We start from the raw sequence: 141,115 nt of genomic DNA on the forward strand, positions 1-141,115 counted from the left end.
CTTGAGAAGCAAGGCAACTGTTACCTGGCTGCTATTAATTGTTTACGGCTTATTCGTCCAGAGTATGCGTGGATTGTACAGCCAGCCTCTGGGGCAGTGGTATGAAAACTTTTCTTTGGGGGATTTTTTTCATTGTTATAAGGTTTTTGTCCTTTCAACTGTTACCATCTCATTTTGTTCTCAAGCGTCTACTGAGGATGCAGGTGGTGGTGGCACATACCTACATCTCAGGAACTGAAGGTGGTGGGTAGGGGAGAGAGGCTTAAAGGCCAACCTCACCCCCGTCCGGAATTTAAGGCTACCCTGGGGTACATAAAACCCTGTCTCAAAAAATAGTGTTTAATAAATGATACTGCTTTTAATTTTAGTCTTGGTTTAATTGCATTAGAGAAGTCAGTTTTTCCTATCCTGCGGATAGTTTTTCTGTTACACAGTGTCAGAGTTGACTAAGCTATTGCCCAAGGTTCAGGGTGATAGAACGACAGAGCAGGGAAAATGAGAATGATTTATATACAGATCAAGTTATGACCGCGGGCTAAAACGTGTGAGTAGACGACACCTTGACAAACAGCTCCACTTTGTTATTATGGTTACAGAACCCCTATGAAAGGAGATATGCCAACGGAAATAAAAGTAGCTCCTTGCCGGGTATCAAAAATTCTATCGATAATTTAAACAAGAATGCTCTAATCACAGTTAATACTATAAAAATGAGATACTATTTTAACAGTTAAGTCATTGGTTTTTGTTTTTCAGTCTGATCGCCCTGGAGCATCTCCTAAGAGGAATCATGATGGCGAGTGCACAGCTGCCCCAAGTGAGCCAGGGATTTCTGATCTGTGGATAGTAGCCATTGTTATAGTTCAGTAGGCATGGATTAAGGTCCTGGGTGGGGGGGTTTTACAGTGATTAATATAGACAGGAGGTAACATTACTTATATACAATATTACAAATATCTTACATAGTCATTACCTATGGTAAAATTACCTCGTTTTACTTTAGTTTCACCGTTCTAATCACCTAAAGATTTTGAAAATACTATACTGTCACATAATAAATGAAAATTGCTTTAGAAAGTATTTCTTTGTGTTTAGGAAATAGTTCAGTGGATAAGCTGCCTGTCGTGCAAGCATGAGGACCTGAGTTCAGATCCCCAGCATCCACATTAAAAGCCAAGCATATGGTGTGCTTCTGTAACCTAGCATTACAGAAGAGACAGAAAGATCCTGAGAGCTCACTGGCCAGCTAGTCTTGCCCAGTTGGTGATCTTTAATAGAGCCACGTGTGGTGACACATGCCTCTAGACCCAGCCCCCTGGGACAGAGACAAGTGTGTCTGTGGGTTGGAGGCCAGTCTGGTGGACATAAGTTCCATGCTAGTCGGGGCCATGTACTGAGGGGGTTGGGAGAGGGGAGGTAGAAAACAAAGTCGTGTTGCTTACTGTGTTCAGGTCAACTCAGTACCATGCATCTCCATCGGGATCCTTTATTACAGACCAGGGGATGATGGTCTTTCCCAAAGAGCCTGAACTCCAGATTTAATCCTGCCTCTCCCACTTAGGGAGTTATAGCAGCTAAATAAATTACACGTTTGAGACACTAAGCACTCCCCAACTACAGGTTTAGATTCTAATCCATTGTTTGAGTCAGCTGTGTATATAAAAGGGGACACTGCTTAATTTTTACTGATTCCTCTTTTTTTCTTCATTTCTTCCTCTATACCTTGGAAAATTAAACTGAGAGACTTTGTCATACCTCACCCCCCCAAAAATGGAATGTTATTTAATATCCCCCCCGAAATTGATAAATTCATCTAATAGATACTCCTTATTCTTGGAATAATAAAATTTATTTGTTTTCCAGCCAATCGGCAGATTGAAATTCTAGAATTGGAAGACCTCGAGAAAGAGTGTTCTTTAGCGCGAATTCGCCTCACGTTGGCACGGCATGATCCATCAGCAATTGCCATTGCAGGTAGGGACTTAGCTGCTAACCCACCTGACCGGGATGCAGGCCAGACAGTGTGTTACTAAGGCAGAGATACTTGTCAACAGTCAAAGCTTTCAGTCCTGTTTATACATGCCTATAGGTACACTGAGTAGCCATATTCCATTTCCACAGGAAGTTCATCAGCAAAGGAGATGAGCACGCTCTTGGTTCAGGCTGGCCTCTTTGACACTGCCATATCACTCTGTCAGACTTTTAAGCTTCCATTAACACCGGTCTTTGAAGGGCTTGCTTTCAAGTAAGTAAAAATATGTTTTAATGGCCTTAATTTTCTTTTTCTTTTCTTTTTTTTATAAGATTTATTTTTTTATTGTATGCATATGAATACATTATCACTGTCTGCAGACACACAAGAAGAGGCCATTGGATCCCAAATGGTTGTGAGCTATCATGTGGTTGCTGGGAATTGAACTCAAGACAAGCATTCAGTGCTCTCAACCACTGAGCCATCTCTCCAGCTTCAATAGCTTTAGTTTCCTAACGCAGAGATTCTATTATTAAGTGTCAAACAGTTATCAGAAGCTGTTAAACTGTTATAAAGAAATGCTCTGTTTGGTTTTTGCAAGAATTTTTAAAATTTTTGCTAGCTTATAGTTTTATTTTACTTAAAAAAAAAATCTTTACTAGGAATGGTGGAGCACATCTCCAGTGCCAGCACTTGAGAAGTAAAACAGGAAAATTGGTCCAAGGCCAGTCTTAGCTATATAAGACTTTTAAACTTTTTTAAATTTTTAAATTTTAAAATTAAAAAAAAACTTGATCTTTGACCTTTTGTTGAGAAGACAATTAGATAACCATGATGGTGTTCATGCTAGTTGAGTCATGTGCTCTTTTCAGTCTCTGGCTCTTGGAGTCATTTTTGAAAATTATTCCTCGTTTCCTCTTCCTTGTATGTTCATGTGTGTGCCAGGAGACACCTATTCCTTGGAAGCTATCCACCTTGAGTTTTGAGACGTTGTCTCTCACTGGGGCCTGAGGCTTGCCTGTTAGAATGGGTTGGTAGCCAGTGGGCTTAGGAGCTCTCCTTTTCTACCTTCCCAACACTGAGTTACTGGCATGCTACGATGCCCAGCTCTTGATTTGGCCTCTGGGGACTAAACTTGTGTTCTACACTTGCATAGCAAGCACTTTAACTACTGAGCTAGAGTATTGTCCCTAAAATTAATTATGAGCTGGAAGTTTAACACAGGATACCCTTACCTAACATGTGTAGGGTCCTTCGTAGATTCTGTTCTAGCAATTATTTTTTGAGCCAAGGTTTTTCTCTATATAGCCCAGGCTGGATTTTCAGTGAAACTTTTTATTTTGTTTTATTGATACAGGACTGTCCTGGAACTCACTCTATAGACCAGGCTGGCCTCTAACTCAGAGATCCACCGGCCTCTGCCTCCTGAGAGCTGAATCAAAGACATGCACCACTATACCTGGCTTAAAATTGTTTTATCTGCCTAGTTGTAAAAGCAAAATAAAGTGGCTCACTTCAGCATTTGGTTATTGGTATGGGACTATTTTCATTGCAGGTGCATTAAGTTGCAGTTTGGAGGAGAAGCAGCACAGGGAGAAGCCTGGGCCTGGCTAGCAGCCAATCAGCTCTCTTCTGTCATCACCACCAAGGAGTCCAGGTATAGATAGCCCTAGGCCTAAATAGACTCACTTTCGGCAAAGCTGTCGCACTCTTTTCCCTGAATGAATAACTTTTTTTAAAAAAAAGAGTTATGTGTGTGGATCTCTTGGCTAACTGTATGTGAACCAGGGAGATCAAAACTGGAATTGTGGATGGCTGTGAGCCACCATGGAGGTGCTGGGAACTAAAGCCAGTTCCGCTACAAGAGCCACAAGTGCTTTTAACTGCTGGACCATCTCTCCTGCCCCAGGAATAGTGCTTTATGCTGACCATACTTTTATTTCTTGCTCCTTTTTTAAAAGGGAGAGGGTAATTTGAGGTTTCTCGTTACTTTGAACTATAATTTCACTATGAACCCATCACTGTTCTCAAAGTCTCAATTCCCCTGCCTCACCCTCCTGAGCAATGAGATTGTTTACAGGCCTGCAATGTCAGACCTGCCTTACGTAGAGTTTGTGAGATTTTTTTGTTTTTGTGTTTAAGATTTTTAATTTTTTTTGTTATGGTGTGTGTGGGTGTGTCTGTGTGTGTCTGTGTGTTCAAGTTATAGGAAGTTGTAAGCCACCTGGTATTGATGCTAGGAACCAAATTGGGACCCACTTCTCAAAACCATTACACTGGGGATGGTGTTTGCCATCCTATGGGCTGGAAAGATGGTTCAGGCAGTTCCCACCACTCATGTTGGCTAGCTCACAACCACCTGTAACTGCAACTTCTAGGGATCTGACGCCATATTCTGCCTGGCCTCTACAGATACTTATAGACATGTATATATACACACATAACATATATAGACATAAATAAAAATAAATTTTGTTTTAAAAATGTTTCTAGCCAGTGATAGACATGCCTTTAATCCCAGCATTTGTAAGGCAAAGGTAGGTGATTTCTGGGAGTCCTGGTCTACAAATGGAGGTCCAGGACAGCCAGGGTTGTTACATAGAGAAACCCTATCTTGAAAAAACTTCTAACACATTAACTTGGAAGGACCATTTCAAGTCACAGCTTGTTTTACTCTTTATTATTAGTGGGAGACAGACACAAATGCCACATGTGAAGGTCAGAGAAGTAGTTTGCAGTTAGTTTTTTCCTACTGCTTTAACCTGGGTTCTATAACCTAACTCAGGTCTCTAGACTTACTCAGAAAGTGTCCTTTACCCAGTGAGCCATCTCGCATTGGCTGATAATAGTTTGGGACTTGTTTTTGTTTTAATTTTTATTGGCATTTATTTGGAGAGTGAACAGGTCTGCCTTGGAGTATGTGCAGGTCCGGGGACAACTTTCAGAAGTCAGTTCTCTTGGTCTCCACCTACTGACTGCTGTAATGTAGGCATTGCCACTATATCTGCCTCTGTAGCAGTTCTCTGTTACTAGTTTTAAATACTGAATTAGAACATCAAATTTTTTACATGAGAGACTGGACTTTTAATAGGCTCAATAGTTATAAGTATTTGCTGCTCGTCCAGAGAACCAGATTTGGTTTGCAATGTCTATATGGTAGCTTATAACATAGTTCCAGGGAGGATCCAACACCTTCTTTTGACCTTCATGGGTACCAGAAACACACTTTGTGCATATATATACATGCAGACAAATATTCCTATACAAAGGAAAATGTTTTTGTTGATTTCTACGTGAATGTATTGTTTGGTCAGTTTTGGGGACCAAGAGCAGTGATATGAGCCAATTCCTTTTTTTTTTTAAACTCCTAACCAAGGAATTAAATAGAAAAGTAAATCTTAACTTACTTAATTTTAAAATGTTTTTATTAGCTAATCTAATTTCTAGTTACCATTTAGCTATATTATCAACTCAGTTGTTAGCTGGAGAGATAACTCAGCAGTTAAGAGCATATACACCTTTTATGGAGGACCCTAATTTGATTCCCTGGTACATGGTGGAAAAGAGAGTCAATTCCCAAAAGTGTTCTGTAATTTCTAAATGGATGCTATAGCTTATGAGCCACACACAAGGTGGATGGGTGGAGGTGTGGGGGGCGAACTTCGGTATTGTCTGCTTATGATCCCAGCACTCACAAGAGTCTTAAAAGTCTTGTCTTCACAGTAAGGCCTAATTCCTTAACTAAGTAATTAGTTTCTAATGAACTAATAGAATAGGAGTCTGAACTCCCTTGTCCTTTTTTTCAAGTGCTACAGATGAAGCATGGAGGCTATTATCAACTTACTTGGAAAGATACAAAGTCCAGAATAACTTGTATCACCACTGTGTGATTAACAAGTTGTTATCTCATGGAGTTCCTCTGCCTAATTGGCTTATAAATAGTTACAAGGTACGTGATATTGAGGTGGGGTAATAATTTGGGAAATTGCTGACTTACAAGCCAGTTGTTGTGACAGTACTTGGGAGGTGGAGGCAAGAGGACTTCAAAGATAGCCAAAGTGAATTCAGGGCTAGCCTAGGCTAAATGAGGCACTGTCAAAAGAAGTGGGAGATAAGGGAGAATTCACTGGCTTAAATGCTTTGATTCTCAATCATCTCTAACAGGACTAAAACAGTTTATCTTAATTTCCACATATAGAACTGAGGATTTCATAGGCTAGTAATTAGATTAATACCTAGTTCTGTGCTCATAAATAGTGAGCTCATAATTAGAATAAAGAATATATTTCATGGAATAGTATCTACTGTCATTGCTTAAAAACTTGACAGCAATGAGTAAAATGTTTCCCAGTTAATAACAGTGTATCTTTGACTGAGAGGTTTACCTATTAGTCTGTTGTCTGTTCCATGAAGAGGTACCTGGGCAGGTTAGCATTTTAGAGAAAGAAGATTTTGCTCACAGTTTTATAAACTAAATGTCCAAGAACACATGGCTCATTATTTTGGCCTCCAGTAAGAACCATCTGTGCTGTTACAGCTTATCACAGTGTGGTGGGAATGAACAGAACATAATATGGTCATGTCATCAGACAGGAAGCCAGGGGGCAATACAGCCTCCCTGGTCATTCATAACTGCTCACTCTCCTGAGAACCATCTTAATCTCTTCAGAGTGGAAAGATACCCTCCTTAATCTAACATCTCTCACTGGGTCCCATTTCTCAAAGGTTCCTCCAGTCCCTATGCTACCATATCGGGGGCCAAACCTCCAACATATGATTCACATGTGAACTATACAAGATCATCTATAGCATAATGGTTTGAATGGTAGCTTCTTTAAAATGTCGATTCCTTGGTCTTATGTCAGACTACAAAGTCCAGTTACCTGGAGCCAGGAACCAGAACTCCACATTTTGACAAACTTCTGTTTTTGTGGTTGGTTGGTGGGTTGGTTGGTTGGTGGGTTTGGTGGATTGGCTGGTTGGTGGGTGGTTGGGTGGGTGGGTTGGTTGGTTGGTGGGTTGGTTGGTGGGTTGGTTGGTTGGTGGGTTGGTTGGTGGGTTGGTGGGTGGGTGGGTTGGTTGGTTGGTTGGTTGGTGGGTTGGTTGGTTGGTGGGTTGGTTGGTTGGTGGGTGGTTGGGTGGGTGGGTTGGTGGGTTGGTTGGTAGGTGGGTGGGTGGGTTGGTTGGTTGGTGGGTTGGTTGGAGAAAGGGTCCCACTGTAGCCCTAGCTAACCTAAAACTCACTGTCAACCAGGCTGGGCTTGAACTCAGAAATCCACCAGCCTCCACCTCCAGGATGGGGAATAAAAACGTATAACACTAAGCCAAGTTGTTACTGTTTTAATGCTTCACAAGCAGTTATGAATGACCAGGGAGGCTGAATTGCCCCCTGGCTTCCTGTCTGATGACATGACCATATTATGCTCTGTTCATTCCCACACACTGCAGTAAGCTACGATGTAAGATCACAGCTTCATGAATGTATATGTTCTTTATCATTCCAGTTTTAGTATATATGCTGCTGAGCCAAGAGCTTCTGATTTGGTTTAGACGGACACTTATTTAACAATAATATCTGAAGCACTTTCAGTGGGATATGGAATCTGAAAGTTATTAATAGTAAAATTGGTTAGATATTTCTAATTACAGATCTTAGAAGGCTGCGTAGAGGATTACTATAAGTTGAAGGCCAACCTGGCTGGTCTAATAGCAAAACCCTGTCTCAAAAAAAAAAACAAAAACAAAAAAACAGTGGAAAAGCAGCAGTTCGGTTGGTAGAGTGCTTGCCTGGCATGTAGGAAGCATTGAGCTCAAGCCCTGCATAAAGTAGATGTGGTCCACATAGAGTGTCAAAAGCTTGAGGTCAGCCTTTGCTACATGAAACCTGCCATATAAAAGGGGAAAAGAAAGTAGAGAAAGGGGTTGGGGATTTAGCTCAGTGGTAGAGCGCTTGCCTAGCAATCGCAAGGCCCTGGGTTCGGTCCCCAGCTCCGAAAAAAAAAAAAGAAAGTAGAGAAAAATAGCTAAAGTGGGAAAAGTAAAATTAAGATTACATCAGAAGAGAGGAGGCATCCTCACTACACTAGAGTACAGGATCCTACTGTAATAAAGTACAGAGGACCCAGACATGGTGGCTCATGCCTTTAAGCACTTGGGAGGCAGAGGCAAGTAGATCTCTCAGATTGAGGCCAGCCTGGTCTACAGAGTGAGTTCCAGGATAGCCAAGGCTACACAGAGAAACCTTCTCAAAAAAAAAAAAAAAAAAAAAAAAATCACAGCATTCTCATTGTCTTACTGCTGTGAACAGACACTGTAACCAAGGCAACTCTGATAAGGACATTTAATTGGGGCTGGCTTACAGGTTCAGAGGTTCAATCCATTATCATCAAGGCAGGAACATGGCAGCATCTAGACAGACATGGTGTAGGAGGAGCTAAAATCTCTACATCTTGTTCTGAAGGGAAACAGAAGACTGACTTCCAGGCGCTCGAATGAGGGTCTTAAAGTTCATACCCACAGTGACACACCCACTCCAACAGGGCGACACCTAATAGTGCCACTCCCTGGGCCAGGCATATTCAAACCACCACACTCATAAAAAAGCTTCAGAACCGAGGGTGCTTTCTGTCACCTTGAGTAATACAGAGTTAAAGCTGTGCTGATTTTGCATTTCGTTATTTCTGAGAATTAATGCATATATCCTGTCGCTTTAGTGCTCAGCATTCCTGAGAAAACATGTTGACATGACTAATGTAAAACTCAAATGGGGACAAGTTAAAACATGTCTTAGATCACAAAACAGAAGAAAAAAACCACTTAGCAGACGTGTTACAGTGTGCCTGGGGGAACTGGGCTCATGGGAACTTTAGATTTTACTCTAAGGAACAGACGGATAAACTCAGGTGCTCACTCACACTAAGAACCTTTTTTTAAATTGGTTGGTTGGTTGGTTGGTTGGTTGGTTGGTTGGTTGGTTGGTTGGTTTGAGGCAGGACTGTGTAGCTCCACCTGCCTAGATGTATATAAGTTGGAATAAAAGTGTATTGAAAAAGTTAATAGGAAAACCTGACTATTTGTTGATATGGAAGCAAACAACATATGTTTTGGTAATACATTTAGGTGTTCGTGCGTTTGGTTTCTTGGATAATTTCCAAACATTCTGAAAGCAGCACTGTTAAGCTCTGTTTCAAAGTGGGGTAGACATGATTATAATTGTTGCTTTTTACAGAAAGTCGATGCTGCTGAGTTGCTTCGCCTTTACCTGAACTATGACCTTTTAGAAGAAGCCGTGGATTTGGTCTCTGAATATGTAGATGCTGTATTGGGAAAAGGACATCAGTACTTTGGAATTGAGGTAGTGCATATGAGTGTTTCCTTTTGCTTGTGTGTTATCTCACTAAGGAAGTATCTAAAATAAATTGCATATATTAATATGCTTAGCCTTTACTAAGTATATTATTTATAGTAAGTATATATTTAGTTATATAGTGAAATGTTGATTCTCCAAGAATCTCTAGGTTTTTTGGCTTGATATTTTTTATTTGTTTTTAAGATTTATTTTTAATCATGTGTGTGTGCCACATGCCTGTGGGTTTCTGAGGAGGCCAGGGGTATGGGGTCCTTTGGAATTGGAGTCACAGGTAATGGAGAGCTGCCTAGTAATACAGGCGCCAGGAGCTGGAGTCAGGTCTAGAAAAGTAATGGACTTTTTTTTTTTTGGAGACAGGGATTCTCTATGAGAACTCATTCTGCAGACCAGGCTGGCCTAAAACTCACAGAGATCCACCTGCATCTGTCTCCCTATTGCTGAGATTAAAGGCATGTGCCACCACCACCTAGCCACCCTTTTCTTTTTTCTTATGTATTTTTATTTTTCTCTCTCTTATTAGTTTAAAATATTTTATAATTTTTTATTAAATTATTTTTTACATTCCAAATGTTGCCCCCCATCCAGTATCCCCCACCACGAGTTCTTTACCCTGTCCCCTTTGCCTCTAACAGAGTGTTCCCCCAGCCACCCCTACCTCATCACCACCCACCCCCAACACTCCCCTTCCCTGGGGCATCAAATCTCTACAGTATTAGGTGCATATTAGGGTTAGTTGATACTGTTGTTCTTTCGGTGGGCTTGCCATCCCTTTTAGCTTCTTCAATCCTTCCTCCAACTCTTCCATAGGAGCCCCAACCTCAGTCCAATGCATCTGTCTCAGTCAGCTGCTGGTAGAAAGTCCCAGAGACCTCAGATGGGAGAGGTTCCCAGGTCTCAAAATGGGTGTGACCTTAGCTGAAATACCCAACAGTGAGAACCTGAAGAGATTGCCTCCAGTACATAAACAGGGCCCCTAGTAGAGGGATGGGGTCACCTACCTATCTTCAATCGTTTTGTTCCTGTCTAAAGGAAATTCAGGGACAAAAATGGAACAGAGACTAAAGGAAAGGCCATCAAGTTATTGGCCCAAATTGGGACCCATTCCATGGGCAGGCACTATGTGGCCCCAAATTGAATTCAGTTACATAGGTAGCAAATGCCTTTGCTATCTCACCAGCTCCATACAATTTCTTGGTTCTTTTTTTTTTTTTTTTTTCCGGAGCTGGGGACCGAACCCAGGGCCTTGCGCTTCCTAGGTAAGCGCTCTACCACTGAGCTAAATCCCCAGCCCCTCCATACAATTTCTTAATGGTGGCACGGGGGTGGAGTTTAAAGTATTTCATGTATAGAGTCTTGCAAAAGCAACTACCTAGAAGAAATGGTCTCATTTTAATAAATTTTCTTTCCTTTATTAAATGACATTTTCTTTCAGTTTCCACTGTCAGCAACAGCCCCGATGGTGTGGCTCCCATACTCTTCTATTGACCAGCTTCTCCAGGCTCTGGGAGAGAACAGTGCCAACAGTCACAACATTATAGTGAGTAAACTCTTGTTATCTTCAACAGCTCTCCACTGGCAAGGACACGCTAGAGCATGAGTACCACGTCTCTAGGAGGAGAGGGAGGACAAAGTCATTATTGCCCCTACTGGGCTGCACCGCCACCCCTTTATAAATAAGGGTCTAAGCAACCATGTCCAAAAGTCTTAAGAAATCATGTGGGCTTCAGGAATACAGAGACAATGACTTTGACTTAGATTTCTGTATTTATTTTATGTATGTGAGTACACTTTAACAGTCCTCAGACACACCAGAAGAGGGCATCAGATCACATTACAGATGGTTGTGAGCCACCATGTGGGTTCTGGAAATTGAACTCAGGGCCTCTGGAAGAGCAGCCAGTGCTTTTAATCACTGAGCCATCTCTCCAGACACCGACTTAGACTCTTGAAAAGGTGTTTAGCATAGCAGACAGACAATAAAATAAACAGTAGTATTTGCTTGCTCAATCATTATTTTTTTTTTTTCGGCGCTGGGGACCGAACCCAGGGCCTTGCGCTTCCTAGGCAAGCGCTCTACCACTGAGCTAAATCCCCAACCCTTGCTCAATCATTATACAGATGACTTTTGTTTACTAAAGTGTCTCCTAACCCTATCAACTAAAACTAATGAAACATAGTTGTAAACCACTTCCTACAGTAGTACACACCTGCGTCCTAGCTACTGCGGCATAGGCAAGGAATCAGTCCCTTGATTTAGCAGTTCAGGGTCAGCCTAGGCAGCATAAGAAGATGGCATCTGGGCAAGGCTGAGTAAAGCGTTCATTCAGAGTATGAGCTGCTTGCTTTGCTTGTTGTCCAAACCCCGTCTGCTTTCAATGCTCCTCTGGATGTTGTAGTTTTCTCTAGCTGCTCTCAAGCTTAGGATTTCCTACCCTGTGTTTCCCACCCGGGGCTGGGGTACAGGCATGTGAGACCACACTAAACTGTTTTTACAGTGTGGATTAAACAAGGAAGAAGGCAAGACAGTCCTAAAAGTTAGTTGCTATCAGCTGGACCTATCAATTTAAAATAAGCACAATAAATATTAGTCTTATAATTTACTGTGGAGCTAAATAACTATTAAATCAGTTGCAGTGTCTCATTCTGGAATTCTTTCATTAAAAGTTCTGGTACGGGTATGGAGAGGTGGTTCAATGGTTAAGAGCACCAGCTGCTCTTCCAGAGGACCAGGGTTCATTTCCCAGTACCCACATGATAGCTCACAACTATCTGTAACTCCAGTTTCAGGGGATCTGATGCTCTCACACAAACATACACATTCATATAGGCAAAACACCAATATAAATGTAATAATAAATTGTTTAAAGTAATTTGTTTAAAATAAAAATAAGTTGTTTAAAAAAAAATTCTGGGGGTCAGGGATTTATCTCAGCGGTAGAGCGCTTGAAGGCCCTGGGTTCAGTCCCCAGCTCCGAGAAAAACAAAATAAAATTCTGGTGTTGACTCACACCTTAACCCCAGGACTTGGGAGGCAGAGGTAGTCGGATCTCTGAGTTTGAGGCCAGCCTGGTCTACATAATGAATTCCAGGATAGCCAGGGCTACATAGTGAGACCTTGTCTCAAAAAAAAGTGGGGAAAAAAAGAAAAATACTGATGTGGCCTATTGTGGTAGAACACAGTAGTAGGATATGGAGAAGAAGAGGCAAGAGGGTTGTGAGTTTGAGCATACATTTTCATAAGCACAGCATTGTGGTGCACAGCTTTAATCCTAGGGAGATAAATAATCTGCGAGTTAGGGCCAGCCAGGGTTATGCACCAAGACCTTGTCTCGAAGTGAAACAAAAACTGGTGTGCTTGGGGTTGGGGATTTAGCTTAGTGGTAGAGCATTTGCCTAGCAAGCGCAAGGCCCTGGGTTCGGTCCCCAGCTCCAAAAAAAAAAGAAAAAAAAAACTGATGTGCTTGTCTCATAAATAAATTAATATATACAGATACACATGAAAATTACAAATATACACAGTGGTGTAACTGAGTTGGAGATAATCGCTCAGTAGTAGAGTCATTACCTAGTGTACATAAGTGTTTGAGATCCACAAGAACACAAAATTGTGGTTTGCAGCTGGGTGTGATGGCCACTGGGAGGCAGAGGCAGGTGAATCTCTTGAGTTCAAGACCAGCCTGATCCACAGAGTTCCAAGACAACCAGAACAGGACTACACAAAGAAGCTCTGTCTTGAAAAAAATGAAAAAACAGCATCAGCAAAAATAATAATACTATATTTTGCATATTTAGAAAATGTATTACGGGGTTGGGGATTTAGCTCAGTGGTAGAGCGCTTACCTAGGAAGCGCAAGGCCCTGGGTTCGGTCCCCAGCTCCAAAAAAAAGAACCAAAAAGAAGAAAATGTATTACAAAAACAAGAATGATGATTACATGTAGCAGAGAAGGGTCAGTTCTCTGTAAAATCTCAGAACAGAATAATGAAGCAGACAGCTAACGTCTCTCATAGGTTGTCAGTCAGACTCCACTGTTGTGTATAATGACTTCTTTCTTTTCCCTTACAGCTGTCCCAGAAAATTCTTGACAAACTAGAAGACTACCAACAAAAAGTCGACAAGGCAACACGAGATTTACTGTACCGCCGGGACTTGTGATTGGGATAGCTGCTCAGCCTTTGTAACCTTGGTGCCTCTTAGGCTTAAGACTACTCTACAGAGACCCTGTCCTCAGGGCCAATTTTGATGACTGTAAATGATGTGTACGGCGCCTGAGTCTGCATTCTGCACAACATAAGAGAACAAAAGTCAGGACCGACCCTGTGCTTGCTTGTGGTGCTAACACGGTTTCTGCTTTTCAAACTTCGTCTCTAACAGCTGCTTTTGTATATGATTCTCAACCTTTTTCAGAGTTTATATTTTTTTAAACTACCGAAGCCATCCTTTATCTGCAAACAAAAAAGTCACCTTCACTTTCCATAATAGCTATGATTGTTGGCTTGTTATAGCTGACCACCAAACTGTCACTGTGTATCTTCTCATTTTTCCTTATCTTTTTGTATTTCAGTGGGATTGATTTGGTCCAGAACTGACATATATTTTCTGTATTGCAAACAAAGGCTAGTGGTTTTACATACTCCTTTCATTATTTATTGTAGAGTTTTCATGTGACCTTCAATAAAGTATTAGGTGATATGCATAGATTAAGCATAAATTATGACCACCTTTTTAAGGAAAATATATTTTGAATCTGGCTCTAAAGCTAAAGTTGAGTAAATATCAGAAAAAGATTAATGTCCACCATCTATAAAAGAAACAGATTTTCATTTTCAAAATGTATTTATGTGATTTACTAATCAAGCTGGACTTGATCCTACAGTTAGTATGATAATATATTGGACCAAAACAGAATTTTATTGGTCAGAATCAGAAACATTCGTGCAAACAGACTTTGGGAAAGGTGAAAAATAATAAAAATATCCTTTGATTTTATTCTGTATATTAAGATTTATCTTTCAAGGGAACAGTTATACACTATTTGAATGAATGCCCTTTGGCTTTGTGTTTTTTATAAACTTTAGAATTTACACTATCCACAACCTAGTTGTGTTACATAGTTTACAGCTCTACAGTGCTTAATATGGCATGCTAGGGATTGGCCCCGTGATTCAGTCGTAGTCTGAAAATAGCAAACCCTGTTTCAGCCATATCTGAAGAGCAACAAGTAAGAGGACACTGGTGCTGCCTCAGCAGTTCACACAGCACTGACGCTTTCCCTGTGCTGACCCTCCTGTCAAAGCAGTCTGATCTTCCATTTACCTCTACCCGTCTCATTGTGATTCCAGCCAGAGCAATGGGAACTTGTGCTCTCACACAGTTTGCACGCCACTGTGGGTCTGTGTTTGTGTTTACTGTACCCTTTGAGATTTTATTAGTCCACAGTATTATGACCTTTGCCTGTTTTTGGTGGGTTTTTTTTTTTTTCCTACTCTTGTGATTTTTCTGTCAGAAAGTATTATTGAAAGGTTCTCTGAGAATCTAGAGAAATGGCTCAGTGGTTAGGCAGGCTGGCCATGAGTAAGTTCTGTTGGGCCAGGAGTGTGGATCTCACAATAGAACATTTGCTTAGCAGATCCAAGGCTCTCAATTGCCAGCCTCAGAAGGTATGTAGTAAAATGGAACTGCAATGGCTGTAAGAGATGTCGTTTCTGTTATACTGAATTTGGTAGGGCTGGCTGCCAAGGCCTCTGTTTAACCCCAATACCACAGAGGGAGAGGGAAAATGATAGTAGCACTGAGTTCTCATACTGATAATTTTTACCAGCTATATTATTGTAGCCCCAATGTTTGCTATACAAATCTTGTGTAGTGTATACAAACAACACTATTTTAATAATTCCTTTCCTTTGCCAGCCTTCCTCACTAGAGCTTAAGATCCTTGGGGTCTGCCAGGATAAGTGTTGACACACCTTTAATCCTAGTGTTCATGAGGCAGAGGCAGAGGCAGGAGGACCTCTGTGAGTCTTGAGACCGGCCTGAGGTACATAGTGAGCTAGGGCTACGTAGAGAGACCCTGTCTCAGAAAAAAAGAAAAAGAACCATTGGATTAGTCGTCACCAGTTCAGGACCAGCCTTTGTCCCTATTGTGACTCCCTCAAGTTAACTATTTAGTACTTCTCAAAGTCCTGGCTATTTTGTCTCCTAAAACTTCACTGAACATGCAGGGTAAACAACCGTTCAAAAAAAGAGAAAACAAAATTACAGGCTTGGAGAGATGGCTCAGCTCTTAGGAGTACCATAGTTCAATTCCCAGTATCACCAACAACCAGCTCTTAAGCTCCAGGGAATCTATAGCCTTCTGGTCTCCTGAAGAACCTGTGTATGTAGAACAGAGGCAGAGACAAGTGGATCTCTGTGAGTCTGAGGCCAGCCTGGTCTACATAGTAATACCATTTCAAACAACAGCAATAGCAAAAACTACAGCAAATGTACCTCAAAGAAAGACCTTTTCCATTTCCCCCAACATAAGGTTTCATGTATCCCAGGCTGGCCTAGAACTCACTATAACTGAAGATGACCTTGAATTTCTGATCCTTTTGCCTCTGGCTCTGAAGTGTTAGGATTAGTTATAAACCACCACATCCAGTTTATGCAATGTTAGGATCCAATCCAGGTCTCTGTATACTATAGTCAAGTACTCTGCCAACTGAGCTGCAGCCCAAGCTCTAATTGAAGACCTTAATTGACTGTTTGAGGTTATAGAGTCAAGTAACTCCCCATTCTGTGAAACATGCTGTAGGGCTAGTGAGTGTTGTGTCAGTAAAGTGTCAGCTTGATGACCTGAGTCCAGTCTCCTAGAACCCAGATTTTAAAAGGCTAGACATAGTCATATATGCAAGTAATGCCCATGCTGGAGGATAGAGACATGGATCCTGGGGTGCTGGCCAGCCAGACTAGCCTACTTGGTAAGATCCAGACCAGGAGAGATCTTGACTCAAAAACAAAACAAGGACAGCTCCTGCAAAATGGCACCTGAGACCTGACCTTGACCTCTGGCCACCATATACATTTATATACATAGAGGTAAACTCACAAACAAATATGTATAATGTTGAGCTCAGTGGACGTTAATTTTTAGCAAGAGAGGGGCCTAGCAAGATGGCTCAGTCGGAAAAGGTGCCTTCTGCCAAGCACAGTTTGGTCCCCAAGGTAAAAGGTAAAAGACAACCAATTCCTGCAAGTAGTCCTCTGACCTCAACACATGAGGCACATGCATAACACACACACACACACACACACACACACACACACACACGAATCTAAAAATAAATGTGAAAAGCAATTTGCACTGGGTAATGGTGGTGGCACATTCCTTTAATGCCAGCACTCAGGAGGCAGAGGCAGGTAGATCTCTGAGGTAGAGGCCAGCCTGGTCCTCAGAACAAGTTCCAGAACAGCAAGGGCTACACAGAAACCCTGTATTGGGGAAAAAAAAAAAAAAAAAAAAAAAAAGATAAAGGAAAAAATTCTCAGGCTGGAGAGATGTCTCAGTGATTGAGAGCACTGACTGCTCTTCCAGAAGCCCTGAGTTCAAATCCCAGCAACCACATGGTGGCTCACAACCATCTGTAATGGGATCTGATGCCCTCTTCTGGTGTGTCTGAAGACAGCTGCAGTGTACTCACATATAATAAATAAAAATAAAATAAATTTTCTGGTTGAGGTTAGCTTCTGTCTCATTCTCAGGTTCCTTTAAAGTCAGGTAACTTTGTTTCAGATTAGTGGTGTGGAACACTAACTAAGTGACTTTGGTTTTGGTCAGGCATAGTACAGGACCTAAAGCCAAAGCAAGTGTCTCCTGTAAATACCACTGGCAGAACAAAAGCTTAAACCCTGAGTTTAACCCTGATACTTTCAGTTATCTGCAGCACAACAAAACTAGGGGAGGAGGAGACCGTGGCATCAAGTCGATTCACAGAATCTCCTCACTTCGTCCTCAGACTGTTGCAAACACTAACACTCCTCAAATGAATATGGATAGAATTTATATTTAAATAGCAAAAAGAAAAGTCTACCCATGAACACAGTGTAAATAAGATACCTTGATACATTTTCCATTAGCACATAGTTTTTATTACAAAATTTTCTAAGTTTGAGTGTTTTACCTGAATGTATATATGTCCATCATGTGTGTATCTGATGACCATGGGGCCAGGAGGAAGCATCAGAATCCCTGAAACTGGAGTTAGAGATGGTGGTGAGCCCCCAGTGTGTGCTGGGAACTAAACCTGGGTCTTCTGCGTGAGTATTTCAACCACCGAGCCCCGTCATAGAACTTCTAAAGTGTCCTTTAATCTCCCCTGTTTTTCCTAGTCATAGTACCTAAAACCATAGGTATTCCTGTATTGCTGGGTTCTGTATATACCCCTGAAAATTAGATACTTTAATGTATAAATAACTTGCTGACTTCTCATTGTGTCTACTCAGAATTCTGTAAGTAAAAAGCCAATTTATTGTGCAATGACCTATGATTTGAATATAGGTATTTCAATAAACCAGGCTTCATGGTTTAAATGAATCTCCATAAAACATGCAGAGTCAAATAGTGTGGTATTATAAATAATCTGGTCTTTGTTTTTGGCTCCTGGCATAGAACTTCAAAACCTTTGAAATTCCTCAGCTGTGGGAATTTGTTTAATAAGTTGAGTCTTGGTAAGTTCCTAACTAGCTTCCAAAATACAGCTGCTCACCAGAAGACAACCACAAGATTAGAGGGTTGGAACTTTGAACCTGCCCAATTTCCTGGGAAGAATGAGAGAGCTAGGACCTGAGTCCAATCTTGTGGCCAGCAATTTGAGTAATGGTGCCTTTGAAATCAAATTCCTTAAAGAATCCTCAAGCCGGAGCTTCCTACATGGTAAACTAGGAGACTGATGCTTTGGCTACAGAGGGAGGTTAAATATAAGCCAGGATCACACACACACACACACACACACACACACACACACACACACACACACACACACTGAAAAGTAGAAAACATTCAAATGATGCTCATTTGTCATGCTTTTAGTTTTTTAATTGCATACTGAGTAATGAGATATTTTTCCATAATTTTCCATTTTGTTAATCCTCTTTCCTTCCCATTGCCTCTCCCCAAGCCCGTTGTCTCCCTCTCCTCCCTTAGTAACCCTCTCCTGCTTTCACCACACCTATATTCGGTCCCCAGCTCCGAAAAAAAAGAAAAGAAAAGAAAAAAAAAAAAAAGACCTCTGTCTACCTTCATGGTCCCCTTTCTAGTATCATGGCCTACATGCACACACACATGCACACACACATACACACACACACACACACACACACACACACACACACACACACAATTTCTTGACATATCTAAAAACTAACGTCTGGGATCCATGTATGAGAAGAAATGTGGTCTTTTCCTGAGATCAGGTTGTATCACTCTGGTAATTCCCAGCCTCATCTACTTTCCTCCAACTGTCATGATCATGATTTGGCTTTTCTTTCTTTTTTTTTTTTAAGATTTATTTATTTATTTAAAGTACACTGTAGCTGTGTTCAGACACACCAGAAGAGGGCATCAGATCTCATTACAGATGGTTGTTGTTACTGGTATTTGAACTCAGGACCCCTGGAAGAGCAGTCAGTGCTCTTAACTATTGAGCCATCTCTCCAGCCCTGGCTTTTCTTTATAGCTGAATAAAATTCCATTGTGTATTTAACTAATCCACTCACATGGTGATGGACATAGAAACTGACTCCATTTCATAAGACTTTCTGATAAGACAAGAATTGACAAATACAGTTACATGAAGTAAGAGAGCTAGGTAGCAATTTAAAAAAAAAATTATCAACAAAGAAAAGAGACAGCCTAAGGATGGGGGCATTCTTTGCCAGTTTTGCTTCAGGCAGGGGTTAATATCTAGAATAGACCAAACCCCCCCCCCAAAAAAAAAATCTTCCAGTCAGTAAATGGGCTAATGATTGAGCAAGACAGTCCTCAAATTGCCAATAAATATTTTAAAAGTGCATGCCAGAGTAACGGAGAGACTTTGACAGCCCAGGTTATCACAGTGCCTGCTGTTGCCACTCAGCTCTCCTATATGTTTTTCCACTGGAGTTATGAGCTGTCTGTCCTTCTGTCCTGTGGTATTCACAACAAACTTTCCTTCTGCAGTGTGCACTTGGGCGGTTCTTGGAAGAGTGAGGAGACAGCCTGTCAGCCTCTGCTCATTAACCTAAGGACCATGTGACCAGTGAGGTGGCCATCTTGTGATTTGGTCTGCATTATTTGTTGGAAAACTGCCACAAGAAGATCACACTGGGATTTAGAAGTTTCTGGCTAATACTTAGCCAGGTAGCCTTTTGTGGCCAGATTGGTCTACAAAGAGAAACAGCATTTTGGAAAAGTGAAATACCTTTGTAACCTAACATGCAATTGGTTCAATAAAGACTTCAAATTTCAAAAAAAAAAATATTTTAAAAGTGGTCAACATTCTTAGCCATCAGAGAAATACAAAAATACTTTGGGATTCAATTTCACTCCAATTAGAATAGCTAGCACCCAGAAAACAAGTGCCTAAAAAATGTTGGTGAGAATGGAAAAGGAAAATCTTTACTCACTGTTAAGAGAAATCAAACTTGTACAGTCATTACAAAAGTTTCTCAAAGAGTTAAAAATAGAGGTGGGATGGGTAAGTGGATAAAAGTCCTCACCCCAGACCTGAATTCAGAAGGAAAGAAAAGACTCCTGAAAGTTGTTCTCTGACCTCCACACTTGTACCAGATACATGTATGGCCCCCCAACAGTCAATCATTTTCTTTTTATTAATATCATAGATAGGGTGTTACTGCTGTGAACAGACACCATGACCAGGGCAAGGCTTATAAAGGACAACATTTATTTTGTTTTTTGGGGTTTTTTTTGGAGCTGGGGACCGACCCAGGGCCTTGCGCTTGCTAGGCAGGCACTCTACCACTGAGCCAAATCCCCAACCCCATAAAGGACAGCATTTAATTGGGGCTGGCTTACAGGTTCACAGGTTCGGTCCATTATCATCAAGGTGGAAACATGGCAGCATCCAGGCAGACATGGTATAGGAGAAGCTGAGGATTCTACATCTTCATCTGAAGGCTGCTAGTGGAAGACTGGCTTCCAGGCAGCTAGGATGAGGGTCTTAACCCCATGCCCACAGTGACATACCTACTTCAACAAGGCCACACAACAAATGCCAGACCCTGGGCCAAGCATATACAAACCATCACAATTAACAATAAGGCTAGTGAGATGATTCAAACAGCTAATAGTGTCTGCTCGCAAGCCTAATGAGTTCAGTCATGCCTCACATGTGAAAAGAAGAACCAATTTCTGCAAGTTGTTCTCTGACCTCCACACACATGCTGTGGCATGCATGTCTAAAAGAAAATAATAGGCTTTTACTGTGTATTACAGGCTGGCCTTGAACTCCAGGGATCCACCTGCCTCTGTCTCTGGATGTAGTATATTTTTATATATATATAAAATTACACTACACATTTGCCATATTTTACTGCCACTCTTCCCAAGAAATACATCAGAAAGTTGCTAACAATTTCAAAACAGTTAATTATCCTTTTCTTCTGTTTTTCCTCCAAAGCTTACGACAAATCTCAGAATACTTTAATAATTCAGAGTCTTCATCCCCTAGGTAAGAAAACAATCTTCTAATTTATTTCAAGTTTGTATATGCTCATTCATTCATCTATTCACGTTTTTGTATTTTAAGATTATTTGCTGAATGTTTTTCATGTTCCAGAAAGTATGCTTAACAGACACAGGAAACAAATGAATGCAAATAAATCAACTCACTGTTCTTGTGGATTTTGCACTCAGTAATCATTAGCAATTGAACCCAAAATTGGGCTGTTTACCCTGTAAGGTTATGAGAATCAGATACGAATCTGCATTTAAAGCTATTAGTTATTAATACATAGTCAACAGCAAATAAAAAATGTTAGATTTTTTTAGTGTGCTTGGTTAGTGTGCAGTTAGCCTCTGTGGCTATAAAAAATTCCACCAGTTATTTCTTTTTTTTTTTTTTTCTTTTTTTCGGAGCTGGGGACCGAACCCAGGGCCTTGCGCTTGCTAGGCAAGCGCTCTACCGCTGAGCTAAATCCCCAACCCCACCAGTTATTTCTTAAACTTAATTTAGAGAGAGAGCTGGGTATCACATTATTGTCAAGTACCAAGAGAGGCTTGACAGTGAGGAGCAAAAATGCTCAATACTCAGGAAGGTCTTATCTGACTGGACCTTGGAGGAATGAATTTTGACATGTGATGCAGTATTTAGTGCAACTAGACTAAAGGATAGATTTAAATGAGCAGAATGAGGCTGGAGAGATGGCTCAGTAGTTAAGAGCACTGACTACTCTTCCAGAGGTCCTGTGTTCAAATCCCAGCAACCACATGGTAATTTACAACCATCCGATGTATCTGAAGATAAATAAATCTTAAAAAAAAAAGATGAGAGAAATGAATGGGAAATATCTTCAGAAAGGACAAAGGTCTACATATTGATAGAGAGGAGGTCACAATTCTCTGTGGTCTCATGACTTGTTACTTTTATTGACCTGAAAACATCTACTTATACAAAAATTTAGTAGGCTTCCTATTCCACAGACTCAGTTTACTGATTGTATTCTGTGCTGTTACCACATCTGTATCCATGCCTATGTATCTCCATTTAGTCCCTGTCTCCCCTGTACTGTCTGACTCACAAAGGAGCTCTTCAGTGAGGCTGGAGCTTTTGAAAATCTATTGTATTTCTTAAAATATTGATGGCAATATGGCTTCTCAACTCTCATAGTGTGTGTAGGTTTATTTTTATTTTGTGTGTACATGTTTCAAATGCATACACACACACACACACACACACACACACACACACACACCCCACAAGCATGGTTGGTGCCAGAGGTCAGAACAGGGCAATAGATCCCCTGGAACACAAATTACAGTTGTTGAGTGTTACAGTTGTGAGTCTCCATGGGAGTACTGGGAATTGAAGGTCCTCAGGAAGGTCAGCCATTGCTCTCAACCACTGAGCTCTCTCTCTAACCCCAGATTTTGTTGTTTTTGTTTTGAGACAGGGTCTCACTAGGTAGTCCTAACTCTAGAAGAACTCACAGATCCACTTGCCTGGCCTATTATTCTCTCTTTAATAACCCATCCCCATACATCTTCTCCAGATTTTTGCTTGTATTATTATTTTTATTATTATTATTACTATTACTATTATTATTTATTGACAAGATCTTACTTTGTAAGCTCTGGTATTATGTATACTTGTAGTAATTCTCCTGCCTCCATCTCCACTGAAATTATAGCCATGAACCATGACAACTAGTTCTCCTAGTATTTTAGAACACTTCAGTAGCTCTCCAGGAGTGCACCACCTTTTAGACATTTATCTTTCACCTTCTGACCCGCTGTCATTAGTCTAGAAGCAATTAGAGATGGAAGCAGTGGGTCCTGGACAAAATCAGCATTACCTTGCTTGGCAACTATCTCAGGGGAGAACATTAATGTTTCAGCATGTCACCTGCCTCTAGGAATGGGGAGGTTTCTTCAACAAGCAAATAAGACTCAAAATTTAAAGAGCTCAACAACGCCTGCCTCAAGGTCTTTCCTTTAGCTAGAAGTGGAGGAAAGGGCAGAAAGTAGTGTTTGCGGAAGTAAAATAGGATGAGGTAAAGCTTCTGTATTCCATAAGAACAATTTGGCCTTTTACAAGGTCCAGTCATTTTCCCTACTAATCAGGTCATATTTTCGTTTTAAGAGTCTACTGATGTATAAACACCCAGCATCGTCGTTTAATACTATACCCAAAAGAAGCTACAATAACCAAGAGAACTTGCAGAAGGGTCAAATGTATCTTTATCTTTCTCAATAGCAAATGCAATAAGCCGCTGAAAACAGCCGAAAGATGGCGGACAAAGCCCTAAAGAAAAGACTTAGCTAACAGCGCACGGCCGATATCCAATCTAAGGAAGTCGCACAAACTGAGGGCCCTTCCGCGTCATTGGCTGGACGTCCTGTCTCTTCCTTTTGCTATTGGCTATTGATGCCTTCTCAAGTCAAAACAGCCAATCGCCTTATCCCTGAATAAAGCCCACCCACTGTGGATGGAGCAGAAACGTCGTAAAGGCACCCGGGCTCAGGCCGCATGCGCAAGTGCACCGCGCCGGTTAAAAGCGGGTCTCCTCGGGAGGCGGTGCCGCGGTTCATGAATATTGATTACGCACCGGGGCGCCGTGCGCCCGCCCCTCTAATCTGCCGTCGTTCGCTGCTCGCGCTTGGGCTCGTGATGGGGAAAAAGTCCCGGGCGGTACCCGGCCGCAGGCCTATCCTCCAGCTCTCTCCACCGGGTCCTCGGAGCAGCACCCCGGGCCGGGATCCCGACCCCGATCCGGATCCCGAGACCGATTCGACGGCTGCGGCGACTAGCCAGTCAGTGCCGGCAGCTGCGACGGCAGCGGCCGCGACGTCGCCCGCGGTGCCTGCCACCGCTGCCCCAGAGGACTCGCCTTCAGAAGGTAAGGGCGCGCGAGAGGGGCCCTGCCTTTATTTGGGACGTCCGAAACTCGAGCACGGGGCTTGCGGCCTAGGCTCCCAGGTGTCTCTTCCAACCCGGTGAAGAAAAGTAACCCAGGCGGGTGAGGTGCACCTCGGCTGCTTGCGATTTGGGGCCCGCGGGACGGCGGCCGCGGACTCTGGGAGCCGGAAGGCCGGGCCCGGGCTCATCTGAGGCGCCATTGCGGTGCAGGGGTTTCTCCCGGGAACCTGTGCAATCCACCGAGGCTTGGGACCCCAGATGTCCCCTAGATGACCCCTTCGATCTTAATAACGCAGAAGATGGAGGGCAATTTCCACGTGCGAGCCTTAAGGCGGTTGAACCTAACCTTCTCTACGTGTCACACTTGGTTTCGTTTTTGTTGAAATGGAGACACCACTCTTTAGAAGTGAACAAACCCTTGTTTTTTCTTATGCCAGACAAAGCATCGGTAACCCCAGACTTATGGGCAAGTGACAAAACCTGTGGACTTTTCTGGAACTGTGTTTGGGTGTAGAGTAGCAATTACAGGGATTAAGTGCCGGAAAAGATATACTATACCAAGTATTAAGAAATCAAGTTAATAGGAAGTGCATTATGTGTGGAAACATGCAGATGTATTTGTGCATGTTAATTGTTAAGTGCCATTGCAGGTGCCATTTTCATAGTGTTCACATTCTTACTGTCGATATCACTAAATGAATGGAAGATTCTAGGTCAACTTGGTTTTCATCCCCTTAGTTTGTATCAGTGATACACACTGGTTTTTTAAGTTGGTGGGATCCAGGCCAGAAAAGGGTCAAGTTTTGGGTTTTGTCTTGTTTTTTCCCTGGCCCACTGACCGACTGCAGTTTTCTTTTGTTCATTTCAAATACAGATGAACAGGAAGTGGTGGTGGAAGTCCCAAACGTTGTCCAGAATCCTCCCAAACCAGTCATGCCCACCAGACCCACAACCGTTAAGGCAACAGGTAGAGATTTTTGTTGTTTTAACTTTTCTTTAAAAATATCTTTTATTAAGTTAAAAGTGTGTACTTGGATTGTTGGGTGGTTAAATGTTGCTGATTTGTTATTTCTCATAAAAAGTAACTCAAGTTTTTCTAGGATTGGGGTTGCATGTCAGTGGTAACATGCAAGGCTCTAGGTTCCAGTCTCAGCTTAAAAAAATGGATTAACAAAAATTTTTCTTAAAGACTTGCTGAGTACAAACTTTAAGTAACATGAAAGTTTATTTACTTTTGGTTTATTTACATCTATACACACAAGCTTGCATGCTTCTAAGGCTGCACACTTAATACCTATTTTTTGAGAGTCTCAAGTGAACATGAACCTAAACTGTTCAGCTAGATGGGCTGTAAAGAGAGTTCTTCTCCCCCAGTCTGTCTGTCCTGACCGCTTCACCCCCAGCTCTGTGGTTACACATGAGTGTGCCTCATACTCCGCCAAAACAGGGGTTTAAGGGATCCGAATGCAAGTCCTTAGGCATTTTACAAATTGAGTCGTCTCTCTGATGGCTTTTTGGTCCTTTTGTGTTCTTTGGGAGCATCAACTATGCCTTACTTTTCGTTTGACCCTTACCGTATTTACTCATTTGATTCCCCCCCCCCCTCCAGTGACTCATGGTCCATGCTGGCCTAGAACCTTCTATATAGCTGAGGTTGGCCTTTAGCTATTGATAACTGCTGCCTTTACTGCCCAAGTATTGTGATTACAGGTGTGCTTCACTACACCCAGCTCATTTAACACACTGCCTGGTTGGTACCAGTCAAATATTTATGAAGCTGACAGTCCTCTTATATATCCCCGACCCTGTACAGTTTGCCAGTCCACTCTGCTGAAATATTTGCAGCAGTGATTATCTTGGCAAGCCTGAGTTCAAGTCATCACTCAGGACAGTTATTGAACTGAAACGTACTCATGTATATGGATCTACTATAGTCCTGAGTTGCTTGGGGCTTAAATTTTACATATATATTTTAAATTATATGTAGAGGGGGAGAGAGAATTTTCACATTGGAAAAGCAATTTTATTTTGAAGGTTAAAGTTTTTTTAAAACTTATTTTCTTTTGACATTTGCCTTCATGCCAGAGGAGGGCATCGGATCCCATTACAGATGGTTGTGAGCCACCATGTGGTTTCTGGGAGATGAACTCAGGACCTCTGGAAGAGCAGTCAGTGCTCTTAACCACTGAGCCATCTCTCCAGCCCCAATGATTTTTATTTATAGATGTGTGTCTGTCTGAGTGTGTGCTGAGTGTGGGAGCCTAAGGAGACCAAAAGATGTTAAGATACCTTGAAGCTGGAGATGAAGATGGCTGAGCTCCTCAATGTGGGTTCTGAGAACCAAACTCTGGTCCTTTGGAAGAATAGCTATCTTTCAAGCACAGATTACAGTATTTTAATATTAAATATTTTATAATTATAGTAACTTTCTTCTTAGTCTAAAATTTGTTTTGAGAGAGACTTCACTTTGGTAACCCTAGGTGACCTCAAGCAGAGCTCTGCCTGTCTTTGCCTCCCAGGTGCTAGCATTAAAGGCCACGATGTCCAGTCCAGTTATGTTTGTCTGGATGCACTTTAGTTCGTGGAACTTTCCCTTCACGGAACAATCACTACTTACTTTGTTATTACTCAGCTGCTGTACTCTGACTGGCTTGGGTGTGTAGGATGTTCTACTTTTTGAGACTGGGCTGCCTACCATTTGTATAGTTCAGACTAGCCTAGAAGTCACTAACAGTCCTTTCTTGACCACACAGTAGGATACTGTTTTAGCCTAAGTGCTAGAATTGCAGACATGTGCAATACCTAGCTTTGAATAGATATTTAATTACCAAATTCTGTTATTTTGAGAGTATGAGGTTCAGTGATCCATGGTATATTTTGGGGAAGGTACAAGCATATGTAATTTTATTACTATGAAGGGTTTGGTAGGGATAGAAACTGTATCTTAGGGGTTTATTGCTATGGAGGACACCATGGCCCAGGCAGCTCTTACAAAGGAAAACATTTCATTAGGGCTGGCTTATAGCTTCAGAGAGGTTCAGTGTCATTATGGCAGCACACAGGCACACATGGTGCTGGAGGAGGAGCTGAGAGTTCTACCTTTTGATCTATAGGAGCCAGGAGGAGACCTGTCTTTCACAGGCAACTAGGAGGAGGTTTTGGATCACACTAGCCAGATTTGAGCATATATATGAGACCTCCAACCCTGCCTCTATAGTGACTCTCCTCCTCTAACAAGGTCACACCTCCTATTAATGCAACTTCCCATGGACCAAGCATATTCAAACTGCCACAAACAGGGTGACATTGTGTAGTTCTGGCTTGCCTGAAACTTGCTGACTTTGAATCAAGTGCTAGGATTAAAGACTCCTTGAAGGTGGCTGGAGAGATGGCTCAGCGGTTAAGAGCACCCGACTGCTCTTCCAGAGGTCACGAGTTCAATTCCCAGCAACCACATGGTGGCTCACAACCATCTGTAAAGAGTTCTGATGCCCTCTTCTGGTGTATCTGAAGACAGCTACAGTGTACTTATATATAATAAATAAATAAATCTTTTAAAAAAAAAAAAGACTCCTTGAAGGATATTTAATGGCATTCTTTGTGTTTGGGTATTTTTTAATTTTACTTTCTTGAGAATTTCACACTGAATACAATGTATTTATATTATTTACACTCCTCCTTCCCCCTTTTTATGTGTTATTTTGTTTTTGAAACAGGGTCTCATATACACCCTTGGCAGTTCAAGAATTTATATAGATCAGGCTGTCCTTGAGCTCAGAATTCCTGGGATTTATGACATGGACCATCGTGCCAGGCTTTTGTTCATCTTGCTTAGTTGCCTTACTACTGAGGATAGATACTTGTGCCACCATGCCCAGCATTGCTGTGTACGTGCAAGCGTGCGTGCATTTGTGTGTATGTGTTTACGTTATGATTGAATCTAGGATCTTATATACTCTAAGTATATATCTATTAATTAATCCTATGTCCTAATCTTGGTTTTGATTATTCTAACTTTGGAATTAAGTTCTGATTGGTAAATAAACAGGATGTTAACTCTTTGATTACAGAACCACTGTTGGGGCTGGAGGGATGGCTGAGTGGTTAAAAATATTGGCAGCTATTTGAGAGGATTTGGGTTTAATTCGCAGTACTCACATAGTGGCTCACAACTGTCTGAGACTTCAGTTTTCCAGGGACTCTAATGCCCTCTTCTGGCTCTGAGGCACCAGGTATGCATATAATGCACAGACTTACGTGTAGCTAAAATATCTGTGCATATAATAAAACAGTTTAAAAACATGAGAAGCGTGTGTTTTGGGTAGACATGTCACTGAGCAGATAGCAGAGGCATGAGTTGGTATCCCCTTGAGTAAATTTGGGTAGGTGTGGTAACCTGCCAGTAATCCCGGAGCAAGCTGGATTACCAGCCCAGCAAAGATAGCTAACTGCAGGATTAGCAAGAGACACCCACCACACACCTGCTTCAGGGCCTCCATGATGCATGTATATATGTAGATCTGAATAGACACGTGTGTCCGTACATATAAGCACATACACATATGCATACTATACCTAATAAATAAAAAGGAAAACTGTGGTCTTTTTTTTAACTGCTGATCCTTCTCTCTAGCCCCAGTAGTGTATTTGCTTAAATACTTCCACCAGTACCTTGGTGTTAAAAATGTTTCCTTTTGTTTCTAGGAGGTCTGTGCTTACTTGGTGCTTATGCTGACAGTGATGATGATGAGAATGATATTTCTGAAAAAACAGCCCAATCCAAAGAGTCCAATGGAAACCAGTCCACTGACATTGATAGCACACTGGCTAACTTCCTAGCGGTTAGTGATGGTTCTAACTTTGTGTGTTTGTTTTGAGATAATAGTTTTGTAGCTCTGGCTGTCCTGGATGTATTAATACCTTGCCACACAGGTGCAGGGATTACAGCATTACCAAGCTGTAAGAGAACTTACAGCTCTCTTCTGTTCTGTCTCCCAAGGACTAGGATTTCAGGTGTAAACACCACACCCAGTCATTTATTATTGTTTTCATTCCATAGGAGATAGATGCCATCACAGCACCTCAGCCTGTGGCTCCTGTGGTAGCTTCTGCTCCACCTCCAACTCCACCTCGACCAGAACCCAAAGAAGCAGCAACACCTGCCCTTTCTTCCGCTGCATCCAACGGAACAGACGCTGCCCAGACAGCAGGGTGGCATTATGACACTCAGTGTTCATTGGCAGGAGGTAAATAAGTATGGGCCCTGTTGGAAGAAGACTTCTAAGTAATCCTCACTGGTGTGCTAAGAGCGTGAAGCCAGATGCTTTAGCTCTAAGACTCAGAGATCTGGCTTTTAAACGTAGTATCTGAAAGCTAGTAGATAGAATGATGATCTTTTAACCAGTGTCTGATTTGTTTTGTTTTATAAGTTTCGAAGGGGTTCAAAATACTTTTTTTTGAGTATCAGAGTGCAGGTACTTTTTAGCTCTGCACAAGCTCTTTATTGAAGTTGAGTTGGTGGTGGTGGTTGTTTTGGTTTTGGTGTGGAATGGTTGTTCACAGGAGATACCGAAGGTATTTTTTGGTCGTTGCAGTGCAAAGGATTTTTTTCTTCGGTGGTAAAGGCTGGGGGTGTTGCTAAACACTGGGACACAGATGTTAGGTTGTCACGGTTTTATATCTGTCTTGGGATAGAAGTTAGGGCTGACTATATGAGAGTTTGTACCTAAAAGATGTCTTGTTTTCTTACAGTTGAAATTGAGATGGGAGATTGGCAAGAAGTCTGGGATGAGAACACAGGTTGCTATTATTATTGGAACACACAGACAAATGAAGTGACCTGGGAGTTGCCCCAGTACCTTGCCACACAGGTGCAGGGCTTACAACATTACCAGACCAGGTAATTCTAGACTCGAGGAAGAAATTATGTAGGAAAAAAAAATGAAGGGAAAATAAGTATTGTGAGTATTTACCCTTTGTTTATCTTAACACCCCACCCCAGTTCTGTAACAGGTACTGAGGCTGCTTTTGTGGTAAATACAGACATATATGCAAAGGAGAAAATGATTCCAGCTTCCAGTAATAAAAGTGGACCAGTCATTGCCAAACGAGAAGTTAAAAAGGTTAGTAGTACAACTTACTGCATTTGCTTATTTTCTGACCTGAGAGGATAGATCCGATAGTACTTCACAGCACGGGTGTTTTAGTTTTACCTAATCCGTTTCTGCGCCTTAGCATTTATTCAAGTTACCAACCATTTCAGAGTTTTAGAGTGCAGTGCCATCAACAGGCACATGGGAGCTGTTTGAGGTTTTTGAGAAGCTGGCTCTGAAGTTATGTTCCCACTGCATTTCAGATCAATGTGTTACGTCAGGTGTCCTTTAAAATCCTATGTGTTTGGGGGCAGCCTGGTCCCTAAATGTAAAACCGAAGAGAAAACAGCAGGCAGCTAAGGGTATTAAAAACATATGTCCTTAAAACAACTAGAAAGTAGTAACCCGTTTTAAGCAGAGGTTTACTCCTTCATAAAAAATACCTGCAGTGGGAACAGGAGACTGGAAATGGCTGAATACACACACACACACACACACACACACACACACACACACACACACACACAGAGTTTAAGAAAGACTATGAACTGCTTCACATTAAGTGGCCCTGAACCAAAATGTTTCAGAGTTGGGGTTTCAGAGTCTGGAGTAATTGCATGTATATGCATACCTTGTGGGTAGGCCCAGTGTCTGAACACACAATTGATCTATAGCTCACTTGCACGTGGCCTAACGGTTATTTCATGTGGTTTTTGTTTCTTTGCTTTTTACATTTATTTGTTTGGGGCTTGGCATGGTTGCCAAAGTAGAAGTCAGACAGAGGACAACTTGTGATGTCTGATAGCATATTCGTTCTTATGCAATATCAGCTCTGCTCAGGCTCAGATTTGGATTTTTGAGGCAGGGTCTCACACTCCCAGCTTGTCAGACTTTTTGGCAAGTGCTTTTTTCCACTGATACCTCTCACAGGCCTTCATGTGATAGATTTGTATTTAAACTTTACTTACTTAGTGAGACAGGCTCTTGCTATGTAGACCAGGCTAGGGCCCCCTGCCTCTGCTTCACAATGCTGGGATTAAAGGAGTAACTATTACTCACCAGACCTATGTTTTTACTGCAGCTCTACACTTACTATACCTTAGCACTCAAAAAGCTATTTTGGCATAATTTTTTATTTTTAATTAGAGTTATTCAGCCCATACTAGTGAAAGCTAAGCATCTCTTTAATCGCTCCATTAAGAAAAGCAAATATCATTTTTTAGAGACAGTTATGAATTACGTATTAAATTACAATTTAATCTTGATTTTCAGAGTGAACTATAGCACCCCATCTCATCCTATACCAGTACTTAGACATGTTAAGCAAGTATTACGTTACTAAGTGGTACCTCTAATCCCCAAAGTACAAACTTCAAAGGCATCCTTTGCTGCTTGGGTTACATGACACAAACACTCTGCCCCCTTTTTGTAACCTTTGTATTTCTAGGAAGTTTAAGTGTTCCAATAGATGAAATCTCAAACATATATATGCACATATATGCATATATATGTGTCAGACTCATATCAAAAGTATATGGATATGTGTTTATACTTGGGTTTTCTGCTTGTTTTTTGAGATGTTTCTCTGAGTAGCCCTGGTTGTCATGGAACCACTTTCTAGCTTAGACCAGACTGGCCTCAAACTCAAAAGAGGTCACCTGCATCTGCCTCCCACATACTGGGATCAAAGGTGTGTGCCACCATTACCACCTGTCAATTTAAATATATTAATTAAGCATATTTTGTTTTGTTTTTGAGATTGTATCATGTAGCCCAGGCTGTCCTCAAATTGCATAATTAAGGGTGAGTTCTGTAGTCTTCACTCTTCTGTCTCACAGATTGGGTGGCATTTAAGCTTGCACCCTCATGCTCATCTCACATTTTATTTTCCTCTAAGTTCCCTTTGAAACATGAACTTAGGGGGCTGGAGAGATGGCTCAGTGGTTAAGAACACTGACTGCACTTCCACAGGTCCTGAGTTCAATTCCCAGCAACCACATGGTGGCTCACAACCATCTGTAATGGTACAATGCCCTCTTCTGCTGTGTCTGGAGACAATACAGTGTACTCATATAAAGTAAATCTTGTAAATAGCTCTCATAGATGAGGAAGATGATTTATCTAATCATGTGTTGACAAATGCTTATCTCACATCTGCCTCTGTTTCCTCCTAGCTTCCCTTTTGAAATCCAGAAGATAGTGGGTTGTAGTTCAACCACTGCCTTCCTAAAGTAATGTTTCCTTCATAGACATGTAAAGGGTACAGATGTTTGTGAGCGTCCAGTAATTAAGAAGTTAGTTAAGACAGATAAATGAATAATCCAAGAGGGTTTGTTTTTTTTTTTTTTTTTTTTTTTTTTTTGGTTCTTTTTTTCGGAGCTGGGGACCGAACCCAGGGCCTTGCGCTTCCTAGGTAAGCGCTCTACCACTGAGCTAAATCCCCAGCCCCTTTTGGTTTGTTTTTTTGTTTTTGTTTTTTCTGAGAGTTGTGACTCAGTCCTTTTATTCTTCATAGGAAGTGAATGAAGGAATCCAAGCTCTTTCCAACAGTGAGGAGGAGAGGAAAGGAGTGGCCGCCGCATTGCTTGCTCCCTTACTCCCCGAAGGGGTAAAAGAAGAGGAAGAAAGATGGAGAAGAAAAGTAATTTGTAAAGAAGCAGATCCAGTGTCAGAGGCTAAGGAAACAAGCACAGCTGCTGAGGAAACAGGGCCGAGTATAAAGCCACCAGAAGTTGCGATGGACAGCACAGAAGACCCTTCTCAGGAGGATCTCTGCAGTGTTGTTCAGTCTGGAGAAAGTGAGGAGGAGGAAGAGGAGGAACAAGACACCCTTGAGCTGGAGCTGGCTTTGGAGAGGAAAAAAGTAAGGTTTTGTAGTTACCTTTACCAGGACAGAATGACTGACATAAAGATGTTAAGAAAGAAGGATGGGCTTTAGGTGTGGCTGTGAGCAGGGTTGTACTTGGGGCTGCCACCTTGAGGATTGTGCTCAGTCAGTCAGGAAGTAAGGAGGAGGAATGCTGTTGTGCAGCTGACTGCTTTGCCCTCCAGCTAGTGGAAGGGTGCTCCCTGTATTCAAAGTGAGTCTTCCCTTAGTTAAACTTCTCCTGAGAAGCCCCTTACTAACACAGCAACAGATGAGTCTTCTAGGTTATTCCCAACTAATCAAGTGCCCAGCGGTGACTAACCATCGTAGATTGGAAGAACATAGTCTCCCTTGGTACTGTTACACTTACTGGGACTTTGCCTTTGCTCATCTCTTCATCTGTGCTATTTCTTTTTGAGGATGGATGGATGGATGGATGGATGGATGGATGGATGGATGGATGGATGGCTTTTTGAGACAGGGTTTCTCTGTATTAACAGCCCTGGCTGCTTTGGATCTTGCTTTGTAGTCCAGGCTGATCTCGAACTCAGAGGTCTCCCTGCTCCTGCCTCTTTTTTTTTTTTTTGGTTCTTTTTTTTGGAGCTGGGGACCGAACCCAGGGCCTTGCACTTGCTAGGCAAGGCTCTACCACTGAGCTAAATCCCCAACCCCCTGCTCCTGCCTCTTAAATACTGGTGTTAAGGCGTATACCACCACACCCAGACTATTCTTACTTATTTTTTATGAGCATAAGTGTTTTATGTACTTCTTTTTTTTTTTTTCCATTTATTATATATAAGTACACTGTAGCTGTCTTCAGATACACCAGGAGAGGGCATCGGATCATCGGATCTCTTTACAGATGGTTGTGAGCCACCATGTGGTTGCTGGGAATTGAACTCGGGACCTCTGGAAGAATAGTCGGGTGCTCTTAACCGCTGAGCCATCTCTCTAGCCCGTTTTATGTACTTCTATGCATGCCTAGTGCCTACAAAGATAAAAAGGGCATCAGATCCCAGGAGCTGCAGTTACAGATGATTGTGAACCGTGTGGGTGCTGGAATCTATTCAGGGCACGGGAAGGGAGTTAAGAGAGTAGTAGGGCAGAGAGAGAGGTAGAGGAGTAGACGCCGGCCATGAGCATGTGGAGAGAGGGGACAGAGGGGAAGAGGGTGAGAGCAAGAGCCTAAACCCACAGTCTTTACGATAGCAACAAGTGTTTATAACTACTGAACCTTCTCTAGTGATCTTCCTGCCTCAGTCACCTGAGTACTGGGATTACAAGTGTGTTCTACCACGCCCAAATTTTTATTTCTTTTTAAAAGCTTTTCTGTCATTTTCCCCTGCTTTCAGGGTATTCATCTGTTGATATTTTAAAAAGTTCAGTATAAAGCAGGGTCTCAACACTGGTCCATGACAGTAGCTTTCCCTGAGTACTGAGGGTTTGAGTCTGAAGGGACAGGTAATGATTGTTTTTCTATTATGTGTGTATGTCAGGTATGTGTGCTTGTAAGTCTCTAGAAACTGCCTCTCCCAGCAAAATTAGTTACTGTAATTATGAACATTTATTAGCTGCAGAAGAGTATTGGGCACAGAACATAATGTTGAGTTGTGAAGGAAATTAGATAAAGGGCTGCTGTTCTCAGAAGTTCTGACTTCCTTGTTACTCACAGTCCTTACTGCAGAATGAGTGCTAATGGCTTGCCAACTTTCTTTGTAGGCAGAGTTACGAGCCTTGGAAGAAGGGGATGGCAGTGTGTCAGGGTCTAGTCCACGTTCTGACATCAGCCAGCCAGCATCTCAGGATGGAATGCCTAGGATCATGTCTAAAAGAGGAAAATGGAAGATGTTTGTTCGAGCCACCAGTCCAGAATCTACCAGCCGAAGTTCTAGTAAAACTGGACGAGAAACTCCAGAAAATGGAGAAACTGGTAATTTGTGTTTTCTATGAAAGTAACTTTCTCCTCTCCCTCTTGTGCTAAGAATTGAAGCAGGCAAGGAATCCCCGTTACCACTGAGCTATACATACTTAGAGCACAGGAAACTTTAGAGTTGAACTGTGTAGGGTAATAAGTCTTCTGTGTTTTGTTTCTTCTTACACAATAGCAGGGAGATGGTGCTTTTATTATTTGACAAAAATTCTGGAAATGGAGCTTCCTTCATGATGTCTTTTGTTTTTCTACTTATGGTAGAGATGTAAGAATTTGAGGATTTATATCAGTTGGGTCTTGTATTTGGTATAAAGTAAGGATTACACTTTTCAACATCAAGAAATGATTGTCTCAACCATTTTGTTCTCTTTCTTCTTTTTAAATATTTGTGTGTGTATGATGTGTGTGGGTGCATGTGTACCATGGTGCATATGTGTAGATCAGAGGACAACTCTGAGGAGTCAGTTCTCTCCTACCTTTCCATGATTCTAAGAACGAGTCTCAGGTTAGCAGGCTTGGACAGTAAGCTCTTTTACCCCCTGAACTGTCTCACCACTGTCTGCAACATTGCTCTAACTTGTATGGAGGAAGACGTATGAGTTCTCCTTTGCTGACTGCTTCCAGATGAACATAAAAGGTCTGTCATCTCTAGGAAGCTCAATCTACCTCTTGGTTCTACTCTATAAAAATTACCTGCTTGTAGAACAGCACTTTCACATGACTTTTAATCCTCCCAGTACTCAGGAGAGCAGGCAGATCTCTCTGAGTTCAAGGCCAGCCTGGTCTACAAAGCAAATTCCAGAATAGCCAAGGCTACACAAAGAAATCCTGTCTAAAACAAACAGACAAAAAAAGTTAACTAGTTTATTATAGGTAGGTAGACAACTTGATTCTGTCGGGACCCAAGCTGTCTTCAATCTGAGTATGCTAGAAGAGACCCTGTTTCAATTTCCTAGTTATCAGAGAGCTCCGAATAAAACTATTTTAATTTACATTTGACCCTAGTTTTGTAGTAGAAAACTAGGAGTAAAATTGAACATGAAGCCTTTCTTTAATATACTTAGCAGAAGAATCTTATTGCTGATTCTGGCTAAAACCAAACAAGTAGTAAACAAATGCTTCATCCTTATTTGTAGAAGCACTCTTCCTCCCTTCCTGCCCCAGTAATGTAACCAGTGCATGGTGGCACTCCTGTAATCCAGCACTCGGAGACCTGAAGGAGGAAGATTACAAATTCCAGACTAGCCTGTAAAATAGAGCAAAACCCTGTCTCAGAAAGTAAAGAAATGGGTAGGGCTGGAGAGATGGCTGGATGGTTAAGAGCACTTGTTGCTCTTGCAGGAGTCCCGGCCTTGCAGCCATCTGTTTACTGCAGTAGCAAGAGATCTGGAGCCTTCTTCTGGCCTCTAGCCACTAGGTACGAACACGGTACATATACATGAAGGCAAACCACTCATACATATGAAATAATAATGTAAATAAAAATAGAAAAGCTTTTTAAAGTAAATAAATAGGGCACAGCGAGATGGCATAGCAGGTCAAAGCACTTGCCACAAAGTAGGACAATCTGTTTGAGTCCCGGGACCCACACGAAGAGGGGCTGGAAGGGAGTCCTGAATGTTGTCCTCTGACCTCCACAAATGGACCGTGGCATGCACACATCTGTACTGCTGTACCCCACACCTGCACGATAAATAAGTGGGGTGAGTGGTTGGTTTGGATTTTTAGGCTAGGGTTTCTCTGTGTAGCTTTGCTGTCCTGGAACTTTCTCCGTAGACCTGGCTGGCCTTGAATTCAGAACTCAGAGATCTGCCTGCCTCTGCCTCCCGAGTGCCGGGATTAAAGGTGGGTGCCAACCTCCAACCTCAGCCAACTTGTGTATTTTTATTATGGAATTTTATGCAGCAGTACTGTAAATATATGTACTGACACTAACTTATGATACAACAGTGTTGAACAACAGCAACAAAAAAGATTTGGAGAGATATACAGGTGCTGATGTATATTTAGCTTTTGTAAGAAATTGAAGTGATATTTTGAAAGAAAGGATGGTGAAGAGAAGAGGGAAACAGAAGCCCTAAGGTACTAAAGTAATAGGACAATGTGATTGCCTGGTCACCATTTCAGAAAGAATACCTTTGGGAGGAGGGATCCTGGTGGACACATTACTAAAACATGGACAAAGCAGGCAAGGAAGAGACTACTTTTCAATTGTCTCCTGCAAAGAATAAAATATTTTGGACTTCTCAATTGTTTTGGCTTAATTTCCTGGAGTTTTTGTTTTTTGTTTTGCAGCAATTGGTGCTGAAGATTCTGAAAAAATAAATGAAAATTCAGACAAAGAAGCAGAAGTAGAAGAGTCTTCTGAGAAAATAAAAGTCCAGATAGCACCCAAAGTGGAGGAAGAGCAGGACCTCAAAGTACGGAGCACGGGACTTGACTGGGGTGGATATGAGTCTGCTTCATATACTGAGGCTGGCCTGGAACGTTATAGGTCCAGTCATTAAACTGTTACTAAATGCTATTAGCAAACCATAACCTTTACTATGTCCAGACCTAAGATTTCTACTTTGTTGGATTAAAGGATTTCATTTAAGGCTGAAATAAGAACTTTGCTGCTGAGAAATTATGTGAAAACTATAAATATTTCTTTGAGATTAAGCTTTTGCTGGAAAGAGTAAATCAACTAATATAGGCTTCTCAGATTTAAAAGGACTAAAGAGAGGAAGAGATTTAATTCCTAGGTGAAATACTTGTCTTTAAACAAAGACAGACTTGTTTCCAGTTGCATTTGTAACCTTATGAAATTCCCTGGTATCACAAATGATTTATAGCCAGGATCCAGTCAGATAAAATCAAATTGAACTGTTTGAGTCTTTCGTAAAGCAGCATTTGTATATGTCTGAATGCACATCCTTCATACACGTTAAGTCACTCTAGGCTGCTTATAATACCTAGTACTGTTATGATTTGTGGGTATCATATGCTTATGTATCATGTATATGATTGAATGGTTCTTTTAAGAACTCAGTCCTCCAGAGCTCAGACCTCTTTAGAGGATTATTGGTTTTTATTACCGCACCCAGCTTACAATGTATTGAGTAATATGACTATAATATATACATATATAGATCTTGAGCATAGACAGATTTGTTTCCTAAAATTTTTAGTCTGGTTGGTTCAGTGTGGCTCTTTAAATGTTATTTGTTATGGGAAACCTGTAGCATAGTAAAAGATGTTTGTCTGATCACTAGTGTATTATGCAGCCATGTGGAAAGGAGTAGGAGACAAATTTCAGGGCTTCTGCATGTAGCTAGAGTAAGTAAATGAGAGTGGAATATCGCTCATGATGTTTTCCCCACAGCCATTTTGAGGTATAATTGACACATTTACCGTATGTTACTTTAGATATTTTGTTTTATTTATCTCTATATAAATACAAAATATATAGAGATGCTAATACTATTACAAACCCTGTTAATTGTTACCTCTTTGATCTTTTTTTTTTTTTTTTTTTCTTTTTTCCGGAGCTGAGGACCGAACCCAGGGCCTTGCGCTTGCTAGGCAAGTGCTCTACCACTGAGCTAAATCCCCAACCTTGTTGACCTTTCTTTGATATGTTTGGGGTGTTAGAATATTTTGATCTGAACAAATTTCAGCTATGCAATATGACATTTTTTTAAGATTTATTTTATTTATGTGAGTACACTGTAGCTGTCTAGAAGAGGGCATCAGATCCTATTACAGACGGTTGTGAACCACTGTGTGGTTGCTGGGAATTGAACTCCAAACTTCTGGAAGAGCAGTCAGCGCTCGTAACCACTGAGCCATCTCTCCAGCCCCAAGATAGTATTGTTAACTGTAGTCTCCGTGCTGTACATTAGAGCCCCAGTTTTATGGGTGAAAGTTTCTACTCCTTATTGCTCCATCCTCTCACAACCACTACTTTTATATTCTACTTACGTAAATTTGATTTTCTCTAAGATTAGGATCCTTGTTCAGCTGTTAATCCATGTTGTTTGAATTCAGTGTAAGCGTGAATAGATAAACATTTTATTCATTATTTATGTGAGGTTTATAAATTAGAGGCCTAAACATAACTAGTTACAGCCATCCATGTCGACAGTAAATCCTGCTATCTGTACTAATGAATGGAAGACTGTATGTAGTATAGGAAGGAGTGCTGGGTTTAATTTTTCTGTTCTCTGTTACAGTTTCAGATTGGAGAACTGGCAAATACCCTGACAAGTAAATTTGAATTCCTAGGGATTAACAGACAGTCCATCTCCAACTTCCACATGCTGCTCTTACAGACCGAGGTAATGCAGCTGCTGGTGTACATGGCCCTTGGTTGTTGTCTTAGTTTTTCATTTACTCGTAGCCATGGCTAGCCTGGAGCTTACTACACAGAGCTTCAGAAATCCTCCTGATTCTGTCTCCAGAGTGCTAAGATTAAAAGCTTATTTACATTTTATAAAAGTTTTATTTTATTCATGTTTCTGTGTGCTACACATATACGTGTTCAGATGTCGGAAGAGGCCAGAAGACAAGGCCAGGTCTCTTGATCTGGAAGTGTTTGTGAGCCTCCTGGCATAGGTGCTGAGAACCACACTTGGGGTCACTGCCAAGCCAGCTCTCTTGGCAGACCTTGTTTGGTTTTTAATGTGTGAGTGGTGTTCCTGTATCTGTGTCTGTATTTGTGCATGCATGTGGAGGCTCAGATGCACTGTTCTCCATTGCATTTCACCTTATTCTCTGAGGCTCCCACTGTCTCTCAGTTGGATCCAGAGCTTGCAGGTATAGCTGCTCAATCTAGCCAACTTGCTCTGGGTGTTCCCTATTTCCACTTTCTGAGTGTTGTAATCACAGGGGAGCCTCAGTGCTTGCCTGGTTTTTATGTGGGGTCTGGGGATCTGAACTCCTGTCCTGGTGCTTATAGCAAGCACTTTAATAACCAAGCTATCTTCATAGCCCATAAATGGGGCTCAAATGGCATTCTGTGTTGAGAATACATTTTGCAGCTAGGTAGTGGTAGTGCTCACCTTTAGTCCCCACACCCAGGAGGTAGAGGCAGGTGGATGTCTGAGGCTAACCAGATGTACAGAGTGAATTGAGATGTTGGCAGTGGGTATCAACACTAGCACTGAAGCTACAGGACTTTCATTTGATTCCCAGAACCCATACAGTGGGAGAACCAACTCTGCAGAGTTGTCCTCAAACCTCTCCTCAGCACATCCCACAGAAGCCATGCACACCTAAACAGTAGTGATGACATAGTCTTGTGGGGGAGTGGTTGATACAGAGTCTGTCTGGCAGCCCTGGAGATTGTTGTATAGATGAGGCTGGCCTCAAACTCAGAGATCCTCTTGCCTCTGCTGGGATTAAAGGCATGTACTCCTGGCTTAAATAGTTTTTTTTTTTTTTATGTATTTTGCAATTTTAACTTTGGTCTCATATTTGAACTGTCAATCCCAGGTAGTAGTACTTCATTAGTCAAACCAAACACCACCTTAATAGACATACATCTTAATTAAGATGAGATTTCTTTGCCTCTCTGGTCTGTTCTTCCATTAGAGAAAGTGACACAGTCTTAATAGTCCTTTTACCCCTCTGTTCCTGGTGTAAGTCTAATTAATTCTCTGTTGATTCTAGACTCGGATTGCAGACTGGCGGGAAGGGGCTCTCAATGGAAATTATCTAAAACGAAAACTTCAGGATGCTGCAGAACAGCTAAAACAGTATGAAATAAACGCCACTCCTAAAGGCTGGTCCTGCCACTGGGACAGGTACGCACTCTTCTCCCCTTTTCACCTTTCACCTTTGACATCTCAGACATGATTTGTGCTCACCGCCACCTGACGCCATTGACAGCCTGTCTGGAGACTGAGAGCAGCTGCAGTTAGTGGTGCTGGGCAGGCAGAGCACCTGCAAGCAGGTTTTGGCCAGCCACACATTTGGAAAAACGAAAAGCAATGTTTACAAGTGTTCCATGTAACAACAGATTTTTTCCCAAGATTGGACAAAGCCGGTTTTTACTCTCCAGAGTGTTGCACGGAGTAGGGCGGGCTTGGGGGTTAAGCGCATGCGAGAGCTCTGTGCGCTTTACAGGACCTCTGGAAGCAACTACTCCTGATTAACCTCGGTGAAGTTAAGGAAAACTTCGTGACTGAAGAAGTGAATGAAGAACAAGATTACTATCCTCTGCCAGCAGGTCAGATGAAAACATTTCTTTTTATATTTGGCTTTTCTTGATTTTTTTTTTTTTCGTTATTTGAAATCTTTGCTCTTTTATTTTTCAGCTCCCAGATCCTCTCCCTCTCTTTAGCTTTCACTGTGTTTGATATCAAGAATTTGAAATGAATTCCACGGTCCAAGAGGGGAAGAGTCACCTTTCACTTCGATGTTCTCTTCTTTGGAAGGGAAATTAGTGTTCTAGGCAACTGAGTCCCTTCATTAATGACACTTGAAACCCGGTTTTACATTGGCAAAAAAAGAAACCAAACAAACAAAACAAATGATTTCTAAGTCATCTGTTGGAGAGGGCTAAGGGCTGTATTCACAGAGCTGCTGGCAGTGCAAATAGCTTTGAATGATCCTGGGTTCTCCCTCCACAATTGTCAAAGCTCTTTGTTGCCTTTGTGAATAGCAGTCCATGAGAAGAGGTTCGTCCCTGTGAGAGCAGACTGCTTGCTGTCCTGGGACAGGACCAAATGGAAGTGTCTCTGTAGGAGAAGAGATATTAAAACATGCGTTTTCTTTCTTGTGATTTAGGGATCATAGACGGTATTTCTATGTAAACGAACAGTCGGGCGAGTCTCAGTGGGAATTCCCAGATGGTGAGGAGGAGGAAGAAAGCCAAGCACAGGAAGTTAGAGATGAGAGTCTTCCTAAGCTGACCGAGAAAGACAAAACCTGCACTGATTCAAACTCTGCAGAATCCTCTGAGAATTCCACAGGTAAGACCGTTTATTCTGTTCTAGCTGAACAACAGTTTGAGACAAAAGAATATCAGTCTTTTTATTATAGGACAGTTTATAGCATAGGAGTAACATGCTATTGAAGTCCAACTGTGAGAATGCATAAGTTAGCTAAAGGGAATTAGGTCAGTGACTTCAGAAAGCCAATATGTATCAGAGTCTGCCATCAAAATAAAAAGTAAAATACTATCTTTTCATCTTAAAATATTTCATGTACTGAATAGTAATTAGTACATATTTTGTGTACTCTGTTAATAAGTACAAGTTTTATGTATCAAAATAATTTACATGGGGCTGGAGAGATGGCTATGTGGTTAGGAGCACTGGAAGCTCTTCCAGAGGTCTCGAGTTCAATTCTCAGTAGCTACATGGTGGCTCACAACCATCTGTAATGAGATCCAATGCCCTCTTCTAGTGTGTACTCATAAAAAAAATTTTAAATGTAAAAAGAAAAAAAAATGAGCATACTTCTATTAGGTAACAGAGAAAGACAGGAATCTCAGTCTATCCTGAGATCTTATGCGCAGAGGACTAGATGGTTGGATTTTCCTAATCTGTGAAGTAAGAATAAAGATTGTTTTTTCATTTTATACAACTACTGGTATCTTGGACTAATTTCTGACTTTCACTAGTCTTATATGTATTGCTGGTATAAATCAAAATGATGGGAAGAAAAGCTATAAAAGTAGAATCTATATTCTAGCAATCAGTGAAATTTTAAGCTTGTCTGTAGTGTTTTCAGATAATATGGTCAGAAATGGGTAAAATTTCCCATTTAAGATAGTCTTAGAGGGGGGTTGGGGATTTAGCTCAGTGATATAGCGCTTGCCTAGCAAGTGCAAGGCCCTGGTTCGGTCCTCAGATCCAGGGGGAAAAAAGATAGTCTTAGAGGAATTGTGGCTTTTGGATTTTTTTTTTTCTTGTCTGTGTATGCACAAGCAGAGTCCAAACAGCTTTATATCTCATTCCCCTGAAGCCAGACACACACACACACACACACACACACACACACACACTCTCTCTCTCTCTCTCTCTCTCTCTCTCTCTCTCTCTCTCTCTCTCTCTGACTGAAACCTGGAATTCCTTGATGAGGTTGAGTTTACTGATCTGAACTTGATCCACCTCTGTGCTTTCATACTGCTGGGATCCCAAGCAGGCACCACAGGTGCCTCTCTTTTTGAGGCAGGGTCTCACTATGCCAATGGTCTGGTACTTGCTCTATAGACCAGGCTGCTCTCAAACTCAGAGATTCGTCTGCTCTGCCTCCCTAGTAGTGGGTAGACTGCAGCCATATCCAGATTTTTTGTTTGTTTGTAAAACATGGTTGGTATGGATTGAACTCAGATTGTCATGCTTGTACCATATACTCTCTGTGTGTGCCTGGTGCCTGGTGCCGGATACCTCAAAGGTCCAAAGAGCAATGTAGATTTCCTCAGAATCTACAGGTGATTGTGAGGTGTGGAGTGGGTACCGAGGCTCATCTGGAAAAATATCCAAGGATAGGGTGGTGCCTCTCCGCTCATTGAAATAAATGAATGGGCTCCTTAGTCTTATCCTGAGATCCAATCAGATCTTCAGAAGAATCACATAGTTTAACAGTATATAAAAGAAAATAAATTTTTTCCAAGACTTTTTTTTTTTCTTTCTTTTCTTTGCTTTCCTTCTTACCTCCTTCTTGTTCTTTTTCCCTGGTTTTCAGTGGTACTGACTGGGAAGTAAAGCTGGGATTTGCATATATTTCTATCACTACTTAGATTGTTTTGACAAGATACCACTCTGTAACCCAGATTTTGGCCTTAAATATGGGATCTTCCTGTCTTTGCCTCCTGTGATGTCTGGTGCTGCCAGGAGACTTGTGGCAATACCAGTCTAAAAAAAAAAAAAAAAAAAAAAAGACTGTTTTACACACACACACACACACACACACACACACAGAGCTAATGACTGAGGTCCTGCCATCCTGTCTCAATGGTATTTTGTGCCTTTTTAGCCACTACTCAGCCTTCCACACCTAACAGCCACATTCACCTTGGTTACACTTCTGGGACGGTCCATGACCTTGACCGTGGTTCAGACATATCATTGCGGTGGCTGGAAGATGCTGTGAGCCTTGCAAAGAAAGCAGATGTTACTAGATTTTATTCTAAGTCACTCACTAATGTAACCTTCGGGAGCACGGATGTAATTATGGCTTTGTCTTTAAAAATGCTGTGCCCCTGATCTTTGACACAGGACACTTTCTAGAGATGTAAGCTACTACTCATGGTCTGTCCACTAATAAAGGACTCAGAACTTATAATTGACTTAATCAGCATGGCTGTCACATAGATCATTTTATCAGCGCTTAAGAGTCAGAGGCAGGAAGATTTTAAATTTGAGGATAGCCTGGTGGAATACCCACCCCACCAAAGTCCCCCACCTCACTCCCCTCACCTCACTCCCCCCCACCTCAGATTTCTAGCACAAAAAAACACTGGTGCTTTGTTCCTCACTCTTGTCAAAAACTTTGCAATCATGTCCCAAATGATCTTGTTAATATTAAGTAGCCTAGATTACATCAGATCAACTAAATAAAATCCACAGATTATAGTGATAATTTTAGAGTTTAGCAAAAGGGAGGAGTTTTACTCTGTATCTCATTTCAGAAGTTAACTTTTAATAGTGGTGAGTGACAATATTTCTAATAACAGGGCGTATTCTTTATTTAGTAGATAATGAACTGAGGCTTAATTTTGGTGATTCCACTCCTGATCATTCCACTGTCTTTCGGGGTTGTTTTTGAGACAGACCTCAGACTCTTCTCAAACTTCCCACACAGACAAGAAAAGTATGACCTCGAACTGATGATCTTTCTGCCTCCACTTCTTAGGTGCTGAGATTACAGGCATACACCACCAACTGGGATTCTTGACTATGATGTCCTGTTTTTATATATCCTCTGGTTGAATACTGTATAATTAACAGTGTTGTGTTTATTTAATGCTTTAATGTCAAGCATTAAGCTGTTTTATCCCATTGATGACAAACATAGTTGGTGCTGTATGGTAAAAGGTAAACCTTGAGCCATTCTTTTTTTTTTTTTTTTTTTTTGGTTCTTTTTTTTCGGAGCTGGGGACCGAACCCAGGGCCTTGCGCTTCCTAGGCAAGCGCTAACCTTGAGCCATTCTTACCTGAAAGCCATTCTTACAACAAAAGTTGAAACTAGAAGGAAGCCATTGGTAAAACTGACTTTTACATTCCTGATAAACTTAATCTAAATTAAATCCAATCTTATATCAAGGCCAAAAGGACTTAAAGCTAATACCGTTCCCTTCTAAGGTTATAAAGATGAAAATATGATAATATATACATGTTTTTGTTGGCAAAGCAGTGATTAAAACTTTTTTTTTCCCCTTTCTTTGGGGGTTAGGGTGAGTTGGAGACAGGGTCTCTTACTATTTAGCTCTGGCTGTTCTAAAACTCAGTATGTAGGCCAACAAGAGACCCACCTGCCTCTGCCTCTGCCTCTGCCTCTGCCTCCCAAGTGCTGGGATTAAAGGCATGAGCCACCACACCCGGCCCTAAAACCATCTTATATAAAAAGAAAAATGAGAGAGCCATCAAAATGGCTCAGTGGGTAAAAGTGCTTGTTTGCCAAACCTGATCTGAGTTCAGCACCCAGGACCCACAGTCTGCAAGGAAAGAACCGAGTTTTTACACACACACACACACACACACACACACACACACACACACACACACACACTTTTTTAAAAAAGAGTCTAGAGGTATTAGCATTTGTGAGGCCCCATAAGGAGTCAAATAAGTTTTAAGGTGTTCTTCACTTTAGTCCTCGTCCAGTGTTTCAGTGTACAGTAAAGCATCATGTCTGAGGTCGAGGTGATAGTTCTTCACTGTGGAGAGTGTGATTACCTATGAATTAAGATCCTGAGGGGAAGCTGGGTGGTGGTGGCCTTTAATCCCAGTGCTCAGGAGGCAGAGGGGTAGGTGGGTCTCTGAGTTCAAGCCCAGGTTCATCTTCAGAGTGAGTTCTAGGACAGTTAGCTAACCACAGAGAAGCCCTTAACTCCTTTAGAAAAAAAAACTTGGGGTTGGGGATTTAACTCGGTGGTAGAGCGCTTGCCTAGGAAGCGCAAGGCCCTGGGTTCGGTCCCCAGCTCCGAAAAAAAAAAAAAAGAACCAAAAAAAAAAAAAAAGAAAAAAAAAACTTAGGGAGAAAAGGTTTTGAATTCAGAATTTGTATCCTCACAATATTTTATCTGTAAGTGTAATTTAGTTCTAATTTTAATACATAACAAAAGCTGTCATGGTGTGGGTGTGTTTGATTTGTCTTTGTCTTTTTGGACACAGGATCTAATGTTTCCCAGGCTGGCCTGAAACTTTCTGTGTAGCTAAGAATGACTCTGAAGTCACAGTCCTCTTGTTCTACCTCCTAAGTACTGGCCTGGGTCACAGTCACAGGTGTATATCACTGTACCTGATTTCATGGAATGGGATGGAACACAGGCCTTTGTGCATTCTAGGCAAGCGTACTGCCAACTGAGCAATAGCCACAGCCCTCCTCAGATGCACTGTAATTGAATAGCACTCAAACACGGTTAGAAGATTGGTTGCTTTTGCTGGGTCACAGAGCACTTTATTAACCCTGGCCTGCTGTGGTCCCTTGCACTCCCTTGATCAGCAGCATATCTGAAGACAAACTGCCTGTGACGTCAAGCCCCAAACAGTTCATTTACCATGCAGTGTAGCTAATTTAGTAGAAGAAAGTTTAATTCTTAATTTAATAATCTTTAGTGTTTATTGCTTTATTTTACTGCCTCATTCTGTTGAAATCTTAATGTACAATTTCATAATACAGGATTTATAGCTGTATGCATACTCAAGTAAAATTAGTGTTTTCTAAAATGTTGCTGTGTAAAAGTTGGTACATAACTTCGTATTACTTGATGCTAATACAAGAAAATTAACAAAAAAAACCTCATACAGTACTTTTAGCTGAGAACTACACTCATGTTTTCTGTTGTATCTTTTTAGTGTCCTTCAGCAAAAAGGAATGTCTCAGTTATAAATAGTGTGGCTCGTCAGTATCTTTTATACAGTGAATTAGCTGTCTGCTCCGTCCCTAATGCCACTCTGCAGTGGGTGCTGTTGGCTGAGATTAGGCTTTATTTGTCTGGTGTCAGGATGAATGGCCTTCACCCTGACCTAGAGTCTGCCATCAAGGAGCCCTCATTTAGTCTAGTTTTGAGGATCAATTTTGACAGGTTGTTGCATCTGGGTATTTACTGCATCAGAAGTGAGATTTTAGATTTTTAAAGGTCTTAAACTTCTACATCTCCAAGGATTCTTGGTTGACTAGAAAGGACTAGGCCAAGTGTCAGGCCTGATCTCTTACCCCTGGCCTGGCCTTGCCTGGTGACTCTGTCAGCCTAAGACCAATGAGTTTTTACCTGGGTTTCACTACCTCTAAAATGAGGAGGTTGAGTTAGATGACTTCTCATGTTTCTTCTACTCCTAAATTCTATGATTTTTAGGGAGAAAATTCCCTCAACATTCCTGGAATATGTATATAATAGCCCCATATATTGTGAAACCTCCCTATTGACGATAAAGAGGGATGGGGAAGGCTACAAGTAAGTATATCCTCCTGTTTTCTCTAATCTTTGCAAAGCTTTACCCAGCAGTGAAACTGCAGTGTTCAGCGATAGTGTTGGTGAAACCTGAGAACATTTAACAGTTTTTCAAGTTAATGCAACAGCAGTTTCAAATCTTCTACATCCCTGAACACTGGAAAGTCTCAGTTATCATTGACTTTGACATTTTGTCCTAAATTTCCTTTCATTCATTCATCACAGAAATAAAAATGTCCTTCCCTTTCTGTTGGTATGATTAAGCAAACGTAATACACACATATAAAAGAATGGGAGTTTACAGTTGCATCTTGCAAATGAATTTTTAAAATGAGTAATCTGGGTTAATTTAAAAAAGGTGGGTTTTGGGGCTGGAGAGATGGCTCAGTGGTTAAGAGCACTGACTACTCTTCCAGAGGTCCTGAGTTCAATTCCCAGCAACCACATGGTGGCTCACAACCATCTGTAAAGAGATCAGATGCCCTCTTCTGGTGTGTCTGAAGACAGCTACAGTGTACTTATATATAATAAATGAATAAATCTTTTTAATTTAAAAAAAAAAAAGGTGGTTTTTTTTTGTTTTTGTTTTTGTTTTGAATGGGTTTTCACTGAGGCATCCCCCACTTAACCAACTACTGAAAACCAAGACGGAATCGGTATTACAGATATTCGTGATCCACCTATTTCATTTTTTAAACAAAAAGATACCCCAGAGAATTGTTGCTGTCTCGTATGTTGAGAAATACATGTTTGAAAAAGAAGTTCTAGGGGCTAAACCTGGTAAGAGCACATGCTGCTTTGGGAAAGAACCACTCAAGTCAGGCAGCTCACACCTGCCTGCTAACTCCAGTCCCAAGGGGATCCAAAGACTTAATGCCCTCTTATGGTCTTTAAGGGCACCTTGCACACAGGCGGGTACACGCACGCGCACGCGTGAACACACACACACACACACACACATCAATTTCCAAATTGTAGATCTAGATTATTAAGTTTCTCATTGTTAAATTTTTATTTATAAATCTGGACCTAAAGAATACAGCTAGTATTTCACCATCAATCTTTCCATAGAAGTAATTTCTGAGTTGAATTGCATGGTGTTTCGGTGACATCGGTGGCTTGCTATGAGTCAAGTTTTGATTTTGGGAGAGCTAGATAGTTGTCCTAGGTTGGTACAGATGTCTGTTCTAATGGTCTGATGACAGTCTGATGACCTGTCGCATGAATATTAGCTTTGAAGGATTTGTCTGACTACTGTCTGTTTTCCAGGTTCTCTTTGTAAAGAATCCTTTTCTGGTCAAGTTTCTTCATCACTCATGCCACTTACTCCATTCTGGACCCTCCTCCAGTCAAATGTACCTGTGCTTCAACCTCCATTACCTCTGGAAATGCCACCACCTCCACCTCCACCCCCAGAATCTCCCCCTCCACCACCTCCACCTCCTCCTCCGCCTCCGCCGTTGGAAGATGGTGAGATTCAGGAGGTAGAAATGGAGGATGAGGGAAGTGAGGAGCCTCCTGCCCCTGGAACAGAGGAGGACACTCCTTTGAAACCTTCAACACAGACCACAGTTGTAACCAGCCAGGTAATGATGCCCTTGGCCTTCTGGGTGTCACGGGAACTGGAGAGTGATTGATGTGCTTTGCTTCAGAAGAATATATTCTGTAGTGCTGATTAGAATGTTTTTGTTTCAGAGTTCAGTTGATTCTACTGCCTCTAGTCCTCCATCCACGAAAGCAGTAAAGAGAAAGGCTCCAGAAATTAGTACTGCAGTAGTTCAGAGGTCAGCTACTATCGGTAGTTCTCCAGTTCTCTATAGTCAGTCAGCTATAGCTGCAGGTAAGCACCATGATCAAAGTGGGTTTTTCTCAATATATCACTTGTTTCCAGCATTAGATGCTCCAGGTTGGAAAGTTAGAAGGCTTTTGATTGGAAATGCTACGTATATTTATTTTTTCTAGTCACCAGAAATACCCTTAAACATTTGACATGCATCCTTCGTTTTTTTTGTTTGTTTGTTTGTTTTTTTTTCTTTTTTCTTTTTTCTTCTTTTTTTCGGAGCTGGGGACCAAACCCAGGGCCTTGCGCTTGCTAGACAAGCACTCTACCACTGAGCTAAATCCCCAACCCTCGTGCATCCTTATTTTTGCAAGATTTTTTTTTCTGTTTTAGGTTTTATCATTTTTTGTTTGTTTTGTTTTGTTTTTTAAAAATATGTATTTATTTATTTCATGTAGATGAATACACTCAGATCCCATTACAGATGGTTGTGAGCCACCATGTGGTTGCTGGGAATTGAACTCAGGACCTCTGGAAGAGCAGTCAGTGCTCTTAACCGCTGAGCCATCTCTCCAGCCCTTGTTTTGTTTTTTGAGACAGAGTTTTCTCTGTGTAACAGAGCCCTGGCTGTCCTGGACTGGCTTTGTAGACCAGGCTGGCCTCAAACTCACAGAGATCTATCTGCCTCTTCATTTCAAGTACTTGAATAAAAGAAAGGCATGCCCACCATACCTAGCTACAAACTTTAATATTTTGGTGCTAGCAAGTATGTCTTTTTTTTTTTTTTTTCCGGAGCTGGGGACCGAACCCAGGGCCTTGCGCTTCCTAGGCAAGCGCTCTACCACTGAGCTAAATCCTCCAACCCAAGTATGTCATTTTTAAGGGGAAAAGTATATTGAAATAATTTTGTGACTTAACTCCTAGTTTCTTTTTCCTTCTGTCTTGTTGTAGTGTATCCTTTTTATAGTTTCATTTTTTTTTGTTTCCTGCGTTAGGTCACCAAGCAGTGGGGATGGCACACCAAGCAGTATCAGTTAGCCATGCAGCAGCAGGGATGGGTCATCCGACCAGAGGGATGAGCCTGCAGTCAAATTACCTTGGACTAGCAGCAGCGCCTGCAATTCTGAGCTATGCCGAATGTTCTGTCCCAATCGGAGTGACCACTCCATCGCTGCAGCCAGCTCAGGCACGAGGAACTGTGGCAGCGCCTGCTGTTGTAGAGCCACCTCCTCCTCCACCTCCTCCACCCACATCCACTCCGCCTCCACCCCCACCAGCTCCCAAAGGGCCGCCGCCAGAGAAGACGAGAAAAGGGAAGAGAGAGAAGGTGAGCCTTCTCCATTAAAAACGAAGTTTAAGGTGATGATACTCAATAACAAAATAAGAAGTAAATTGCCAGGCAGTGGTAGCACACTCCTTTAATTCCAGCACTTGGAAGGCAGAGACGGGTGGATCTCTGGACTTGAGGCCAGCCCAGTCTACAGAGTGAGTTCCAGGCCAACCACAGCTGCATAGTGAGACCGTCTTTTAGAAAATAAAGACTTTTACATGTATGTTTTCATAGATCTATATCCATGTACCACTTGTGTGCCTGCTATCCCTGGAGCTCAGAAGAGAGGGTAGTAGCAGGCCCCAGAACTGAGGTTAGAGATTGCTGTGGGTCATTTGTGGATTCCAGTCAGGTCCAATCCAGAAGAGCAAGCAGTGGTAACTGCTGAGTTGTGTCTCCGTCCTCCCCCAATTACCATTTTTAAGCACTTCTTTAAAAATAACGTGACGGGGCTGGAGATGGCTCAGTAGTTAAGAGCACTGACTGCTCTTCCAGAGGTCCTGAGTTCAAATCCCACATGGTGGCTCACAACCATCTGTAATGGAATCCGCTACCTGGTGTGTCTGAAGACAGTGACAGTGGACTCATAAATTTTTTTTTTTAAATTAATGTAAAGAAAGTAATGGATAAAAGAACTAGTTTATTGATTTCCATCTGTTTATGTGTATGTATATGCCTGTGTATACACAGGTTCTTGCAGCTGCCAGAGAGAACATGGGAGTCCCTGGGATTTGAGTTGTGTACCTCCAATGTGGGTGCTTAGAACCAAACCTCGTTCCTCTGCCAAGAACAGCAAGTGCTCTTAACCACTGAGCCATCTCCTCAGCCTCTATATGAACTTTATACATGCATTAATACATGATGTGTTTCAAACATGTTCACACATACCCACTACTTTTTTTTTTCTTCTCCCACAGACCCCCTTTTTCCTCCAACTTGAATACATTCTTTTTGTTTAACAGTACCCCTGGGTTGGGGATTTAGCTCAGCGGTAGAGCGCTTGCCCAGCTCCAAAAAAAACAGTACCCCAACCCCACCATAAACACATGGCTTTCTACATTTATGTCTTGTTTTCAGGACAGGGTTTCTTTGAGTGGTGCTGGCTGTCCTGGACCTCACTCTAAACTGGGTTAGCCTGGAACTCAGACATCTGCCTCCTGTTTGTTGAGTAGTAGGATTAAAGGCATGCACTACCATGCCCAGCTTCTATATTATAACAGTGAGTTGGTTTTTTTGTTTTTTCCGGAGCTGAGGACCGAACCCAGGGCCTTGCGCTTGCTAAGCAAATGCTCTACCACTGAGCTAAGTCCCCAACACCAACAGTGAGTTTTATAGTTTATAAGGGCACGAGCACTCTACCACCAAAACTAATGTCTTTCCTTCTTCCATCAACTATTAACTGTGAAAATCCTCAGGGAAGAATGGGGCCCCCTGAACTCCTGCCCCCTTCAGAGCAGGCTCAGTCTTGTGTACACAACACAGCGACTGTGAGTTTAAGAGAGCACCAGCCATATCGTACCAGGAGTCGGCGTTCTACACCACCTGCATACAAACCACCTAACATTCCTGCTGCCACTTCCATGCTGCTTCTCAGTGGTTTCAGGATGCATCCAGTATCATCTTTATTCCTTGGATTCAGGGGGAGAACATAATCTCCAGTGTAAAGGGTCTATTTCCTTGTCCATGTATTACATTTCACTAATCTACCACTTTGTTGTAGGCAAAGAAAAGTAAAACCAAAATGCCATCTTTGGTAAAGAAATGGCAGAGTATCCAGCGGGAGTTAGATGAAGAAGATAATTCAAGTTCCAGCGAAGAGGACCGGGAATCGACTGCACAGAAGCGAATTGAGGAATGGAAACAGCAGCAGCTGGTGAGGTAAGGAGTGCTGTCACAGATGTGGGCAGAGGCGCATGGTGTTACAGTCCTAAAGTTACAGCCCTTCATGGAGAATACACACGCTGCTTGGCTGAGAAACTTGAAACGTTTTCCTGAATGGACGTGAGATCCAATTTTCAGTTTCAGATAGAGTTTTTATTTCTAAAAAAGTTTGGTTCTCTTTCTTTCCAATGAAGTAATAACATGCAAATTGTTTTCACAGTGGCCTGGCAGAAAGAAATGCTAATTTTGAAGCCCTTCCTGAGGATTGGCGAGCAAGGCTGAAGAGAAGGAAAATGGCTCCCAACACCTAGTTTTAATTTTGTTTTATGTTCAGTCTTAAACAGATTTAAACTGTTGTCCAATGAACTGTAAACGATATAAGGAAAAACATACACATTTCCTGGGCAAGGGCATGGGCATACAAAGTTGTCCATTTATGAAATGTAGTTTTTCTGATGCTGAAGATGAGGTGATTGGAATTGCTTTGACCTGGCTGTCTTTACTCTCACACTGGCAACTTAGCATGTTAGATATGAGTCAAACATGTGAGTCATGGGCATGAAACCTCTGTATAGGACTTGCTGGCAAAAGTGATGGGCTTTCCTGCCCAGTAGAGACTTGTTTAGTTCCTAGTGTGGCACTCTCCCTACCTTCTACTCCAGAACAAGTGCAATTAAGAAGGCAGCTCAGTATCCTACCTTGCTTGACCATCAGGATCTCTTTCTGACCTCCTCAAGTCTGCTGCCCTGAAGTGTTGAGATCTGTGCTGGTGGCCACATTGAGCAGTTCTCAGCAATCCTAGAACACTGCTTTGCAGCAGGTGGTGTATTTACGCACAGGCAGGAGCAGCAGCCATCAGGTGTTTATATCCTTGGTTTTGAGAACTCCCCCTAAGTGTGTGGCAATAAGTATAATAAGCCACGTCTGTACTGTCTTCACTGTCTTAGCCACTTCAGAAATACACCTTCCTTCTGTGTGTGGATGTATTCTCCATAAGATTCCAGTGTTTAAGGAGCAGTTCACTGTTGTGTGCTTTCTATTGTATCACAATCAGGAAAGATCACTTTAAACTGAAGAAAAAAAACAAATTGTGTCCTAAAGCTGTTTGTATTTCTCCAGTTTCTGACATTGTAAATTTGTATATATGCACCAATAAAGCTCTTTTTATACTTCTGATTGGTTATCCCTTTGCTCTTCTAAGCATGTTACACACAGTTGTATAACTAGGGCTTAGTGTATTCTTAGTTCTAATCAGACTTGGTACAGAGCATACACTGACATTTGAACATCAGGAAAGTATTGACTTGGGGATGTAAGAAGACACAAGCATTTCCAGATAAGATGGTGCCATTTTCTAGAGCTTGTATCCTGTTAATAATATAGCTGATATTTGGTCTCCTTAAGTCCTAGAAACAATGTAATATGGGGTGGGGGAAAGGTGCTTTACAGCTTTTTATTAAGTAATACAAGCTGATTATGGAAAGTAATGGGTACTTAAGATTATAATCACAATAGTTAACCAAAGATAACATTTGGGATTTTACTCTAGTATATTCCTATGCAGTTCCATTTTTTTTTTACTTGTATTACAGTGTGTTAGATTTTAATGTTGGGATGCCCATTTTGTACATAAAATTGTTTTGTAATTTGCATAGAGTAAATTTCTACAAATAAAGATTATCAACTAGCTATTAAAGCTCTTGTCTTAACTAATCAGCAGCTCTCTAGGCTGGTAGGAGTTGCTGGAGAGCACCAGCCTCCTTCGTGTCCTAGGCCGTGTCCTAGGCTGCCGTTTGGTCTGCATGTACATCTGCACACCAGAAGAGGGATCCCACAGGACTGTAGTTGTGAGCCACCATGTGGATGCTGGGATTTGAACTCAGAAGTACAGCCAGTGCTCTTTACCTCAGCCATCTCTTAAGCCCTAAGGAGATTTGCCCTTTAAATAGCACATCTTTACTTTTTAGACAGTGGGTCATTTTGTTGATGAAGACTAACACAAGTCCTTGAACAAGTCTCAAAAAGTAACAGTGGGGCTCAGCTTGTAAATCTCTTCCAGATGATCCAGTTTAGTTTCCTGCACCCACATCCGGGTTGCCTGTAACTCCATTCTAGGGAGACCTGACCTCAGTGGGCACCTGAACTCACAAGCACACATATTAAAATATTTTTACAAAAATAAAGGTTGGCTAGCTAGCCTAACAGGTTTGTGTTTGCCTAGCACTTGAGTTAGTTCCTGAAACTCTTGCAAAGGTGGAAGGAAAGAACAGACACCACAAAGTGTTTAATTTACACATGTTCACACGCTAATCCTGCACATTCGAACAGTAATATGAAGAATAAAGGTGAGCCGGCTCAGGAGCTAAAAGCACTTGCTGGTCTTTCAGGGGCCTGGCAGATCCGTTTCTAGCACCCACTTAGCAATTCAAAAAGCTCACACCTGCAGGTAAATAGCTCCCTGGGGATCTGAAGCCTGGTGCCTGCCTCTCTCTGTCTCTGTCTCTCTGTGTCTCTGTCTTCCCTCCCTCTTCCTCGCTACCCCTCCCTCTTTCACACTTTTTTTTAAAGGAATAACTTATTTTAAACCAAATCAAGAAGGGGGCAGGGCGGGGGAGGATATTAAGTTTGTCAGAGGAAGAAGAAATGAGGTAAATTAGAATGAGCCTGATTCCTTCTCTCTAGGGCTGCCCTCATGTTCTTTGAACGTATCTGCTATCTCTTTTTTTAATAACGCTTGCTTAGTTGCTTGCTACAGCTCTAACCTTCCCCAACCCCCAAAGGAATGGAAGCTTCAGCCCCTTGAACAAAGTAAATTACCTACAACAGAAACTAGAAAAATGAAGGCTCCCGGCACTGTCATCGTCTGTTCTCAGACTGAGTCTGTAAAGTTTGAGATGAAGTTTGAATGATTAAATCGTTGGTATGTGAAACAAAAGTTGCCTGACATCCCTGGGCTCGCAGCACACGGATGAGGGCGGGGTCCTGCCCTCCTTCCGCTTCTGGCTCCCGGTTGCTAGGCTCCCAAGGTCCGCGCAGAAAGCTCCAGCAGGTGAGCCGAGGGACTGGGCCTGCGAAGGAGCGCTCTAGCTGGCTGGGGACAAGCAGGGGATCCCAGGCCGGAAGGGAGTGAGGAGGGCAGTGGGGCGAGGAGCTTTGGGCAGACAGGACTCCCGGGCTGGCCTCTGCAGAAGGAGTGAGAATGAAGGTGTAGTGGGGGAGCTCCTGCCGCGTCCTCCCGACCTGCGGACCAGCTGGGGAGTAAAGAGAACCTAGGGAGCACGGTGTCACCCCGAGGGCTCCGGTGGAAACGTCTGCTCCGCCCTTGCTTGAGCTTTCTCCTCTTGGCGGTCCACACTCCGAGGCAGGGCACTCAGAACTGAACGTTTCCAGGGCTTTTGCTTCCGACCCCTGACCTTTCCTTTTCAACTGCTCTGAAGCGACTCTGCGCGTGCCCCCAACCCGGTTCCTTTCTCTTTTCTGTGGCGTCCTGGTGTTGGGCATCTGTTCTCAGCGTAAGCTAAGCATGGGGCCAGCGAGGCTCCTGGTGAGTCTAGTGGACCAGGCGTGGGCACACGCAGAGCGCCGCCGCTCCTCAGGTGCGTGCTGGGAACCAAGGCTGGCTTGGCAAGAGTTGGCCCCGAGTGGTTGTGGGTGCGAAGGGGCAGGACCTGCAGATTTGGTGTTCTTTGTTGGAGGTGGTGGTTGGTTAGGTTTCTTTTCACTTTTTCCTACGGTGATGTGTAGCTTCTGTGTAATCCGCTACCTGTTTGGAAATTAGGCAGATATTGCAGCTGGGTTCGGAGCTACTGACTTGCCTACATCACACTATGCGGCAGTAACATGTTCCCGGCGTTGGAAACAGAGCTAAAGCAGGAGGTTGGTACACTCCCTTTCCAATAACTTCACAGAAACCCAACCCAAGGTCAAAAGGTTCGCTTTGGTGGCATCCCGGCCCAGATGGGCTCTTTAGCCCAGGTTGGCCTGGAACTCACTCTGTTCCCCTGGAGCTCACTGTTGCCCAAACTATCCTTGAACTTGCTGTTCTCCTCCTACCTCTGCTTCCCTGATGCTGGGATTACTAGTGTTCGCCACCAGACCCGTTCGAGATTATGATTCCCCAAATAGGGTAATTCAATATTTGCTTGGATTTCGCTTGTTTTGTTACCGTAGCCTATGCAGCATGTTTGGCGCTTTTTGTTAAGAATTCAGTGTCGTCTGAATGAAATGTTCTGCTTGAGAATGGCTTTTCTTTCACAGACTCTTCCTGATCCCTATGAGGATTTTATGCACCATCACCTGCAGTATTATGGATATTTCAAAGGTAACACTTCCTTCTCTCCCGGCATCGGCATCAGTTGTATTTACTGAAAGAACTGTTTGAATAAGACTCGAATGACGTTTCTAGGTGATTAGTTAAAAAGTACTTCCTACCGGATTGGCCTGCATTACTTCTGTCAAGGGACAGACTAAATGCAAAAGTACAAATGTCTCTTCTAGGATCTTTAGTTTATTGGACTTGTTTTCTACTGATGCTCTGAATTGCTCTATGACATTGAAGTAGATTCTTTTCTTTTCTTTTTCTTTTTTTTACAAGAGTCTCACTATGTAGCCCAGGCTGGTTAAGGAACTCACTCTCCTGTCTTAGCCTCTTATGCCATTATGCACAGCTGTTATAGTCTTGATGTCTGAACAGTCATTTCCTGTCACCTTGTTCTTCAAAAGTGTCTCACCTTTTCTTGAGTCTTTGCTTCTCTCTCTTCTTTTTTTTCTTTTCTCTTTTTCTTATGGTTCTGGACATAGAACTTCTGTTCAATACAGTATGCTATGCAAGTACTCTGCTAAGCTGCACTCAAGTGCTTTATGTAGATTTTAAAATTAATTTGTGACGTTAAAATTTTTTAGGAACTGAGGTTGTAGCTCAGCGGTAGAACACTTGTCTAACATTACCCAAGAGCTACATTCAATCCCCAGAACTTTGAAACCTTTTGTTTTTATATATTTATTTATTTACTTACTTGCTTACTTGTTGATTTTTTTGGGTAGGGTCAGTCTTGAATCTTGAATGTACTGTGAACCACATACCACCTTTTCGTTTAAAGCAGAGTCGTAGTTTATTAGGAGAAATGTTTTGCTTTTTTTTTAAGATTCATTTTTTAACTTTGAATTGTGTGTGTGCATACAGGTGTGTGTGCACACGTGTGTAAGTGCCCACAGAGGCCAGAAGGGGGTGTGGGATCCCCTGGAGCTAGAGTTACAGTTGGCTGTGAACTATCCAATGTTGCTCTTAGAAACACAACTCTTCAAAAAGGCAAGTCCTTGTAACTGCTGAGCTATCCATTGCCCAACATTTTAATTTAAAACATATTGAGAGCTGGAGAGATGGCTCAGCGGTTAAAAGCACTGACTGCCCTTCCAGACGTCCTGAGTTCAATTTCCGGCAATCACATGGTGGCTCACAACCATCTGTAGTGGGATCTGATGCCCTCTTCTGGCCTTCAGGCATATATGCCAGCAGAATGCTATATAATAAATAAACAAATAAATAAATAAATCTTTAAAAAAAAAGATAAATGAAAAACATTGGGGGTCAAGGTGATGGTGGTGGTGGCCTTTAATCCCAGCACTCAGGAGGCAGAGGCTGGTGGATCTCTATGAATTTGAGGCCAGCCTGGTCTACAGATCAAGCTCCATGATGGCCAGGACTACACAGAGAGACCCTGACTCAGGAAAAATAAATAAAAACAGACCACACACACACACACACACACACACACACACACACACACACAGAGAGAGAGAGAGAGAGAGAGAGAGAGAGAGAGAGAGAGAGAGAGAGAGCGCATATACACACATATTGGAGCTCGGTTGGTAGATGTTTCCCTAGCATGGTTGAAATCCCTGTTTTGAGCACCAGCATCTTATAAGCAGAGGCACGATGGCACCAGCACTTGGGAAACAGTTTCAGGAGGACCAGGGTTATACTCAGTTACACAGTAAGTTTGAAACCAGCCTGGTCTCCATGAGATCCTCTTTCAAAAAGTAGGGATGGGGTAGTGGTGGTGGTGACAATATTGCTAAGGGATTAAAATGTTTGCTACTTAAATGTGAGGACTGGAGTTTGGATCCACGGAAACCTAAATGCAGTGTGGGCCAGTGACCTACATGTAATTGAAGCACTGGGAGACATAGACAGAGGATTCCCAGGGCCAGCCGGCCAGCAAGACTACACACATGGCATTCAGTTGTGAACTCCCACCTCAGTGCATAAGGTCAAACAATCGATGCTGAGTCCCAACACCAACCCCATGCTTCCACTTGCATGTGCACACATGTGCATGTGCAGCTACACACTTGCAATATGCATGCAAGCTGAAGCCCTCCTGGGCTACACAGCAAGTTCAAGTCAGCCAGACTTCTACAGTAGTTTAAAACCCCATCTCAGCAAACAAACAATAAAACTTACTGTACTTGGATTAAATCTATAGATTAAATCAAATTTTAGAAGATGGTAAATTTTTGCCAGGCGTGGTTGTACATGCCTTTAATCCCAGCATGGTCTACATCTGCCTTCTAAGCTCTTGGATGTGTTTCTTTTTTTTTTTTTTTTTTTTTTTTTTGGAGCTGGGGACCGAACCCAGGGCCTTGCGTTTGCTAGGCAAGCACTCTACCACTGAGCTAAATCCCCAACCCCTTGGATGTGTTTCTTTATTTACTTAAATACTTAATGTCCTTTAATAAAACTTTTTGTTTTTTTTTTTTTTTATTTTAAGGCTTTTTTTTTTGTGGGTGTGTTTTTTGTTGTTTTTGTTTTGTCTAGTTTTGCTTTGTTTTGCTTTGTTTTGTTTTTTGAGACAGTATTCCTCTGTGTAGCCCCGGCTGTCCTGGAACTCACTTTGTAGACAAGGCTGGCCTAGAACTCATAGAAATTCATCTACCTCTGCTCCCAAGTGCTGGGATTAAAGGCTTGGCTTCCGCCACCTGGTGGTATATGTCTTTTCTAACCAAACTCCTCCACATTGCTACACCTCTCCCAACAAGACCATACCTGCTAATCCCTCCCGAGCGGTTTCATAACACATTCTAACACATGTGTGATATGATGATATCATCACAGAAGCCTCTGGGAGCCTCTCAGTGCACTTAGTTAGGGTTTCTACTGCTGCAGGGGAACAGCATGGGCAAAGAGCAAGTTGCTTGGTCCTAGGTTTATAAGAAAGGAGGCTGAGCAAGCCACAGGGAACAAAGCAGTAAGCCGTTCTCCTCCACAGCCTCTGCATCAGCTCTGCCTCCAAGCTCCTGTCCTGCTTGAGCTCCTGTCCTGCTTTTCTTTGATGATGAACCATGATAGGAAAGTGTAAGCCAAATAAACCTCCATCCATCATTAATTTAAAAAATGCCCTACAGGCTTACTTAGAGCCTGATCCTACAGCGGCGTCTTCTTAGTTGAGGTTCCCTCCTCTCTTCAGCTTGTGTCAAGTTGACATAAAATGAGCCAGCGTGGTGCGTCCCCCTGTGTAGTGTTTAATAAAAAGAAGGCCAGGATATGTTTTATAGAGCCAGGTATGGTGAGGTGGGAGGGGTGCCTCGGCGGGGTCATGCTGAGGCATTCTCTCCCCCTGAGGTACCAGCCATAGAACCAGTATAGTACAGTTTATTTGAGACATGGAAAGGGGAGTTGAGAAGGGAGTAAAGACAGAGAAAGACTGAGGGAAGGGGGACAGGCTGGCCAGGAACACATGGAGAGAGGTGGGGAGGGAGGAGAGGGAGAAAGGGGTCAGGGAGAGAAGATAGTGAGGGAGAAAGAAGGGACAGAGAGAGCAAGAGAGAGAGAAGGGGCCAAACAGCCTCTTTTATAGTAAGCCAGCCAAATCTACTTGGCTGTTGCCAGGTAACTGTTGGACGGAGCTTAGAAGGAACGCCAACACCCTGCATGTTTTTATATGTGTGCTGTATACACATCTGGCACCTTTAGAGGCCAGAGAAGTGTGTCATGTGTCCCTGGAATTTGAGTAAAAACCACCATGTGGGTGCTGGGAACTGAATGTGGGGTCCTCAGAAAAAGCAAAGTGTTCATAACTGCTCATCCGTCTCTCTAGTCTTACAGGTTGTCCTTTTAAACTTTAATTCTTTTGAAGCTAGGGGTGGAAGTAAGTGCTTGTAAGTACTGGAGGCTGAACCAGGAGGATCAAAAGTTCACAGTCACCCTCAGCTACAAATAGACAAGAAGGAAATTCACTTTTATTACATTACTTCTGTGTGTGCACACATACCATTATTTATATGTGGTGGTCAGAGAACAATTTCTAGGAGTTGGTTCTCTCCTTCCACTGTGTCAGCCCCAAGAATCCAGCTGAGGGGCTTGATTGTTTGTTTGTTGTGTTTGGTTTGGGTTGGTTTAGTCCTGGGTTATTTCATTTATTTATTTATTTATTTATTTATTTATTTATTTATTTATTTTTATTTATTTATTTTGAGACAGGGTTTCTCTGTGTAGCCTTGGCTGTCCTGGAACTTGCTTTATAGACCAGGTTGGCCTCAAATTCAGAGATCTGCCTGTCTCTGACTCCCTAGTGCTGGGATTAAAGGTGTGAGCTACAACACTCACCAATTTTATTCTGTTTTTTGTTTTGTTTTGTTTTGTTCTTTAATCTTTCGAGACAGATTCATTGGTAATTCAGGTTAATCTTCACCACAATATATAGCTTTATTTTGCTTGTTTACTTTTGTAGTTCTAGGGTACTTAGCCTAGGGCTTTGCTCATATTACCTGGGTGTTCTACCACTGAACTAGATCTACAAATCTTGGTGTTTTGAGGCAAAGCTTTGCCGTGTAGTCTAACTGGCTTCAGCCTCACAATCCTGCTACCTTCGTCAAGCCACAATGGCCAACTGAATATTAATTGTAATTCTAGCAACTTTGTTGCATATTATTATTAACTATTTCTACTTTACTACTAATTTGTTGAAGAAAGAACTTGAGTTTGTCAGATCCAATAAGTATCCTTAGGGCAAAAAGGCTTTTGAAGCAGGGTGTGGTGCATACCTTTAATCCCAGCATTTGGATCTCTTTGAGTTTGAGAGCCTGGTCTACATAGTGAGTTCCAGGAGAGTTGAAGTTGCATAGTGAGACCCGTACTCTAAATTCAAAAAGACTTTTGCCACAGTACTTTGCTCCCACTCTGGTACCTGCCCAGGTTTGGCTCTCCTACCTCTTAGAGACACTGATTTTCTGTCTTCCAAGTCCTTTATTCCATTATACAATGGTCTTAACCTTTTACTCTCTTTCTTCTCTGGTCCAATAGGAATAATTATTCTCCCTCCACATATGTTGGAATGTTGAGAGATTGGATGTGTTATTATAAAAAGCCTGTGATGGGGGTTGGGGATTTAGCTCAGTGGTAGAGCGCTTGCCTAGGAAGCGCAAGGCCCTGGGTTTGGTCCCCAGCTCCGAAAAAAAGAACCAAAAAAAAAAAGCCTGTGATGGGCACTGGTAATAAAAGTAATGGTCTGAGTGGTCAGGATTTTAATACTGACCTCAGCACCATAGGTACTGAACCAACCAACAAGCAACTTGAACTAAACCACTTATTCTTAGCTCAGAAAAGCAGCTTACCAAGTTCAGCCACCCATCAGCGTGTTTGGAGGAGCAGCCCTCGGTATATGTTAAATGGCTCTTTTGGAGAAAGAGATGATTTCATCTCGGACAGCTTGGAAAAAGAGATGTTTCTATGTGAGTAATAGCCAGTGGCCTCCTCTCCAACCTCCTACCCCCACCTAGAACCTCCCTTGAAAACTCCAGGAACCTCAGAGAACATGATGTAATGTCAGAGATGCTAAGCCACCAACTTGGGCTCCTGCTCTCTGTTTGTTTGTTTGTTTGTTTGTGTGGTGGCGTTTGTGTGGTGGTGTTTGTTTGGTATTTTTTGTGTTTTATATTTGTGTGTGTGTGTGTATGTGTGTGTGTCCAGACATACCACAAACACAGCATGCATGTAGAGGTTAAATCTGTGGGACTGGTTCTCTCCTTCTACCATATATGTACTGGGGAACCAAACAAATACTTTTACCTTCTCAGTCATCTCACCAGCTCCAAAAGTGTGCTATAAATTCACTTGGACTATAGGTTGAAATTAAGATTCTGTCATTCTGGACTTTCTCCCTCACAGTTTTTGAAAAATCTGTCAAGACCCTCACAAGAGAACACATTGTTTTTCATGTTAAATTGTCGTTGAGTGTATGTGGTGTATGTGGTCAAGATGCTTTGCTTAAGAGCAGAGGGAGTCAAAAAGCTAAGCTAACTTAAACAAAAAAAGTTATACATTTATAATTAAAATATAACTATATCACTTTAGCCCTTCCTTTTCCTCCCTCCAGCCCCTCCCACATCTCCTCCCCCATCTTCTCCGTGTTCCCCTCACTGTCAATTAATAGCCTTGTTTTCTTTGATTACTGTGGTATGCGTCAGTATAAAGACAACCTGAGTTCTTTTGTCTGTCTGTTTTTGGGTATACAGTTCCAGAGATAGCCCCTTTGCATTAGACAACCAATTAGGGGGCTCTTTCCTAGAAGGGGCTAATTTCCTCTCTGCCTCAGATGCCTGTAGTTCTTTGTCTAGGGGTAGCACCCCATGACGTTTCCCCCTTCCAAGTTTGTTGCAGGATATTTGATCACACCACGATATTGTGTTATTTACTAAAAACAAAAAACCAAACAAAAAAAAACAAAACAACAACAAAAAAAGCCTGTTTCTAGTTGTTCTGTGGCCCAGCCTTGGCACACACCTTCTGTCTGGAATATAGGCACGCCTTTAATATACACCTTTAATCCCAAACAACGAAGGTAAAGTTTGTATAAAGAAGCAACCATGTTTGAAAGTGTCTGTCTAATTGAGGGAAAGACAAAGGGACGAATCAGAGAAAGATTTGACAGAATAGTGAAAGACCCAGAGTTGGGTCAGTCTGAGGCCAGTGGGAAAATTCCAACACAAACTTCCGAGCACAGAAAGACCCCTCCCTTCCAGTAGGAGTAGAGTTAGTTTAGTTCCTGGAACAACTATTAGCCAAACTGTCAAACAAAACTACCTATGATTCCCAATGGACCCCCCTGGAAAGTCCAGAACTGACCATGAGTCAGCTTAAAGGTCACTTTGCCCCACCAGTAGCACCCTGCCTAGCTACCATTGTTTGAATTCTGCCCCAATTAGTACATAACTCCCTGTTAGAGTCTGCTCAGGGTCGTCCCCACCTTGAAGTGGGATGACCCCGACATATCGGAATGATTAAACTCTTGCTTTTGCATCGATCACCGCCTTCATGAGTCCCATTCAAAAGGTCCTAGAAAAGGTTCAATTCAAACCTTACAATAGGAAATGCCCAACTTTCACAACAGAAAAGTATGGGGAGCTATTAAAGGTATAGTGGGGAAGAGAGAGGCAGTTTTACCAGGAGAGGTTTACCGAGACAGGTTGAAGAGAGAACAAGCTAGACACAGCTGAAAACAGAGAATGAGTAGGAGCCAGAGATTAGAACATATTGTGGGAGTCTTGGCTTCAATATGACCGAAAAAGGAGAAAAACGGTCGTGCCAGAAAGGGCCAAGACCATGTGCAGCCAATTCACTGCACCAACTGCGCCTGATGCGTGCCCAAGGATAAGGCCATTAAGAAGTTTGTCATTCGGAACATTGTAGAAGCCACTGCAGTCAGGGACACATCTGAAGCAAGGGTCTTCAACGCATATGTGCTTCCCAAGCTCTATGTCAAGCTGCACTACTGCGTGAGCTGTGCCATTCATAGCACGGTCACCAGGAATCGATCTCGTGAGGCCCAGAAGGACCGAACACCCCCACCACGATTCAGACCTGCTGGCGATGCACCATGACCTCCACCAAAGCCCTTGTAAAGAGGTGATTTCATGAAGGCAGAAAGAAAAATAACCTTGGAAAAGTAAAACAAGTTATACTGAAAGAAAGAAAGAAAGAAAGAAAGAAAGAAAGAAAGAAAGAAAGAAAGAAAGAAAGAAAGAAAGAAAGGACATATTGCCATGAGGATGGAGAGATGGCTCAGTGGTTAAGAGCACTGACTGCTCTTCCAGAGGTCCTGAGTTCAATTCCCAGCAACCACATGGTGGCTCACAGCCACCTGTAATGAGATCTGATGCCCTCTTCTGGTGTGTCTGAAGAAAAGTGACAGTGTATTCATATAAATAAATAAATCTTAGGAAAGAAAAGAAAAGCTTCTTTGATGAGGGTCAAAAGTTACTTTTTATAAGAATGCAGGTAACAAATTCACAGGCTGTATATGTGCATATGCATTTTTTTAAGATAGCCTCTCACTAGCTCTGGCTGGCCTGAAACTCACTGTGTAGACCAGGCTGGTCTCATATTCATAGAGATCAGCCCGCCTCTGCCTCCCAAACCTTCCCCCACTATGCCCAACAACATCTTATTTTTATTATTTTTAATTTGTGTGTGTGTCTGTGTGTGTGTGTGTCTGTCTGTGTGTGTGTGTTTCTGTGTGTGTGTCTGTGTGTGTGTGTCTGTCTGTCTATCTGTGTCTGTATGTGTGTTGTGAGTGCCCTGGAGACCAGGCTTGGGGATCCCCTAGAGCTGGAGTTACAGGAGGCTGTGAGCTACCCCCTTCTGATTGGTGCTTGAAACTGAATCCCAGTCCACTATAAGAGCAGCAAGCACTCTTAACTCCCGAGCCATCCCTCCAGCCTCTGGCTTTCTTTTAAAGTAACTTTGCCATCTTTTCAAATGTTTATTGTCTCAGCCATTAATTACTGGGTAAAAACTTATAAAGAAAATTAGGGGCCTGGTGTGGGGGTGAAAAGGACAAAGAGATGGGAGACAGTGGACAAAAATAAATAAATAAATAAATAAATAAATAAATAAATAAAATAAGCAAATGGTTCTCCCTTCTTTCTTCCTAGGGCCTAACTGTTTAACTTCAACTGGGCATGCTCAGATAGATGCTGTAAACAAAGGTATCAAGCTTCAGATAAGTATAACTCGGAAATTCAATCTGTCAATCGCTGCACCATAAGTTTTGTTGTTAATGCGTGTGTTTGCATGGTTGTGTTCGTGTATGTGTTTTGGGATGTGTACATACACATTCAAAGGCCTGATGTCAATACTGTATGTCTTTGGTTATTGTGTGAAATGCCTCTCAACCTTGTTTTTTCAGACAAGATCTCTCTTCCTGAACCTAGAATTCACTGATTTGGCCACAGAGCCTGGCCAGTGAGCTTCAGGGGTCCCTTCTTTCTGACCCACCCTGGGGTTACAGATGGGCACCCTTGTGCGTTTTTATGTGGGTTCTGGCCTCGGAACTCCTCCCCTTGTCCTTGCCTGACAAACAGTTTACCAGCTGAGCCGTCTCCTCAGCACTTGAGGATTTTATTGTCATCTTATTTTTCCCTTTCTTCCCCTCTTTCTGTTTTTTTCTGTCTATCTGCCATGTGTGTGTGTGTGTGTGTGCGCGCGCGCTACAGGACAACACTGGGTGCCATTCTCAAAAATGATGTCCACGAGCGTGTGTCACCGAGCCAGCATTTTTGCCTGAGTTCTGGAGATTGAATTTAGGTCTGTGTGCTTCTTCTACCACAGCTACTAAAATGGTTTTTTGGTTGTTGTTTGTTTGTTTGTTTGTTTCTTTGTTGTGCTTTCCCCCATAATATTGACAGGAGAATTGAAAGTCCTTACTGTTGCAAGATCTTGGACCTATTAACTTGAATTTTAAAAATTTATGTGAAGGTAGATGGTGGTGCCTCATGCCTTTAATTCCATCACTCAGGAGGTAAAGGCGGGCAGATCTATGTGAGTTCAAGGCCAGCCTGGTCTACAAAGTGAGTTCTATGACAGCCAAAGCTATACTGAGAAACCCTGTTTTGAAAACTCCAAACAAAACAAAAACAAAATCTAGACTATGTAGAATTTTGACTTAATAGTTTATAATTTTTATTTGTTATCTTAAACAGTCTATTTTTTATTGGTGTTCTGACCTAGCCTGGAAACCTCTGTATAGACCATGCTGGCCTTGAACTCACAGAAATCTGCCTGCCTCTGGCTTCTAGGAGCAGGTAATAAACCTACACCAGACTGCCGATGTCTTAGCAGTGTCTAAGATGATCATAAGAGAACAGCCAGAAAGAGAAGGCTGCTCATGTACTTCCTCTTCCTCCCTGCAGACTCACTTATGCTGAGCTCACCACTCCTTAGGAGCAGGCAGCTTCTTTACGATGAGCTGGATACGGTAAACCCACGCCTTCGAGAACCCCGAGAGCTCTTCTCATGCTTCTCTAACAAAGGGCCGCTGCAGGCTCCAAGATGGCCGATAGAATGTGAGGTCATCAAGGAAAACATTCATCACATTGGTAATAGGACGTGTGTGTGTGTGTGTGTGTGTGTGTGTGTGTGTGTGTGTGTGCCTGTTCCTGCTGTTTTATCTTACTTTATTACAAGGCTGTCTCTCACTGGGGCCTACAGGCCCCAAATTTGGCAAGTTTGGCTGGCCAGATGGCCATAGAGATACTTTTCTGTTCACCTCCCAGTACTGTTTTTTACAGGTTCACTCCCAGCCTTTAGACACATACACATAAATTAAATTAAGTAGATTAAATAGCCTGTATCTGAACACAGGGACTCTGACTCAAATCCTCACGTTTGCACAGTGAACATTTAACCAATGGAGCCAACTCTCTAGTCTGAAGAATTTAGTTTTTCATGCTGACATAAAAGAAAAGACAGGGTCTACATCTGTTAACTCACAAAGCATAAACTAGAATGCTTCTGTATTTAGGAATCTGAAGATAGCTTACCAGAGGCCAAAACTTACAAATACTTATGTCTGTTTTCCAGGCTTTTGTTCACTAGGGCTCTGTCACCAAGCTCCAGTTTCAGCCTTCGGAGTCTCTTTTGTGATATAATCAGTCCTATCCGTGAGCTCTTGGTATACAGTCTTTTGTTTGCTTTTGTTTATCAAGACAGAGTTTCTCTGAACTCAGGCCTTTGTTCACTAGCCAGAGCTTCAGAGTGAGACCCGTCTCAAAACAATAACAACAACAACAGCAGCAACAACAACAGCAACAAAAACATGAAGCAGAAGATTGTATACCAGTCAGGCCTTTAATACCAGCACTCAAGAGTCAGAGACAGGGGGTTGGGGATTTAGCTCAGTGGTAGACCGTTTGCCTAGCAAGCGCAAGGCCCTGGGTTCGGTCCCCAGCTCCGAAAAAAAGAAAAAAGAAAGAGTCAGAGACAGGCAGGTCCTTATGAGTTCAAGGCCAACCTGGTCTACATAGTGAGTTCCAGAACATCCAGATCTATGTAGAGAGTCATTGCCTAAAAAAAAACAAAATGAGCTACAAAGACAAATTTCCTGACTCTTAACTTTATTGCTGATAAAAAGGCTTTATTTTCTCTGAAAGGAAGGATGTCCTTTCCTGTAGTGATAGGATCTGTTTCTGGGGCTGGCAAGATGTTGTTAGGACCTTGTCTTAGTTAGGGTTACTATTGGTATGATGAAACACCATGACCAAGAGCAACTTGGGGAGGAAAGGGTTTATTCAGCTTACACTTTACTGTTCATCATCAAAGGAAGTCAGGACAGGAACTTAAACACAACAGGAAACTGGAGGCAGGGGCTGACGCAGAGACCACGAAGGGGTGTTACTTATGGCTTGCTTCCCCTGGCTTTCTCAGCCTGCTTTCTTATAGAATCCAAGACAACCAGCCCACAATGGGCTGTGCCTTTCCCTTTCAATCACCAATTAAGAAAATGCCCTAAGGCTTCCCCATGACCCACTCTTTTAGAGGCATCTTCTCAATCAAGGTTCCTTCTTAAGTGATTTTAATTTGTGTCAAGTTGACATAAAACAATCCAACAGAAAGCTGTTGCTTCTCTTCCCGAGGGTCATAGTTCAGGTCCAAGCACCAACATTAGATGGCTCACTGCTACCTATAACCCTAGCTCCTGGGGGAGCTTCTGCCTTCCACAGACATCTGCTCTTGCACACACACACACACACACACACACACACACACATTTTAAAAACAAATTTATGATTTTACTATAGATGTATCAAGTGCTGGGTCCAACTCAGGACCCTGTCCATGACAGACACATGCTACCGTTTGACATGCTGTCTGCTCAGTGTCTGCCTCTAGTCGTCATGGATGACACTGAATTCATAAGCAGGCTGGAAACTGGGAATGAGAAGTAGGTTGGATTGAGCAACATTAATCATTTGAGTAATTATAATTTTATGTTAATTTTTATTGTGCCCTGTATCCTTATTTTGTACTTCTGAAAATATCTTCTTTCAGAGTGGGTTCCACTTCAACCAGAGTATTTCTACCAACCTACAGGAAACGAAAGGGTACCAGAGATTGTGGGAGAAGAGCAAGGTACAGTTGTGTACCAGCTGGATTCAGGTACCGTCATTGCGTTGAGCAGTGAGTGATTAACTGTGATAAAGTTACAGTAAACTTAGTGTGCACAATAAATGTGGTTTTAATTTTTTTAAAAACGGACTCCCAGTGCTGATGGGCAAACCTGCCACAGTGCAAGCTGGGAGGTCAGAGGACAGCTCACGTCCGTTCTCTCTCACCTTTCTGTGGGCTTCAAGGGAACAAGCTAAAGTCTTTAGGATTATGCAAGCCCCTTTACCCACTGAACCATCTTGCCGGCCCTACATGATTTTGTATCTTTTCGTTTTTATTACAATGATTTGTGTGTGGATGAGGAGGGCATATTGTACAGGAAAAGGTTCACCACCTCATACGCAGGCAGAGGTCAGAGGACAAGTTCCGAGCTCACATCTGTCTATCTACGATGCGGGACTCAGAGCTGTGCTCAGGTTGTCTGACTTTGATGGCAAGTTCCTTTATTTGTCAAATCCCACTGGGCCCGGTAGTGATTTTTAAAACTGACTGATAACTGTCTGTCTGTCTTCTCCCTGCGTGGAGGCCTTGACAGTCCTCACTTATCGGCTGTAGGTTTTCAGTACTTTACTTGTTAATGTCATTCTGTGTGTATGGATGTTTTCCTGCATGGATGGCTGTGTACACGTGCATGCAGTGACCATACAGGCCACAAGAGGGCACACCAGATCGGCCGAAACCCGAGTTACAGGCAGTTGTAAGGTACCATGCGGACGCTGAGGATTGAATCCTGGTCCTCTGGAAGAGCGCTAGCACTCTTAACTGCCGAGCTACCTTTCTAGTTCCTCAATAGTTCTTTTTTATTTATATTTTTCTTTTTGTTTTTCTCTCTCTCTCTCTCTGTTTTTTGTTCTTATTTTTGTTTTTCGAGACAGAGTTTCACCGTGTAATAAACACCCCCTGGCTGTTCTGGAACTCTGTAGACCAGGCTGGCCTCAAATTCACAGCTTGTCTCTGCCTGTCTCTGCCTCCTGAGTGCTGGAACTAAAGGCGTGTGCCACCACACCCAGTCGTAGATGTATATTTTTGAGACAAGGATTCTGTGTGTAGCCCTGGCTATTCTGGAACTCACTCTGTAGATAATGCTGGCCTCGAACTCAAGGAGATCCTTCTGCCTCTACCACCCAAACGCTGGGACTATAGGTGCATGCCCCCATGGCCAGCACAGTTTTCTTCTCTGACAAATGTTACTATGTTACAGAAGTTAGGCCACCTTAAATGTTAACGAAAACAATGAAGTGTCTGTTTAAAGGCATCTGTTTGCTGAACAATCCTTTGCAGTTCCATGAAAATCTGAACTCTGTGGGGTCCCTGCTTGTGGTTTCTGTGGCCTCGGTTTACCTCTGCTCCTGCCCCCTCTGTGCTTCATTTCTTCTCCTGGTCCCTTCGCTTTTTATGAACCTTACGGTTTATTCTCCAGCTGTGTGTTATCTAAACTCTACAGTCACAAGATTGCATATGAAAGCAAAAGTCATAACAGGGACCAGTTATGAAAATCAGTGCCCTGAGGCTGGGAGTGATATGCATCCTTTTAATCCCAGCACTCACGAGGCAGAGGCAGGCAGATGTCTGAGTTCAAGCCCAGCCTGGTCTACAAAGTGAGTTCTAGGCCAGCCAAGGCTACATACATGCATACATACATACATGCATGCATTCATAATGCACTCATACATATATGCATACATACATGCATACATACATACATGCATACATACACACATGCACACATGCATTCATGCATATATACATTTATATATACATGCACATATACATACATACACACATACATACATACATACATACATACATATGATGATTATATGATTAAATAAGCACATATCCTTGAGGCTAAAGAGATAGCTCAGAAGTTAAGAGCACTTGCTGCTTTTCCAGAGGATTTGGTTTGCCTCCACTGACACTGGGTGGCTCACAACCCCCTGTAACTAACTCTAGCTCAGGATTCCAGGACCTTCTCTGGTCTCCATGGGTAGACCACTTGCACATACATGGCCTGCACATACAAATAAATAAAAATACATTAAAAAATCAGATTCCTTACAAACACTGCTATTTTTTAATGCTCCATGGTCAACACACTTGGTAGTAGTAGCTTGGCAATTGGTGAGTGTTAACATCTGAAATACATAATGCATATAATAATATTATATCTAATATTATCTATGACTATAATAAATATAATACAAATATAGTAAAATTGATTACCACTGTGATCTTCATAAGAAATTCACGATCTTATAAAGTATCTGATGAATATTAAAATTGCTTAAATCACAAAATCATTGATAAATAAGTAAGAAAATAAATTTTCCTCAAATTAACAAAAGTATCAGAGAAAGACAATAAAGTAGGTCTTTAGAACACAATGTTAACAATACTGCGGGACAAAAAGAAATTTCTGAAGCTATGATGTGTGTAAAGTATCTTTTCAACAGTAACTGCAAGACCTGAGGCTGCTGGGTTGGGAATACAGCTAAGATGGTGAATTACTTGCTTAGCAGTCCCAGAACTCTGCAACCAGAGAGTAGATAGCACTGAGGAGACAGAAGCAGGAAGATCAGAGGCTCAGGCATATACCGGGCTATCCTGGGCTACATAGGGTGGTCCAAGCCAGCTTATATACATGAGACCATGGCTCAAAAAAGAAAAAGAACAGGATTGCGGATGCTTTTGAAAGCTTCTTTAGGAAGCAGCCAAATCACCACTGTTTGTGATCTCACCTGGGGTCAGACATTTGGGACGTCAGGGTTAGTTTGGCTTTGGTGTTTTGATATAGTTTTGCTGTGTGGCATCCTCCAATTTCAGCCTCCTCCAGAGCCTTCCTTCCAGTTCCAGGAAGCTGGGCCAGGGCATCAATTTCCATCAATGTCCTTTAAAATCAGGATTTAGATGGAAATGAAAAGTCTTTGCTATGACAAGAGTCTGGCGCTAAAGGAAGTCACTCAAAGACTGCAGAGTGGCGCACCATTGAACGTCAAGGGTCTCTGCTTGGAGAGATGTTGGTAGAGCACTGGCCTGGGAGGGTGAGGCCTGGACTCGTTACTACGTGCAAAAACATGTAGCATCTATAAGGTCAAGGGTCCCGGTAAGGACAGTAGAGTCTGTTGAGTATTTATAGGGTTGATAGGGCTCCGTAAAGATGTGGAGACCGAGTTCTGAGTGGGACCTAGTCTAATGGCCTCTTTCTCCTCTGTAGTGCCTACAGAGGGTTCCTTCTTCACCAGTTCCAGAATAGGAGGCAAACAAGGAGTCATCAAGGAGCTTGCCGCCACACTGCAAGGCCCGGAAGACAACACTCTATTGTTCGAGTCAAGGTTTGAGAGTGGGAACCTGCAGAAAGCCGTCAGAGTGTGAGTGTCAAAGGGCTTCTCCAAGGGCGGTGGCCGAGGGGCTGAGAAATGTCTCTAGGAACAATTTCAGGAGTTCGGAGCGTTTGCAAAGGAGAGGCGGTAGAGAACGTATTAAGGGGCTAACAGAGGATTGAATTATTATGACTAATTTCCTTCCAGAATAAAACATTAAGTCACTTCTTCTGCTTACAAAAAGAAAAAGAGCTCACTTAAAAGTTGTATCAGTGGGCCAGCAAGACGACTGACTCAGTGTGTAAAGTCACCTGCCTGTCTTCAATCCCTAGACCCCACGTGAACATGGAAGGAGAGAACCAGCTCCACAAGGTTGACCTGTGTCCTCCATACAGATGCCATGGTGCACACACACATCCTTGTACACACAACAATAAAAGCGATACATAAAGCCTTGACATTCTTATTAGTAAAAGAAATATAGGCAACATAAAAACCCCTATATGTAAGAACTCTTAGCAGTTTGGCATATATGCTTAAATGCATATGTATAATATATAGAACATACATATGCCCCCTTATTTTTATCTGTGAAGGCTGGGCACAGTGGCTTGTGCTTTCTGCCTACTCAGGTGTCTGAGGGAGGAGGAGTGCCTATGCCCAGGGGTTCAGTACCAGCCTGGGTAACGGTGTAAGACCTTGTCTCTAAGTGAAGCGTGCACACAGTTTTAGTCTGTGTGTATCTTGTACCTCACTTATCCTATTTTTGAGGACCAATTACAATAATTTTTGTTTAATTATCTTAAAGACTGAATACCCTTATGAATTATGTTTTTAAGTATGTGTGGCCTTACAGGAAGAGGTTTTTTTTTTTTTTTTTTTCTTTTTTTCGGAGCTGGGGACCGAACCCAGGGCCTTGCGCTTGTTAGGCAAGCGCTCTGCCACTGAGCTAAATCCCCAACCCCCAGGAAGAGTTTTAAAAAGAAAATTGTTGGGGTTAGGGATTTAGCTCAGTGGTAGAGCGCTTGCCTAGGAAGCACAAGGCCCTGGGTTTGGTTCCCAGCTCTGAAAAAGAAAAGAAAAAAAAAAAAAAAAAGAAAATTGTTAGATCAAAGTCTTTGGACACTTTAAGTCTTTCTAGTTATCAGTATATTACCTTTCACTGTGACTTCAGTTCCCTTCATCAGTTCATGGGTGTGATGCACACCCAGGTCTCTGGAGGCTGAGGCAGGTGGATCCCTGTGAGTTTGAGGTCAGCCTGGTCTATATGGGAAATTCCAGAACAGCCAGGGGTATGTAAAGAGACCATGTCCCAAAACAAACAAGAACCTGCGGAACCCAAGGGCCAGAGCAATGGCTCAGCAGTTATAGGCCTTGTTGCTCTTACAGAAAAGCCCGGTTCAGATCCCAGCACTCACAAGGTGTCTTACAGACATCGTCCTCCATTCCCAGGGGACCTGACCCTCCTCTTCTGATCCTCACAGACACTAGGCACACACACATTCAGGCAAGACATTCATACACATAAATCAATCTGAAGGAAAACTTAAATTGAGCCTAGTGCCTGACACATCCCAAGCACACGCCCTACCACCGAGCTGTACTTAGCTGCTGTCCGCTTTTCACTTCAGTATGCACTTTCTTAATTTTGCCCAGGGGTGAGTTTCTGTTTTTCTTGACATATACATTTCCATTTGGGAATTCATTTTCCATCTCTACTGTTTGTTTGTTTGTTTGTTTGTTTGTTTGTTTTGGGGGACGGGATTTATTATGCTTCTGAGATTGGCCTTGACTTTACAGTCCTCCTGCTTTAGGCTCCAAATGCTGGGATTATAGCTGTTCACCACTATGCTTAGATTCTTCCTTTAAAAAGAATCTCTCTTTTGGAGAGTAAAGGACACACACGTGTCATGCCACACAAGCATGCATGTGTACGTGCTCGTGTGTTTTTGTGTAGGTCAGAGGATAGCTTTCAGGACTGTGTACTCTCCTTCCTCATGAGTTCTGGGTTTCTCTCCCCTGTGTGGGTTCTGGGGATTAAACTCATGTTGTCAGGCATGGTGGCAAGCAGCTCTACCCACTGAGCAGTCTTGCAAGCCCCAGTATCTTGCTGCCTTGTAACAAAGTGAATCTATTCCAGAGATGTCTTCTCATATTCAAGTTGGTAGCCAGAGATGAAAATGACACTAAGCTTTCAGAGTTTTCAAAATGTAGCCTCATCTGTACGATGGATAGCTAGCACAGCCAAGAGAGGGCACTGTTCAGAAAAACAGACAACAATGACTAGAAACTGCTAGTGAGCTTCTAGACCTACCAAACCCTAGGTAACTCAGACTGGCCTCAAATTCACTGTATACTTCAGACTGACCTGAAAGTTCTGAGCCTCCTGCCAGCCTCCCCAATGCCCGGGTTATAAGTATGTCCCACCACTCCCAGCTCCCAGTGCGAGCTGGGACTCTCCTCTCTCTGTCCCAAACAAACTTCCCTCCTGCAAGTTTCACTAATTTATTATGTGACTTGGAGAAGTGGGTAAGCTAGAAACGAGACATTTGCCTAGCAGGCAGTTGTGGTCCATCCGCTTTTACGAGGAGAAAACAATGCTTCCCATACACGCTTTGATAGTGAGTGAGGCAACGAGGTGCTAGAAAGGTTCTCCTATTTTTTCTTTTCCATACAGAGGCATTTATGAGTACGAACTCACCTTGCGAACCGACCTCTACACTGACAAGCACACGCAGTGGTTTTACTTCAGAGTTCAGAACACCAGAAAAGATGTTACCTATCGCTTCACGATCGTCAACTTGCTGAAACCCAAGAGCCTTTACGCTGTAGGGATGAAGCCTCTCATGTACTCTCAGTTGGACGCCACCATCTACAACATTGGCTGGAGGAGAGAGGGCCATGAAATCAAGTACTATAAGAACAACATGGATGACGGGCCACAGCCCTTATACTGTCTCACCTGGACCATTCAGTTTCCTCACGACCAGGACACTTGCTTCTTTGCACACTTTTACCCATACACGTACACTGACTTGCAATGCTATCTCTTGTCAGTAGCAAACAACCCCATCCAGTCTCAGTTCTGCAAGCTCCGAGCTTTATGCAGAAGCTTAGCAGGGAATACTGTTTATCTGCTTACCATTACCAACCCATCCAGGACCCCTCAAGAGGCAGCTGCAAAGAAAGCGGTGGTGTTGAGTGCCAGAGTCCACCCCGGAGAAAGTAACAGCTCCTGGATCATGAACGGCTTTTTGGACTTCATCCTCAGCGACTCTCCAGATGCCCAGCTCCTCAGGGATATCTTTGTCTTCAAGGTGATCCCCATGTTAAATCCAGACGGCGTGATAGTGGGGAATTATCGGTGTTCGCTGGCCGGAAGGGACTTGAACAGGCATTATAAAACTGTTCTTAAGGATTCCTTCCCCTGCATTTGGTACACCAAGAACATGATCAAAAGGTGAGACCTCTTTGCTGATAATTCTGATGAATGCTGGGAGCGTTAGTGCCAGATACTCATACCTTACGGGGAGGAAGAGCCCATCTCTTGTTTATGAGTCCGGTATGGTTGTGACAGTCCTTGCAGCCATGGGTTAATTTTTAGACCTTTAAATCACAGCAGACCTCTAAAATAAAACTGAGCACAGACCAACATGTCAGCCAAGTCACTTGCCACCCAGCCACCCAGCCCCTGGAATTGAATTAGCGCATGATGGAGGGGCAAGCACTCTGTCACCAGGCCATGTTCTCAATCTCATCTTATGTTTTGAGATGGAAACTCTCCCTGAACCTAGAGCTTTCTGCTCTGGCCGGGCTGGCTGGCTATCAAGCCCCCTGGGACCCCTGCCCATCCTCTCCTTGTTGAGCCTTTTACATGGGTACTCAGCTCACAGAATGAACACCCTACCAACTGCGCCATCTCTCCGGGCTGTTTATTCCATGTTTGTTTCTGATGGAAGGTCTGGTGTGGGATTCGCTGCATAGACCAGACTGGTCTCACACTACAGAGGTTTGCTTTCCTCCGCTGGCGGTAAAGGCTTGTGCTCCCGTGCTGGGCTCCGCTGGCAGTAAAGGCTGTGCCCCTGTGCTGGCCTCCGCTGTTTTATTTTTAAGTCAAAAAATTGGATGGGAAAGGCCAGGGCAGTTTTACTGTTCCTATGGAACTAATCATAACCAAGCTAACAGTGTGTAAGTATGAAGGGATGGGCACTATAATCAGTGCTTCACACGGTGGCCTGTTCACCCTCCCCATAGCCCCTCCTAGGAGATTACACATGGTCAGCATCCACTGTTGTATACAATAAGGAAATTTGACTTGAACAGGGTCTCAGAGCCAGTAAGCAACAGGGTAGGCATTTGAGCACAGGTACTCTGACTCAGAAACTGAGTGCCCCGATATCACCATATGTTGCTCCTAAAGAAGAGAACGTATGCAAGGCCCTGGGTTCGGTCCCCAGCTCCGAAAAAAAGAACCAAAAAAAAAAAAAAAAAAAAAAAAAAAAGAAGAGAACGTAAGGAATTGGTCTGCACTTTTCAAGCCTGTGTGAAAGCAGCTTGAAGCTCTCAGGTAATAGTTCCCATCCTGAAAGAGCTTCCATTCAACTAGAAGCGAACACATAGCACATCTGAATACAAGTTCCTAAGCACACCTGTGTGACCAGATGTGAGAAGGGTTGTGATTGGTCAATGTATGAGGATTGCTTTTACTATTGACTGATTCGACGACCATAGATAAGCAAGTGATTTAATCTCTTGAGTCTGGATGTCCACTGCACCCTTTGTCTGTCCCTCAATAGACTTCTGGAAGAAAGAGAGGTCCTCTTGTATTGTGATTTTCATGGGCACAGCCGCAAGAACAACATCTTCCTGTATGGCTGTCATAGCAACAACCGCAAGCACTGGCTTCACGAGCGGGTCTTTCCTTTAATGTTGAGCAAGAATGCGCCAGACAAGGTAAGCCTGCTACAGCCTGTGGGTGAGGACAAGCCGAACTGGGCAGGAAAGGCAAAGGAAGACATCAGACTCCTAGGGAAAAGATTAACACCACAGAGATGGAGAGAGCTCTAGTCAGAGACTGTGGGGGTAAGAAACATAAATCAAAAATCATATTTAGATGACAGGTAGTCGTGACACACTGCCTTTAATCACAGCATGTGGAAGGCAGATCTCCGTGAGTTCAAGACCAGCCTGATCTACAGAGTAAGTTCCGGGGCAGCTAGGGTCATTACACAGAACAACCCTGTCTCAAGAGCCAAGGGGGGAAAATATATTTGGAGGAAAACCTAGATCTGAAAGTTCATATTTTGTGCCAAAAAATAAATAAATTATAGAGCCAATGGGGAACACACAAATATAATCCCAGTATTTAAACGGTGGAGACCAGAGGGTTGAAAAAAATTGGGATTTATATGTCAAGAAAAGACTTAGAAAAGCCGGCTAGCACCTGATGGCAAAGCGTGCCAGTGTCCCAGATCCCTGGGGATCCTCATCTGGCAAGATGCTCTGGGGTAGGAGGGAAATGAGGCGGGTTAGCAGAGTCATCTGTTTCTTTGCCTTGGAAGTCCACATTAAATGCCGAGAGGCCTGTTCCCTCCCCGCCCAGGCAACCGCTGAGCCCTCACCTGCTACCGCCTTTTTTATTGCTTAGAATCAGCGCCTTGATGGAATGTGCTTTAGGGAACAACACGTTAGAAGACCCAAGGAAACACTCTAGTTTTCATCCTAAGGACTCTGAGACATCTCGTACTTGCTGGTTTGTATAATTAACAGAGAGTGCGGGTCTCTCTCTAGTTCTCTTTCGACAGCTGTAACTTTAAGGTCCAAAAATGCAAAGAAGGAACAGGAAGAGTCGTGATGTGGCGGATGGGCATCATCAACAGCTACACCATGGAGTCCACCTTTGGCGGGTCCACCCTGGGTAAGAGGGAGGCCGGGCTGGGGAGGCCAGGCTCGGGGAGGCTGGGCTGAGAAGGACTTCCTTGCTGGCCTTCCGTACCCCAGACACGAATGTGGGCTACAGCGCTTCACTGAGCGGCACTCCGTAGTGTTTGCTCAAGGCCTGGGATCGGGAAGGTTAGCTTTGGGCTTCCGCTGCGTTTATTACTCTGTGACCCTGCTCAGTTGCCCAACTGCTTTGAAGCTCGTATTCCCTCCCAGTGATGGCGATGACACCAGACTGTAAATACTGCTCTACTAGGCAGCACCCACCACAAAGTAAAGCCAGAATAATTTTAAAAGAACTTGATATTCCATTATAATGGATAACTATTTTATTGTCAAAGATTCTTCTGAACCAAACCGAAGCTAGGAGAGTTATCAGAATACTCTGTTCTAGAATAAGAGGTGATATTTAACTTTTATTTTTATTCATGTGTATTGCGTATGTCTGTACAGTGTGTGTGTGTGTGTGTGTGTGTGTGTGTGTGTGTGGTGTGATGTTAGTGTGTGCCATGTATATGTATGTGTGTGTGTGTGTGTGTGGTGTGATGTTAGTGTGTGCCGTGTGTATGTATGTGTGTGTATGTGTGTGTGCGTATGCCGGTGCACGCAGTTGTGCATGACCCAATGTAGGTACTGGCACCAATCTTGGGTCCTGTGGAAGCACTATTAATGCCGAGCCATCTTCCCCAGCCCTTGGAGGAATGGTATTTTTCTAAAAAGCTGTTCACAGATTAGATTTTCACTTAGCCAATAAGATTTAGGAAATTGGGAAAATGGCTTACGTGTTAAGAGCACTGTTCTTGGAGAGAATCTGGGTTCAATTCCTAGCCCCCTTGTGCTAACAACCATCAGTAATTCCAGTTCCAGGGGATCTGACACCCTCTTCTGACCTCCCAAGTCACCAAATGTTCATGGTGCAGGCATACATGAAAAGTTTATATTCATAAATAAATATGAATATTTTAAAATAAAAGATTTAGGGCTGGAGAGCTAACACTGGCTAAGAATGCTCACCACTCCTGCAGAGGACCTAGATTCAATCCTAACACCGATGTCATTCAATCCTAACACCGATGTCAAGCAGCCCATGACTGCCTCTAACTCCAGCTCGAGGAGTCAATGCATCTGGTCTCCTGGGCACATGTGTTTATGTGCACAGAAACCTACACATAATTAAATTTTTTTATTTTTATATTTATGTATGTGCTGCCTACACCATGTTCATGCACTGCATGCAGAATCCAGCAGGAGGCACCGGCTCCCCTGGAACTGGAGTTTTGGCTGATTGTAAGCTACCTTGTGGGTGCAGGGACCCTACCCTGGATTCTCAGGAAGAGCAACAAATGCTCTTCACTGCTAAGCCATCTCTCCATCTCTAGTTTAAAAAAATAATAAGAAATGCTGATTTTTTTCCAGGTAGTAAAAGAGATACTCACTTTACCATTGAGGACTTGAAGTCCCTAGGTTATCATGTCTGTGACACTATTCTGGATTTCTGTGATCCTGACCAAACCAAGGTAAAAGTGGAGTTTCAAGAAGTGTTTGTTGTACCACTACTCTGCTGAGTTTCACATGGGACCAGAATCATTCATATATATATATATATGTATATATATATATATGTATATATATATGTATATATATGTATATATATGTGTGTGTATATATATGTATATATATGTATATATATATGTATATGTATATATATATATGTGTGTGTGTGTGTGTGTGTGTATATGTCTTTTAACTACCAGAGAAAACAAAACCCCTAACCTGTGATTGGCTAACAAATGGTAACCCTTGATCATCCACCTAGAGAGACAAGAACATCCTTTGGCACCCTCCCCTAACCTACAGGTTTACTCCTGGCCACAGGGGCCATACTTTCTTTTCTTCTAGTTCAGAAGAACGGCACACACAGCATACTCCCTTTGTAAGACTGATCCTGCCCTCTGCACTGTGCATGCCCTGTGGCTTGCCTAAGTAAGCTGAGGCCTCACTAGTTGTTCTTTCTTTTCTGGATCCCCAATTCTCTCACCCATTTCTCCTTCCCCTTTACTGCAAGCGTGCTCAAGCTTGCCTGTCTTGAACATGAAGGTTTCCTTTGGCCATCTCCTTCCAGTGGCTCTTCCTCAGTCCTTTGCTCAGTTTGGAAGTGTGTGTGCCCACGATGACCCAGCTCTCACGTTCCTGTTCAAGTGTTGGCTTGATGTGCCTGCCCCGCCCTGGACACAAAGCTCGATAAAGAGTGAGAGGGCTGTTTAATCAGCACATCCCCTCCGCTTGTGGTGCTGGAGATGGAACACCAGGCCTCCTCACTCATGTGAGGCAAGACCTCTTCTACTGAGCTATGCCTGTGTCCAAACCGCACTCACTATGGACCAAAGTCAGAACACCACCAGTGGAACTGTTCCTTCTGCCTTAGTTAGGGTTTTATCGCTGTGAAGAGACACCAGAACCAGGGCAACTCTAATAAAGGAAAACATTTACTTGGGGCTGGCTTAGAGGTTGAGGCCATTATGACTATGGTGGGAAGCATAGCAGTGTCCATGCAGAAAGACCTGGTGCTGGAAAAGGAGCTGAGAGCTCTACATCTTGATCTGAAGGCAGCAGGAAGTGAATACCGCACTTCCCCCAACAAAGCCACACCTCTGAATAGCTCCCAATGAGCCTGTGGCGGCCATTTTCTTTCAAGCCACTACACTTTGTTTGCAACTTAAGAAAATAAATGAGACAATTGCAAAAGTGAGCTACAGAGGAAAGTGGCTAAGTCAGTGCTCATGCATCTGCTTTAAACTAGTTTTACTTTTATAGCCTATGTAAATCACCTGTCCTTAGTAGAAGGAATTGCAGCTTTCCCCAACAGTAAATTAAGTACCTTTCAGTATACAATCCAGGCCGTTTTGAGAATAGCTGATAAAACTGTCTCCCCCTCTACTGCAGTACACTCAGTGTCTACAAGAGCTTAAGGAACTCTTACAACAGGAAATCCACAAAAAGTTGAATAACTTTGGACAAGATATGGATTTAGAAGGAAACTGGAGTGACATTCCTTTGTCTGACATTGAATCCAGGTAACAAACTTCATTTCAAAGAAAATCAGGGATTGGTAATAAATCCTTGATCCCAGTACTTGGGAGACAGCTGTAGGGGGATTGGGAGTTTAAGGAAAGCCTGGTTTACATTTATGTGACACCATGTCCTCTTGTTTATTTATTTTTATCTATCTAATCTATCTATCTATCTATCTATCTATCTATCTATCTATCTATCTATCTATCTATCTATGTATCTGTCATCTGTCTATTTTGAGACAAGGTCTTACTGTATCACCCTGGCTGGTCTGGATCTCATCTGTCTACCTCTGCTGGATTAAAAGCATGTCTGTGCAATTTAAGAGTCTATCCGTGTCCTGAGACCTAGGCCAAGTGTGGTAGCACTCTGGAGGGAGATGTAGGCATATTTCTGTAGGTAAAGGCCAGCCTGATACACATAGTAAGTTCCAGGAAAGCCTGGACAGGAAAGACACCTCTATGTGAACCCGGAACCTCAGAGTTACAAGAGCCTGTGGTGGACTATAAAAACTACCTTCTTCCTTGTCTTCTCCATTGTTCTGGCCCTGACAGTACCTTTGTGGATGACCTGCCTGATTTTAGGATGCAGGAGTGGGTCCAAGTGGAATCTGAGACGCCTGAGAACTCATTACCCTTCCCCTCCTCAGCCCACTGTACCAGCCCCTCTCTATTTGCAGCCTGAAAAACAAAATGTCCTGTGTATGTCAGCTCACTGATACATGGTGCCCAGGAGAACCAATAGCAGAGACAGCCAGACTTTCACTATGCTGACTCAGCAGGAACACTGACCTATTTAGCTAAGAAACAAAAGGAATGGTTTGCCAGCTTCTCTACCAGAAATTCAGATGCCACAAGGCTCTCTGGGGTTCTACCTGTCCACTCCCACAATTGCACATAAAGGCGGACTAGCAATGGTGAGATTGTTCTGTGTGTACACATGATTGACATTTTCTAGAGCATATTACAGCTAATGCCTTGCTATCCATTTGCTAAAGTAGTCCATTATGTATACAGGAACTACAGGCCCTAATGTCCAGCAGCCTTGAGGGCTCCTCCTTGACTGGAGAAGCCTTTGATAGCAGCTTATTGGAAATCAGATGACAGACAACAGGGCTTCCTTCCTGCTCCGATGTGGTGGGACTCCTTGTTGCATAGTGAGGCCCTGAGGAGAGAGAGCAAAATGGGGGGAAGAGCTGGGCACTGGGAACTGAGCTCGGGTCCCCCAAAAGAGCAGCCAGTACTCTTGATCCCTGAACCATATCTCTAGACCCCTCAAAATTTTCTCTGTGTTATTTCTCTCCCCTTGCCCCCTCCTTTCTTTTTTTGTGTTTGTTTGCTGCTTGGCATTTTTGAGACAGGATCTCACATCGTACACCTGACTGGCCTGGAATTCACTATGTAAACCAGGATGGCCTCCAATTCAGAGAAACCCACTGGCCTCTGCCTCCAGGATGCTGGGATTTAGAGATCCACACCAACACATCCGGCTTGTTTTTTCTCTATTGAGACGGGGTTTCCGGTTGCCATCTTCCCATCTTCCCGCTTCTGTGTTCCAAGTGCTGGTGTTAGAGCTGTGCACCACTACACCTGGCTAACCGTTCTTGAAGTAATTTTTATGGTGTTTAGCCTGCTGATTATTAAGTAAAGATGATAGCATCACCTTTAATACCATCTAAAAGGAAATGAAGGAGAAGCCTCCGTTCTCAGGGAAATCCCATTGCCTAGGACTGCACATTGGCTGTCCCACGGTCCCTCCCACCTCGGCCAGGTCACCTTTGCTTTGTGTACTGATTGTGAACTCCTTAGTACAGAGCCTCTGCCTCTTAATAACAGCTCTTCCCTGTCTCTTTGTGTTCCCCTTTTGGTGCCAGCACGAGCGGCTCGGACAGCTCCCTCTCCGATGGTCCTCCCATTCGTCTTCTGAGCATAGCGGATGAGGTGAGAGAGTGCTGACTCTTGTACACACCGAAACAGCAAACCTTTATACACCACAACACCACGTAATTGGGGAAATGTTCCAACCGCTTCAGGAAACATCGCCATAGTCCCAGGGTGCCATTCAGGAGGAAGGCATTTGTCTACCATGAGTGGCTTCCTGGTTTCAGTCACCAGTGACCCAAAGAGAAAATTGGAATACTGCCCTATCGCAGAGTATTTCACTGTGTCATTTATATGCCTCTTGCTTAATTGCTGTAGTTTCTTTACAGTAACACCAGGCCGAATATTGTAGCCACGTGTCAGTGGTCAGAGTGATTCTGACCTGACTCTGTTATCGTGTCATCTGGTCTTGTGTCATAAATGACGCACATTTGCACATTGATCCACATCCATGGGACACAGGCATGTTCAGTCAGGGAACAGTCTCTGGAAAAGTGGTTGAGCTATTGGCCCATTCTCCAAACCAACGAGCAAGGCCCACATGACAGGCTACCACACGCGCAGACTGTTACCTGAAGATTGTGCGTGAGGACGGGCGTAACTGCCACCCCTTCTGACCAGTTTCTCTGTGATTTCTGAAACAGCTGCATCAGAAGATGGTGTTAAAGAATCCAAAAAAGAAGAGACTTCAGACTAGAAAACAGCGGAATGAGCAGTACCAGAAGAATTACTTGATGCGGGAGTTAAAGTTAACAGAAAATGCCCCAGTAAGCGGTCCCTGCTGCCTACATCTGCTTCTGCTGCTCATGTTTCATAGACAAAGCAGGAGACAGGGCTAGAGTTTAACCCACACTAGAAGGGGCAGCGGGAAGCAGGGATGCTTTCTATTTTGAGGTCAGAGCACTTCCTCAGGTCCTCGGACGAGTCTGAGAGATTTCAGCCTCAGCCCAGGCACGGCAGAGCCAGCTCATGACTAAAACTGCTTCCACAGGAAAGAGGTAGAGTTGGGGTGTGTTAGTCAGGCTCAGCTAGAGTGGCCGGGCGGTTGAGATGAGGGCCAGGAGGGAGCCCCCTCTCCACCTTGTTTGTAGGTACCGTACCCACCAGTGGCCACCCTGCCCAGACTCTTGCTTTCTAAAGAGAGAATGCTTTCAAGAGTGTTTGACTGGGTAGCTAAGGGATGGATCAACTGAAAAAGTTCTCACTCAATCCTTGTAGGGAAGGGCAAGATTTGCTTCTACTCTGCAAAAGCAGCCCACTTTTTTGAAAAGTCCAGAGAATTCTAGCCCTTCAATAAGGAGAAGTGAAAAGCCGAGGCTCAATGAGGTAGTATGAGTTTTGCTTGACTCTTTGTCACACAGATTCTTTGATTTCTCCAATTAGCACGTCAGTCCCACTAGGTGAAGAGCACAGTGGCCATCATGTCACCTGGAGGTGGAAAAGGATGCTTTGGATTAAAAACTGGAATCTTATATCAAATATTGATGATTTGTGATTTTATATCAAGAACATAAGAAGAGGCTGCTCTTCTTAACCATACAAGCATCCATTCACACACCCACACATTAGCAGACTCTGCCCCATGCCTACCGTACAGCAGGTCCTTTACTGGACACCAAGACGTGCAGAGGTGAACAAGATGCTATCCTTTCCTCAGAAGGTTCAGATGCTGCAGAGAGAGATACACGGAGAGGGGGCACCCAGACAGTTGTCAGTACTTAGAGTCTCAGAGCTGAAGTCCTTGATTCTCACAGGATAGCCACATGACTATAATCCCAGCACTTGGGAAGTAGCAGCAGGGGACCAACACATTCTACCTGAGACCTAGTATCAAATAGGGATGGGGAAAGGGGAGATTTCAGAGAATGAATAGACAGCTCAGTAGTAGGAAACTTGCCTGGTATGTGCAAAGCTCTGAATTCAGTTCTCAGCACTGCTTTAAAAATTGTTTTCTCGGGTTGGGGATTTAGCTCAGTGGTAGAGTGCTTGCCTAGCAAGCGCAAGGCCCTGGGTTCGGTCCCCAGCTCCAAAAAAAAGAAAAAAAAATTGTTTTCTCAACCAGGCATCGTTACATAGGCCTGTAATACCAGCTCCCGGGAGGGTCTAGGGCAGAAGGACCACAAGTTCAAGGCGGGTCTGGGTAACTTAGAAAGACCCTTCAAACTGTGGAGGAAATGGTCCTGGAAAGATGGCTCAGCAGTAAAGAGCCTGCTGTTCTTGTAGAGGACCTGAGTTCAGTTCCTAGCACCCACACCAGGTGGCTCACAACCATCTATAACTTCAGCTCAAGAGGATCTAATGCCTCTTCTGGTCTCCCATGTCACTTGTGCACACATGATACACACACACACACACACACACACACACACACACACACACATCAAAGATATTTTAAAAAAAGCTTTTTAGAAAGAAAATGTTGAAAAAGGACTAGGATTATTAGCTCAGTTATAGGGTACTTGCCTGCCATGCTCAAAGTCTTAGGTTTAATTCCTAGTAAAACACACACACACACACACACACACACACACACACACACACACACAGCAGACTGGATAAAAAATGAACCTTCTTTGTATTGAATGCTATTCTGTTGTTACAGCAATGCAGTAAGCCCAGTGAGTTCCAACTGCACTATTCCAGGGAAAGCCCCTAGGGTACAACTATCTCAGATGAACATTGAAAACTACTATGTCTAAAATAATTGTCAAGAGCACACGCTTTGAAGTCTTCAAATTCCAGCCCCACTCCAGCCCCAAAAACCTGACACTTTTTGAGAGACTAACTCTATGATTGGAAAATTCCATTCCATTATATAATAGCCACTGAAATGCTCAAGGAATAAGTGTTTGTTGTGCAAACTTGCAACCTAAATTTGATTTCCAGAGTCCACAGTAGAAGGAAAAAATAACTCCCAAAAGTTGTTCTCTGACCTCCACACATGTGCCATGGTTATAACTTGCCCACTTACACACACACACACACACACACACACACACACACACACACACACTAATAACATATAATAAATTGTTTTATTATGTAAAATTGTCTTCAGGCAAGGCTGGGGAGATGAATCAGTGGGTAGTCTTTACTGTGGGAGCCCAAGGAGCTGATCACGGGTCTCTGGTACTGCATAAAGCCAGGTGTGACAGCACACACTGTAATAGCAGTGCAGGGGGCAGGGACAGGGAGAGCCCAGGGCCTTGTCAACCAGCCAGTCTAGTGAATCGATGACCTCCAGGTTTAGAATGAAACTTCACACCTGGTGTCACTCTGGCCAACACATACTGTCATTCATACACATACACTACACACAGCACATATACAAAATACCTTCAGGGCACATGTATAAGGAGCACATGCGAAACAATAAATTTTATGTTTACACTGGGATCCCATCTCTAAGATAACTTGTTATATATAGGCACATATTCCAAAATCAGAAGGAAAAAAACTCCCTGAAATTCTAAGCATGCCTGAGAACTCTCTGTGGTCTGAATCACTCGATCAGCCACTGAAATACTGAGGTGCTAACGCCTGCAGTCTATGGTGGCTCAGCACTAGGTGGGACACTGAAAAGTACTGGGCATGTGGTGGGCACTGAATAAACACTGGTTCTCCTCTTCTGAGTTGTGACTTGTGTGTGCTCTGCCTTGCCTTTTGTGGTACACTGTTCCCATGAGCCAACACATGTGAACAAAAGTCACAGCACTAATGTGTTTTCAGGATACCCACCGTGTTCACAAAGAGAACTTAGCGAGGATGTATTCGTTTATTTTAGACACAGTTAAGTGGAAGAGAGAAAGGCACCTCCTTGGATGCACCACTGACCAGCCCTAAGACTAAAGAAATAACTCAGGTACTTCCCTCATTTTTGCATACACATGCCAACAGTTAATTTTAGTTACCTTTTCCTTTCTTGTTTTAGTGCGTGTGCGTGCGTGCGTGCGTGCGTGCGCGCGTGCGTGCGTGCGTGCGTGCGTGTGTGTGTGTGTATTATAGTGCATTTTGTTTTGTTTAAAACAGGTTCTCAACATATAGCCCCTGCTAGCCTGAAACTCGTTATATAGACCTGGCTGGCCTCGTGGACTTTTGACCATCTTCCTGCCTCTGCCCCCACCCAACTGCTAAAAGTATAGGTGTGTACCGCCACACCCAGCTGAATTAATTTTCTTATATATTGTGTGATTTGGATAAGGGGTGCTGTGGTCCAGTGTTACCTTCTCAGGTTTGTTCTGCCCAGGTGAACGTCTGGGTAATTTGCGCCCTCAGGCTCGAACCACATGGCCACTCTGGGGCACAGCCCCCAAGATAGGACAGGACTAGGAAAGGCTCACACAGAGCTCAAATCTGGATATCAAGAACTTAATGTTAACAAATATCTCTCAGGCTGCCATCATCTCGTAGCTCCATGGCAGTATGTCAGTTGAAACAGTGACCCTGGGTATGTAACGTTGATACAGGGAATGTCACGGTTGGTATGTGTGCCTCATAGCCAGCATTGACAGTGATCACTCAAAACTGAAGTCTATGTTGCTAGGCCCAGAATGCCTGGGCCTAGGTAATTTATAAACAGAAGGTTTTTGTTTAGTTCATGTTTCTGGAGAGCAGATTCCGAGATGGTCCCATGTAGCAAGTGCCTCGTGCTGCATCCTGCCACACTAGAAGAAACAGAGGGCGTGTGCAGAAGAACCAGAAGATGAGCAGCAGCCTCGTTTTCTGCTTTTGTTTGGGTTTGGCTTGGTTGTTTTGTTTTGTTCTTGAGACAGGGTCTCTCTGCATAGCTCTGGCCATCCTGGGACTCACTGTCTGGACCAGGCTGGTGCCTGTCCCTGCCTCCCAAGTGCTCCAAGTGCTAGGACGAAGAGCATGGACCACTATCTCTGGTATAGCAGCCCCACCATATAACAGGTTTTTTTTTTTCCCAGTAATTAATACAATCCCACAAAGTAGACCAGCTCTGTTAGAATTAAAATTCTTGAGTGAGCTCAAAAGGTCCTACCTCCCAACACCAACACAGTGAGATTCAGAGGAGATAGGGCCATGTTCAAAGGGTAGTGGTAAGGTTTTTGCTTTTCTAAAAACAATAGAATTAGTGATATTACCTCTCATGCCCATTTGGACTTAGAGACAGCAACACCCAATGAGTTTTCCTTCTAAATAGCCCTGAGTTAGGTGCATGAGGTAGGACACACCTACAATTCTAGCTCACTTGTACTAGTGAGGCCCTGACTCACAAAAGGAGAAAAGTGTGGCTTAGCTTTACGTAGTTCTTTATATAGCCCCGGGTATGCCAGGAGGACATCCCTCATGTTTGTCTGGGTAGAACAAAGTTGGAGAAACACTGCATTTGCTGAGGTAAATTGGGCATACAAGGATCAGTCCTCCCAATGTGAAATCTCTGATGTTTTACAAGTATTTTGCACAGGTTAGTTTTTGTATGGATGCTCTCGTTTCCTGTCCAAGTCTTCAGGAGGACCTGAAGTGTGAGACTTTCACAGACAAACAAGATTGACCAGACATAGATTGCCGTGGAGTAGTACAAAGTGAAGCCCAAGGCTGAGGCAGAAGGATCACAAATGTGGGGCCAGGCAGTGAATCCAAGATCATCTAAAGCTACACAGAAAGACCTTGTTTCAGAGATAATAACAGTGAAAGCTGAGTGCAGGGCACAAGCCTTTAGTGTCAGTCCCCAGGAGATAGACATAGGGGGATCTCTGAGTTCGAGGCCAGCCTGGTCACATAAGGAGTTCCAGGACAGCCAGGGCTATGTAGAGAGACCTTGTCTCAAAAAAAACCAAAAGTAAATAAATAAATAGAAACAAAAAATTATTATGGCATAGAGAGCTGGCTCAGCAGTTAAGACCATTTGTTGGTCTTCCAGAGGACCGGAAGCACCCACATGTAGGCTTGCAGCCATCCATCCCAGGAGATCTGACTCCTTCTGGTGCACGTCCAAACGCACAGTAAAAGCATTCACTTTATTTCTATTTTATTTTATTATAGGTGAAATATTTTATTTCAGATAAAATACAGATCTTATTTTTTTTAGTGAATAAAAACACCAAACTCAAGAAAGTTGCAGCAGAGCAGTAAGTGGTGAGCATGTCTTTCCTCCACATTCAGTCATTAGTCATTGCTCTAAGCCCATAGGTAACAAAATCATATGTGCGACTAAAACACGCCAGCCAGCCTGGAGCGTGAAAGTGAATCCTGTTGATGCCAATGAGCAGGATGGCTGCCAGGCAGACTTCAGTCGTTACTCCATCTTCTGGAATTTCCTGTGGAGTCTTTTTCTAGCAGGAATGCAGTTTAGCTACCACAGCATGCCAGATATCAGAGTTGGAAATGTGGGGCAGCCATCTTGACACACTAGGTCTTCCTTCCTTTGTGTAGTGTTGACAGGCAGCATATAGAAAACAGTCCTTCCACTTCCCGCATCAACTGTTGCCCATAGACCTCTACTTTGTGGATTCATCTCTACCCTGAAGTAATGTTGATCATTTTGGTGTTTGGGGAGGAAATGCAAACGTTTCTAACTCTTATCCAGTAAGACCAACGTCAAGCCTAACGATAACTTAGAAATTGCAACAGAAAGTGAATTCAACTCTTTTATCTTGTTTGTGCAGAGTAAGAAGCCAGGCTTTACAGCATCATGCTCTCCAAAGAGAAGCACAAACTCCAGCCTAGGGCCAGCTCCAGATGCGAAGCCAAACTGGCCTAGGACTAGATACCCTGCCTCGAGGAAGGACCATGCTGCCATGGCGGGGTGCCCGTCCTTGCATGTATACACATACCCATAGGCGTGCTTGTGCTGTGGCACACAGGGGCTTCCTCTGACGATTTTGGGTAGTTTCGTTGTTTTGTTTTGTATGAAATGCTGGGGAACAAACATGGGGCACTGAGCGTACTAGGCAAGTGCTTTACCATTGAACTGTGTCTCTAGCTCTTTTGAAAAGGTTGTGGGTCATACACATTTTATAAGGGGGAAATCTACAAATGAAGCGGAAACTCTATTTATGGTGTACTGTGTTTCACACTCACCACCCACGGACCTGCACTCTGGACTTCCACTGGGCACTCTCCTTAGATACGTGTCTTGTTACCTTGTGAATTTGGTAGTTTTTTCCTTAGATGAGATTATATTTTGATGTATAGAAAAGCCTTTATTGAAAGCTGAAGCCTGTACTCATAAAAAGACAGAACACTATATATATACCTCATTTTAACCAATAGATGTTCTCTCTAAAAGTTAGATGCAAATCAGTTTTTAAAAGATTAAGCTGTTTTAAATGTGTTTTGGGAATGTGCCATATGAAAAAGTCTTGTGTGGAAGTTTCCAAATGGTGACTGACCAGTCAGACTGTGGTTATATCAGGCTTGCTCAAAGTAAGGCATTCCTCTACAGAAAAAATTACATGTGTTTCTTAAAATTTAATGTTGTTTATATTATGTTCAACAAGGTTGTGTAAATTTTTAACTCAGTGATTAAAATTCTTTCTCTCGAGTTACTTCTCCTTGATTTTTTTGCTACATAATCTTAAGTTATACACCAGCCATTGGTTTTCCTTGATCCTTCATAAGCACCAAATACGGTTTTCCGGCTACATGTCATGTCAGAATCCAGAGTCCCATGAAAGAAGAGTCGCTCAGATGAGTGTGATAGCTCACATTGCAAGGCTAGCACATGGGAGGCAGAAACCATGAGTTGAAGGCCAGTCTGTTCTTCATCCCAAAGTCTAGGCCAGCCAGGGTTACAAAATGAGACCTTGTACATAAGAAGGGGAGGGGATCTACTTCAAACCAGGTATGGTGGCTCACGTGTAACTCCATCGCTCCAGCCAGGAGACTTGCTGTGCTCCTGGACTGCATTACTGAGTGAGACTCAACAGACAGGGATCTCCTCTGTTCATGAAAGCCAACTCCTCTTTTTACTTTTCTTTGATCTTGACACATTAGATTGAAAGTTTTCTAGCATGTTTTTCATTTGTGTGTATATGTGTGCATGTGTGTGTGGATACATGTTCATGTATGAATGTGTGTGTTCATATGTGTGTGCGTGCATATCCATGCATGTTTTTACACGTTAATGTATGTGTTCACGTGTGCATGTATGTTGTATGTGCATGTTCGAGTGTGCACGCCTGTGTGTATACATGTTCATGTATGTGTGCAAGTAGAGAACCTAACTCCAGTACTTCTTAAACAGACTTCCCTTTGGGGCTGCATGGCTAGTGGGAGTATCATTACCATCTGGTGACATCATAGTCTTTTCTGTTTAATTTTTAAAATCTTTACTTCTTTAGTGTGCGTGTGTATGAGTACATGCATGTGCAGTGCACCTGTGGAAGTTAGAAGACAACTTGTGGGAGGTGGGTCTTTTTCTTCTACCATGTGGTTCCTAGAAATTAAACTCAGGTCACCAGGCTTGGCAGTTGGGGCCCCTTAAACTATTAGTAAGTCTTCTCACCAGCCCCCTCTTCCACTTTTGGAGAGGAGAGGTGGCCACAGCTCCTGCTTGCCATCTACATTCTTTCGAGACGAGGCATCAGGTACAGGCTGCACTCAAGCTGACTACATAGCTGAGGATGACCTTTGACTCCTGAGCCTCTGTCCTCTGCCTCCTAAGTATGGTGACAACAAGCATATACCACTATATCTGACCTGACCTGGCCACAGCTCTTGAAACGCTGTAAACAGATACAAACATGTAAGACATCGACTGAAAGCAGTATTACTCAAGTTCTGCTGTTGGAATCATAATTCTGTTGGTGGAATAGAAATTCTGTATAGATACAGAAGCTATTTAAGAACAAAATCGCCATGTGGATGTTGTTTTGTTTTGTTTTTTTCTCTATTTGGTACTTGTCTAATTTTCTTTTTCTTGCTGTAATAAGCACTATAACCAAATGCAACTTGGGGAGGAAAGGGTTTACTTGGCTTCTAAGTCCCAATCATAGTCCACCATGGAAGGAAGTCAGGGCAGGAGCAGAAGCAGAAACTTGGATACAGGAGCTGACACAGAGGTCATGGAAGATGTACTGTTACTGGCTGGCTCTCCATGGCTTCCTCGACTTGTTTTTTTATATACAACCTAAGACCATTTGCTAAGTGGCACCGCTCACAGTGGGCTGGGGCCCCTCACATCAATCATTAATCAAGAAAACGCCCTTTTAGGCCTGCCTTCCAGGCAGTCTTATGGAGGCGTTTTCTCAGTTCCATGTCTCAAATGACTGTAACCTGTGTCAACTTGACTGAAAAGTAACCAGCACAACATTCAGGGGACAGGACTGTGAGCTGAGCATGGTGCATACCTGTGATCCCAGCACTCTAGAAGTTGAGACAGGAGGTCACAAGTTCAAGGCCAGCCTACACTACAGATAGCTCAAACTCCATATTGGGGTACGTGTGCAAGAATACTGAAGAGCTACCAGATAGCTGACAACTCAGAGACTTCCATGATTACTAGCTGTAGTTATATTGCCACAAAATTTTGTCAAAGATTTCCTTGCTCATTTTCTGAAGCTGCAACTGAGTACAGGAGATAGAATAGGTGCATAAACGAATCTCATTTCGAGGGCATGAGTCTTGAGAGAAGATCTGACACAATTTAGGCTGGCCTTGAGTTTACTTCTTTGTATTGAGGATAACGTTGAATTTCTGGTCCTCATGCCTCCCTCCACCTTGGGACTTCTGAGTCTACAGATTTGAGCCACTGTGCCTAGAAGAAAATGAATTTTTTATGATTAGGGGGTAGAGCTAGCTCTTCACTGGGGGCAACATTGAGTCCCAAGGCACGAAAAACCCTCACAGCACTGAACAGAACAGGTGTGCCAGGGAGATCTTGATTTCCTCACAAATCCCTCCCTCGATAATCAATTCATTTAATCCACCAACCCACCCACCCTCCTGACCCAATCACCCACCAAAGGCACACCCCCAAATAACACTAACTGCCACACTGGAACCGACTTTACAACACATAAATAAGACTTGGTGGGAAAATGCCACACACAATGTTCCTGTCTACAGAAATAGAAATGCCAACTTCAGATTTTCCAAGCTGTTCTCACACTAATTCTGGCCTCACTATCTAGAATAGCAGAGATGTTTCCAGGTCAGAGGCTTGGCACCTTCTCCCCCAGATGCCTTTTAAGCTGCAAAGTCTACTTGGTCCTTTAAAGTATGAAGGCAGAGCTGAGGATGGTGGAGAGGGCCTATAAGCCGTCCTAGCACTTCGAATGTGAAGGCAGGAGGATGAGGAGTTGAAGTCTAGCCTCAGCTACATAGTGAGTTCAAGTCTTCCTAGGCTGCACGAGATCTTATTTTTTTAAAAAAAAAATATGTATAGATTCAGTTTCATTGTACTAACTAAATTTGACTGGTGACGCTTTTGTTCACTTCTTCCTTTCTTTTCTTTTCTTTCTCTTCTTCTTCCTTTTTTCCTTCTTTCTTTCTTTTTTCTTTTTTTTTCTTTTTCTTTTTCTTTTTTTTTTTTTGGTTTTTGGTTTGTTTTTCCAGACAGGGTCTCACCATATAGCTCTGGCTGTCGTGAAACTTGCTCTGTAGACCAAGCTGGCCTCAAATTCAGAGTTCTGCCTGCCTCTGCCTCCCGAGTGTGGGGATCAAAGGTATATATCATCGCCACCCAGGCTTCTCTCCATTTCTTAGTGGAGTATTCCTCCGGAGGCAAGCTCACCTCTGTTGGTGCTTGCCATGATCCAACATCTTTATACTATCTTTGTCACCTGAAAAGCTGCCTCCACAAGTACAAAACAAACCCCTGGGGTCTATTTTCTGTGGTAAGTGTGTTCCGCCTAAGTTCTGTGCAGTTGTCATGTTTTCTCTGCAGTGTGGAGTCAGAGTCAGAAAGATGTGTGTGCTGACTGACGTGAAGTCAGAAAGGCGTGTGTATGCTGACTGACAAAGCTACAGCGGCAAAGCCAGGGACACCTCCACATCCAGGTTAATGAGCATGTTATGAAGGTCATAAGGAAATTGACAACCCAAAGGTCATGCTACATGCCTGTAATACTGGATTAGGAGGTGGACATAAGAGAACCACGAACTGCAGGCTAACCTGAGCTACATATGGAATTCCAGGCCAGCCTTGATTACAAGACCTTGTCAGAGAGAGACAGGGTGGGGTTCAAAGGGGTAGCGAAATAAAAGATTGCCTAAGACTTCAGAAAAAGGGCTAAGAAACGGCCCAGACACTAGAGTACAAGTATGATGGTCTGGGGATGATGGGCCACCAGAAGAAACATGTCTGTGCACGCAGGTGCCTGCAGCCGCCCAAAGATGCCCTGGAGCTGAGGTGCACATGGTTGGGAACTACCTGTGCCGGGAATCAAACCTGGGTCCTCTGAAAGAGCAGCCAGGGCTCTTAACCACTGCTCCCCAGCTCCCCAAACCAATTTTTATGATGAAAATTATGTGTCAAATTCCCTTCTGGCTTTGTGGACAAAGTATACATGAGACACTAATAAATTTCATATTTAGACTTGGGTTCCATCCCGAAGATATTTCATTGTGTGTGTGTGTGTGTGTGTGTGCGCGTGCGTGTGTGTGTGTAAATTCTAAGTCCCTAAAATGCACAAAATAGAAAATGCTTCAGATCATGAGATTAGATTCAGATCTGATATCAGATAAAAGATGTTGAACTCGTGACATTCCCTAAAAAATCCAGTTCACTTTTGACATGTTGTTTCTGTCAGTGTTCCATTGCTATGAAGAGACTCCATGACCATGGCAAACCTTACAACTGAAAGCATGTAACCTGGGCGGCCTTGCAGTTCAGAGGTTTAATCCTTACCCATCGTTGCAGGAAGCATGGCAGCACGCAGGCAGCCATGGTGCTGGAGAGTAGCTGAGAGTTCTACATGTAAATCCACAGAAGGGCAAAAGCCCATAGGCCTGGCTTGGGTTTCTGAAACTGCAAAGCCCACCCCCAGTGATACTCTTCCTCCAGCAAGGTCACATCTACTCCAACAAGTCCATGTCTTCTAATGTCACTCCTGACGCATTTAAACACATGAACCTATGAGGGCCGCTCATATTCTCACCGCCGTGCCTGTCTACCCAAGATGGGTTTTCCCCACTAATTTCATCAGCTGAAAGAGAGCGTGGAGCCATGACTGACTCACATCAGAACTGTGACAAATACAGCAGCGCCTAACCACGGTTTCTGGCCTCGTGCTTAGGTAGCAAACACAAACCAGCATACACAAGCCAGTCGGACATCTTGCAGTGTGGCTCAAGCATTCCCAGCTTGGACGTCAGAACACGTGCATCTGAAGTCTCCAGGCTAGAACGTGTGTGTGTGTGTGTGTGTGTGTGTGTGTGTGTGTGTGTGTGCGCGCGTGCGCGCACGTGCAATGGCTTTTACTTGTGTGCATTTATTCTGTCTGTGTGTCTGTGTGTGAGAGTGTATTTGCACACATGATGGGGTGAGGGTGTGACTATGATCTCTGAAACATATGAAGAAGGAATTATTTAAAAAGCTTTTTATTGATTCTTTGTGAATTTCACACCATGCACCCCAAACCCACTCATCTCCCCATCCCTTTATATCTATCTGCCTTTGGCCCTTGCAACCTACCCCACAAAAGAAAATAAAAAAACAAAACAAAAAATAATAAAGTACAAAAAAAATCAAACCAAAACAATCTTGTGGGCGCTTTGGTGTGTCCCAGTGTCTCCCACACTATAGCCCTCTGTCCACACATCTTTGCTTTGCAAATGTCCGTTGCAATGAGCCATTGAGGTTTTGAGGTTTGAGGCCTCTGCTTCTGCTACACCATCAATCCTGGATCCTCACCAGGACTCCTGTCAGACATCCTGCTGTTGCCCTGTGTCATGGAGCTTCTGAAGCTTTCGGTCTGCAGGACCGGCCCCTTCACGTGATCCAGCAGTTTAGAAATGGGGTAGATGTTGGGGTGGATCAACTCAGAGCCCTGAACTGGCCTGGGTGGCAGCTGGCTTCCATTATGTCCTCCAGCACTGTCCAGCTAGGCCACCAGATGCCACAGATGGCAAGGGGCAGGGTCAGCTCCAGTGTTCTCCTGCCCTTGGGGCAGCTCACCAGAGCGCCCTCCACCAGGGCCAGCTCTACTATATTACCCAGGTGAGCTGGGGCTTTCCTGAGTGCTGCAGCTGGTGAGGGGCAGGGTCAGCGCTCTCTCTCTCTCTCTCTCTCTCTCTCTCTCTCTCTCTCCCTCCCTCCTTCCCTCCCTCCCTCCCTCTCTCCCTCCCTCTCTCTCTCTCTTCCTCACCCATCATGGCAGATGAGTGGTAGGCCGAGTCAGCCATGATCCTATTGGGGTGCAGGGCCAGATCTCCTAAGTGCCTCAGCCAGAGATGGATGGGGCCAGCTCTGCACAGCCCTTGGACATCGACATGGTCCCAGATGGCCTTTGTTAGTAATATGAGCCAGAGACATCCACACAGACCCCTGCTGCTGCATGGCCACAGACCCACACATGGCCCTCAGCAGGATCGTGGGCTCGGACTTCACCGTGGCCTCGGGTGGCAGCGCAGATTCCGCGCAGCAGGCTGTCCCTCTCCACCCTCGCATCTCCAGTTCCTCCTCTCTTCATAATGCTCAAGCCGTCCTGCTCCTCTTCCACTCCCGTCTCTTCACCACATACTTGCTCATCGTCCTGGCTTCCCACTGCAGGCAGGCCACTGGCAGGCAGGCCACTGGGTGTCTTCAGCCCACCCAAGCCAAGGGCGTGGTGAACCACTGGGTGTCTTCTACCACTCGCTACCTATTCTTTTTTTTTTTTTTTTTTTTTTGGTTCTTTTTTTCGGAGCTGGGGACCGAACCCAGGGCCTTGCGCTTCCTAGGCAAGCGCTCTACCACTGAGCTACTACCCCAGCCCCCCTATTCTTTTTTTTTAAAGACTTGTTTTATTTGTATAAATATTTTTTTCTGCCTATGTATGTGCATTCATGCATGCAGTACCTAGGGACATCCAGAAGAGGGCGTCAGATCCCCTGAAACTGGAGTTACAGATGGTTGTGAGCCACTATGTGGAGTGGTGATAACTGAACCCAGATCTCTGCAAAAGCAGTAAGTTTAACAGCTGAGCTATCTCTCTAGGCCCTCCACCTTTTCCGGTTTTTGTTTTTGAGTTTGTTTGTTTGGTTTGGTTTTGTTTGGTTGTTTGCTTGTTGGAGACAGGATCTCACTATATACACCAAACTGGCCTTGAACTCAGAGATAGCACCAGCATCTGGCTCCCAGGAGCTACGGCTAGAGGTACATTGCTGTGACCAGCTTCTAACATATTCTTTTGAGGAGGGGCTTCTCCTTGAGTGTGAGGCTCGAATTTTCTCAATAGCCCTATCAAATGTGATGTCTCCACCCTTCTCAGGTCTGGAATCACAGGTGTGGACAGAATACCTGTCTAGTTGCCGGCCCTGGGATCTGAACTCTAGTCTTTATAATTTCAAAGCAAGCACTCAACAGTTAAGCCGCCTCTCTATCCCATCCTTAACTTCAGACCCTCCTGCCTCTTCTGCTGGGATTAAAGGCATGGATTGCCAAACAGAACTTATCTGCTGCTAGAGATTGAACTCAGGCTTCATGCATGCTATGCAAAGGATACTCAACTGTTTTAATTTCTGTTCTATTGCTATGAAGAGACTCCACAATCAAGGTAGCTTATAAAAGAAAGAATTTACCTGGGGCTTGCTTACAGTTCAGAGGGTCTATGACCATGGCTGCAGGAAGCATGGCAGCAGACGGCAGACATTACACTGGAACAGTGCTTGAAAGCTTGCATCATATCTACAGGCTTGAGGGGGCAAGAGGTGAGGACTGGGCCTGGTGTGGGATTTTGAAATCCCTAAGCCCACCTCCAGGGACACACATGCTCCAACAAAGGCATGCCTCCTAACCCTTCATAAACAGCTGCATCAAACATTCAAATACACGAACCAACATATGGGAACCAAACCAAATACATGAGCCTATAGAGGCCATTCTCATTCAAACCACCACAGCCACTCTGGTACATCTCCTGCCCCCTTCTGGGTTTTGCTTAAGGCTTTTGTTTTGTTTTTGTTATTGTTGTTATTGTTTGTTTGCTTGATACAAGGTCTTATGTAGCCTAGACTGACTCATCATGTAGCTGAGGATGACTTTGAACTCCTGATCCTCCTGTCTCCATCTTTTGATTTCTGGGATTGCAGGTCTGTGCCACTGGGCTGGGTTGACTTCCTGAGATTTAAAGCAAAGTTACTACAGGGGCTGGAGAGAGGTCTCAGTGGTTAAGAGCACCCACCCGCTGCTCTTCCAGAGGACTGTGGCTCAACCCCGCACCTATATGATAGCTCACAATTACCTGTAACTTCAGCTCTTTGGGATCTGTACACATGGGTACATACATACATACATACATACATACATACATACATACTTGCATGCATGCATGCAAACTGCACATACATGAAATGAAAATAAAAAAATAAATCTTTAAAGTGAAGAGACTGCAGGTGAAACATTCTTTGGTCTCCATGAGATCTCACTCGTTTGAACGCTGCTCTCTGCTGCTGGTCATCTATTGCACGAGTGTGCTATAGAAAGTGTTCTTCTGCCCAGGACGGCACGGGTTTCCCTGGGTCAGTCTTTTCAGTTCTTGGTGTGACAAGGTCTCTTTGGTTGCTCTGAGTGCAGATCATCACCACCAGCTTTGACTCTCTCAGGTCATGAACACCCCGAGCTGGCTATTCCTAGAGTGTTGTATTCATCGGCCAGAGGTCACTTGAGGAAGCTCTCCCAAGCTCTATTCACTCCCCTTCCAGCTCTTGGCCTCACTTCTTCCCCATCCAGCCTGAACTCCATGGCCTTGACGTCAACCATTCTCTTGCCAGCACTCCAGTGTCCTCACCCTCTGTCTTCCTACCACCTCCATCTGGTAGTTCCCCAACTTTGGCTCAGCCAGCCATCCCAGCCATCTGTCTTCTCTATGCCTGTCCTATCCTGCCAAGATGGCTGCAGGAAAACCTGCCTTCAGGGGACCAGGGCCACCTCGGATGCACTGCTTGCCGCTCTGAAACGTATCCTCTGCTTCAGGTGCTCCAGCACCCTCAGATGTCACATCCCCCACTTTGCTTCAAGCCCCCTACTCCCTGTATGATACCCTCTTCCTCAGTTCTGCTGGGCAGCCCGAGTAGAAGGGAGATGCAGACACATTCTAAACTTGCTTCGGTGAGCTTGTGTTCCATGATGGTGAAATGACTGAGAGACATTTTAGTCAGGCGTGGTGGCTCCCACCTTTAATCCCAGCACTTGGGAGGCAGAGGCAGGTGGATCTCTGAGTTTAAAGCCAGCCTGGTCTATAGAGGGTGTTTGAGGACAGCCAGGACTACGCAGAAAAACCTAAAACAGAACAACAAAAAATATTTGACTAGATTATTATTATGTCGCAGATCAAATAAATAGAAGAATTGATGTTAAGACCAGGATTTTGACTCTGGAAGTAAAAAAAAAAATGTGTGGAGGGGGAAAGCACACACACACTTTGAGAAAGTGTTGGAATTGTTGAAATTGCAAGTTCCAGTGACCCGATTTCTCTGCATTTCTCTGTCTCTCAGTTCCTATGGGTGATTGATTTTAGAAACCCCTGTGAGTGGCAAGATCAAAATGTGCTCAAGTCCTTTATATAAAATGTTATGGGGAGATGGCTCTGTAAAGTGCTCATCATTAAAGCACGAGTGAGTGGAAACTGAAGGGCTCTTTGGAGAGTCAGTTGTGTTGGATGGCGAAGGGGTGTTTTCCTGAAGTGGACATGGGTGAAAGGCTAAGGCGGACTCGTGAAGGAATGTTTCACTGAAGCAGACACAGGAGAGATGATGTTCTGCTAAAGCAAACACGTGAAAGGACACGTGATGAAGGATTCTTTGCTAACGACACGCATGTATCAGTCTGACTTACATTACGTGGTTGAGCTGCATTTGTCGGGACTCCTTGGATGTGCATGCTGAGGCAAGGCCTGTGCTGAAGCAAGGCACATGGAGCATATGTGGTGTCTGGAGGACATAAATAGGATGAGGATGGAGACAGAGGTTGGCTTGCTGCTATGGCTAGCTGTGCAGTGCTCATAGGTCTCTCATCTTTGCTGATCTTCGCTTCCCTGAGAGAGGCACAGCTGAGAACTTCTCCTGGGGTTCCTGTTTGTCTCTCCTGCTGACTCAAGCCAAGGCTGAGGCCTGGTTAGGTTGTGTCACCGCTGTTGCTCTACTCTCCTGAACTGGACTGCTGGTGCATCCATGAAGTGTTTGAAGTGGACTGAGTTGCCGCTTCTAACCTGTGAACTGAACTGCCGATTTCTAGACAACACAGACGGGAGTTGTTCCAAAGAACCTTTATAAACAGGTCCACTTTCCACCACCACTCCCTTTTCCTTTCTTTCTCACTACCCCTGATGAGTTGTGGGCTACAAGGAAGGTTAAAGCGGTTCAGAGTCATCATTAAAAATAGGACTTGAGAAAATTAAAGTTACACTTGAGGACTTGGGTCAGATGAAGAACCATATGAAGGAGCTGGAGAGATGGCTCAGCGGTTAAGAGCACTGACTGCTCTTCCAGAGGTCCTGAGTTCAATCCCAGCAACCACATGGTGGCTCACAACCATCTGTAATGAGATCTGATGCCCTCTTCTGGTGTGTCTGAAGACAGTTAATACATATATATATTAAAAAAAAAAAGAACCAGATGAAGTGGTGCACATCTGTAACCTCTGTGCTGAGGGGTCCAGAGACAGGCAGATCCAGTCTAGTTGAATAAATGAGCTCCAGGTTCAGTGAGGGACCTTGTCTCAAAAAAGTAGAGAGTGACTGAGGAAGCTATCTAATGTTTACCTCTGCTTTCCACAAGCATTTGCATGTGTACTTGTATAGATATATGAATACACACACGCAATGTTGTATGCTGGGGTACGGCTCAGCTAGAGCATGTGTTTAGAATGTGGCTTGCCCTGCGTTCAACTCCCAACGCACAAAACAAAAACCCAACACGTGTGATCAAATAAAGTGCTAGAGAGATGACTTGCTGCTCTTACAGAGGACTTGAATTTAGTTCCCAGCACCTGCATCAGGCAGTTCACAAATGCCTGTATCCGGTTCCAGAGGCTTTGATACTCAGGTCTCAGATAAACATACTTTTTAAAGGTCCACATAAGGGGCCGGAGAGATGGCTCAGCAGTTAAAAGCATTGGCTACTCTTCCAGAGGTCCTGAGTTCAGTTCCTGGCTATAACATGATGGCTCACAACCATCTGTAATGGGATCTGATACCCTCTTCTGGTAGGCATAAAGACAGCATATTTATATCCATACAGTAATAAATCTTTAAAAATTGAGCAAAAAAAGAAGTCCAAGTAATACAGTATTGTTCTTGCTTATAAGCTTCCTGTACACTTGAAGTCCCCTATAAATGACTGATAACATGCAATGTAAGGAGAGTGCCACAGGAGCAGTTATCATCCTGTGCGAGTCAAGGAATAGTGATTCTAAGAAGTCTGCGCATGTTTAGCACAGTGCAGCCTTTCCTGATTGTTTTCTAGGACAGGGAACTAGACTTAGGCTTTGCATTTAGCAGGCACACAGTCTACCACTGTGCAACTACTTTTATGGACATTTGTTATTAAAAGGACTGGTCGAGTGCCAGCAAAATGGCTCAGCGGATAGGGCATATCAAAGTCTGACAAACAAGTTCTATCTCCAGAACCCAAGTAGTATGAAAGAACAACTCCTGAAAGATGTCGTCTGGGCTGGAGAGATGGCTCAGAGGTTAAGAGCAGTGACTGCTCTTCCGAGGTCCTGAGTTCAATTCCCAGCAACCACATGGTGGCTCACAGCCATCTGTAATGGGATCCAATGTCACCTTCTGGTGTGTCCGAAGACAGCTACAGTGTGCACATATAATAAATAAATTTTAAAAAAGAAAGAAAGAAAGATGTCGTCTATGCCCTACACATAGATAGATAGGTAACAGATAGATAGATAGATAGATAGATAGATAGATAGATAGATAGATGACAGATAGATAGGTGACAGATAGATAGATAGATAGATAGATAGATAGATGACAGATAGATAGATGACAGATAGATAGGTGACATATAGATAGATAGATAGATGACAGATAGATAAATAGATGACTGATAGATATCTAGATAGATAGATGACAGACAGGTAGGTTTCAGTCCCTATTGCAAAGCTTTCACAGACTTGCTTGCAGTTTGAATTAGACACATAGACTTTTATATAGTTGAAAGCCGTGACCTTATCCTGGGGCAGTTTCATAGTTAGCTCATCTAAACTCACCCTAACTTTTCCACTACCCCATCTCCCCACCTGGTTCTCACTACCTGCTTACAGCTCTATTCTCTGTCTGTTCTGCCCTCTTTCGTGTTTTCCTCCACCTCCCTGCCCAGAAGACCTGCTCCCATAATTCCTGCGCCAGGTCCGGCCTCTATCTGATCTTTATTACACAACAACCATATTTCAGTCTGAAGCACTCAACAGCAAAACAACATTGGATCCATCTCTTAAGATTGTCATTGGGAAAGGTTGCCTGACCTTCATCTTTTGGGCAGATGAGAAAGGACAAGCATTTGAATATAGAAAACCGGCTATGGGCCACAGAAATGACAATACCAAAATTCTGCCAGCACTTAGTTATCTGCCAGTACAGAATTAACAGTAGAAAATTCAAGGACACACCTTCAAACAATGTAAAGGAAAGTTACCCCAATATCTCTCCCCTTTAATCCAAGAAATGACCTTATATTTAACAGCAATAAACTATATACAGTAAGAACAAGTATGGGAACTATCAGATAAGAATTACAGTCACAGTGTATAGTGCATTTGTATTTGGCAACCTTGGAGAAAGTACTCCCCTAGATATCCTATCTCGGTGAGTCCAAAGTTCTGAACCTAAATCACTTTCCTATCACCATTTAAATTTTTTATACTCTAAATAACTTGCATTTACCAACCTTAAAACATCTTTTTAGACCCTCAAACAATTTCTTAGATGCTAAACAACTTAAGCTTTTATGTCTTTAATCTTTATAAACTTTATACCTCTTTTCTGTTTTTAATTTGAGTACAAGGAAAATGCAAGGCTCTATCTATCTAGTCTTCAATCTCATCAGAGACCTGAGAGTACATCTTACCTGCGTGAGGAGAAAGTACAGAGTAAGCAGCTTCTGAACCTATAAAAATGGCTTCTGCGACAGTCACCCAAGGCTCCTCTATGTCGGTGGGGCATCCATCTTTTTTTTTCTTTTCTTTTCTATTTTTCGGAGCTGAGGACTGAACCCAGGGCCTTGCACTTGCTAGGCAAGCGCTCTACCACTGAGCTAAATCCCCAACCCTGGGCATCCATCTTTGGTTGCCAGGCTATTAAATTGGATGGAATTTTCTGTGAAGCAGAAATTTTGAAGGGTTCTCCTAAGTTGTCACAGCAAAGTGGGGCAATCAACTTCCTGTGTCTTGCTTGCCCACAGTTTGGACAGTGTGCTGTTGGTAGTCGAGGTAAAGGGCAGTTTATAGCCCAGCGCCCAGCTTTGCCACATATGAAGCAAGCTCTAGGTGGAGGTTCTGTGCCCATCATCTTCGCTGGAGGAGATCAGGGCTGCTGCCAGGAGCTGATGTGTCGCTCTGTCGTGAAGAGCCTTTTGTTATTAAAACATCTTAAATGCCATATTCTGCAGATCTCTGAAGTGTTTGAGGACCACCTATCTATATAAAGTGATCTAAATTTAAAATGTTGCTTGTTTCTAGCTACTTACTTTCTACATAAATTTGAAGATAAATCCAGAAGGCTAAATAACATTTATTTCTGCAATTAACTAAACTAGTACCTAACATGACTACAGATTTGAATATATGAAGTGACTGATTTCTAAATTGCATTTCTTAATTATCCTTAACAGTTTGCAATTGTAGCTCTCATAAAGTCCTCTATTGAGGACTGTAATACATTAAGTTTTTAAATGAGTTGCATATGCACAAAGACTTTTAACAAGAGTTCAATCATAGATACACTATGTTACAACAAATATAACAATAAATTTCTTTTTTTAAAGATTTATTTATTCTATATAAGTACACTGTAGCTGTCTTCAGACACACCAGAAGAAGGCATCAGATCTCATTACAAATGGTTGTGAGCCACCATGTGATTGCTGGGATTTGAACTCAGGACCTCTGGAAGAGCAGTCAGTGCTCTTAATCACTGAGCCATCCCTCTAGCCCCTAACAATAAATTTCTATCATCATATGGAAATCCGTACCAATCTAAAATATTTGAAACACATCTCATGATGATGATAGAGGAATTTAAGGAGGACATAAATAACTCACTTAAGGAAATACAGGTAAACAAGTAGAAGCTCTTAAAGAGGAAACACAAAATCCCTTAAGGAATTGCAGGAAAACACGACCAAACAGGTGTAGGCATTGAACAAAACCAACCAGAATCTAAAAATGGAAAAAGAAAAAAATAAAGAAATCACAAAGAGAGACAACCCTGGAGATAGAAAACCTAGGGAAGAGATCAGGAGTCATAGATGAAAGCATCACCAACAGAATACAAGAGAAAGAAGAGAGAATCTCAGGGGCAGGAGATACCATAGAAAACATTGACACAACTATCAAAGATAATGTAAAACACAAAAAAGTCCTAACCCAAAACATCCAGGAAACCCAGGGCACAATAAGAAGATCAAACCTAAGGATATAATAGGTATAGAAGACAGTGAAGACTCCCAACTTAAAGGACCAGTAAATATCTTCAACAAAATCATAAAAGAAAACTTCCCTAACCTAAAGAAAGAGATGCCCATAAACATACAAGAAGCTTACAGAACTCCAAATAGATTGAACCAGAGAAGAAATTCCTCCCATCACATAATAGTCAAAACACCAAATGCACAAAACAAAGAAAGAATATTAACAGCAGTAAAGGAAAAAGGTCAAGTAACATATGAAGGCAGACCTATCAGAATCACACCAGACTTCTCACCAGAGACTATGAAAGCTAGAAGAACCTGGGCAGATGTCATACAGACCCTAAGAGAACATAAATGCCAGCTCAGGCTACTATATCCAGCAAAACTCTCAACATAGATGGAGAAACCAAGATATTCCATGGCAAAACCAAATTTACAGAATATATTCACACAAATCCAGCCTTACAAAGGATAATGATGGAAACTCCACAATTATACTTATACCTAAACCACACAAAACCCTACAAAAAAAGAGATAACTTCAGACTGATTTCCCTTATGAATATTGATGTAAAAATAATAAAATTCTCAAAAACCAAATCTAGGAACAAATCAAAACAACCATCCATCATGATCAAGTAGGCTTCATCCCAGGGATGCAGGGATGGTTCAATATACAGAAATTCATCAACATAATCCACTATATAAACTAACTTAAAGAAAAAAATTACATGATTATCTCATTAGATGCTGAGAAAGCATTTGACAAAATTCAATACCCCTTCATGATAAAAGTTTTGGAAAGATAGGAATTCAAGTCCCATACCTAAACATAGTAAAAGCCATATACAGCAAACCAGTAGCCAACATCAAACTAAATGGAGAGAAACTTGAAGCAATCCTATTAAAATCAGGGACTAGACAAGGCTGCCCACTCTCTCCCTACCTATTCAGTATAGTACCTGAAGTCCTAGCCAGAGTAATCAGACAACAAAAAGAGGTCAAAGAAATACAAATTGGAAAGGAAGAAGTCAAAATATCGCTACTTGCAGATGATATGATAATATACTTAAGTGACCCCAGAAATTGTCATAGAATTCCTAAACTTGATAAACAACTTCAGCAAAGTGGTGGGATATAAAATTAACACAAACAAATCAGTAGGCTTCCTCTACTCAAATGATAAACAGGCTGAGAAAAAAATTAGGGAAACGACACCCTTCACAATAGCCACAAATAATATAAAATATCTCGATGTGACTCTAACCAAGCAAGTAAAAGATCTATATGACAAGAACTTCAAGTCTCTGAGGGAAGAAATCAAAGAAGATCTCAGAAGAAGAAAGATCTCTCATGCTCATAGATCAGCAGGATTAATATAGTAAAAATGGCCATCTTGCCAAAAGCAATCTACAGATTCAATGCAATCCCCATCAAAATTCCAACTCAATTCTTCACAGAGTTAGAAAGAGCAATTTGTAAATTCATTTGGAATAACATAAAACCCAGGATAAGGAAAACTATCTTCAACAATAAAAGGACTTCTGGGGAATCACCATCCCTGACCTCAAGCTGTATTACAAAGCAATAGTGATAAAAATACTGTGTGGTACTGGGAAAGAGACAGGTAAGTAGATCAATGGAATAAAATTGAAGACCCAGAAATGAACCCACACACCTATGGTCACTTGATCTTTGACAAAGGAGCTAAAACCATCCAATGGAAAAAAGATAGCATTTTCAGCAAATGGTGCTGGTTCAACTGGAGGTCAGCATGTAGAAGAATGTAGATCGATCCAAAACAAAACTATACAGGTTCAAAATGCCCTCTGCCATAGTGTTTTCTTTTTTCTTTTTAACACAAAAAATATTTCCCCTTTTTACTACTTCTCACCTTCCTTTTGGAGACTTCATTTTATTATTTAAACTTAAATTTTCTTTCTATGACTTCTTTTTTTTTTTAAAGATTTATTTATTTTATGGCTGTGAGTACACTGTTGCTGTCCTCAGACACACCAGAAAAGGCATCAGATCCTATTACAGATGGTTGGGAGCCACCATGTGGTTGTTGGGATTTGAACTCAGGACCTTTGGAAGAGCAGTCAATGCTCTTAACCACTGAGCCATCTCTCCAGACCTCTATGACTTCTTATACTCAGTTTCTTTCCTATTCTTTTTCAGTGTCTATGCAAGCTTTAAAAACATTCCTACCTATTCCTCCTCTTTTTACCAGTTCCAAACTTTAATATTTATTTCCATATTTAAGTTTCTTTATCCTCTAGGTAGTGCCCGCTCAGAGCATACATTATCCATTCTGAGGTTTTTGGCTGTTTGTTGTCTTTGCTCACGGTAAGAGTCTGAGGCATCAGGACAGGCTCTGGGCCTCTGCTTCCTTCTCCAGAGAGGAGCACTGTGGCTCTGGAAAGGTGAGCTGTCTGTCCATCTGAAGTGAGAGACCAGGTCCATCCACCACCCACCACTCACACACACAGCAGCTCGAGGCTGACTTCCACTTCTGTGCGTGAGTTCTCTCATCTGATCTGGGTCTCCTGTCCGGAGCTCACCCAGGGCCCTAACCTTGGATCTTGTGTCCCACATCCATGTACTAGATTTTGCGGAGCTTAGATTTTTGAGGACCCGCTTGCAATTTAAATAAGACCTGGAGAGTTCTATACAGTTTAAAGCCGTTGGCCTTACGCTGGGCAGTCTCTTAGCTAGCTCCTTTAACTTTTTCTCCATCCTGTCTCCCCGATATGGTTCTCATTACCCGATACAGCTCTGTTCTCTCTGTTCTGCTCTTTCCGGTCTCACTCCGTATCCCTGCATTTAAGTCCCGCTTCCTGCCCCAGATTCGGCCATCAGCTCTTCACCAGACAACCATATTCAGTCTGAACCGGTCAGCAGCAAGACACCCTCTCCATGTCTTAGGGTTGCCTTAGGCAGCAAGGATTGCCTGCCCTTCCTTTGGGCAGGTGAAGAAAGACAGGCATTTATTTATATAGAGTAAACTGGCCACGGAAATGACAATACCAAAATCCTGCCAACACTGGGCTTCTCTGCCAGTACAGAATTAACAATTGAAAATACAGGGACCTATCTTCGAACAATGTAAAGGAAGGTCACCCCAACAAGTTCTCATTAGCATGAAAGAAAGAAAAATGAAGGAGGAAAGGACAGGAATTGTTGAGTCTGGCGGGATGGCACATAACTGTAATTCAAGCCCTCTACCTCAAAAACTAACAAACAAATATAAAACAATAAAAATTTAAGCCAGGCTGTTAGAGGTTGGTCCCGTGTTGCTACATATTCAAATGCTAAATCTACCCCTCCACCCCCAAGTTCTAATTGTCCCCAGACAGTGAATTCCCAGGCATACCAGTCTTTGTTGTATAAACCTTGCTCCCAAATTTAAAGCCATTGGTTAAATAAAAATGGCTACGACCAGTTGCTGGGAAGAATAGAGGTTCTCAGTTACTGGGCTAGGGAGTCACAGGAGTACCAAGAAAGGGAAGGAGAGAACTTGATTGCTGCCTCTTCTGAGCTTGCTCCGGAGCTTGCCAATGTGTCTCAGGATGAATCTGATGAAGCTGCTGAGGAGGTAAAGCATCTCAAGACTCAGCCAACTGATGAAGAGATGCCATTCATCGACAGTCACTTCATCAAGCTACTGTGGGCGATGTAAATACAGATCAACCGGGACTGTTGGACCTCTAGGGCAAAGCCAAGTGGGACACATGGAAGGAGCTGAAAGGGACTTCCAAGGAAAGTGCCATGAAGACCTATGTGGAAAAGGTAGAAAAGCTAAAGAAGAAATATAGAATATAAATGACCAGATCTGGTGGCCAGCCACATGCGTGACATAATGCCTGTGAAGGCATAATGCCTTGGCTTTTTCCTAATGTAGATGATAAGGCTCTGATACATTAGGGCCAGAGTTGATCACCGCTCCTCCTCCAGTGGAGTTTTTACCTGAAGTCAATTAAAAGTGCATTTGTTACGAGAGAGAGAGAGAGGGAGAGAGAGAGAGAGAGAGAGAGAGAGAGAGAGAGAGAGAGAGAGAGAGAGAGGAGAAGAGAAAGAAAGAAAGAAAGAAGAAGAAGAAGAAGAAGAAGAAGAAGAAGAAGAAGAAGAAGAAGAAGAAGAAGAAGAAGAAGAAGAAGAAGAAGAAGAAGAAGAAGAAGGGGAAAGAGGAAGAGGAAAGAGGAAGAGGAAGAGGAGGATGTGAAGAGGAGGAGGGAGAACAGGAGGTCTCCATTAGACACACTGAACCAGGGGCACGAAGCTGAGTGAAATGCCTCCTGAGGACAGACTGATGGGGCAGGAATAGCCGGAGCAACACTCAAACATCAGATATTTGGGGAGTGCAGCTGGGAAGTAGACAGTCTAAAGTACAGAAAAATAGACAGGGGTAACTGCCCCCCCCCATATTTGTGCTAAGCTGGTTAGAGAAATCCATAGGACTCTGCCTCGATTATTGATAAGCTGGTAATTTCTTACTAATAATAGAGCTTATTTAAACCCTTTTACCAGGCATAGCTGAGCAAACTTTTAATTCTAGCACTTAGGAGGCAAAGGCAGGTCGGTCTTTGTGAGTTCAAGACAAGCCTGCTCTATATAGTAGGTTCTAGGTCAGTTAAGGCTACACAGTTTGATATTGTTTTTATCTTGTTTTTCAGGCAAGGTCTTTCTATGTAGCCCTGGCTATCCTAGAACTCTCTATATAGACCAGGTGGACCTCAAACTCACAGAGATCCACCTGCCTCTGGCTACTAAGTGCTGGTATCAAAGGTGTGCATCACTATGCCCAGTTTGTTCTAGTTATTAATTAATTAAAATAAAAGAAATATCAGAAACAAAGGAATCATTGGGTTGGGCTAGAGATATAGCTCAGTGGTAGATTGTTCTCCTTACAAGATGTAGGCTAGGAGATATGTCTCTAGCAACACACACACACACACACACACACACACACACACACACACACACACAATTAAGAAAGTTTGAAGACTGAGAACCTAACTGAGCTGGTAGAGAGCTTACCAAACATGTACAAAGTTCTGGTCCTATCCCCAGTATCCAATTTTAAACAACTAAAACCAAATTGGCATAGCGGCACACACCTAGAATCTCAGCACTTAGGAAGTAGAAGTAAGGGATCAAAAATTCAAGGTCGGGCTGGAGAGATGGCTCAGTGGTTAAGAGCATGGATTGCTCTTCCAGAGGTCCTGAGTTCAAATCCCAGCAACCACATGGTGGCTCACAACCATCTGTAATGAGTTCTGATGCCCTCTTCTGGTGTGTCTGAAGACAGCTACAGTGTACTTATATATAAATAAATAAATCTTTAAAAAAAAATTCAAGGTCATCCTTGGCTCCACAGTAAGTCAGAGACCAGCCTGAACTACTTGAGACAGTATTAAAACCAAAGAGTCAATATGAATTTTATTAATTCAATTTTTTTTTTGGTTCTTTTTTTCGGAGCTGGGGACCGAACTCAGGGCCTTGAGCTTCCTAGGCAAGTGCTCTACCACTGAGCTAAATCCCCAACCCCTCAATTTTTAAGTATATTTATTTTATGTATCACTCTCTTCAGACACACCAGAAGAAGGTATCAGATCCCATTACAGATGGTTGTGAGCCACCTCATGATTGCTGAGAACTGAACTCAGGACCTCTGGAAGAGCAGTCAGTGCCCTTAACCTCTGAGCCATCTCTCTAGTCCTATTAATCCAATTTTTAAAAAATGATATTACTATCTATTTGTTGGAATTGATCAGGGAATAGTAAAAACCAAACAGTGCCCCTGAGACAGTGTTCACTGCTGGGCATCCATGGGCTAGGCACAAACTATGATGGTGTTGTGAACATGTTTGGCAAAACCAATTAAGAGACCCCAGCAGTGTGGGAGCTCCTTCTGTCTGTGCTAGAAACACAGATCATGCTGAGAGGCAGTTGTTACTGCTTTTCCTCCAGTTCTTAGTGCTAGAATCCAAAGATAGCCTCTGTGCCCCAGGCCTACAGGTAACAAGGCCTTTGCCTCTCTTCAGGTTCCTGAGAAGAGAAGAATAGAAAAGACTACGAGTCAGACAGGAACTGGACATAGATCTCTCCTGAGAGACACAGCCAGAATATGGCAAATACATAAGCGAATGCCAGCAGCAAACCACTGAATTGAGAACGGGACTCCTGTTTAAGGAATCAGAGAAAGGACTGAAAGAGCTTGAAGGGGCTTGAGACCCCATATGAACAACAATGCCAACCAACCAGAGCTTCCAGGGACTAAGCCACTACCCAAAGACTATACATGGACTGACCCTGGGCTCCAACCTCATAGGTAGCAATGAATAGCCTAGTAAGAGCACCAGTGGGGCTGGAGAGATGGCTCAGTGGTTAAGAGCACTGACTGCTCTTCCAGAGGTTCAAGTCCCAGCAACCACATGGTGGCTCACAACCATCTGTAATGGGCTGCTCTCTTCTGAAGTGCCTGAAGAGAGCTACAGTGTACTAATATATAAATAAAATAAATAAATCTTTAAAAGAGCACCAGTGGAAGCGGAAGCCCTTGGCCTTGCCAAGGCTGAACCCCCAGTGAACGTGATTGTTGGGGGGGAGGGTGGTAATGGGGGGAGGATGGAGAGGGGAACACCCAGATAAAAGAGGAGGGGGAGGAGTTAAGGGGATGTTGGTCTGGAAACCGGGAAAGGGAATAACAATTGAAATGTAAATAAGAAATACCCAAGTTAATAAAGATGGAGGAAAAAAAAGAAAGTTGCGCATGACATCTTGATTTACCAAACTGGAATGAAATGCTTTGAATAACAATGGCTCCTACAGGCTCATATATGAATACTTAGTTAGGAGTCAATGGAACTGTTTGAAAGGATTACAAGGATAAGGAGGTGTGGCTTTGATGGAGTGGGTGTGGACTTGTTGGAAGAAGTATGTCACTGGGGGTGGCTTTGAAGTTTCAAAAGCCCAGCTCTCTCTCTCTCTCTCTCTCTCTCTCTCTCTCTCTCTCTCTCTCTCTCTCTCTCCCTCTCCTTCTCTCTCTCCCTCTCCTTCTCTCTCTCTCCCTCTCCCTCTCTCTCTCCCTCTCCTTCTCTCTCTCTCCCTCTCTCTCTCCTTCTCCCCCCTCTCTCTCCCTCTCCTTCTCTCTCTCTCTTTCTCTCTCCCTCTCCCTCTCCTTCTCTCTCTCTCCCCCTCTCCTTCTCTCTGTCTCCCTCTCTCTCCCTCTCCTTCTCTCTCTCCCCCTCTCCTTCTCTCTCTCCCTCTCTCTCTCCTTCTCTCTCTCCCTCTCTCTCCTCTCTCTCTTCCCCCCCCCTCTCTCTGCTGCACATCAAGCTCTTGGCTGGTGCTCCAGTGCCTGTCTGCATGCCACCATGCTCCTTGCCATGATGATAATGAACTAAACCTTTGAAATTATAAGAAGAAGCCCCCAATTAAATATTTTCCTTTTATAGGTTGCCTCGGTCGTGGTGTCTCATCACAGCAATAGAACAGTGACTAAGACAAGTAGTAACCTGCTATTTAGAGGAAAAAGGGAGAAAATACAGCCCATCTGAGAAATTTGAAAATAAATTTATTTTGCTTTTTGATTGTTTGAGACAGAATCTCACTATCTAATCCTGGCTGGTCTAGAACTCACTATTCAGCCCAGGTTGACCCCAAACTTCCTGTGATCCTCCTGTTTATACTCCACACATGTTCAAGATTATAGACACGTGCCACTATGCCTGAATCTGGAAATAAACTTTCCTCAGCACATGAGTCTGTCGTGATACCTTCTGACCACAACACCATGTAAAAGGTGTTCTCCACAAGCAGGCTGCAATGTTCCTTAGAGAACTAATAGAAAAGGAAGAATGAAAATAGACATGCTGACACATGCCTGGAATCTGAGCATGGGGAGGTAGAGGCAAGAGAATCAGAAGGTCAGGGTCATCCTTAGCTATATAGCAAGGGCAAGTTCAAGGTCAGCCTGGAACACTTGGCAGTCGGTGAAAACAAAAGTAGGCAATGTAAGTGCAGCAAAGACAGTCTTCCTTTCGTTCCGAAGAATGGCCTCATTGCTGTTATTATCATCTTTTTCTTCTTCTTCATCATTACCACCACCACCACCACCACCACCACCACCACCACCACCATCATCATCCAAACTGAATTTAATTTGATGGCAAAGAATTCAAGGACCCTGCCCAGCATGACTTGATGTAGACATGGCAACAAGTTGAGCTCCCAGCAACCTCGCCTTTCCGCTAGACCCAGATTTCTCAACAGCCACACTGTTTATATTTCAGGAGTCGCTAAATGTCTCCTGGGGAACAAAATTGCCCCTTGTTAGAACGCACTGGTCTCAGTCAGTCATTGGCACAGGCAGTGGCAGGTGAACCACTTCTATCCAGTGACTCATGCGGAGTTGTCTCTGGGGAAACATTGGAGAAGGTTTTTCTTTTTTCCTTCAGAAAAAGAGTAATTTTTTTTTCTTTAAAGACTCCTCTTGAGGTGAGAATGTGGCTTGGTTAGTGGGATGCCTGCCCAGCATGCACAAAACTCTGGTTCAGTCTGCATAAACCAGGTAGGATAGTAGAAGCCTGTAATCCCAGCCCTTAAAAGGTAGAATCAGGAAGATGCTAAGTCCAAGGTCATCCTAGGCTATATGGGTACATATAGACTTAAGGCTAGCCTAGGCTGTATGAGTCTCTCTCTCAAAAATATTCTCTCCCCTGCATGCCATTGCTACAGGTAATTTCTGCATTTTTCTTACTGCCAACCTAAGGATGAAGTGCAGAGAGATATAAGGAATACTGTATATATATATATATATATATGTATATATATATACATATATATTTCTATAATATACATGTACATTATAAAAGCCATGTTTCTCTAGTGCAGTGCAAAGGGTGCAGTGAGCATGGAAGTAACAGGAGACTTCTACTGAATCCAGGCCTCTGAGAGACTCATCTAACTCAGAAGGAAGCCAGCATACAGGTCCTCCTGTCTCATAAAACAAATCTGCTTTATTATGTAGCTCACTTGAATGAAGATTTTGTTATTCGAAACAGAAATTACAAGGCTACAGAGTGTTCTGAAACCCAAGGAATGGAGACTAATGGGAGTGGTGTTAAACCTATTCCTGTGTGGCCAAGGAAGGGAAAGGCTGGAGAGCAGACCTGAAGATGTCCTAGGTGGCAGGGAAGAAGCAAGGACAGCTGTTCAGAGTATCCTCATCCCAGCCCAGGAACAGTCTTCTGAAGCCTCCTCATGGTACCCTTGAGCCACTTGCCTCCCTAGCTTCTCAAGTGGAGGAACTGAGACTTAAAGAGAGCCATGGACCCAAGGCCACAGAGCAAACCAGTCTAGGTTTCTGATGGCTAACCATATGACCTTTTCATTTTTACTGCCCTATCTCTTTTTCTCTCTTTCTTTCCTTCTTCCTTCCTTTCTTTACTATAAAAGGGCATTTTCCCTGCATGCATGTCTATGCACCATGTGTATGCCTGATGCCCAAGGAGGCCACAAGAGGGCATCAGATCATCTGGAATTGGAATTATAGATAGTTGTGATCCAACATGTGAGTACTGGGAACCAAATCCAAGTCCTCTGCAGTAATATGTGCTGTTAATCACTGTCTTAGTTACTTTTTTATTCTTGAAAAAACACCATGACCAAGGAAACTCATAAAAAGAAAATTTTAATTTAGGGCTTATGGTTGCAGAGTGTTAAAGAATCCATGATCATCCTCGCAGCAGGCAGCAGGCAGACAGCAGGTAGGCAGGCAGGTAGCAGGCAGGCAGCAGGCAGGCAGGCAGGTAGGCAAGCAGGAAGGCAGCAGGCAGCAGGCAGCAGGTAAGCAGGCAGGCAGGCAGCAGGCAGCAGGCAGCAGGCAGCAGGCAGGCAGCAGGCAGGAAGGAAGGCAGCAGGCTGACAGTCAATAACTGAGATCCTACATCCTTATCTGCAAGTAGGAGACAGGGAGACCTAAGCAGGAATCCATGGGCGTTTGAAACTTCAAAGCCAGCCCATAGGGAAACATCTCCTCTAACAAGACCTCGTATTCTCTAACAGTTACACCAACATGGGACAGAACTTTCAAATATATGGAGGTGGGGGGCATTCTCATTCGAACCACGACGACTGCTAAGCCATCTCTCCGGCCCCTACATATAATTTTAAGAAATAATCTTAGAGATAGGAATGGTGACACGTATGTTTAATCCCAGCACTTGGAAGACCAAGGCACGTAGATCTCTGTGAGTTTGATGACAGTCTGGTCTACAAAAGGAGTCTAGGTGAGCTAGGACAACATGGTGAGACCCTGTCTCAAACAAGCAAGCATACAAGCAAACAAACAAACCCACAAATCTTAGAGAAAACGAATAATGGATTCTGAAGGCGCTGCTGTCTTGAAGTGACTCCTGCAGCTGCATGGTAGTCTTTGCCTGCCCTTGAGGAGTACCTCCAGGGCATACTGTTATGGAGGTTACAATAGCCCCAGAGGTAGTGTTGGCCTCTGTATTAGTTACTTGTTTTTTACTGTGATAAACACCATAACCCAAGTGACTTAGGGAACAAAGAGTTTATTTTGGCTTACAGTTTCAGGTGAGTCCATATTGGAGGTGGAGGAATGTTGGCAAGAGCAGGAATCTGAGAGATCACATTTTCAACTTCAAACATGAAACAGGGAAGCAAATTGGAAGTGGGGTGGGGTTATAAACTCTCAAGCTACCCCAAATGATGTACTTCCTCCAGCAGGCTTCTCCCCAGTCTACCAACCAGGGATCAAGTGTTCAAATACATGAACCAATGGGGGACATTTTTGATCCACTAAAGCCCCCTGACCCAGAATTGGGGGCGTTGCTGAGAGTGGAAGCAGAAGAGACTCCGTCATCACTAGAAGCCTCCGGTGACTGGGTGTGATCCGTGGAAGAGGCCTCCACAGATTTGATGGTTGGATTTGGCTGCCATTTCAGCCTTGGTACTGGGATGGGAGATTTATCTCTTTCTGCTTCTTGCTAGCACTTATCCACCCACACCTAGAGACTACAGTGCTATGGGTAAGAGGAGCAAAGCCTCCGGTGAGATCAGAACACTGTGAGATCAGAACGTCTGTGGTGTTTAGGCTCCCTTTCCTTGGCAGCACCTTTGAAGCCGGGAAATGCACACTCTCGTGCCTTTCTTTTTTAGATTTCTATTTAAGTGTATGAGTATTTTACCTGCATGCATGTGTACATCTGAGGTGGTCAGAAGAGCACGTTAGAGTTGGAATTACAGATGGTTTTGAGCCTCCTTCGAGCACTGGGAACCTAAACTGGGTCCTCTGCAAGAGCAACACTCTACCACTGAGCTAAATCCCCAACCCCGCCTGATTTCTTAAAAACATTTCTCCAGGGGTATAATTTATAACAAAGTCAAAGAATTTTTCTGAGTGAACAGTTGTAAGATCAAGGACCACACACTCTTGCTGTGCTACACTGCCCAACAGCACTAGCTGTATGGGTTCGCTCCCTTTTCTCTGGTGTCATGTTTCCTGTACTCCATGCCAGCCTTCAGCTCCATATGTAGCCTCAGGTGACCTTGAACTGATCCTTCTGACTTCACCTCCAGAGGCCTGTACCACTGTTTGCCTGCATTTGTTTTCTCTTGTAACAAATTATTATTTTAAAAAAATTGAGTCCTCCACTCCCTGTTACCACGTTACAATCTGGGTGTGTAAGACCACAAGTAGTAGTTGCATGGTCTTTCTAAAGTAGATTTACGCTATTTATTTGTTAGTTGGTGGGTTGGTTGATTGATTTTTCTGGAACTTGAGATTTTTAAAAGCAAAGGTCTGGTGAAATGGCTAAATATGTTAAGGCACTTGCTACCAAGCCTGATAGCCTAAATTCAATCCCCAAACCCACGTGGTGAAAGGAGAGAGCCCGGTGCTGAAGCAGGAGGATCGCAAGTTCAAGAGAAGCCTGGGCTATGCAGTGAGACCCTGTCTCACAGAAAGGAGGAAGTAATGAGTTATGGTGTCTTAGTCACTGTTCTATTGCTGTGAAGAGACACCATGACCAAGGCAACCCTTAAAAGGAAACCATTTAATTGGGGACTTGCTTACAGGTGAGGAGGGTTAGTCCATTGTCATCATGGTGGGGACTATAATGCCCTGAAGCAGTAGCTTCAGCTATAACCTGACCTACAGACAGCAGACAAACAGAAGGCCTGGCACAGACTTTTTAAATCTCAAAGCCCACCCACAGTGACACATTTCCTCCAATAAAGCCACACCTTCTAACTAATCCTTCTCAAATAGTGCCACTTCCTGATAACTAACCATTCAAATATATGAGTCTATGGGGGTGACTCTTATTCAAACCACTACATAAAAGAAGGAAAGAGAGAGGGAAGAGAGGGGATAAGATCTTATTAATTGTGTATGTGTGTTCTTGGGCATGCCATTGTACTAGTGTGGAAGTCAGAAGATAGTCTCCATTGTGAGTTCTGGAGGTTTAAATCAGGTCACCAGGCTTGCATGGTAAATGATTGTACCTGCTGAGTCATCTTTTTGCCCAGAAAATATTATTTTTCCATGCTTGATGATCATATGTCTTTAGATTTAAACAAAAAACAAAAAACAAAAAAAAAAAAAAAAAAAACAAGGTTTCTCTGTGTAGTCCTGGCTGTCCTGGATGCAATCTGCCAAATAAGCTGGCCTCAAACTCACAGATACCCACCTGCCTCTGCCTCTCGAGTGCTGGGATTAAAGGCTTCTGCCACTGTTCGGGGACATATGCCTTTATTTTTATATTAGCAGTCCAGTGTCACTTTGGGGCAAATGTGGTATTCTGAATCAGACAGTTTGGACGGGCTTTGCAGTAGGACGTGCATTTCATTCCAACTTTGAGAAAGAACACATGACCCATGCCCAAACTGACTTGCAGAGTCCACCCGGATCACAGGATCACTGGATCACAGTAGCTCTGAACAATGTGTACGATTCAGTTGAAACCCCAAAGATGTGTGTTAGAACTTCTAGGCTGAGAATGACTCTTTTGGTCCTAGAATTGTGATGCTGTAAGGTAGGAGGTAAAACAGAACCTTGCGGTGACACCCTATCTGAGAATGAAGCCCACAGGTACAGTCATCAACTAATCAACTTGTGAGACCCTGGATGCAGCCTGTGGCCAGACTATTATAGATCAATATATTTTCTTCCTCCCAACCAATTTAAATGGTTGCACTGAGAAAGTCCCAATTAAGTCAATATATAATAAAAGTCACAGGCTTGGTGGGGGCAAGTAACAGAGTGTTTTAGGGAAGAAAGAAAGACTAAGAGAATTTAAAAAGAACACAAAGACAGAGCTCTGTGAGGTACTTTGGCCTTTTCTAGTTAACAGGAGCACTCAGAGCAGAGCCAGCAGCATGGACGTGAAGTGGATACTCATTCATTTCTCAGTAAGTTCTCTGGGCTTCCACTGGAATCACTCTGCCAACAAATATGTTTTTGAGTACCTGGCGCTGTTAGACAATGAGAATGCTTTCAAACCCCAGAAAATATCCGCACTGGTCACATGTGGTGGTGAGATGGGAAGATTTTTGTATTTTCTTTTTTTTTCTTTTTTCTTTTTCTTTTTTTCGGAGCTCAGGACCGAACCCAGGGCCTTGCGCTTGCTAGGCAAGTGCTCTACCACTGAGCTAAATCCCCAACCCCGATTTTTGTATTTTCAAGGTTGCCTGGTCTATCTAGCAAGTTTAGACCAGTCATAGCTACATAGTGACACCATGGAAAGAAAGAAAAGAAGGAAAAGAAGGAAAAAAAGAAAGAAAGAAAGAAAGAAAGAGAATAGAGGAGAAGGATAGAGGGAAGGAGGGAGAGAGAGAAGCACACAAGGCACTAGTCAACAAAACAAGAAAAACTGTACTCTTGTACCTTGTCGTCTTATTCTTATGGATAAAAAGAAACAATTTTAAAGTAATGCAGCAAATTGAAAGAGATATAAAGAAGAAAGGGACTGCCAGGCCATTGCTAAAATTTATCAGAGTGAATTTAGCAGATTTTTTTTTCTTTTCTTTTTTTCGGAGCTGGGGACCGAACCCAGGGCCTCTGAGCTAAATCCCCAACCCAGATTTTTTTTTTTTTATCACGGCTCCAGCACCAAGAAGCTAAATGACTTAACCCAGATCACCTAGGAAGTGGTAAAATCAGAACTGAAAAATGAAACTTTGACCTCTTTCAGGCGAGACTGTCCCAGCCCAGGCGTGTTTTAGCTGGTAAACACCTCACTTTTCTTGGGCTCTGTTTACTGCCTCTGGGGAGTTTTGACATTACTTACCATACCCTCTTTGCCCAAACCTTGCCTGCGCAAGTGTGCTGTTCTCATTCTCTCCCTCTTCCCACACCCCTTTGACTTGTCTTCTCCTCTTAGCTTGAACATAAGTTACTAAATAACCCATCTTAGGGTCCCCACACAGAACTCTTATCAGGGATGGCTGCTCATATCTTATCTTGATGAATGGCCCATTGGAATTGTGCTATTCTCTAACTCATAATTCTGACATCAGGTCCCTTCCTGTCTGCAGTCTTCCCAAAACTTCATGAGTAGCTTTTGCCACGAACCATTAAACGTGTTGTGTAACATCCTCAGTTGTCCAAACCCTTCAGCCCTGTGATAGTCGGAGCCTCTCATTGCTCATACGCAAATACGATAGATTTTTTTTTTTACTTTTACCACTAACATACAAATACCCTTCCTAATGACCTTGTTGTTTCTAATTGATGTTGAGAACTATCTGTGTTAAATTAAGAGCAACTTGTAATTTATTAGAATAAAAAGCTACCATTTTACTATTACATTTTGATGTGTATGCCAGCTTAGGTCCTTATTACTTTCAGAGATGATGGTTTGAAGCTGATATTACTATATTCATTTGCTTAAAAGTTTTGAAGAGTTGGGGTGACCTGCATAAGGTCACACAGTAACTGGCAGAGGTAGACTTTGGATCAGGTCCATTGGACTTCAAAGCCCATGTGCCCGACCTACAAACTGCCTCCTGATATCAGCTAGTACTGGGCTGACTAGATGGCCATATTAGGATTAATACAGAAGTATTTCAACCAAATTTTCAAAAACTCCATATGTAGTTTCACTTAATGTTCATAATAACACCCTGATGGCATTAGCTTTGTTGTCCATATATTAAGGATACAAACACTAAAAAATTTAAAAAGGAAAGTGACACATGAATGCAAAAGAAAAGCCAGATTCCAAACTCAGTTCTTTTCTTAGTTCCTTGTTCTTTCTCTGCATTACATGCTGCCTGCACTCAATGTTTGTCTGGTACAGAACAAGAGGACCAGAGTTGGAGCAGTGCCTTTTCTCCATTTTGTCTCTAATGGCCTGTGTAGCCCGATTGGCACTGAAATATGTGTTCGTCTGTGTAATAAATCTTGAGCACTGGTACATGCCAGGCACTAGGGAAAATTGTGTACAAAGGCCATCTCGGTTCCTGAACCCAGAGTTGACACTCTCAACCGGCAAAGACAATTTCCCAGTGACAAGGAAATACCGGATAAAATGAATTTCGAATAGTCAAGAGAAGACAAAAAAAATTTTTTGACAGCATCTCACCATGTGACCCGGTACCCAGTTTGGAAACAGATTAGCATCGAACTCACACATCCACCTGCCTTTGCCTCCCAAATGCTGGATTAAGGGCCTGTGCCACCACATTTGACCCGAGGGGACACATTTTGTTGCTGTTGCTTCTTACTCCTAGTATTGAGGATTGACATCAGGGATGTTGGGAAGTGCTGTACCACTGAGCTAGTGGTAAACGCAAAAGGAGGAATCTACAGAATTCATTCTTAAGTCAGACAGGATCTGTTGGTCATTAGACAGGACAACTCTAACGGAAACACCCACTGAACTTTATGTCGTCAAAGCCTGAGAGAATAGATATATAACTCAGTTGTTCCAGTTGTTAGTTCTCTGACCTTGCCTTTGCCGTCAGGGTCACCCCACCACCACCACATCATTACCATCCCCCTCCCTACCCCTTCCGGACACTTCCGGCTTGCGCAGGCGCAAGAGAAATCGCCTTTCCCAGTGGCGCGAGGAACCCATACCCATACGCATGCGCGTCCCGCCCATAAGCCCCGCCCAAGGCGCCTCCTCGCGAGCGCCTGCCGTTTCTTTAGGCGGGCCAGTGGGCGGGGCCTAAGCGGGCGGCGCGCCGCGGGCGGGCCAGTGAAGCCGGCGCCCCCGACACGTGATCTGGAACCGGCTGTGTCGCTTGGTGACTCCGTCTGTCCGTCCGTCCGCGGGTGCCATCATGGCGGACGCGGCCAGTCAGGTGCTCCTGGGCTCCGGTCTCACCATCCTGTCCCAGCCGCTCATGTACGTGAAAGTGCTCATCCAGGTATGAGTCGTCGCCCTTTCCTTCCCCGCCGGCGTCCTGTCAGGTCGCCACCGCCCTCTGCGCCTGTGGGTAGGCTCTGTGTCCCAGGCCTTCACCTTCTCGAGATGCTGCCCTTATCTTCCGTCAAGAACAACTTCCACGGCCTCGCGGCCCCTCTCGGAAACCTCCCAAGGCTCGCCCCAAGTAGACCCGCTCCCTTTCCGCAGCCAACTGCCAACCTGGCCTTCCCTGCCCGGTGACTCTTCTCAACTTTGTTTTTCCTTCCCTGATCCTGGCCGGTTGCCACCGAGGGCTTCCCAACCCCCTTCCTTGTCGCCCCTCTGATATTGGCATTCACCACACCTCGGCCACTCCTTTTCGGTGAAACTCGAGAGGTGAAATAACATCTAAGGACAAATTTGAAATTCTAGGAAAGCCTACATCTTACTGTTTTTATTCGATTTTTCTATTTTGCTTTCTACTTCTATTCCCATTCAGAGATTTTAACACCAGATACCCGGATATACACAAGGAGCGCATTGAGAAGTGATAATGAAGTCAGATTTCCTAAGGATCCATTGAGCGCTCTCACAGTAGCCCATGTGGTTCATGACAATGAAAATCACGTTGGTCAGAGCTGGAAATCAGTTCTATTTAAACACTTTAGCGAGTTTAAATGTACCCACGGATGTCTCTCTTAGCTCTCTTTCAAATCTTTCTAATCTGCTATAAAATATTTCTAAGGTGGTCATTTATATTCATGGGGTCAGGAGTCCTACTTTTAGCTGGTGGTAGTATTTTCAGTTGCTTTTCTAACTTTCCCTGTTATGAACAGGCCATTTTAAAGCATGTATTGAGGGTTGACATACCTCATGTATTGTCATGTTCTGGAAGGGAGCAGGCTTTAGAATCTTTGTCCTCAGTGTTTACCATTCTGAACAAAACAAAAGCAAGACTCTGGAATGTACCTTATTTTTGAATTGTTTACTCATACAAATTGTTGCCAAGTTGACAAATTTAAGTTCAGATTTTAGTGTAGATGTTGAAGTACAAAGAGCGAAATCTGTGTCTAAAACAGAATTGACAGTATTTTGCAGTACACGTATGAACCCACTACTCAATAGTTCTCAAAGGCCACTGTTTTTAGTGACATTCAGTGCTCTTGCCTCAACAATTCAAATATCCTAAATTCTCATTTCACAATATCTTGTGTGTTGCCAAGTCTCTCAGGAGGTTGATGAAATTCCCAAATACTGTTTTAAAAGTTGCATGGTAGCACTTTGAGTGAGTTCCGAGGGAGTTTGAACACAGAGGAATTGCAACAATAGAGAGCCCAAACTGCCCTGTATTTCTTTTATCTCAAGAATCCCTTTGGCACTATAATCCCTGAATATATTGTACAAATAAAATGGCAATCATTAATTTTTATGACTTTCTGTATATTGCTAATGAGTCTTACATTTAACGTGGACTTAACTTGTAATTATTTTTGTAAGTGAATTACCCAGCTGTATGCATTTGCCTTTGTTGTCTAGTTAGCCATATAGGTAGACATTTGAAGCTGGCTCAGTGAATATTTTATTTTGTTCAAGTATGAAAAATGTTGTAATAAATATTTGTCAGCCTTATCTGTAAACTAGGCTTTCCTGACACAATGGTTTCCTTGTTCTATTTTCAGTTTGATACTCTATCTTAGTTGCATGGTTTACTCTATGGGCCCAACTCAAAGGGCAAATTGGAGTTGGTTGAACCCAGTCTTAATCTATCCAAAAGAACAAAAAACGGATAAAGATGATGCTTCCCATCATTGACTTAAAAAATATAAACTGCATTTTCATTTGTAAAAATTATGTGGCTAAGGAGGTAGCTTGCTGGCATTGAGCAGGACAGTCATGGGCTCCATTTCAGCATCAAACACAGACAAAGTCGAGCCTGATTGTCTTTTTTCAAGACCTTGCAGGCAAGGTATTTGGGGTGTTGCTTAGTGTTGATGCTTTCCTTTGTTTTTAAAGGTGGGATATGAGCCTCTTCCTCCAACAATAGGACGGAATATTTTTGGGCGACAAGTATATCAGCTTCCTGGCCTCTTTTGCTATGGTAGGTGCCTTTGATTTATCTGGAATGTTTGACATTGAGGGCTAGAGTTACAAAAAGAAAATACTTAGAAGGCATGCTGCCTTGAAATTTTTTGTAACCATGTTTTTGAACTAGAACCTAAATCTCTGACTTGTGTTCTTAGCTCAGCACATTGCAAGCATCGATGGGAAGCGTGGGCTGTTCACAGGCTTAACTCCAAGACTGTGTTCAGGAGTCCTTGGAACTGTGGTCCATGGTAAAGTTTTACAGGTAAGAGGCAATCAGTTAATGTTCTCATATATTTTGGATACCTTTTATACACAGTTTATTCCACTATAAAGAGCAATTTTAAAGATAAACGTATAACCCTGGTATTTCTTTCTCTCAAAAGACATTTTCTCTTTATTGATTAACTGATTAATCAGTTAACGATTGAAGACAGGATTTCTGTGTAAAGTATAGACTTGCTTAGTTGCTTGGGCTGGTCTTGAATTTGATTTGCCTTCTGAATGCAGCAATTACAAGTGGGTACCCACATGCCAGAATGAAAACATTTTCTTGAAATACCTACTTTTAGCCAAGAAACAGGAAGTTTGTGCAGGTTGAAGTAATTGACCTTGATATATATGATTTTCTTCCTTTAAAACAAATTCTGAGGAGAAATTAGTTCCATTCACTTATACATACAGTTTGGTTTTTTTTTTTTTTTTTTTTTTTTACTTTTTTACTTATTGATTTAATGTAGAGAAAGAAAGCTGATTAAAACTTTTTTGTGGAGTTATTTATTAAATTTCTAGTATTAGCTTAGTGACACATTTTCTATAAATATTGAAAAGAAGCAAGAGCTGCTGCTAGGCATAGTAGTATATGCTTGGAATCCTAGCATTTAGAGGTAGGATGAAGAGGGGTCAGGAGTTCAAGGCCCGTTCAAGTTTAAAGGTAAAAAAACTGATCAATACAGGTGGTAAAATGTCTTTGGCAACATCAGTCATAGGACTCTGTGCTACAGTGGAGTATGGTCTGAGCCCATATCCTCCTCAGGGTTCCTCTGATTGCACACTCCTTGCCCTATGCTGGATCTCTGGTCCTGGTGCTAGCTGGTAGAGGTTGGTGGCATGGAGAGTAGTCATGGCAAGAAAAGTGGTCTCAGTTATATTGGGCAGGCTGGCCAGGGCCTCCTGTAGCTTCTGCCAGGTGCTGGTCCCATTTGACTTATTTTGCTTCCAAGCACTCAAAATGGTGACATGCTGCATACTGTATGCCTCTACCCACCTGGGCTCAGACACTGGTTTGCAGAAGGGTGTTGGACATCCTACTTCAAGTACCTGAAGCTGAAGAGGTTGTAGAAGCCGTTGCTTGTCTACATGGTGAAAGGTACTTAATGGCTTAGGAACACTTCCAGAAATTTTATAAACATTAATGACTCAGCTGAAAAGAACAATTCTAGACATCTGTTTGACCACTGTTCTAATTTTTATCAGACTCCAACATCTTAAAGGCCTTCCTGGGTAGGCCTGGCTTCACCAGAACCATAGTTAGCATTTCATCACTTTGTGCCCTGCTGCGTTTCAAGGGCTGGGTTTTATATTGTATATAGTTACTGATTTGATATTCTAGGTCCTCATGACAAGAACCTAGTTTGAAGGTGCTGAGCTGAGGTCCCCTGGACACACATATGTAGGTAGCCAGTTGACATCTGTAGACCCAGATGTGCAAAGAAACTTGCACAACTGTGGACAGAAGGGAAGCAGTGGGTTGTAGGATATCTTCAAAAGGACATGTATCCAGTCTGAAGGGGAAAAACATACTCTTGGATTCTTGAACCTTTGCCCACTCTTACAGGCACGTCCCATTAGTCTTACGCCTTCTAATATCCTGCGTAACAACAGATAAAGCATTGTTGCCTACTGTAATCTCTAAGCCACAGTCTGCTGGGAGGGCTCTAGGATGGTCAGCATCATTGATTATCAGGTGTCTGTGTTGTACAAGCCTTGGGGCTGAGGAGACTTCTTGGGAGTGGGAGACGGGGTTAAGACAAAAGTCTTTCTCTGTGGTCTTGGCTGTCCTAGAGCTCCTTATGTAGTCGTGGCTAGCCTCTTCCTTTTGCCTCCTGAATGCTAGAATTAAAGGTGTATGCCACTGCATCCAGTAGTTATTCTTTTTACAAAAAAAAAAAAAAAAAAAAAAAGTGTTGCCTGTTTTTTAATCTGGTAAGACTAGAAAATGAAACACAGGCATGGTTTAGCAAGCCTATAAGCCCAGTACTTGGCAGGTAGGCAGGTAGAGACAGGGGTAAAAAGTTCAAGGTCATTATTGGCTATAAGACCTGTCTCAAAAAAAGAAAGGGAAAGAGAAAAAGTAGCAAAGTAAATAATAAAGCTAATTGTCATCTACTAAGCTTGAAAATGTTGGGCCCTTTTATGTTCTAGCCCATTTTCTATTTTCTTTTTGTCCAACTCCTCAACAGGAACTCACTGCAAAGCCCTAACTGGCCTGGAATTCACTATGTAGACCAAATTGACCTCAGACTCACAAAGACCTTCCTGCCTCTGCCTTCTTGAGTGCATTTTCTATTTCTAAAATATACCAGAAGCCATATTTCTTCTTGCAATATAATCTGGGGTTTTGTAAGTCACATTCTCTTCTCCAGAAGAGAAAAAAAGTCTTGCTTATTTTAGAAGCAGTCACAATGAGAAAAGCAGAATGATACTTAAACTGGGTATCAATTCTGTGTTCTTCACCTTGGAAAAAAAGAATCTTGCCTTAATTTGGTATTTCTGCTTTTTTCCATGAAAACACTAGCACAATGGTTTGAACAGTTTCCTATTAAATAGATATATTTAGTAAATGAGGTCCTGGGAGGGTTTAGTTGTGATAGTTAATTCTACTCTGCCACCTTGTTTTTCTTACATTACTGGGGATCAAACCAAAAGCTTAGAGTAGGGGTTAAGTGTGTATGAGGTGACTCAGTGGGTAGAGTGTGGTCTGTCATGTACAAAGCCCTGGTTCCATCCCAGCACCACATAAACTGGTGTGATAGTGTGTGACTAAAATCCCAGCACTTGGGACGTAGAAGCAGAAGCATCAGAAGTTCAAGGCCATTCTTAGCTTCTTGAGAGATTAATGTTGGCCTGGATTACATGAAGCCCTACCTCAAAAAACAAACTAGGCATGGTAGCGCCTACCTATGATGCCAAGGCGTGGATGGCTGAGGCAGAAGAATTGCCATGTGTTCAAGGTCACCCTGTGCTAAGTAACTAGATCTTCAACTTTGCAATAATGCCACCACAGAGATATGTATTTCGTTGATTAATGTGTAGTAAAAATTGGGAGTTTTTCAGAAGAAAATCAGTGCTTCTCACTTTGTCAATGCTTTCTGTAACAACACACATTGATAGTTCTAATTATCCTTCATTTCTGTGTCCTCTATAGTATTACCAGGAGTGTGAGAAACCTGAGGTATGTTGAAGCTTTCTATGTGAATCCCTGTCTCTGGCAAATTCCTGTTGCTTGACCCTTCCTCCCTAGAAGCCAAGCCAAGCCTTTTCCTTTTCACCTCAATGGTGTGGTATCTTATGGGGTGGCTTCTCTTTAAAACCATCAAGATTTCTGTCTTCGCTTTTGATTTCCAGGACTTAGGATCTGCAAATGTACAAAAAGAATATCCATCCTCCTTTGACCGAGTTATCAAAGAGGTAAGAGATAAATTTACCCTGCGTGACTGAACCAGGATTATGCATCCTGGGCTTCCAGATCTGTTCCCAAGTGAAAAGAAAATCCTCAGTTTAAATTGAGTTTCCTGTTTAATTACCCAAAAGAAGAGCATAGCCTGCTGTTGAGAATAGGTGCAACTCAGTCTGCGTTAAGGCTGAGGCAGTTGTTATCTTCTTTACGTGTGTGGGTGTTTTGCCTGTTTGTACACCTGCCTGGTACCTGCAGGCCAGAAGAGTATTTTCTTGGAACTGAAGTTAAAGAGAGTTGGGAACTGCTGTGTGGGTGCTAGGAGCCAAAATTGGGTCCTCTGGAAGAGCACTCAGGCAACTCTCCAGTCCCTAATTTTATCCTTTTTTTGTTATTTATTACTTATTTTGACAGTCTGTCTTGTCGTCCAAGCTGGCCCAAACTCAACCATCCTCCTTCCCTCAGCTTTCCTCTCCTCCCCAGTGTGGAATTTCAGGAATATACCAGCATGCCTAGCTTTGAAAGTCTTCTAGAGGGGCTGGAGAGATGGCTCAGCGGTTAAGAGCACTGACTGCTCTTCCAGAGGTCCTGAGTTCAATTCCCAGCAACCATATGGTGGCTCATGACCATCTGTAATGAGATCTGATGACCTCTTCTGGTGTGTCTGAAGAGAGGGACATTGTACTCATATAAGTAAAAATAAATTAAAAAATTTAAGAAAAAAATCTTCTAGAATGTTGAAGACATGCAGCAAGTTTATTTTTATATTTTTATCTTTTAGTTATTTTATTGAGACAGGGTCTCATTATGTGGCCCTGGCTGGCCTGGAACTCTATATATAAGGTTGGCCTCAAACTCAGAGATCCACCTGCCTCTGTTTTCCTGAGTGCTAGAATTAAATTTTGCATGTTAGCTCTTATTTGTCCAGAGATGCTTTTGTCATATTATTCTGCAGCTGAAATGAACCTGTCACTTGTTTGTCTTCCCCATGCTTGGCTTCAGAACTACTCTAAGGCTGGAGATGTAACTTAGCTTAGATTTAATACAGATTCCTAGACTGAAAAGATAACTTTCAGTAGAAACTCTGAGGCTCCACACTTGCAGAGTTGGTGTCCCTAAGATGTTTGGCATATATCTAAAGCCTAACATCTCTCTCGTGTAGATACCAGCTTCTTTGAAACCTGTCATTGTGAGAGAAAGTAAATAATCCAAATTCATGCCTCATCTAGACATGATGCCTCAGGCTGTAATCCCAGTTACTTTGGGAGGTTGAAGCAGTATGAGCAGAACTTTAAGGCCTGCTTGGGCTGCAGAGTAAGCTCAAGGCCAGCCTAAACTGAGATAGACTGCATGAAGGAAGTAGAAAGAAGGCCAGGAATAGAGCTTGTTAGTTGAGCATTTACCTAGCGTGGGTGAGGCCCTGGTTTCAATTCCTACTACTGCCAAATGAATGGATGAATGAGTGAATGAATGCATGAATGAATAAATGAATGAATGAATGAATGCATGCATGAATGCATGCATGAGTCCAGCTCTGGTAAGTAAGTTTATTCAAACTGGTAACCTCCTCTGTTTCTTTGTCGTGCGTGTGTGCATGCCTGTGTGTGTTTTGCTTTCTGTTGTTTTTGTCTTGTGTTTAGAGTTGGGGAAAATAACAGGTTGAAATTCATGAGGGGTATAATGAAATGGCAAAATATGACATTAATTCCATTGGAGCTAGCGTCTGACTGCAAAACAGGAAAGCCCCATTGCCTAGTCCTTTGCCCTGTACTGTGTTTATAGGAATAGGAGTGGCACTTACTTAGATCTCAGAAGTGTGCTTTGATTGTTTCTAGACAACTCGAGAGATGATTGCTCGTTCTGCTGCTACCCTCATTACACATCCCTTCCACGGTATGTTTGAAGTTGATAGTGTAAAACAACCTCACTTCTTTGTTCTATAGCTTTGCTCTTTCTTGGATGTTTAGATAGCTTAGGGTGGGCATCGACTGCAGGGCTCTGCCTTCGAGTTCTTTGTTCACCTGCATCACCATCTTCTTCCAGATAGTGTCTTTAAATTAAGAAAAAGAAAGAGAGCCTGTAGAGTTATCAAAATAAATCAACATAGTTGGTATGATTTTAGTTTAATTAAAAAGAATTTGTTTTGGGGCTGGGGATTTAGCTCAGTGGTAGAGCGCTTACCTAGGAAGCGCAAGGCCCTGGGTTCGGTCCCCAGCTCCGAAAAAAAAGAACCAAAAAAAAAAAAAAAAAAAAAAAAGAATTTGTTTTGCATTTATTTTGGCAGAGAAGGGGCAGGCATTCCACAGGATATGTGTGAAAGTCAGAAGACAACTGGGAATCCATTTTATTTTTCTGCTATGTAGATTCTAAGGATCAAACTCAGGTTGTAGGGCTTGTCAGCAAAATCTTTACAGCTATGCCTTACTGACTCTAAAATAGTCTCGTCTCTGTTCTACAGTGATTACTCTGAGGTCCATGGTACAGTTTATCGGCAGAGAGTCTAAGTACTGGTAAGTGTTTGGGGGTTCTCTTTTTCTTTCTTTGTTATGTGTGCACTTGCTTGTCTGTATGTGCACCACATACATTCAGTATCCATGAAGGCCAGAAGAGGTGTCAGATATCCTGGAACTGGAAACTGGAGTTAGAAACAGTTGTGAGCCCCCATTTAGGTTCTGGGAACTGACCCAGGGTCCTTTAAGACCAGCAAGTGGTCTTAAGCACCAAGCATCTTTCCAGCCTGTTCTGTTTTTCACTGTTCAAGGAAATTTGTTAAAGCAAAAAGAAAGCATTACTACTTTATACTTTTAAGGTTCTTCAGCATTTACAGAACAAATTCACACTGTTGTATCATTTAGTGCTTGTGTACCAAAAGCACTAAAATATGAGAAAATGGGCCTAGGCTAAGTTAGGAACCTAGCCAAGGACCACAGAGTACAGGGTAGGACCATTGAAACGAAATGCTCTCTGAACTGTATATTCCACACCCTGCATAGTCATGTCTCTGTCTGTTGTCTGTCTGTCTGTCTGTCTCTCTCTCTCTCATTTATTCGTTTATTTGTTTGTTTATTGATTTTTCAAGACAGGGTTTCTCTGTGTAGCCCTGGCTCTCCTGGAATTCACCTGGTAGACCAGGCTAGCCTCAAATTTACAGGGATACGGCTGCCTCTTCCTCCCAAGTGCTAAGATTGAAGGCGTTTGCCACTACCTCCTGGCTATCCCTTCACAGTTAATTGTTTCACTTTAATGTATATGGATGTTTTGCTTGATTGTATGTCTGTACCTCATGCGTGTCTGATGCACATAGAGGTCAGAAGAGAACATCAGATCCCTTGAGACTTGAATTACAGAGGGTTGTGAGCTGCCATGTGGAACATGGGAAGAGAAGCCAATGCTCTTAACCACTGAGCCATCTCTCTAGCCTTAATAGATTCATTTTTCTACTGGAATTTTAACTATTCTACAAGACTCAACCAGCGCAAAAGGAGTTATAAAATTGACTTTGTCAAAAATGATTATTAACTAAGTGTTGCGAGGTATACCTATGATCTCAGGCCTCTTTGGAAACTGCAGACGGGAGTTCAGGGTCAGCCTCTACTTAATGAATTTAGGCTGGCCTGGGTTGTATGAAACCTGTTGGTGGTGGGTGGGGAGGTGGTTACTGGAACTCCTTTCTCATAGCTCAAGTGATCTTAATGTCCTTTATCTTTATTGTTGCCTAGCGGACTGTGTGACTCCATAGTAACCATCTACCGGGAAGAAGGCATCGTAGGATTTTTTGCGTGAGTAAATGTTGAGTTTACCTGTGATTTTTGTATTAGTAGAAAAGCTTCCTTGAAAATTAGGCTATAGGTCTTTGTTTAATTTGTGGGGAAAATGTTCTCAGGGTTTACTTTATGTTAAGATGTTTACAGACATCTACTGACTTAAAAGAGATGTTTTATAAGTTGGAAATAAGGATTTTTTTTTTTAAAGCAAATTTTTTTTTTCTCATAGCTCATAGTATGACTGACCTCAAACTGAATGAGGATGACTTTGAATTCCCAATTCTTCTGCACCTCTACTTCTGGGTGCATGTGTAGAAGTCGGGACAGCTTGGGAGTCAGTTTTCTCTTTCCATGTGTGGGTTCCGGAAGTTGAATTAGAGTTGACAGGTGTGGTGACAAGAACCCTAACCTGCTGAGCCATTGCAGCAGGCCTTGTTTGTTTGTTTTGTTTTGTTTTTGAGATAGTGTCTCAGGCTCACAGAGACCGACCTGTCTCTGCCTCTCAAGTGCTGGGGTTAAAATTATTCAACACCATGTTTAATTTCTTTGCTTTTTTAGTAAATATTTGATGTTCATACCTTTTTAATACGTTTTTACAGTACAGTTAGTAAACTAATGAGAAAACTAATTTTTAAAAAGTGGAAAAACTGGGGGCTGGAGAGATGGCTCAGTGGTTAAGAGCACCGACTGCTCTTCCAGAGGTCCTGAGTTCAATGCTCAGCAACCACATGGTGGCTCACATGAGATCCAATTACAGATGGTTGTGAGCCACCATGTGGGTGCTGGGAATTGAACTCAGGACCTCTGGAAGAGCAGTCAGTGCTCTTAACCACTGAGCCATCTCTCAGCCCCCATAAATCTTTAAAAAAAAATGGAAAAGTATAAAATGCATTTTAATTACACTTGGAGAATAAGTATTTGCAAGGCTTGACTTTGGAAGAGCTTAAACTACTGTACTTGACTAACAAAAATTTATTGCCTGCAATAAAATGGTTCTCTTTTGATTGATTGATACTAGAAATCAAACATAGGTCTTTGCACATGCTCCACCACTGAGCTGTACTATTACCTCTAGATTTCTTTTTTCTTTTAATTGTTATTTTATGTATATGGATGTTTTAGTTGCATATATGTGCAGAAACCACCATGTGTGGAAGCTAGAACATGGTGTCAGAGCCCCTGGAACTTGAGTCACACATGGTTATGAACCACTATGAGGCTAGGAATTAAACCTGGGTCCTCTGGATGAGCCATCTCTCCAGCCCCTAAGTTTATTTTTTTGAATTTCATAAATATTCTGACAGGAAAGGTAGCTTATCATTAGTTTAATTTTAAATACATTATTTTTTTAAGATTATTTGTTTTATGTAAGTACACTGTACACTGCCATTGTCTTCAGCCACACCAGAAGAGGGCATCAGATCCCATTACAGATGGTTGTGAGCCACCATGTGGTTGCTGGGAATTGAACTCAGGACCTCTGGAAGAGCAGTCAGTGCTCTTAACCACTGAGCCATCTCTCCAGCCCAATTTTAAATATTTTTATTTGTGTGTGTGTGTTTCCAAGTATATGTGTCCGTGCCATGGGCATACAATGCTAGCAGAGCTCAGAAGAGAGAATCAGACCCTTTGGAACTAGAGTTACAGGCAGTTGTGAGCTACCATGGAGGTGCTGGAACTAAACTAGGATCTTTAGCAAGAACAATAAATGTTCTGAACCACTGAGCCATCTCTCCAGCTCCTAGTCTGATTTTAAAGAAAATATTGATGAGCCTGGAATATAGTTGAGTTTGTACTGTGTTTGCTTAGTATACAAGGAGCTTTGGGTTCAGCCCCATAAAACTGAGCATTCTGGACAGTGCCTATAATCCTAACACTCAAGAGGCAGAGGTAAGAGAAAGGATTAGGAGTTCGAGGTTATTCTTGGATGCATAGCAAGTTTGAGACCAGCCTTGGTTACGTGAGACAAACTTATGTTTACAATATGGAACAGTGGGAACATTACCTTGCAGAATGAAGAGCGGAGTTTAAATACCAGCTCTATCACTTATAAGCACTGACATGTAGTAAATGAATGTCAATTTTTTTTTTTTTTTAAGACACAGACATATGTTCCAGGCCTTGAACTGGCTGCATAGCAAAGGATTGCCTTGAACTCCTTCCTGCACCTCCTGCCTCTTATCTACTGAGGGCTAGAGTTAGAGGTGTGAACCACTACATCCAGTTTGTATAGTACTGGGGAGTCAAGTTTAATGCCTTGTGCTTCAAGCCCTCTTATCAACTGAGCTTTATCCCTAACCTCTGGAAACATCCTTTTGCTATATCTGTATTTGGATCATTCTCACTTGACTTTTTTTCCTCATCTTTTGCCCTGCCAAACTTGATTATCAAATAGTTTAGTAAGACCATATTAAATCTCTTCTGCAAAGCACCTTGTAAATCTTTGGCCTTCCATATTATGGTTGTTAATGGTAAAGTGTGACATTGGCTGTAGGTCAGAGGATCATAACTGACCTATATTTTTAAAAGTGGGAATAAAAGTCATTACATGTTAGCATTTAGTACAGTTTTTAACTAGACTGAACTTGAAATGTGAGTTATCCTCTGGGGTTTGATGTCTCTTCAGTCCTCTAGAATGTTTTTAATCTCTTGTTTTTGGGAAGTATTCATACTGAATAGATTGTTTCTTGATCATAACTTTTTATTTACATGTCTTCATGTAGGGGCCTCATTCCTCGCCTCCTAGGTGACATCATTTCTTTGTGGCTGTGTAACTCACTGGCTTATCTCATCAATACCTATGCACTGGACAGTGGGGTAAGTTATGACCTTGGTAAGATATGCTGGTGTGGACTTTCTTTGTATTCACTGGAAGCCATTTTAGCTATAAGAAAGATGGTAATTTATTATATGCCAGACAGAACATTATACAGTAAAAACTATTGAGATGCGTGACCATGCTATTTTCTATAGAGGGATACACTTAGAAGTTCCCTTAAGTCTGACTGAGTGTGCTCATGGATTAGCCCTGATATTGTCAGAACTTCACAATTTTTTTCCCCGATACCTAACTTTAGAGGACACAAGATGGAGAATAGCTGTTTGGTGTATTTGAAGGTTTTCCACATCTGGGGTATTGAAAGGGGCTCCTAGGGGCTGGGGATTTAGCTCAGTGGTAGAGCGCTTACCTAGGAAGCACAAGGCCCTGGGTTCGGTCCCCAGCTCCGAAAAAAAAAAAAAAAGAACCAAAAAAAAAAAAAAAAAAAAAAGAAAGGGGCTCCTAGAAATCTCTACCTGAGAGGTTTTGAGGGTCTGAGTTATCTCTTGGTGTAAAGCATAAACAAGACCTCTCATAGGCCTTTTTCTATGGAATGGAACCTGTTACCCATCACAATTTTCTTCTGTTTTTCAAATATTGAGGTGAGTACTTTTCTTTCTAGACCATCATAGTGTGATGGGAATTTGTCAGTATTGATTGATGAGGACAATCAATTTGGAAATCTTTTGATAGGGTTTCAGTATGTCAGTCATCTTGATTGACATTTTTTGGTTGGGGCATGGGAGGGGGGGGGGGGTCCTGACCGTGCAGCCCTGGCTGACCTGAACTTGCATCCGTCTCTCAAGTGCTGGGTATAAGGCATGCAGCACCACACCCAGCCTTGACTGCCATCCTTTTATGTTCATCATAGGTATTTTTTTTTTTTTTTAAGATTTTATTTTATTGTATGAGTACACTGTGCCTTCAGACACACCAGAAGAGGGCATCAGATCTCATTACAGATGGTTGTGAGCCACCATGTGGTTGCTGGGATTTGAACTCAGGACCTCAGGAAGAGCAGTCGGTGCTCTTAACCACTGAGCCATCTCTCCAGTCCCCTCATCATAGGTATTTTGTTTTATTCTTTTTTTTTTTTCGGAGCTGGGGACCGAACCCAGGGCCTTGTGCTTCCTAGGTAAGCGCTCTACCACTGAGCTAAATCCCCAGCCCCATTTTGTTTTATTCTTAAACTTCATTTTCATGCTATCAGGCTGATAATTAGAAATGCAACCTATTGGTGTGTTTGTGACTTTTAACTTACTATCTGATTTTGTATGATTCATTCTGATAGAAGCTTTTTTCCTGTTTTAGGTCTCTACCATGAATGAAATGAAAAGTTATTCCCAAGCTGTCACAGGAGTGAGTTTCTTAATTTTCTAGGAACAGTTGTTTTTTTATATTTTGCTTTCCTTAAAAAATCTAACCTGTTCGATCACAGTTTTAAAGTTGCTAGATGTCTCCCTGGAAATGTCCATCAAATTCATTACTCTTTGTTAACGGTAATAATACAGTTGCTACCTCACAGCAGTATTTACCCCAAGTGGTTTTTGTGTTATTCAGCTTTCATGGGGGAGTAGGGACAGCAGCATACTGTATCTTTCACATCGCACTTAGAGAGCTGCACCCTTTATACTCACACATTTATTTTGTGTTGTGGGAGCCAGTGCAGGCATGTAAGAGCCACGGTGAGAGGACTTTGGGGAGTCAGCTCTCTGTACAGTATGTGGGTTCTGAGGATTGAACTCAGGTCATCAGCTGGGCACCAAGTACTTTCCTTGTAACTCAGCCATCCCATCTGCCTTAGAAAACTGCATCAGCCTCCTATGTAGTGAAATGGACAGCACTAATCAGCACACCAGCTAGGGCTTCTAAGGCACTTCTTTGAGAGAATGCTCATATTTTCTTTATTTGTATTAGTTTAAGGCTTTTTCTCTTCAATAAGTAGATCGCTTTTATTTAACTGAGACCCCAATTCTAGGATAAGAATAACCTTCTGGCGTTTTGACAAATGTTAACTATAGAAGTATATTGGAGCAAAAGAAGCACCTTTAGCTGAGACTATATAAAAGCATTCCGAGGTTGCTGAGGATGCAAGACTGCCGTCGGAATGCTGGGGCATTATAGCACTAGGCCTTTGAGGAAAGGAGAGTGGCAAAGTTGACTGAGAATGATGTGGTTACTTAGCTGTCTTGTTGTTTTGCAGTTCTTTGCCAGTATGTTGACATATCCCTTTGTGCTTGTATCTAATCTTATGGCTGTTAACAACTGTGGGTAAGTACTTTGGTTTTTTTGGCTGGTGCTTATACATGTTTGCATATGGAAGCTAGAAGTAAATGTGTGCTACAATTATTATGTTTATGCATACCTGTCTAAGGGGGGTTGTGCAAATGAGTGCAAGTGCACCAGAAAGCCAGAAGGATGTCAGATTCCCTACAGCTGGAGGTACAGGTGGTTGTAAGCCATCTGAAATGGGTGCTGGGAACTGACTTCAGGTCCTCTGGAAGAGCACACACCTAAGCCATCTCTCCAGTCATCAGATTCTGTTTTTAAGAAGCTACTTCCTATCTTTTTGGAGTATAGGAACTATTCATAAAATGTAAAGTGTGTGGATACATGCACATGTGCATACATAGTGTATGTGTGGATACACATTGTATTGTGCGTTTTGGGAGAGGTGTATGTGTGGAGGCCAGAGGTCAATGTCTAATGTCATTCCTCAGGTGCCATTCACCTTGTTTTTTAAGACAAGTTCTTTCATTGGTTGGTCTAGAACTCTCAAATTCATCTAGGTTAGCTGGCCAGTGAGCCCCAGGGATTTGACTGTCTCCACCTGTACAGCCCTGGGATATGTTAGCGCATACCATTGATTTCCAATTTGCAGATGTCAAGTGGGTCTACCACATCAGCAGGATTGTTGCTTCTTGAATTAACTCCGAACTCTGTTCTATAGTCATCTGTGGTATCTTGTGCCTTAGTCCTAGTAATTGGGAGGTGGAGGCAGGAAGACAAAGATCAAAGCTAAACTTGGATGTATAGCAAGTTTAAGGCCAAAATATGCTGCATAAGATACTGTGTCAGAAAAAACAAAAATGGGCCTAGAGAGATGGCTCAGTGGAAAAGAGCACATACTCTCTTTCAGAGGACCTGAGTTCTGTTCCCACCACCCACATCAGGTGGCTCACAATTGCCTGTAACTCCAGCTCCAAGGGATGCAACGCCCTGTCCTGGTTTCTATGGGCACCACCACATAACTAAAAATAAGGTCTTGAACAAGAAACCCTTTAAACCTGTTCTAATATCTGACTTAATATGTCTTTAGGCATGATCCTGTTTTTACAAGAAATTTACAAGAAATAGCTACATGGAATTATTAGTTCATGTTTGACCAACATTGTTATTTTCTGATTTTTAGAGCAGTCTCTATGTTTTAGCCTAGCACATACTTTAAAATTAGTTAAATAGCTGATCCTGATAATGAGCATCTTAAATCCTAATACTCAGGAGGCAGAGGCAAGTGGATCTGAGTTAGAGGCCAGCCAAGGTCAGTCAGACCGTGCAACTCAAGATCCTTGGTCTCTGTGACCCTCTTTTGGCCTCCAGGAAGGCACATTTGCGCAGACATTCATGCAGGCAAAACAACCGTACACATAATTTTTTTAAAAATGAGTTAAAGGATTGATTATGGGTTGTATTCAGGTAAGAGAGTGTAGTCACCAGTGTTTATATCTGTTATCATATCTAGATTCTTTATGAAGAAAATTCCCAGGTGGTTAGACATGTAGTTGTTTATTTATCCACTAATGGGAAATCTAAATGTATCAAAAAATAAAACCAAGTTATGATTCTGGCAAAGAATCCAGTAGGGATGAGGGGTTGCAGATAGAGATGGGAAGGAAATAAGAGGTGTGAGGGAGAGAGTAGTAGAATACATCCTACACATGTGTGAATTGTCAGATAACAAAATTAATGAAGTTTCTGTTTGTTGACTTGAAACCTAACTATAGGATGGTTGATCTTTCTTCTGGTGTGATTTGTCTCATTAAAACTATCTCTCAGGGAACCTATGCTGGAATTTTGCCAAAAATCTGTTGATGATGTAAATGTTTTCAATTTCAGGCTTGCTGGTGGATCTCCTCCTTACTCCCCAATATATACTTCTTGGATAGATTGCTGGTGCATGCTACAAAAAGCGGTATTTATCTCTTGTGTTTGTTTTTGTTCTCTTAAATTACCAGCTGGAGTAAAGAAGTAAAATCCCTACATGTTAACCACAAGCTATTTGAATGACAGGATGAAAGTTACAAATAGAATCCAGAAAGATAATTTTCCTAGTTATTTAAGTAATAACCTGATTTCAAACTCGTTTCCAAACTCGCTCTTATTTTAGTGCCGAGGATTGAATCCAGGACCTCACATAGGCTGAGCACATGCTCTGCACTGAACTCAGCCCAGCAGACTTGTCTTTCTGTAACTCCTGAGAACCTCTTATGTACTACTTTTCCCACAGTTAGATGTGAAGTCTGAAAATAAGACATTATCTACTTGACAAAAGTTTGTCAAAGTGATACCTACAGAACTAGCTGCTTGCTTCCTGTTTTGTTAGTGGACGAGTTTGTCAAAGCTTTAGTTTATGGTTACTGCTGCGAGTTACATCATTGACCAAATATTTTTTGATCAATCTAGACAAAGTTTTAGTAGGCACTAAGATAATGGATAGGCTGTCCACTAACTTTAGCATGGGATCACATAAAATGGCCATCAGTTTACATATAGTTTTGAGTGGCAAGCACTTTTTAAAGGATTGCAGAGAAAGGATATAAAGAAGGTCTTTGTTGCATTACTTCAGAGTCCAGGATACAGATGAGAAAGGCTTTGTTTACAGAACTCAGGCTCTCCCAGACTAGACTCTGATGAAAAGGTCCAGTTGTTACTATGGTTACTTTGCTCACTGTTCATGCTAGCTGAATCCAAGCTAGACTCTTTGAATGAGTTCAGTACCATTGATGTCATGGGTTTCCTTCTGAGTTTTACACCCCTTTCTTGTTTTAATTTGGTCTGGTGCTGTTATTATTTTGTTTTGGTTTTGTTTCCTGGAGTGCTAGGGATCAAACCCAGAGCCTTGCAAATAATAGGCAAGGGCTCTGCCACGGTGCTACCTCTCCATGACTGTTTTTCAGTTTCTTTTTGTAGTGCTGGTCATTGAACCCAGCTGGGGTCTTGCACATGTGTGGGAAACACTTCAGCCCTTCTCCAGACCAGATTTTAACTGTTTTATAAGACAGTCTCCTACTGCAGTTCCCATTTCTAAGTAATGCCCTGTTGTAGGAGGAAAGAACATAGAAAAATGGAATAAGGTGCCAGAGAAACCTTATCTGAGAAACCATTGATTCTGTATGTGCTTAGAAAAGCAGCAAAGTTTTATTAGTCATCTGTGATATATCAGATACATGCTTAGCATTTTCCACGACATTCCTGCAAAGCCTGTGAAGATCTGGGTTACTCATATCTTACTCAAACAACAGTGTTTCATACATGAAGGAGCTGATATAAGAGGTACTTGGTGAAAATTCTGTAACACAGCCTTCCTGGTGGGTCCAGTCTTATCGTAGTCATTTCAGTCACATCTCCTAGAAACCTGTCCAGCTCTAAGTGCTGGTTTAGATTGGCCGTGTTCATCTTCATGCTAGACTTTATATTTCTGTTTCTTTTCTTTTCCAGGGAAATATGAGCCGAGGAAACAGCTTGTTTTTCCGGAAGGTTCCTTGTGGGAAGACTTACTATTGTGACCTGAGAATGTTAATTTGAAGATGTGGAGCAGGGACAGTGACATTTCTATAGTCCCAATGCACAGAATTATGGGAGAGAATGTTGATTTCTATACAGTGGCACGCTTTTTTAATAATCATTTAATCTTGGGAAAATGGAGGTGATTGGTGTCTGCTTTTTTGTTCTTTTTCCTAGCACAACATCATTTACCACTAGTGTTCCCCAGTAGTTATTTGAAGTGGGGCATTTATTTCTCCAAATTCTTGTTTTAAACAGAAAACAGACGTATTTTCCTAAATATTAAGCAGGTTGTCATGTAGATTTGAGTCAGGTTTGTCAAATGAAGAATAGAATTCCAATTAGAAGGAACTAATTCCATAAGAGTTGATAAATTAAGAAAGGATACCATGTGGGAGTTTATGATTACCTGAGTACATAGATGCTAGAAAGTCAACAGCAACCAGCAGTCTACCTCCCACCATGTTTCCAAGCAGTTGACCCATCTTATCTCTTAATGCTGCTGAGTAACTGTAGCTGTATGCCTTCTGTTACTATAGAAGAGAAAGTTGTCACCACCAACAGAAAGGTCAGTTACACAGGCTTAAGCAAGATTTGGGGAGAAAATATGATGGCCTTTCACTCCAAAGAAGCTCTTGACTTCTTGTAGCACAAGAAGCAAACACCGTAGCACAACAGTAGCCCCTCAGTGCTCAGTGCCCTCCAGCCTCTAAGGTCTGTCTTCACTGCGATTCCATTACTATAAGCTCCTGCTCCTAAGCATTTGTTTCCTTTTTGTTACTGCAGAAGGTGAGTAGTTTGTTTTCATTTGTGATGATGCCCTTGAAAAGTGTATCTGTACCTCCTTATCTGGTGACCAGGTTCCTAGGATATTGTCCAGCTCGCATGTCAGACCCTCAGTGAGGCTTGTTAAAAACACTTACTGGAGGAAAATTCACTTTACAATGAAAATTCTCAACTCAGGCATTGAGATTCTATTCACTCAGGCCTTTTAACGTCAGGTTAAAATGCTCGTAAGATGAGAAAGCCCTAAGGTGTCAATTGTTTAAGTAAATTCACTGGTACTTTGCCAAATGAGTAAGCACTGACTTTGCTGCTTTTAGACTTCTGTCAATGCAGCAGAGGCCATGATGTTAGGTAGTGTGAGCGAGCAGGGTCTTCTGCTCAGGGTTAGGGAGGGATGCAACCAGAAGCTCATAAGTAGCTTAGTTTGAAATGTCTTTGATGTCAAAAGTACTTTGTCTCAAAAGTAATGTAAATTTTATATTCTATTCAATACTATCTGCATCTGTTTTAATATAAAACATGTTTTGCATTACCTACTCTTTTCTCCCAAAAAAAGGTCAAGTAAAAATGATCTAGGAAAATGCACCATGTTTATCCTGCTGCTTCTGTGTACACACACTCCCCTGTTCTGAGAACATAGCTGACTGTGAGAACCAGGCCACCACCAGAGGGCAGCAGGACTTTGGTTTTGCCTATGCATTTTGGCCTGCTGTATTTGCCATGGTTTAGAATTACTCAGTGAAAATAGTCTCATTTGTAGAGCTAAGGTGTGACTTAGTGGTAGAGCACTTACCTAACAAGCGAGTAACAGGGTTCTATCTACAGATCAGAAAAATGGGGACAGTGATACAAACCAAAATCAGGGAGATACAGACAGGGAGTTCAGGAGTTCACAGATCATCATCCATTACATAGCAAGTTTGAAGCTAACCTAGACTATATAAAAATGCTATATCAAAAACAAATACAGGCT

The 141,115-nt window shown here is 42.7% G+C and overlaps 4 protein-coding genes and 2 pseudogenes across 24 annotated transcripts in view; all 6 read left to right on the forward strand.

Moving 5' to 3' along the window:
* Positions 1 to 17,926, forward strand: part of Nup160 (nucleoporin 160) — a 62,505-nt gene extending 44,579 nt beyond the window's left edge. For 3 of the 4 annotated variants that reach the window (XM_039104890.2, XM_039104889.2, XM_039104891.2), the window contains 9 exons: positions 1 to 99; positions 757 to 817; positions 1,864 to 1,974; positions 2,122 to 2,245; positions 3,528 to 3,629; positions 5,780 to 5,921; positions 9,201 to 9,326; positions 10,774 to 10,878; positions 13,406 to 17,926. The exon at positions 1 to 99 is cut by the window's left edge and continues 62 nt beyond it. In XM_039104890.2, the coding sequence (XP_038960818.1) occupies positions 1 to 99; positions 757 to 817; positions 1,864 to 1,974; positions 2,122 to 2,245; positions 3,528 to 3,629; positions 5,780 to 5,921; positions 9,201 to 9,326; positions 10,774 to 10,878; positions 13,406 to 13,495 (960 nt within the window). In that variant the 3' untranslated portion in view covers positions 13,496 to 17,926. The remainder of the gene's footprint in view (positions 100 to 756; positions 818 to 1,863; positions 1,975 to 2,121; positions 2,246 to 3,527; positions 3,630 to 5,779; positions 5,922 to 9,200; positions 9,327 to 10,773; positions 10,879 to 13,405) is intronic. The other variant, NM_001107744.1, reaches the window with a different exon arrangement.
* A 1,436-nt stretch (positions 17,927 to 19,362) lies between these two features.
* On the forward strand, positions 19,363 to 19,468 carry LOC120102013 (small nucleolar RNA SNORA44; annotated as a pseudogene).
* Positions 19,469 to 23,550: 4,082 nt separating this feature from the next.
* Fnbp4 (formin binding protein 4) lies at positions 23,551 to 53,615 on the forward strand. 6 transcript variants are annotated; one of them, NM_001013159.3, is made up of 17 exons: positions 23,551 to 23,935; positions 24,830 to 24,922; positions 28,660 to 28,796; positions 29,015 to 29,201; positions 29,707 to 29,854; positions 29,957 to 30,077; positions 32,563 to 32,910; positions 34,633 to 34,843; positions 37,139 to 37,263; positions 39,058 to 39,162; positions 40,496 to 40,629; positions 41,615 to 41,799; positions 48,720 to 49,036; positions 49,146 to 49,290; positions 50,226 to 50,557; positions 52,281 to 52,438; positions 52,662 to 53,615. In NM_001013159.3, the coding sequence occupies exons 1-17, from the start codon at positions 23,707 to 23,709 to the stop codon at positions 52,750 to 52,752; spliced, it is 3,066 nt and encodes a 1,021-aa protein (NP_001013177.3). In that variant the 5' UTR covers positions 23,551 to 23,706; the 3' UTR covers positions 52,753 to 53,615. The 6 variants fall into 6 exon arrangements, 4 of the variants coding, with proteins under 4 accessions (NP_001013177.3, XP_038960820.1, XP_063139727.1 ...); XM_039104892.2 differs by lacking the exons at positions 49,146 to 49,290; positions 50,226 to 50,557; positions 52,281 to 52,438; positions 52,662 to 53,615 and adding an exon at positions 47,355 to 47,453 and having other exon boundaries at positions 23,571 to 23,935; positions 48,720 to 48,860; XR_005501861.2 differs by lacking the exons at positions 48,720 to 49,036; positions 49,146 to 49,290; positions 50,226 to 50,557; positions 52,281 to 52,438; positions 52,662 to 53,615 and adding an exon at positions 40,952 to 41,054 and having other exon boundaries at positions 23,571 to 23,935; positions 41,143 to 41,757.
* A 1,737-nt stretch (positions 53,616 to 55,352) lies between these two features.
* Agbl2 (AGBL carboxypeptidase 2) lies at positions 55,353 to 90,604 on the forward strand. 12 transcript variants are annotated; one of them, XM_039106794.2, is made up of 18 exons: positions 55,353 to 55,490; positions 56,220 to 56,317; positions 56,699 to 56,762; positions 62,036 to 62,170; positions 65,372 to 65,425; positions 66,629 to 66,814; positions 68,766 to 68,873; positions 72,097 to 72,250; positions 74,880 to 75,662; positions 76,999 to 77,155; positions 77,993 to 78,119; positions 79,559 to 79,659; positions 81,086 to 81,216; positions 83,088 to 83,154; positions 83,739 to 83,861; positions 84,313 to 84,420; positions 86,879 to 86,956; positions 89,727 to 90,604. In XM_039106794.2, exons 2-18 carry the CDS (start codon positions 56,282 to 56,284, stop codon positions 89,898 to 89,900), a joined length of 2,586 nt encoding a protein of 861 aa, XP_038962722.1. In that variant the 5' UTR covers positions 55,353 to 55,490; positions 56,220 to 56,281; the 3' UTR covers positions 89,901 to 90,604. The 12 variants fall into 12 exon arrangements, with proteins under 12 accessions (XP_038962722.1, XP_063140955.1, XP_063140958.1 ...); XM_039106793.2 differs by lacking the exon at positions 55,353 to 55,490 and adding an exon at positions 55,899 to 56,037; XM_039106792.2 differs by lacking the exon at positions 55,353 to 55,490 and adding an exon at positions 55,899 to 56,037 and having other exon boundaries at positions 68,808 to 68,873.
* Rps26-ps9 (ribosomal protein S26, pseudogene 9) lies at positions 63,753 to 64,469 on the forward strand (annotated as a pseudogene).
* A 30,482-nt stretch (positions 90,605 to 121,086) lies between the features above and the next one.
* Positions 121,087 to 140,727, forward strand: Mtch2 (mitochondrial carrier 2). 2 transcript variants are annotated; one of them, NM_001106488.3, is made up of 13 exons: positions 121,087 to 121,254; positions 123,246 to 123,330; positions 123,473 to 123,579; positions 126,742 to 126,768; positions 126,942 to 127,004; positions 128,826 to 128,883; positions 129,449 to 129,500; positions 130,710 to 130,769; positions 133,478 to 133,571; positions 134,884 to 134,931; positions 135,776 to 135,843; positions 137,689 to 137,764; positions 139,291 to 140,727. In NM_001106488.3, the coding sequence occupies exons 1-13, from the start codon at positions 121,168 to 121,170 to the stop codon at positions 139,375 to 139,377; spliced, it is 912 nt and encodes a 303-aa protein (NP_001099958.2). In that variant the 5' UTR covers positions 121,087 to 121,167; the 3' UTR covers positions 139,378 to 140,727. Both variants share the same exon structure in this region, with proteins under 2 accessions (NP_001099958.2, NP_001304259.1).
* Positions 140,728 to 141,115: the final 388 nt, after the last annotated feature.

The sequence above is a fragment of the Rattus norvegicus genome, chromosome 3 (genome assembly GCF_036323735.1).
Source record: "Rattus norvegicus strain BN/NHsdMcwi chromosome 3, GRCr8, whole genome shotgun sequence".
NCBI lineage: Eukaryota > Metazoa > Chordata > Mammalia > Rodentia > Muridae > Rattus > Rattus norvegicus.

What these genes read in the sequence shown, in the direction of transcription:
- Agbl2 (XM_039106794.2), top strand. Translation starts at nt 56,282, where the DNA reads ATGTTCCCGGCGTTGGAAACAGAGCTAAAGCAGGAG. An exon ending in GCAAGAATGCGCCAGACAAG is followed by an intron (nt 77,156 to 77,992) that starts GTAAGCCTGCTA and finishes GTCTCTCTCTAG; the next exon opens with TTCTCTTTCGACAGCTGTAA. An exon ending in GTGATCCTGACCAAACCAAG is followed by an intron (nt 79,660 to 81,085) that starts GTAAAAGTGGAG and finishes CCTCTACTGCAG; the next exon opens with TACACTCAGTGTCTACAAGA.
- Mtch2 (NM_001106488.3), top strand. Translation starts at nt 121,168, where the DNA reads ATGGCGGACGCGGCCAGTCAGGTGCTCCTGGGCTCCGGTCTCACCATC. An exon ending in TTGACCGAGTTATCAAAGAG is followed by an intron (nt 127,005 to 128,825) that starts GTAAGAGATAAA and finishes GATTGTTTCTAG; the next exon opens with ACAACTCGAGAGATGATTGC. An exon ending in ATGGCTGTTAACAACTGTGG is followed by an intron (nt 135,844 to 137,688) that starts GTAAGTACTTTG and finishes TTTCAATTTCAG; the next exon opens with GCTTGCTGGTGGATCTCCTC.
- Fnbp4 (NM_001013159.3), top strand. Translation starts at nt 23,707, where the DNA reads ATGGGGAAAAAGTCCCGGGCGGTACCCGGCCGCAGGCCTATCCTCCAG. An exon ending in TCAGTGTTCATTGGCAGGAG is followed by an intron (nt 29,202 to 29,706) that starts GTAAATAAGTAT and finishes GTTTTCTTACAG; the next exon opens with TTGAAATTGAGATGGGAGAT. An exon ending in ATCCTCTGAGAATTCCACAG is followed by an intron (nt 41,800 to 48,719) that starts GTAAGACCGTTT and finishes TCTGTTTTCCAG; the next exon opens with GTTCTCTTTGTAAAGAATCC.